Below are 144179 nucleotides of genomic sequence, written 5' to 3'. Positions count from 1 at the left end.
CATTGTGTTGGCATGAACAGCAGTTGGGCATTCATTTTGAGATGCCATGGAATGGGTTAGAGTGGTGAAGGTTTCTCTAAATTCTACGTGGGATACATGCTTATTCAGGGCATCTTCCTGAACCGGCGGAGGTGCTGGCTAGTTTCCAGTTCTTCTTCTGTAGGTCTTTTTGGGAGGCATGTTCTTTAACTAAAAGGAAAATTTGTATTAGACAGAGAGTTTAACTTGAGATCATGCTAACTCGCATAATATGAACACTAAAAGAAGGGAACTTTTTCCTAAAATGTCTCATAGCCTCTTAGCCATAAGTGTGGCGCGCTATACACCCATGCACAAGACTATACTTGATGTGGATTTTAGACTCCTTAGAACCTTAGGCTCTGATATCAAGTTTGTAATGCCTAGAGACTACACCCTGACTACGCATATAGATATACATCATGTATCTGATAGTATACTGAATCTGAGTAACTAATAACTGATAGCCATGGTTCTGTAGAACTATCTAAGTTCTTTACTGAATACTGAGACTAAAACTATAACTGTGGAAGTGTTCATCTAAGCGACATACCCCAGTATAGACTGATTTGGGGTCCAGCCTATGACCCCAGATAGAAGGGTGTTAGCACCTTGTCACGGGATACTAATAATGCTAGGTCCACCCTAATTTTGTAAGAAGACTCATGAAATATACATATGATTGCGTCAACCCTAGTCTGGCAGGAAGATGACTTAGCCTACACTGGATATATAGTTCTGTAATATAGAGACTGCTACTAAGGGTCAAACCCTCTGCTGGCAGGAATGCCCCCATCCCAAGGCTTTCTCGTTGCTGAATCCTAGTCCCAACTGATTCGACACTAAACCGATCACTAGACTGTACTAGGCTTGACTGAACTGACACTGATCATGTTGACTGACTGAACTGGACTAAGTTCACTAAGTTCTGTTAATTAACTGAGTATTACTATTCTTGACCTTTACTAGGACTAGTCTTTAACTACTGTGACTAAGTAAACAACTAGATTTTGGGTAATAAATACCCCCAGGACTCGATAGCATAGTTGATAAACTCATATCACAACTTTAACAACACAACAATAGGTCACCATGCATTATTCACTCATATGGACATTTTATCAAATACTTGCAAGGCATAGCTTTAGCATGAAAATAGTTTAAACATGTACTAATAGCATGATTTCAATACTAAGATCACCAAAGATCATAATGCAGAATTCATTCACTTAGACAATTTTTCAAACACTTAAGAGGCATAACCTTGTACATGGGAATGAACAACATGTTAATGCATCATGACTACAACAATCAATTCACAATTCAAGGGTTTGATATGAGATATACATAAACCAACATACCCATTGATTTATTTTACATGAAACTCTTATTTTCTTAACTTTGAAACTCAAATAACAACACCAACATGAGCATAATTCAATCCATAGCATGGGAATCATAATTCAATTTTTGAAAAGAGTCCTTGAACTCCAAGGGTGGAAGGAAACCCACGGATGAACACCTAACATACCTGAGTGATGGAATTCGTGAAGATTGTTTGGGATTTCTTGGAACTTAATCTTGAACTTAATGAACTAGGGTTGATTTCTTGACAGGATTTTGTGAATAATGATTGTATTTTTCCCTTTTGAAAGCTTAATTTCGTGTTTTGGCTGAATTGAGTAAGGGGAAAAGGACCTAACTGCCCTTGGAATGTCAGAATCAATTGACCAAAAGATGCCTAATAACGTGGTAGGTGCCAAATTGGCAAACCCATGCATATTACTCTATCAAGAAGATCGTACAAGTCACCTAACTATAATCAATCATGCGCCCTCACCATAAGAGAGTTACCCAAATTCACTCTCAAAGATGCAATTTATTACAAGAATGGGTATAAGAATCAAATTATGCTCACTCTCATAAAGAATTCACATATCATATAAGATAAACCATAGGCATGATCTTAGTGTAGTACTCTACTCATATTAGAGTGATAAAGCTTTAGATCAAACAGGACTTTAAGGATTGTAATGTAGGCTAAGGTAAAGGTAGAAACTATTCTATCCAGTAATAGTGACTATCTTCCCTAAGCACTTTAATACATCACATCAAACATTAGATTCTTCTTAAAACAACCACACTTTTAACCTATCTACCTTCATACATATCTCTTTTTTTGCCCCATCTCTTTAAATTAGTTCACACATGTTGAGGAGGGAGTACTTTCTTACAATCACATGATTTAATTTTTCTCTTTTTATTACATTATTCCCACCCTCCATTCAACTTTTCCAACACCAATAGATACTACTTTTGGGGCTTCACATTCACTTTTTTCCTTTGTAAATTTCACACTCCTCAACCTATGAATTTTTTTAATCTAATGCACTTAGGAGATCTGGATCAAATTAAGATCAATCAAAGAAATGGAATAGGCTACATATAAGGCTACCAAACAAACGCCTAGAGGCTCAATAGGGTTAACTAAGAATACGCACAAGGGTAGAGAAAAGAGGGTAGGAACCATAGTTATCAAACAATGCCTATATTATCTCCTAAACCCACATTCTTTATTTTTCTTTGCATACATACCAGGAAATTCTAGACATCAAAATATGACAAGGACTATACAAACAATGTCATACATATGTGGTACATGCTTAACTCAAATAGAATCATTATATACTCTCAACCAAACAATAGCATGAAATTAGAATTAAGACAACAAAGCATAAGAGTCATATAAATGAGCCTAGGTGTCTCAAAAGTAGTCATTCAGCATAATATACATTCTTTTTACAAATAAAACCACTTGCCTCATGTAATAACACATATCAACTAAAAATAATATCTCACTTATTCCTAATACAAAAATTTAAGATTTACTTCTAAAAAGAAAAAGATATACTAGGTTTAAAAGGCACACGCTCGAAAAAGAATTGAAAAAAAAAATCAAGGGGTGCGTGAAGTGTGCACCTACTAGACTAATAAAACCTAAAAACTACCAAAGAGAAAATCTTTTTATATTTTTTCAATTCTACTCCAAAACTAGGAAAACAAATAAAAGTAGACCCTATAGAAACACTTCACTCTAAACCATGGAAAGATTCCCCACCCCACACTTAAAAACATACTTTGCCCCCAAAGTATAATTAAAAGTAAGGAGAGAAATACTCCCTAAGGCTTATAGGCATAGATAGTAACATCTTTAAACATCAATGAGGTCCAATGGATGCCACACCTAGTCTTTTTCATGCTCCTTAGCTCAAATATTTGACACTCAAACTTTCCATCAACCTGTGACTCAACAAAAACAAAAATAAATATAAAATAAAAACTAAAATATGAAAATATAATACCTACCTTAAACTGGGTTGCCTCCCAAAAAGTGCCTGATTTACTGTCGCGGCACGACCCACTTCACTACCACTCAACTATTTTTATTTATTCTTTTCCTTCTACTTAGAGGCCACTTCTCATTCTTTTCTAACCTCTTGAGTATGTACTCTTAATGTCTGTATCTTTCTCAACAATAGCCTTTTTAGGCTCCTCTTTTATATTTACCCATTCGGGCATAATTGGTGGTTTGGACAACTCTTTAAGATAGTTTGAAGAGGTCTTTTGTGTTGTGTACTTCACCATCCAACACTCATCCACCTCCATAGCTGTGATCATGCACAAATCTTTATAGTATAAAGGAAGATTGAGTGGTTTATTGACTTTGAAGACCAACTCTTCATCATCCAACCTTATTTTAAGAGTGCCTTCTCAAACATCAATCAGTGTTCTACCTGATATGATCCTAACCAGCCTTAAAGCTTTTGATCATATCATTCGAGGCTAACACAAAGAGGTCCAAGCCATGATCAAGCAAAGAGCTTAAGAATGCACTTTGAGGACCCCTTTTAAGCTCCTAAACCCATAATGCCACATGTGGATAATTTCTTGGATCTTGGAGTATGTTTTGAAGAGCCATTATGGGTTATTTATGAAATAGCCACTTTTGGGCTATTTTTGTAATAGATTAGTTATGCAAAGGCAACTACTATAAATAGATGCTTCGGACATTTATTATTTAGTTTTGTTGATTAAATTACATGATGTATTCATGAGAACTCCATGGGAGTGATGAGGGATTGGAAAAACCGATGCAGAACTTTGTATAGAAATATTTTTTGTAAGGGTAATCTAATACCCTTTGCGGTAACATAAGAGTTAGGTGCTTATTGATAGTGATTAAGGAAGGGTTTAGGGTTTTAAATGCCCTTCAATTGCCCTTTCATTATCAATTTTGTGTCCATATTTCTATCATTGTTATTCTATCTTTCTATCTTTACTTATTTGTATCTAGATTTGAGTCTTCATGGCTTGGATCGTATAACCACCCGTTGCCAAAAATGGATGTCCCAAAATATTTGTTACCCTGTCATCTACATTATAATCAAGAACAATAAAGTTAGCAGTAATAATGAACTTACCAACCTTAATCAACACATCTTTAATGATTCATTTGGGATGCACTCTGGTTTTATCTACCATCTGGAGCAACACAGAGAATGAGCTCGGCTTACCCAATCCAAGAGTATTCAACACTGATAGGGGAATCAAGTTTATACTTTTCCTTAAATCACTCAAGACATATACCAAACTATTATCACCAATTTGTATAGGGAGGGTGAAACTCCCACGGTCCCTTAATTTCTTAGGAATCTTTCTTATCACCACTGAACTTCACTCCTCAGTAAGTGCTACTATCTCAATGTCCTATAGTTTCAACTTATTAGTCACCACATCATTTAAGTACTTATCATACTATGACATACTCTGCAAAACATCTAACAAAGGAAGATTAATGTGAAGTTAATTGAATGTGTCAAAGAACTTCTTAAAACATGCATCCCTTTTTGCCTTTTTAAGCCTTTCAGGGAATAGTGGTAGTGGTCTTTAAGTTACATACTTAGAAACCTTTGTTTTTGGGTACTCAGACTTCCTCAACTTTTCAGAATCCTCAACTTCAGCTTTCTTCTCTACATGCTGTGGGAGTAGCTCTTCTTGTACCCCTAATTTTTTTAGGATGCCTGTCAATGAGATCTTTACCACTTCTCAAGGTGATTGTCATTACTTTCTTTAAATTCTCTGTGTCACTTGTCAATGCACCTTGGGGCCTGGTGTTCAGCACCTGATCTAGCTTCCCCAATCGTGCCTCTAAATTATTTTGAGCAAGCTATTGATTCTTTATCTCAACAGCCATTAACTCTTGATTGGCCAGGATCTTTTTTAATGCCTCTTCAATATTACTGGCTTGTGTATGTTGTTGCTGCTAAAATTGCTAAGTCTGATTATTCCCCCTATGCATAATTAGGCTGACTCTGCCACTTGTAGTTGTAGGCATTAAACTAATTTGGCTTCGATGCATTTCCTAAGAAATTTATAGACTTCATATTTTCTCCACACGTCTATAGAGTGACCACTATTTCCATAAATCAAACACCATAATGGAATCTACTGAACTATGTTCACCTGAGCCTGAAACTGATTCATACCCAATTTTAAAGAGAAGCAGCTCAATTTCAAAGGTTAGGCGCGATAGCCACTCGTGCAGAAGGAGATGTTTGGGATAAAAGCCCCGTCTCATGGTGCTTTGCTAAATTGTATCATCATCTAATTTTGAAGAGCTAACAACTGGGCATCTAAGGCTATGACACTATCAACTTCTATCATACTCGCAGGCTTTTTCACTGCACCTCTGGAGATGTCACCATGCTAGTTAAGATTTTCTTGTGCAATTTGGTTCAGCAAGGCATATAGCTCATTATATAGTTTCTCTAATGCTTGGCCACTTGAAGCTGAATCTAACAAAATATTTATATTATGGTCAAGGGATTTTCCAAAAGTGTGAGCTAATAACTCATTAGACTACTAGTGATATGGACAGTCCCAGAGAAGAGATTTGAACCTCTCCCAAGTATGATACAAGTTCTCCTTAAATTTTTCTTAAATATTAAAAGTTCACTGTGTAACCTTGTAGTATTTCTAGATGGGAACAAGTGGATGAGGAACTTCTTTGCTAGATCATCTCATGTAGTGATGGAACTTGTTAGCTCTGCATTCGACCACTTCTTTTCTTCCCCCAAGAGTGAGAAGGGTAAGAGCATAAGCCTCACAAAGTTTGTGGAAGCATAAGCCTCACAAAGTTTGTGGAGACTCTAGTGGGGATGAAAGTGTCACTGATCTCCAAGAAGTTCTGCAAATAGACCTGTGGATCCTCATGTGACAAGCAAGTAAACTACCCACTGTTGTGTAAAAGTTGCACCATGTTCTGTTTTAGCTCAAATCTACCTCTAGGTGCTAGTCTGTGGATGTCATATGTAATATTAGTTGCGAGTGGGGATGCCATTTCACTTATTGTCTTGTGGGCGGGTGGATCTTTAGCCATAGGTGCAAGAATCTCTTCTTTTTTCTGAATTTGAGGGATTTGGTAGATAAGTACTATTTTTCTTCTCATTTGGTGTAAGCATCACTTAGGTTTTGGATATGGGTCAACCAAATCCCTTTTCCTTGCCAACTTACTTACTTTTTAAACATGTTTCTACAAATTCTAAAGCTAAGATCTATTTATTAACACCTATAAAACCAAATAGTAAAACCTAAAAGTAAGACAGTTGCAAATTTATCTCTCAGACACGGTGCCAAAACTTGTTATGCTCAAGCACACATGTAAGTATACGTGGTCCACCAAGTAGTAAAATGGCATTTAAAAGCCAAGTATCGATCCTACAGGAACTTATGCTCAACAACTATCAAATTCTAGTTTCACTATGAAGATTAACAAGTGTGAAAGCAACTGATAATGTTTGGTAACTTAGAAACTAAAAGTAAAAATAAACAATGCAGTAATATAAAGTTCTTGGACAATAATGGGGAGAAACCCAAGGCTACGGCACTATGAAAAATCTTACTTAGATATATAACTTTGTTGGTTTAGTTAATTACCTTGGTTGTTGATTCATGGGGTTAATAAAATGATTATGGTCTTTTGAACCTCTAATCGACTATCTAACATAGCCTCACAACTACATCATTGAGCGGGGATGCAAGGACTAAGCTAAACACATTTGTATATTACTCACAATTGGTTTAGTTATTCCCATTTATGAACCAAATAAGGAGAATTAGGTATATTTCTATCCTAAATACAAATCATAATTTTAATTCATTGAGCGATAATTATCTTATTACATATATTCCACGTTCTATTCTATTGTTCCTCCTTCTAGGTTCACAATTGAATTATGCAGTTATCCTAAGGGTCACAAATCTAAATAATATTAGATAATAAGAATATATAAACAACCAATAATGATAATAAATGTAAACCAACTCAATTAACAAGCTTAAGTATTCTTGCTCTTTTCCTCAACCCTAGATGAGGGTGTTGAGACACTCATGGAATTAAGAAGAATCACAATTAAGGAATTCATGTTCATAATCCAAAATTAAACTAAAATAAAGGAATAAAAACCCTAAGATAAGCCTCATCAAGTATATTCCAATCCCCACAAGTCATCCAAGGTATTTACAAAAGAGTTGGAATGTTTTATGTATAGTTGGAACAAGTTGGCTGATTTTAACATGCCACCGTGCCATGCCTCTATCGCAGTGCCTAGGTAGCGTGGCACGCCAATAACATAAAGGAACACTAGAATTTAAAATTTGTTTTGACACTAAGCAAATGGCACAGCCTTAAAGCAGTGGCTAGGTAGCGTGGCACGCCCCTAAGACCAAAATTTCCAGTTTTTGACATCATTTACTCATGTATTTGGCCTTTGTTTCCTTGATTTGTGGTTGATATTCCTCTTAAATTCAAGATTGTATATAATAAATTTATCAATTTTATCATCTCACCAAGATTCTATAAAAATCACTACAAATTAGAGCTCACAACACAAGAGAATTCATCGAGAAGAACAAGAACAACACATAACTCAAGCTAAGAATACTAGTTTTCTCTTTTGAACTCTACATAAATGTTTGATTCAAACTTATTTTGAAAACATTGTAAACATTATGAACATGTATTTAAACACTTAGATGCTTAATTATATGATTATTAACTCATTATGCACACGAGAAGTCCTCAAAACTAGGCTAATCAAGGCTAATAACAACACTTAGGTGCATAAATCCACCTAAGATCAGTTTTACTAGTAAATTTTTTAATTATTTGAATCTAATTGTCTCTATATTTCTTTAATTTTTATTTTTAATTTATATCTTGATTCTATTTTTTGTTTCACATCAAATTAGTATCACAGCTTGGATTAGATTTGTTTTCACAAATCAAAGTCTTGGGGTTTTGATATTTTCAAAATAAAACAAGAAAGAAGAAATAAAAATGAATTTGATGGAGTGTAATTTGATATAATTCCTAGAGTTACATGTTGTTATTTCCTAGTTGAAAAAAAAATACATGACTCAAAAAAAATTGAAAGTCATGTTGAAGAAGAAACTTGAAAATAGGTTTTGTTGACTTGGAGTTTGATTGAAGAAATTATTGGTTAGAAGTTGTTGATAGACTTTTGGGGGAGTTATATCTCAAATTTGAGATCATTTGCTTGAGTATTGAAGAAGATTGATTTTATTTTTAAAAAAATAACCTTTTTCTTATAGAAGAAGATGAATTTGAGAATTACAAAATAGTCCAAATCTTTCAAACTTGTTTTCTCTTCTTTTCTTGTTAATTCTAGCAAGTTTACATTGAGTACTAATTCATACTTAATGATAAACTACTTTGTGTCAATTTAATTTATTCGTGTCAAATTTTTCGTGCTTTTTTTATTTCATTTCATAGTATGCTTATTTGTTTCCTTGTCAGTTAGTTTTAATTATCCTTTAATAATTACATAAAATCCACTTCATTCCAAAAAAGTTGTACCACTTATGAATTATTTGACGGCATTGTCTCTCAACCTTGGGTTATTTAAGAGTGGTAACAAGCAAGAGAGAGGTGAGTTCATTTGAGGGTGATCTTAAAAGCCTTTGGTCTTAGAGTGATACATGAGTGTGAGTGGAAAAAAGATGGAAACATGATGTGAGTGAGTGGTGAGGAACTCTTTCTACTTAGTTATTATTTATTTTGTAGGTATAGTGAATCAATTGGAAAGAGAATCCTCTAGCAAAATAAAAATTTTACTTTAAAAACTCATGGATAAAATGAAAGAACTTAAGGGAAAATTTGAAGATGTGGATGAAAGGGTGAGAAATCAAGAAATAGCAAAGCAACTACTTGAGGTTTTCAATCCCATTGGTCAAAATTATGAGGGATAAAGTAAGACTCCTCGTGATACAACTCCATCCCACATGATAGTGCAAGATACCCTCTCTCCTAATGCTACTTTACCAAATGTTTGTAATCAAGAAACACTTCCAAAGAGGGGAACCAACAAAGAAATCTTCCACCACAAGAGCCCAACATAACCTTAAAGAGAATGATTCTTTTTTTGTTGATAATTATAAATATAGAGTCAATGATCAAGTTCAACAAGAGAGGTTAGGTTAGAGAGGATGAAGAGGAGGGAATGTCGTATGACCCAAACCAGGGCCTAGTCGTGTCGGGTATCTCAAGTACGACTAGGACCGGAGACCACCCTAAATAACCAATCCAACCAAATAGTTTACAACTTATGTTGGATGAATTCCGAATATATAACAATATAGATTATTAAAATTTCAATCACTTTGGGAAAAGTCTAAAATTGATACTAACCCAACCAAGTCATACCGTCCAAACCAATCCAACAAAACATCATATACCCAAGTCCACATTTGTCCATAAAAATCCTCTAAAAAATACCAAGAGTATCTAGTCGGGACATGCCCCCGACCATAGCTGATGTTGGGTGTATTTATGCATTCTAGCGCTACTATTCTAGCCTATCTTTCTTTGTTTTGAGGATGATTCATATGATTAATGGGTTAAGAATGATATAAATTATTATTTGTGTCCAAGTATGTGTTTACAATATTTAATGGTGGTTTCACATGAGTTTTGATTCAATTTGAGCATTTAGAGTTCAACCGAGAAAACTAGTGTAACTAGCTCGAGGTAGGTCTTTTTCTAGTCTATTGTATTGGGTTATAATGTATTTTAATGAGTTACTAAGGTTTTTATTATGTATTTATATGTGAAACAACTTATTTATAATGTTCAATGGTCAATTGGATCAAGAAAAGAGTCAAAACAATAAGTTAAAGCTCAATGTGAATTTAGCCTATGCTTAGCTCATGTTTTTAGTTCATCGTTGAGGATGTTGTGTTTTTTTGAGCTCTAAATTATTGTTTTTAACGCTATAATATGCTTTTTTAATGGACTGTGATGATATATGAATGATTTACAAGCTTTAAATAAAGTGGAAACAACTAAAAAAAGCTTGGAATGGATCACGGAAGCAGAAAACATAGCTCGACGCCAATTTGGATACCTGAAAAGTATTAGGATAGTGTGGGAACATGAGAATAATTCTTAGTACATGCGACACATCAATGAATTTAGAAGGCACCAAATAAGTGAACCAATGTTATGTCAATGCATCGCATCGATGTGTTCAATGCGATAATCAATGCGGCGCGTTACTGGGTTTGCAGATGACTAGAAACTGTTTCCTTGTTCAACAAGGCATGGGCTATTTCTTCTACTATAAATAGGAAATTATTCACATTTTTTAATAAATTTTGTACATCCTTGGAAGATCTTGGAGGCTACACAACTTCTTTTTAGGGTTAAGGCCACTTTTGGACATCACGTTTCTTTTGTGGTTTGTATCATCAATCCAAGGGATTGGATGATGAATATCTCCATTAAAGGATAAAACTCCTTTTCTGTGGTTAAGGCCATGTTCATGATTACTTTTATTTTGAATTAATTTTTCTTGATTTGCTTATCATTATTGGTTGCTTGTTTATTCTTATTTTAACTATTTTATGGATTAGCTACCCTTAGAATACATTAATTGTCAACCTTGTGATATCGGGAAAGGGAATAGGGAGATACAACATGGGAATAAACAAAGTATGGGTCTTGTTTGTTTATAAAATAAGGAATTTGAATTAGTATCTAGGACAGAGATGTACTTAGATGTCTTACTTGATTCACACGTAGGATGATAGTTTTAAAGAACTTAAGTAGACTATTATATCCCCGCTCAACGATGTAGTTGTAAGGTTCAACTTTGGTAAAGAATTAGAGGTTGGGAAACCATAATCATAAAAATGACCCTACGAATCAACAACCAATATAAGAAATGTAACGAATGAAGTTTAATAACATAGTATGATTGTTCGTAAGCCTTAACCCTGGGCTTCTATCCATTGATTTTCCTAAGTCACTTACTGTTCCATATTAGTTTAGTTTCTTTTTAGTTTACAATTCTTAAACCTCCTTGTTTACTTTTTCTCAATCGTTAAACTAGAATTGGATAGACAGCAAACGCAAGTCCCTGAGATATCGATACTTGGGATTTCTTGAAGCCACTTTACTACTTGATAAGACCACTTACACTTGCGTGTGTGCTTGGGCGCTGTCTAGTTTTTGGCGCCATTATCGGGGACTTGTTATTAGGAAACTATCTTATTTTTAGTTTTTCTATATTGAGTTGTAAATAGTTTTTGTTTAGTTTCTTTTTATTTTCCTTTATTTCTATTTTTCTTACACTCTTCTAGAGATGTTAGCCTAGGATATATGGTTTTCGAGTGATGGCAGTTCTTTTTGTTTTTGTTGAGGACACCACCTTGTGGACTGTTGTCTAGATTTTTATGAAAGTGCGTGGATGGAACCTTCACAATATGATGCGGATAATTTAAATAAGTCTGAGTACTCAAAAAATTGTAGAAATTATTAAGGAGACACCACTGCCACCTTTTCTACAGTGGCTAAGCAAAGAAATATATGGGAAGGATATTAGCCAATATGTGGAGCAAACAAAGGAATTGCAGCCACTCGACTGTCATCTTGATCTTGAGACTGAAATTGAGAAGGTGAATAAAAGTAAGTGTGTAGTAGATTGTGTTAATTATGAAGTAAGATTTGTTGGGCTACATTCGAAACACTTTTCTACATTATGTTTAGATGATGTCTTGCCTGTGGAATCATTTAAAATAGTGGAAGAGTATGAAGATAAGGAACAAGAATCCTATATTCTTGATTTTACATCGAACAAGCAACATAAGAACACAGCTCACTTCAAGGCCAAGTGGTTTACCATGCATATTCTATTACTCGGTTCATTAATCATTGTACCACCACCCTATGAGCGAGGAAAAAAGATGGATGTGATGTTGGGGATAAAATTTATATCCTCAAGGTGGAGAAAAAAATTGATATGGGTTGTGCCGCGACACTAAATTAAGCATTTCTTGGGAGGCAACCCAAGCTAAGGTATGTTTTCTTTTTAATTTTTAGTTCTTATTTCACATAGTTTTTATTTTTGGTTGAGTAACAAATTAATGGGAAGTTTGAGTACCATAATCTTGAGCTTGAAGCATGACAAATATTGAGTGTGGGGTCTCATAGATCTCATTTATGTATGAAGATTCTACTAGTTAGGCCTAGAGGCCTCAGGGAGTATTTCTATCTCTTACCTTTAAATTTAATTTGGGGACAAAGTAGATTTTTGAGTGTGGGGTGGGAAAATTTCTAATTTTTGGCTCAATTTAAAAAATTTTAGGATAGACATAAGTTAGATATTTTTGTTGTTGCTATTTTTGATTACATAATGCAAGTGAATTTGTTGGTAAAAGCATGTTAATTGAGTGAATTGCTATTTTGAGATTCTTAGGCTCAAGTTTGTGACTCTTGTATTTTTTTGGCTTAATTTTGAATTCATGCTATTGTTGGGTTGGGAATCTATGATGATCCTATTTGAGTTGAGCATGTTCCATGTGTGTGTAAGGTTTTTTGTATATTCCTTGTTGTATATGATGTCTAGAACTTGTCTGGTGTGTGTGCAAAGCAAAATAAAGAGTGTGAGTTTAGGAGATAATTTAGGCATTTCTTTGATAGCCTTGTTTTTTTATCCTCTAATTGTCCTACCCTTGTGCATTATCCTAGTTAACCCCATTGAGCCTTTAGCTTTTTCTTTGGTAACCTCATATGTAGCCTAATCCCTTCTTTGATAGACCATAATTTGATCCAAAAATCTCCTAAGTGCTTCAATGAAAAAAAAGAGAAAAAATTTGAATTAGTAAGGAGTTTGAGAAATTGAAGAAGAAAAAGGTGAAATTGATACCCCAAGGTAATTGTTATTGGTGTTGATAATTGATGTGATATAATTGATGCTATAAATATTGCCATGGTTGAGAAAAAAAGAAAAAAATTTAATTCTTGTGGTAATAAACTATATGCCCACCAAGTGTTTGTGAAAATGCTTAAAAGAGATGGGGCAAAAATAAAATATATGGGTGAATGAAAAAGTGTAATTTGGTTGTTAGAGATTTATTTTAAATGTATGATGTTGTGTATTAAAGCGCTTAGAGAGGTTAGTCACTATTCTTGGCCAAAATAGTTCCTACCTGTCCCTTAGTCTACATTACAACTCGGAAAAGACTTTTTTGATCCTAGGTTCATCATTCGAATATTAGTGGAGCATGACACTAAGGGAAAGACTATGGTTCATTATGTGTAATTTGTGAATTCTTTGTGAGAGTGAACGTAGCTTGATTTGTATACCCATTATCACAATTGCTTTATTGTGAGTATTTATGGGTAACTCTCTTATTGTGAGGGCACATGTTTGATGAATATAGGTTATTTGTATGATGTCTTACATTGAGAAATATGCATGAGTTTTCCGTGTATTGATTAAATTCTTTAGGCTAGGATATTTTGGAGTAGGATTCTTGAGCTTTCAATTGTGAATAACATGCTTAGTATTGTAAACTTACATTCCATATAGTCATTGTAGTGCTAGCTTGAATTTATTGCATACAGTAGAATTGAGGAGTCTTTCGAGATCATAATGCTTTTAGTTAAGATCTGTTCGAGGACGAACAAGGCTTTATGTGTGGGGTGGTGATGTTGGGTGTATTTATGCATTCTAGTGCTACTATTCTAGCTTATTTAGCCTTGATTTGAGGATGATTCATATGATTAATGGGTTAATAATGATATAAATGAGCACTTATTTGTCCAAGTATGTGTTTACAATGTTTAATGGTGGTTTCACATGAGTTTTGATTAAATTTTAGCATTTAGAGTTCAACCGAGAAAACTAGTGTAACTAGCTTGAGCTAGATGTTTTTCTAGTCTATTGTGTTGGGTTCTAATGTATTTTAATGAGTTACTAAGGTTTTTATAATGTATTTATATGTGAAACAACTTATTTATAATGTTCAAGGGTCAATTGGACCAAGAAAAGAGTCAAAACAATAAGTTAAAGCTCAATGTGAATTTAGCCTATGCTTAGCTCGTGTTTCTAGTTCATCATTGAGGATGTTGTGTTATTTTGAGCTCTAAATTATTTTGTTTAATGCTATAGTATTCTTGGTTAATTTAGTATGATTATATATTAAGGATTTACAAGCTTCAAATAAAGTGGAAACGGCTAAAAATGGCTTGGAATGGATCACGGAAGCACAAAACACAGCTTGACACCAATTTGGATACCTGAAAAGTATAGGGAGACTGTGGGCGCGTGAAGAGGATTTTTGGTTCTTGAGACACATCAATGTATTCATAAGACACCCAAATAAGTGAACCAATCCAAATTCTATGCTTCGCGTTGATGTTCTCAACGTGATAATCGACACGGTGCGTCACTGGGTTCGCAGACGACCAAAAACGGTTTCCTTGTTCAACAAGGCATAGGCTATTTCTTCCACTATAAATAGGACATTATTCACGTTTTTTTATTAAATTTTGGACATCCTTGGAAGATCTTGGAGGCTACACAACTTCTTTTTAAGGTTTTTATCATTCTTTTATTTTAGTATCTTTCATTGTTTATATCATCAATCCAAGGGATTGGATGATGAATATCTCCATTAAAGGCTAAAACTCCTTTTCCGGGGTTAAGGCCATGTTCATGATTACTTTTGTTTTTAATTAATTTTGCTTGATTTACTTATCATTATTGCCTTCTTTTTTATTCTTGTTTTAACTATTTTATGGATTAGCTACCCTTAGAATACATCATTTGTCAACCTTGTGATCTCGAGAGAGGGAATAGGGAGATAGAACATGGGAATAAGAAAATTATGGTTCTTATTTCTTTATAAAATAAGGAATTTGAATTAGTAGCTAGGACAGGGATGTACTTAGATGCCTTACTTGATTCACACATAGGATGATAGCTTTAAAGAACTTAAGTACACTATTACATCCCCGCTCAACGATGTAGTTGTAAGGTTCAACTTAGGTAAAGGATTAGGCATTAGGAAACCATAATCATGCAACTGCCCCTACGAATCAACAACCAATATAAGCAATTTAACGAATGAAGTTTAATAACGTTGTATGATTGTTCGTAAGCCTTAACCCTAGGCTTCTATCCATTGATTGTCCTAAGTCATTTACTTTTCTGCATTAGTTTAGTTTTTTTTTAATTTACAATTATGAACCTCCTTGTTTACTTTTTCTCAATCGTTAAACTAGAATTGGATAGGTGGCGAATGCAAGTCCCTCAGATATCGATACTTGGGCTTTCTTGAAGCCATTTTACTACTTGATAAGACCACATACACTTGCGTGTGCGCTTGGGTGCTTTCAATAGCCAAAAATAAATATCAAGAGAATAGTAAAAGTATAAGGTAAACCATAACATGAAATGGGCCTTCCAAAGAATGGAAGCTCACCACTTCAGTCTGACTCAAAGTAGTCCATGAATCTATGTCACTGAGAAGGAGGAATGGTAGTATGGTTGGTTCCTGCAATGCATGGAAATACAGATCCCAAAGATGGTTAGCATGAAGAATGCTATCATGTAACTTAAGAATAAGGGTAAAATAATGTCATTATTCAAAACCAAAGTAACTAACCATATGAAATTACATACATGTATACATATATATGTCATGCCAGGAAAGGGAATTGGGTTTAGTATGCATTTAAAACCTTAACTGGGTTGTATAGATTTACTATCATATTCCACACATGGGCTATATGGATCTAGTGCTACCCCCTGAATGGGCCCTAGTGCGTGTAGCCTCATGAACTGAAAGTACCATAGGTGGCCAGGGATTCTCTTATACCCTTCTCCCTCTATGATGCATATGTACGTGTATATACTTTGGGGGTTCCCTTGTACCCCATAAGTATGTGGTCCTCGAAACCAATCCTCATGTCGACAAAAGTGAGTTTCTAGTGTTAACCTTTTGGACTCACACCATCATGGCTATCTATCACAACCCACCATTATTCCCAATTAAAACCTTTAGCACATAATCAGATTACCAATTCCAGAAGTTAACTACCAAGAAATTACGAAGTGGTATCATCATACCAACTATAGCTTGCAAGCAATGTCATTAGCCAACACTTAGGGGATTTCCATATTCCCTACAGACTCCACTATTAAAATTACTTGGGGGATTCTCGTGTACACCAGAAGGTTTTCATTATAAATTCACTTGGGGGATTCCCGTGTACCCCATAAGGTTTTTAATTAAACCAAATCCATGGAAACTAAGGCCTTTCCAAATCATTTAAAACAAAAACCAAACCAATTTAGGTTTCCATTACCATGTTATGTAATGCAAAAAATTCATTAAAAGTCAAACTATGTGACAAAACCATTCTCATTGGTATTTTAACAAATATGTTGAGGGCATATAGTTTCCAAAACCAAATCCAAGTATCAACTGAACATTTCCATGCAACCACATGTTGAAACCACAATTATGACATGAAAAAACATAAGAAAAACATGAATAACCATAAGAAGACATGGGAAAACATTATCCAACCCTTAATGACCAAAACCCCCAACATATATTTCAAAACCAACACATTCCCACAATAATACCTTGAAACCCATTCATTAAATGTGCTTTTAGTTGAACTAACAGTGATGGAGAAGAAATAGGCCTTATTCACGAAGATTAACAGAGAGATTTTGGTCTTTAAGCCTCTAGATAAACACCTTGAAGAAACCCTAGTCCAATCTTCTTAAGATCCTTTAGAGAGAGTTTTGATAGAATTTTAATCTTCTAAAGTGAGTAATGAGAGGCCAAAAGGTGTTATAGGATGTGGGGTCTTAAGGGTCTGGGGTGGAAAATATCTAAAATACCCTCATCTTTAAAGTTGTAAAATAAACGCAGGTGGGTATGATTTAGACCCCTCACTTGTACCCATATCATACAAGTAGCACCCCTAAGTTGTACCCTAGGAAAAATTTTGGAATACAATTTTATCCAACATATGACTTCATGGACTAACTCGTATCAACACCATACGATTGGTACCCTATAGTCGTACCCTAGGCAATACATAATCAAGAATGCACATTGTTTAACATACAACTAAGGCCCCTAAATTATACCCACATCATATGAATAGTAATCTCAAGTCTTATAATGGACAGAGAGTTTAAAAATCAAGAAATTTCTAAGGTTCAAAAATCAGGGTGTTTCAATTCTCCCCTACTTATATCATTCATCCTCGAATGATGGAATGATTCATTGACAAACACGAATAAACCCTCAAACATCCCTACTCTAACCTTTAATAAGTTAGAAAACAAAGATGTGACAAAGAATACATACATACTTTAAGCACAATTATCCAAAATGGAGAGTAAAAAAATAGGTAGTCAGACTCCATGTCCCCTCCATATTCCCACAGAGCTCCTTCATCCCTAAATAATACATCTAATAACCCTTAAATACATCCATATTCTCCACCAAGATTTCAACTATGAAGACGGCACTCCTCCATTTCAAGCTCCTAACTCCCTCCCCGCGAACTCATAACTATGAGGGCCTGAGTATAGTTGCATATCCATCCCATGTTAAAGACTAACTTGGAGTTAAAAGTTCTATTTAAAGAAATGGGACATCCACATTCTCCACCAAGCTTTCAACTATGAAGATGGAACTCCTCCATTTCAAGCTCCTAACTCCCTCCCCGCGAACTCATAACTATGAAGGCCTGAGTATAGTTGCATATCCATCCCATGTTAAAGACTAACTTGGAGTTAAAAGTGCTAGTTAAAGCAATGGGACCCTATACTTTATACCTCCTTAATAATACTACCCCGTCTATCACTATAATTAATAAGAATCAGGTCTTAATCAAGGAGCTATAGCCGCATAACATAATAGTTGGGTATTTATCAATCACCATGCTCCAGTCTATCTTTACTACACCCACTTTATAGATTTCCTCACCAAAACTAACACCTTTAATCACTATCACAAAGTTTTTCACCATACCTCCCCTCCACAACTATTTCATATGACAACATTCATCTTATTCTTCTATCTACACTTATAACCCTAGCTCTAGTAGTCACCCCCAGATTTTCAAAATAAAGGACATTTACTCTCTCATACAAAACATCACTACACTCCCAAAGTTATACATCCCAACATAAGAAGAGTCACTAAGGATCTATAGTATAAGCATCAAGAAGGAGGGGGTTACTTTCCAATTACAACTACCTAAGGCGAGACCTGAGAAATGAGATACGGTACAATAGGCACAAGGTACTCTGAAGAAACTACCCAGGTTATAAATGAAGGATTACTCCGATATGAACATACCGTAGTACGATTCCTTTGGACTGGTCTTCATATAAAACACGATTGCATACATCATAGGTGGTGTGACATAAAGCTGAGATTCATATTCAGGGAAAAAATAAAGAATTGTCGCTTGAAACTACTATTTCTCAAAACCATGCACGACGTGATACATGAATATATGGATCATGAGTATCATGAAATAAAGCTTGAACACTTGGAAGCCAGATTTCTGAGGACCATTATTACCTTTAATTCAGGGGATGGAGTATGGACATACGTGGCACAAAGAATGTGGACCATAGGAATAAGCATTATTAGAATGTGTGCAACACTGGTAGAGTTCCCTCTTAATTAAAATAGGATAAAATAGCTAGAATAGGAGTAAATTCACCCTGACTTTTCCTTGAAGTCCACTGCTAGAAAAAAAATTAAGATTAGCCCTTCGATCTCTATCTTACTACACCTACAAGAACAACACTCCGCTCTAAGGTGTATCACTACAAACATGTACTAGGGACACTTGGCTCTTTTATACTTAAAGACTCATCTATCCAGATTCTACCTGAGGTCCAACATAGGCTCACAAACCCTATGACCTAACCTATTCATTGATTTATCCCTAATCTATCAGTTCAACCTAGACCTTCGACCTTTATATCACAATCTTTCCCACCCTCTCTATTCACTAAGTCATCGACCTCATTTCTTCCACATACGTTACCAAGCCTACCAATCTACCCCCATAAATCATATATTGCTATCCTCAAGCTAACATAGTTCCTTCACTAAAATCAACATTTAAGGTTCAAATTTAGTATCTATCAACCATCATGCACTACCAATAACTAAGTACCCCACGTAAAGTATATATATAGTTGTAATACCCCGAGAATTCGGACCAATATTAGGACTATGTTTCAAGCTCATGAAAAATAAATCATATTTATTTGATAGATTTGTGCCTAACTTGATGTACATTAAGGCCTCATATAACTCCCAGCTATTACACAATTTAAAACATTCCTTCCCGATTGAGTTTTTGAGAAGAATGCTGCTATAGTAAACTTCCAACAAGCATATATTTAATTCTACTAAGAATTTCTAAGCTCATGACCCCACCCCCCTCCCACCCCAATCAAATAGATAATCAAATTATCTTTTCAATGATACAAATTTGGCCTTAATCTGATACCCTGGTGAGAAGTTATGGCACTTTTAGTGAAAGAAGTAGCTCAATATGAGCAACACCACATCGCGGTGATGGGAAATTTGGGGATCGTCCTTTTCCAGTGTATCAAAGCAATTGCACCGCATTGCACCAAATTGGAAAATTGAGATTGTCCATTTTTCAGTGGCTCAACGCGATTGCACTGCGATGCGTCGATATGCAAACCCTAGATTTTTCAGTTTCCAGTTTCGAGTTTAATTTTCCAAGGACATTTAAGTCCTTATCCCTTCATCCTATTCAATCAAAAATGGGATTAATCATTAGTTAAGGCATTATATTCAATATTTTCATAATTTCCTCTTCAAAAAAAAAAAGAGAAAACCCTTGCCACCACCTAAATTCATCAAGTTCAACCATTAATTCCTCAAAAAAAATGTAAGAATTCAAGCTTCTCCACCCAAGAACGGTCAAGAACTACAATTATTTTGCAAGATTAAAACCCTAAGGTATGTTATATGTTCATCCATGGGCTCTTTTCACCCATGAAGTCCAAGAATCCATCTTTTATGTTTTAAATCATGAAATTACATATTTATAATCATTTATCTCCATGAAGCTTTTATGAATTTTGATTATACATAATGTTTACAATCTATTTTCATTGAAATAAGACCTTATTACATATTTTATGAATTATCTCCATGAACTTACATGAATTTCAAATCCTTATCATATTTACATGAAATTATTGGTGATATTAAACCTTACATGTTTGAATGGTGTTTGTTGAATTTAAACCCTAATTGGTGATCTTAGAAGTGAAATCATGCTATAACTACAAGTTTTAAAATTATTCCCATGCTTAGTTTAAACCATGAATTGCAAGCATTTGATGAAATGCCTAAATGATTGGATTTTGAACAATGACTACTTATTACATGTTACAAGTTAAGATTTTGGAAATTATTTTCAAGTGGAATGCCTTACAGTATGTTTTAAATATTGTGGTTTCCATATCATGTTCATGATAATTTAGAATAAATCCTCAATTTAATGATTTTGTCATGTGATCGTGCTATCTCATTATGTCTAAAAGTATCCTCATGTTAAAGTCTTGACCCCCATGTGTTTGATGAAATTCCTAAGTGAATAATTGTGACCAATGATCTCCTTCCATGGTTTTAAAGATTTTATGTATCCCTATTGTTGTTATTGCTATCGAGTCTTGGGGGTTATGAATAACTGATATTTAGCTGTTTACTTAGTCTCAGTGGTTTCAGAACAGCTTCAAACTGTATGAGCATTATCAGTTCAGTCCATTATCATGTCAGTCAAACTTAGATTAGTTCAATAATCTGAGTCAATTCCCTCTTCAGTTAAGCTTAGCTCAATCTCGTAATCAGTGTCAGTTCAATTGGGAGTAGGATTCAGCGCCACGCAAGCTAAGGGATAGGGGCTCACCCGTCAGTTAGGACTGGGTCCTTAGAAGCAATCCCTAAGTTCCAAAACTACATAGCCAATGTAGGTTATGAGATGTCACCCACGAGTTTAGGACTAACACTCTTAGGGATCACTCGCTAGCTTAGAACTGATCTCTGGGGTCACCCGCTAGATTAAGACTGACGGTGACTCCACAGCCACTGTTAGTATCAATGGAATAGTACTAGCACCTTTCCAACTGGGTTACAGGTTGGACCCTAATCAGCTCATAGCGGGGTATGTCGGTTAGATGATACCTCCTACAGTTTAAGTTTTGGTATTCAGTTAAGAACTCAGTTTAGTTTTATTTGAACTTAGCATACTGTTACTCAGTTATTCAGTTATCAAATTTTAGTATTTTAGTTATAGATTATTTCAAAAATATATTATATTCTTGGTAAGGCTTTCTCAAAGTTTACAGCTTTTATGCATTTATATTTAGTATCATCATGCTAACTAGACAACTTTACTCTATGTATGTTTACTAAGTTACTTTAAATCATTTAGCTAGTTATTACTTCATGTCCAGTTATCCATGCTATTCATTCAGTTGGTTATCATTCTTGTATATAAGCCCATGGATCTCAGCCCTACCTCATTTAGCATACCAATACATTCAAAGTACTGATCGCATACTCGTTTTTTGCTCTATGATGTTTCATTTCATAGGTTCAGATACTCAAGTTCCCAACCATACCTAGATATCCCAGCGCACGAGTAGCAGCAGCAGTGATGAGTCCTCATGTTTCAAAGACCATTTATGTTATTTTAGTTTTTCTCATTTTTAGCAGACAATTGGAGTTAGTTGGGGGCCTTTCCCATCAACTCCTAAGTTATTCAGTTAGAGGCTTTCAGTCTAGTACATATAGTTAGTTAGTTTTTTAGTATGTTTTGAAATGTTAACTTTATGATTCAATATTGATTTCCATTTTTAAAACCTTATGGTGTTTTAGCTAAACTCCACACATGTTCTCTTTGTCATCAGTTTTGTTAAGTGCTCACAGCAGGTACCAACTCAGGGGTTAGCTTGTGGTCTCTCGGGACCATAAGCACCATGTGGCACCCAGGATGTACTCTTGGGGCATTACAAACTTAGTATCAGAGTCTAAGGTTTCAAAGTATCCTAGGAAGTTTAAAAGTTGCATCAAGTAGAGCCTTGTGCATGGGTGTGAAGCGTGTCACACTTATGGGCAAGAGGCTATGACCGTTTTAAGAAAAGTTTCCCTTCTGTCAGTGTTCATGTCATGTGGTAGATCATGACCTCTATTTAAAATCTTTCCCTAACTCATTCATCCTTCCGTGAACAAAAAAATGCCTCCCTAAAAGATAAAAGGAAGAAGAAATGTAAACCAGCCAGCATCTCTGCCCATTCAGGAAGATCCCCTAAATGAGCATGTTTCTCATGTAGAGTTCAAAGCCTTATTCACAACTCTAGCTAACTCTATAGTGGCTCATAATATTCATCCAGCCACTATTCCAGCCAACCCAGTGGCCAATACTACCGCAACAAGGATTTGGGATTTTACCCAAATGAATCCTTCTCTATTTTTGGGATCCAAATATAAAGAGAATCCGTAGGAATTTCTAGATAGGGTCCATAAGGTAACAGACATTATGGGTGTAACTTCGAGTGAGAGTGTAGAGCTAGTTGATTTCCAGTTACAGGATGTAGCTCATTCCTTGTTTAAGCAGTAGAAAGAGAATAGGGGTGTCGATGCAGAGCCTATAGAATAGGAGAATTTTGCTATAGCCTTCTTAGATAGATTCTTCCTATTAGAGCTGAGGGAAGACAAAGTATTGGAATTTATCAACTTGAGGCAGGGCAATATGAGTGTGAAAGAGTATTCCCTTAAGTTTACTTATCTAGCTAGGTATGTTCCTCATATGGTGTCTAATCATAGGTCTAGAATGAGTAAGTTTGTTTCTAGTGTATCTGATAATATGGTCAAGGAGTGTAGGATTGCGATGTTAATTAAAGATATGGATATATCTAGGTTTATAGTCCATGCTCAATAGATTAAAGAGCAGAATCTTAAGAAGAAAGAGAGAATAAAAGAGCCAGAATGGGTAGCTTTAGTTTCACTCAGCCAGGGTCAGAGGGTGGTAACCGTTCTTAGTTCCATCGAAAGTTTTTAGCCCCAGATCCTTCTTCTACTAGTACACCTATACCAAGGTTCAGGAATAACAGTCATGATGAGGCACCAGGTTCCAAAACCCAGGGTAGTATGAGAAGTGGTTATACACATCTGCTTTGCAGAGAATATGGTAGAAATCACCTAAGTGTGTGTAGAGTTAGAAGCAATATATGTTTCGAATATGGTAAGCCAAGCCACAGGATACGTGAGTGTAAATTAATGGCTCAGAGGGTATAAGATTTGTGCCAACAAGGTCAGTTCAACTATCCTCCAGTCTCATCCAGTCGCTTGACTCAGCAGGACGCCACTTCCAGTACTACGTGTGGTCAACACCAGCATAGACTTTATGTACTCCAGTCCAGTCATGATCAGGAAAGCTCTCCTAATATGGTTATTGTTATGCTACCGGCCTTCAATCTTTATGTGTATATTTTATTAGACCCTGGAGCTTTATTTTCTTTTTTAACCCATATATAAATGTTAATTTTGGTATCAGTCCTGAAACTCTAGTAGAGCCCTCCTCAGTGTCTACCCTAGATGCTAGAGTAAAGTGGTGACATTTCAATTTAGAATTGTTGATTAGGTGGTTCACAGACTTAGAATGAGGGCTTTAAGCTAAGGAGGAGATGATAGAATAAGTAGCCAAGTCAGGCTCTCAGATCCTAATAGTGATGTCAGTATATGTAGAAAGGCAGTAAGGGAGAATGATGCCTAACCCATTCTTATCTCAGTGCAAGGTTTCTCAGTCATCATGATATCTACTTATGCCTTACATGTGAGTTCCATAATAATAGTTCATTTTCATGTACATCATAAAGAACCATGTATGCTTCTAATTCCTAGTATAAGGAGTTCCAATATGATTAGCAGTACAGATTATGTTACATATATTTGTGAACTCCAAATTCAAGTCATGCAGCTCATGACTCATGTACTCATCCTTTATAGTATGTTCACTTCCATTACTCATGCTACATACTTAATGATCAGTGAAATTTAGATTCATGCCATATATGTCCTCAGTTCAAACCTCTTTGATGAATTTGTGCCATTAACCCTCTATTCCTCAGACCTTAGTTTCACACTCCAGATGTTTATTCATGATTCAAGCTGTAAGTGCTTTATGTATCATCTCAATCCTTCCATAGTATATCAACCAAGTTAGTGTCATTCAAGAATGAATGTTCCGGAGAAGGAGATATTGAAATACCCCAACAATCCAGACCAATATTAGGACCATGTTTCAAGGTCAAGAAGAATAAATCATAGTACTTTTATATATTTGTGCCTAATTTGATGTACATTAAGGCCTCAAATAACTCCCAGCTATTAGACGAATCAAAATATTCCTTACCGATTGAGTTTTTGAGAAGAATGTTGTTATAGTAAAATTCCAAAAAGAATACATTTTATTCTACTAAGAATTTTTGATCTCGTGACCCCTCATTAGATAGATAATCAAATTAGATTTCCAATGATACCAATTTTGTTTTAATTCGATACCTGAGTGAGAAGTTATGGCACTTTTAGTGAAAGTAGTAGCTCAATACGAGCAGCACCGCGTCGTGGTGACCCCAAAAATGTCACTTGTCCTTTTCCAGTGAGGCGATGCGATTTCATAGCATCATGGCGATGGACAATTTGGGGATCATCCTTTTCCAATGGCTAAACGCGATTGCGCTGCGTTGCGCCAAAGTGGAAAATCGAGATTGTCCATTTTGCAGTAGCTCGATGTGATTGCACTGCATCGTGCCGTTATGCAAAACCAAAATTTTTCAGTTTCCAGTTTCGATTTTAATTTTTTATTTAAGTCCTTTTCCCTTCAGCCTATTCAATCAAAAATGCGATTAATTATTAGTTAAGGTATTATATTCAATATTTTCACAATTTTCTCTTTAGAGAAAAAAGAGGAAACCCTAGCCACCACCCAAATTCATCAAGTTCAACCATTAATTTCTTAAGAAAGATTAAGAATTCAATCTTTTACACTCAAGAACGATCAATAACTACAATTATTTTGCAAGATTAAAACCCAAAGGTATGTTAGATGTTCATCCATGGGCCCTTTTCACCCATGGAGTTCAAGAATTCATCTTTTATATTTTAAGTCATGAAATAACATGGTTATAATGATTTATCTCCATGAAGTTTTTATGAATTTTGATTATACATGATGTTTACAATCTATTTTCATTAAAAGTAGCCCTTATTTCATATTTTATTAATTATGTCCATGAACTTACATGAATTTTGAATCTTTATCATGTTTCCATGAAATTGTTGGTGATATTAAACCTTACATGTTTGAATGGTGTTGTTTGTTGAATATAAACCGTAATTGGTGATCTTAGAAGTGAAATCGTGCTATAACTACAGGTTTTAAAATTATTCCCATGCTTAGTTTAAACCATGAATTGCAAGCACTTGATGAAATGCCTAAATGATTAGGTTTTGAACAATGACTACTTATTACATGTTAACAAGTGAAGATTTTGAAAATTGATTTCAAGTGGAATGCTTTATAGTATGTTTTAAATATTGTGGTTTCCATATCATGTTCATGAGAATTCAAAATAAATCCTCAGTTTTATGATTTTGTCATTTGATCGTGCTATCTCATTATGTCTAGAAGTATCCTTATGTTAAATTCTTGACCCCCATGTGTTTGATGAAATGCTTAAGTGAATAATTGTGACCAATGATATCCTTCTATGGTTTCAAAGCTTTCATATGTCCCTGTTGTTGTTATTGCTATCGAGTCCTGGGGGTTATGAATGCCTAAAATTTAGCTATTTATTTAGTCTCAGTGGTTTCAGAATAGTTTCAGACTTGCATGAGCATTATCATTTCAGTCCGTTATCATATCAGTCAAACTTAGATCAGTTCAGTAATCCGAGTCAATTCCCTCTTCTGTTAATCTTAGCTCAATCCCATATTCAATGCCAGTTTAGTTGGGAGTTGGATTTAGCACCAAGCGAGCGTAGGGATGGGGGATCAGCTATCAGTTAGGACTGGATTCTTAGAAGCAATCCCTAAGTTCCAGAACTATGTAGCCAGCATAGGTTATGAGATGTCACCCACTAGTTTAGGACTAACACTCTCAGGGATCACCCGCCAGCTTAGGACTGATCTCAGGGGCCACCCGCTAGATTAGGACTGACTCCACAGCCATTGTTAGCACCCGTGGCACGGTACTATCACCCTTCTAAATGGGTTACAAGTTGGACCCCAAACATCTTAAAGCGGGGCATGTCAGTTAGATGATACCTCCCACAGTTTTAGTTTCAGTATTCAGTTCAGAACTCAATTTAATTTTTTTTGACCATAGCATATAGTTTATCAGTTATTAGTTATCAGATTTAAGTATTTTAGTTACAGATTATATCAAAAACATATTATATGTTTGTTCACGCATTCTCAAATTTTACAGTTTTTACGTATTTATATTCAGTATCCTTTTGGTAACCGGACCATCTCTACTCCATGCATGTTTACTAAGTTACTTCAAATCATTTAGCTATTTATTACTTCATGTCCAGTTATCCCATGCTATTTATTTAGTTGGTTATTATTTATGCATATAAGCCCATACATCTCAGCCCTACCTCATTTAGCATACTAGTACATTCAAAGTACTAACCGGATACTCATTTCTTGCTCTATGATGTTTCATATCATAGGTTTGGATGCTCAGGTTCCTGACCGTACCTAGATATCCCAGTGCACCAGTGGTAGCAGCAGTGGTGAGTCCTCGTGTTCTGAGGACCATTTATGTTATTTCAGTTTTTCTCAGTTTTAGCAGACGGTCGGAGTTAGTTGGGGGCCTATCCCATCAACTCCTCAATTATTCAGTTAGAGGCTTTCAGTCTAGTACAGACAGTTAGTTAGCTTTTCAGTATGTTTTCAAATGTTAACTTCATGATTCAGTATTGATTTCCATTTTTAAAACCTTATGGTGTTTCAGTTAAATTCCGCACATGTTCTCGTTACCATTAGTTTTGTTCAGTGCTCACAGCAAGTACCAACTCATGGGTTAGCTTGTGGTCTCTCGGGACTATAAGCACTGTGTGGCGCATAGGGTGTACTCTCGGGGCATTACAATAGTCCATCCCATGAGAAGGTAAACTGAAATTCCTTATCCACCTATCATTAACCGATACATAACCAAAGGAAACCATCCCCCTTATGCACAAAAGAACGAAAGCACCCCATGGGGACACACTAGGACAGATGAAACCCTTGTCTAAAAGGTCCTTTAGTTGCTCTTTAAGCTTCTTCAACTCAACTGAGGCCATTCTATACGGGGGAATAGAAATAGGATAAGTTTCCTAAACAAAATCAATCCTAAACTCAATCTCTCTATCAGGAAGACCTCACAGATTCATTTCACCTGGACAAAATGCAAAAGAAGGACTCTCCGAGTTAGAATCTTTAACCCACACTAGAAAATAAAGACATCCTTTGAAAATTAATCTCCGAGCTCTAAGATATGGTATGAACCTCTTCTTAGGAACTATGGAACAACCCTCTCACTCCATAACCGATTCATTAGGTGATTTTAAAGACAATCTTATAGGTTCGACAGTCTAGAGATGCATAACATGAGAACAACCAATCTATCCCCAATATGACATCAAAACCCACCATATCTAATTCAAATAGATTCACCATAGTTTCTTTACCACCAACAGATACAACAAACCCCCTAAATACTTGTCTAGAAATCACAAAGTCACCTACTGGGGTAGACACAAAGAAAGGATCAAAAATGCACTTAGGACCAAAACTAAAATACACCGCCACAAATAGGGTCACATAAGATAGAGTGGACCCCAGATTAAGTAAAAAGTACACATCATAGGAAAGGAGTTTCAACATAGCAATAATGGCATCAGGTGATAACTCAGACACCTATCAGGTAGTGAGATCATAAGGATGGTTTCAGCCAGTGCCTAAGCGAGAAGCAACACCCTTTGGTGTAGAAAATGGGGAAATGGCAATCGGGATCCTATTTTCCCTAGTGGTAATCTTTATGGGATACTTCCGCTGCATGTGACCCAATTGACCATAACAAAAACACCGATTCCTCCCCTTATAGTAATGACCACGGTGCAACAAACCATAAAACCGATAGGGAGGATACGGTGGGGCTGACTGAGCTCTACCATACCAAAAATGATAATCACCGAAAAATAAGGATAAGGGACACTGACATCCACCTGGTAACTTCCTGGATTCCCTTACTCAGACCATTGCCCACCACCTCTACCACTATTTTTCTGACCCTTCCCTTAGGCAGAATATTGGGACTTCTTCCCCTGCCTATTTCTTGACCTTGCCATATTCTTTCTCACACTAATAGGACTGGACTTTCATAAAAAAATGTCACTATATGGGCCAACTGTTGAATAGAACATTGAAACTTGGCATTGGTAACATCTCCTTGGGGTGAATAAGAATGAGTGTCACCTTTTGGAGTCGAGTCAGGGAGACCCATAGAACTTCATAGGGAAAATTAGAAACAATAATCTTGACTAGGTCGGTACCCCATGAGGTTGACGAGATCCATTTATGTTATCCTCGAGTTGGACAGGTGAGTTTCTATGAGCTTCAGATTATCAAAAGGGCATGATTTGAAAAGCAAAAAAAATAAGATTTAGGGGAGAGTTTAAGACCCTAGACTCCATAGCCTAAAAATAGAACAACAAGAAAGCGAAATATTCCTAGAGGCCTCATAGTCTCTCCCTTATAAGTGTGGCATTCTACATACCTATAAAGAGATTCTACTCAACATAACTTTGTAGATACCCTATGACACCGAAATCCTTAATTTAACACGGCCCAAACCAGGGTTTAGTCGTATCGAGTATCTTAAGTCAAACCAGTACCAGAGACCACCCCCAATACCCAATCCAACTAACCAATATACAACCCGTGTTAGATGAATTTTGGACATATAACAAGATAAAGTATTAAAATTTCAATGACTTTAGGATAATTCTAAAATCAAGACCAACCCAACCAATTCATACCTTCCAAACAAATCCAACCAACCATCATATACCCAAGTCTACAGTTGTCCATTCAAAGCCTCTAAAAAATAAATAAGAATATTTAGTCAGGACATGCCCCGAATCATAGCCAAAAACAAATATCAAGAGAATAGTAAAAGCATAAGGTAAACTATAAAATAAAATAGGCCTTCCAGATAATGGAAGCTCACCACTTCATTCTGACTCAAACTTGTCCTTGAATCTAAGTCACTGAATAGGAGGAATGGTAGTATAGCCGATTCCTGCATCAGTGGGGATACAATGCCTGAAGACGGTTAGCGTGATAAACACTAGCATGTTACTCAGGAATAAGGGTAAATTAATGTCATTATTCAAAACCAAAGTAAGTAACCATATGCAATCACATGCATGTGTATATATATATATCATATCGAGAAAGGGAACTGGGTTTAGAATGCACTTAAAACCTTAATCTGGGTTGTGTAGCGTCATCATCATATTCCACCCATGAGATATAGGGTTTAGTGTTACCCCCTGAATGGGCCCTAGTACGTGTAGCTGCATGAATTAGAGGTACCATAGGTGGCCAGGTATTCCCTTATACCCTTCGCCCTCTATGATAAATATTTATATATATATACTTGGGAGATTCCCTTGTACCCCAAAAGTACGTGGTCATTAAGAACAATCCTCATGTCGTCAAACATGAGTTTCTAGAGTCAACCTTTTAGACTCACACCTTCACGGCTAGTTATCACAACCCACCATTATTGCCTAGTTAAAACCTTTAGCACATAAACTGACTACCAATTCCAGGAGTTAATTAACAAGGCATTATAAAGTGGTATCGTCATACTGACTATACCTTGCAAGAAATATCATTAGCCAACACTTAAGGGATTCCCATGTTCCCTGCAAACTCCACTATTAAAATTACTTAAGGGATTGTCATATACCTCACAAGGTTTTCATTATAATTTTACTTGGGGGATTCCCCGTGTACCCCATAAGGTTTTCAATTAAACCAAATCCATGGCCACCAAGGCCTTCCCAAATTATTTAAAACCAAACCAAACCAATTTAGGTTTCCATTACCACGTTATGCAATGTAAAAATTTCAATAAAAGTCAAACTATGTGACAAAACCACTCTCATTAGCATTTTAACAAACATGTTAAGGGAATATAGTTTCCAAAACAAAAGCCAAGTATTAATTGACCATTCCCATGCAACCACATATTAAAACCACAATTATTACATGAAAAACCATCAGAAAAACATGAAAATCCATAAGAAGACATGGGAAAATATTATCCAACCCTTAATGACTAAACCCCCAACATATATTTCAAAACCAACACAATCCCACAATAATACCATGAAAACCATTCATTAAATGTTCTTTTAGTTGAATTCACACTGAGGGAGGAGTAACATGCCTTATTCACAAGCTTAATAAAGAGATTTTGATCTTTAAGCCTCAAAATAAACACCTTGAAGAAACCCTAGCCCAACATTCTTAAGAGCTTTTAGAGAGAATTTTGAGAGTATTTTGATCTTCTAAAGTGAGTAATGAGAGGCCAAAATATGTTATAGGATGTGGGATCTTAAGGATCTGGGTTGGGAAATGTTTAAAATACCCTCAGCTTAAAATCTATAAAATAAATGTTGGTGGATATGGTTTGGACCCTCACTCGCACCCATATCATACGAATAGAACCCCTAACTCATACCCTTGGCAAAAAGTTAGACTACAATTCTGTCCAATAATCGACTTTGTGGACTAACTCATATCAACATCATATGTTTAGTACCCTATAGTCGTACCCTAGTTAGTACATGATCAAGAATGCATACTATTTAACATATAACTGAGGCCCCTATATCATACCAACATCATACGACTAGTAAGATCAAGTTGTATAATGGCCAGAGAGTTCAAAAATCAGGAAATTTATAAGGTTCCAAACTCAAGGTGTTTTAGAATGAAGGGTAGTATTCGAGTGATTATAGAGAATACAATACAAGAAATAATAATGAAGATCAAGTATTCAACAATAACAAGGTTTCTCTTTCATTCTTCAAAGGAATTAGTAGCCCGGATGAATATCTTAATTGGATTGTGAACTTTGAAAGGCAATAGAATCTTAACAATGTGAGTGATGTTAAAAAGATGAAGTATGCTAGAAGTCACCTTGAGGGTTTTGCTTCAACATGGTGGGAGAAAATTTAAAAAGGTGCTTTGGTGAATAGAGACTTTTTTACAAGTTAGAATGACATGAAAAGGCATATGAGAGAAAGTATTGTAGGTCATGATTATGAGCAAAATACACTCAATAAGTATTACAATTTTCAAGAAAGAAGTAAAAGTGTGGTAGAGTATTTTGAGGAGCTAGAGCATACCAGGCTTCGAGCTAATATCAATGATAAATAGGTGAAACTTGTGGTAAGATTTATCTTGGGCTTAAAAAAAATGTAAGGCAATCATTGGAATTCCATTGTGTTTCAAGTTTATATGTATCTTACCAAATGACACTCAAGACGAAGAGTCGTCAAAAGGAAAACTAGTCAAATATGCAATCTTGTTCTTTTTTACAGGCTAAAAATAAGGATATTTAGAAATCACCTCCCACTTGGGACAAATCCAAAGGTTAAAGGAAAAAATTGAAGTCCAATTTAGACAAAGACGAATCAAAGGCAGACTACAAGGATGGAGGCAACAAAGCTAAACTTGAAGCTCCATCTAAAATAAAGTGTTTTAAATATTAAGGATATAATCATAAAGAAAATGAGTTTCCTAATAGAAGATCTATCATTACATTGAATGATGGTGGTTATCAAACCGAAGATAAATCTAAAGATGACCACGTAAAGGATGATAGTAGTTAAGAATTTATGGGATAAGGTGATTGAGAAGAAATTAATGATGATGGAAAACTTGTTCTTGTTTTGAGAATAAGTATGAGTGCTCTAGCAAGGGAAGATCTTGATCAAAGGCAGAACTTGTTTCATAATTAGTGTAGAGTTCAAGAGAAATTATGTTTCTTTATCATTGATAATAGAAGTTGTGTCAATGTTACTAGTGTACCTATGGTAGAATAATTAAAACTTCAAAGAAGAAGGCACTCAAAACCTTATAGATTGCAATGGATCAAGTAATATGGTGAACTCAAGGTGACCAAGAGAGTATTGATAAAATTCAAGATTGAAAGTTATCATGATGAAGTGTTTTGTGATGTTGTATCAATGCAAGCTTGTTATTAATAGTTGTGAAGTCCATGGGAATATGATGGGGATAAACATGATGGAATATCAAATAAATATTCTTTTGTTAAAGATGGTAAAACTCACATTCTTAACCCACTTTCTCCTTTTCAAGTGAGTGAGGAATGTAGAAAATGGGAGAGTTGAAAGAAAAACTTAAGAAGAAAAAAAACGAGTACGGGAGAAAAAATTAATAAAACAAGAGAGGAAAAGGATAGGTTGAGATTTCAAGTAAGAATGAGTTATCACAAAAAAAAAGAGGTGAGAAATAAAAACAAAAAAATTAAAAAAGAGAGAAAATGTGCATAATTTTACAATATAAAGAGAGCATAAAAGAGATAAACATTAAGGATGCTACTCAAGCCATATTTATTAAATCTAGAGGTTATTCTTTGATTTCTAACAATGAACTAACTCTTGATATTTGCCAAGTGTTGTTTATTATTTGTTTCAAGATATAACAATCTATTTCCAAAAGAAAAATCATGTGGCTTGCTTCCTTTGAGAAGAATAGAACATGAAATTGACTTTTTATTAGGTTCTCAAATTCCAATAAAGTAGCTTATAGTAGCAATCTTGAAGAGATCAAAGAATTGCAAATATAAGTGGAGGAACTTGTGAATAAAGGTTTGGTGAGAGAAAGTTTAAGTCCATGAGTAGTGCCCATAATTCTAGTAGCTAAGAAAGATGGGGCACGAAAGATGTATGTAGATTGTCATGCCATTAATAAAATTATGATAAAATATCGACATCCCATTACAAGACTTGATGATATGCTAGATGAATTGTGTTGTTCTACCTTATTCTCTAAATTTTATTTGAGAAGCAAATACTATCAAATTTGAATAAAATTTAGACCTAAATGGATAATCGCTTTTAAAACTAAGTTTGGATTATATGAGCAGATGGTGATGCCTTTTGGGCTAACCAATGCAGCAAGCTCTTTTATGTGATTAATGAACCATGTGATTAAGTTATTTCTTAATAATTTTATTATGGTTTATTTTGATGATATTTTTGTTTAGAGCAAGTGTTTGGATGATTATGTGCAATATTTGAGAATGATATTTGATGTGTTGATAAATTAAAAGTTATATGTGAATTCTAAAATGGTTTTTATATGTGGACCATGTTGTTTTCCTTGTCTTTGTTTTAATCTCAAGAGGAGTTTAGGTGGATGATGAAAAGTTAAAGGCTATTAGAAGTTGGCCAACTCCTAAGTCCAATAGTGATGTTAGAAGCTTCCATGGGTTGGCAAATTTGTATAGGAGATTTGTAAAGGGTATTAGTTCTTTAGACACTCCTCTAACTGAGGTTATTAAGAAGGATAAGCCCTTAATTTGGGGTATAAAACAAGAGAAATCCTTTAGAATCTTAAAAGAGAAACTTAGTTCCACTCCATTACTTCAACTTCCTAACTTTGAGAAGATGTTTGAAATTGAGTTTGATACTAATGGAGTAGGAATTGGTTTGGTCTTGATGCAAGAATGGAAACCCATATATTACTTTAGTAAGAAATTAAGGGGAGTTTCATTGTAATATTCTACCTATGTCAAGGAACTTTATGCCCTAGTTGGAGCTTTAGAAAATTGGAAATGTTATTTGTGGCATAAGGAGTTTGTGATTAGAACTAATCATAAGGCTTTGAAGCATATTAGGGTCCAAAATAATCTTAATAAGAGGTATGCTAAGTGTATATAGTTCATTGAGTCTTTTCCATAGGGTGATTAATATAAGCAAGGTAAAGAGAATATTGTAGTGAATACTTTATCTAGAAGATATGCATTAATGAATACCTTGACTTCTAGGTTGATATTTTCTTAGAGTTTGAAGGAGTTATATTCTAATAATGATGATTTTGGAAAGTCCTTGGAGAGTTTCAAGTGAGCTTGAATAGATGTGTGCAAGTTATTAAGGAGGGAAACGAAGATAGAACTCCTAGGTTTGAATTGAATGGGGGCTACTTGTTTAGAAATTAAAAACTTTGTGTGCCTATATCTTCATGGAGAGAGTTATTGGTGAAAGAGCAACACAATGGAGGTTTGATGGGTCATTTTGAAGTGTCAAAAACCTTAGCTATTCTTAGTGAATATTCTTTTGGCCTAAAATGATAAGAGATGTGGAAAGACTTTGTGTTAGGTGTTTGGATTGTAAGCATGCTAAATCTTGTACCCACCCCATGTCTTGTATACCCCTTTGGCTATTCGTATCGGTCCTTGGCTAGATATTTCCATGGATTTTATCATTGGCCTCCCTAAGACTAGGAGTGGTAAGGATAGCATCTTTGTTTGTTGTGGATAGATTTTTTAAAATGACTCACTTTATTGGTTGTCATAAAAGTGATGATCCATATCATGTTGCTATTTTATTTGTTAATAATGTGATGAAATTGCATGGTGTTCCCCAAATAATTGTTAGTGATAGAGATTCAAAATTTCTTAGTCATTCTTGGAGATGTATGTGGAGAAATTTAGGAAGAAAATTTCTATTATATAATTCTTGTCATCCTCAAATAGATGGTCAAACCAAGGTGGTCAATATAACTTAGGTAACATGCTTAGAGTTATGGTTAAAAGAAAGTTAACTTCTTTTTCTTGAGAGAGGATCAATTGTCATTAATTGAGTTTGTCTATAAGAGAACTACTCATTGGTATATTGTTATAATCCCCTTTAAGTGTGTTTATGGTTTTAATCCCTTGACTCCATTGGATTTAATTCATTTGTTCAAAGATGTTATAGTAAGTATAGATCCAAAAGCTAAGGTAAAATCTATGAAGAGCATCCATGAGAAATTAAGATTGTGAATTGAGAAATCCAACAAAGATGCAACCAAAGAGCCAATAAAGTGTGAAAAAAGTCACCTTTGTACCCAGTGATTGGCTATGGCTTCAATTCACAAAAGAGAGATTTTAAAGCAAAAGAAAGAACAAGCTTATGCCAAAAGGAGATGGACCGTTTCAAGTGCTTGAGAAGATTGGAAATAATTCTTACAAAGTGGACTTACCAAGTGAGTATTTGGTCCATAATATTTTCAATGTTAGTTATTTATCTCTTTTTGATGTAGGATTGGTGAATTTGAGGATGAATTCTTTTGAAGAAGAGGAGAGTGATATACATCAAAGTGACGCTACTTCAAGAAGACCTTTCACAAGAAGTCAAGCTATAGACCTTCAAGCATTTCAAGCTTTATGGATGAAGATGGAATCTTTAGAAGGTTCCAATATGGATGACTTAGAGATATTTAATATGCTAAGTGTCTACCATTTACATTAGCTTGTAATTTAAATAAAGGAAAATTTAGTCCTCCCTTACTTCTTTTAACCCTTAGTATAAATAGTTAGCTATTAGGGTTAAACCAATAGTTTTTAAAGATTGAAAACTTGTGCTCCTTTTAGAGCTTGAGAATCCTTTATTGATTTTCAACACTTGTTATATGATTTTCAAGTAACGTTACTATCTTCTTGAGGATTCTAATATATTAGTTCCTAATTAAGTGGTGTTTTGTTTAGTTTCACCATCACATCTTTTATTATTTGAACCTAATTGTGTCTATATTTCTTTAATTTTTATCGTTAATTTCTATCTTGCTTTTATTTTCTTAATTCACATGAAGTTTGAGATGTTCCTTTTGAGAATAAGTCTTCAACAACTGTTTGAGCCATGGCCTTTCCTCACTTTGTTGTTAAGCAAATAAATGTGAGTCTAGGCTCTGATACCAATTGAAAGAGCTAAGAGAGAGGGTGAATTACTCTTTTTTATCAGTTGACTTGCTCTGATAGTCAATCGACTTATGAGACAGGATATAAAGGTTGATGAAAAGTAGTATTGAAATAGATGAAAGTAATAGTGACTCCAAATATTTTAAACTGGCTAGTACTTCTAATAGATCTTACTGCAGTCCTCTTGGATTGTAAGGGATTCTACTAGCTCTTATTTTTTCAAATTAAATTACAAGGATTGAGTTAAGCTTTTTGGTTATAACTCACATTCCTTTTCTTTCTTGGTTCTTGATATATTTGTCTCACAAACTATGTGTTTCATTTCTCTCTCTTTTTGAATACACATTAACTTCAAGAGATTACAATGCTTGAATAAAGTAAAGAAAAGAGTTAAAGAAGGTTGAGATAAAAGTATGTCTCTTCCTTAGTCTTTCGTCTTTAAATACTAGTGATTGGACTACTAGTCATTTGAAAGTTTGAATGTAGAAGGCATTTAACACCCTAAATCTAGTACCCAAAATGCTACACGATGTTCATGACCTCGAAGTACCACAAGCTAACCCATGATTGACATTTGTATCTGAACACTGCATAAAATACTGTATAATGTAGAAACATGAACTGAAAGGCCATAAGGTCCAAAACTACAACATAAGATCTGATAAATCATAATATATAGAAAGGGTATGAAATACCCAAAACAACTGAAATCAACTGTCTAAACATACTGTAGTCTGAAAAGCCTCTAAACATGACTGTCTGAATAAGGAATTGATGGGATATGTCCCTAACTAACTCCAACTAATAAATTAATTAATGATATAATAAAGGAATGATCACATCCTTGAAAGATGAGGACTCACTGCTAACTCTGACTGCTGAGATTGGAATGCTACTAATGATCTGGAGCTCGTGCTTCTTAACCTATGGTATAAGACACCATAGCGCAAATGCGTTAGTACTTTGAATATACTGGTATGCATGTGAGGCAGGTTGAATGCAAAGGGTTCACATGTATGCACTATGCTAACTAACTGAATAACATGAAAGTGAGAATGTATGCATAAATACATAATAACTGTATCTGAGATCGTGATAACATGAATGTACTGATAACTAACATGGATGATAACTGAGTTCTGATGACTGATATAATTGATAACATGAGTGACTATATCTAACAGTCCTAAATCTGAAGGAACTAGTTGAGTTCCGCACTGTAGCTGAGTTGATTGTATCTGACAATCCTAAAATCTAAAAAACTATCTGAGTTCTTTTACTGAGACTGATACTGAAATTGTGGGAAGTAATCATCCAACTCACATGCCCCAAATAATTCATTATAGCTGAATTGAGGTCCAATCTGTGCCCTGATTAGAAGGGTGCCAATACCACGCCACTAGTAAAGGCAACATGTGAGTGGCCCTCAACTAGCAGGTTACTCTAATGAGAATGGTGGGAACCCTCGACTAGCAGGTTAATCCACCTCATCTACCTTCAATTAGTAGGTATGATATCTCAACCTACGCTAGCTACATAGTTCTGAAACACAAGGATTGCTTCTAAGAATGACACCCTCTACTGGCAGGTGAGTTCCCATCCTTAGGTTCACTCGGTATAAATTTTTACTCCCATCTGAATAGACACTGAACATGGATTACTGAAATAAACTGGACTGAGTTAACTGAGTTTCGTTGACTGATGAAATAGTACTGAGATCTCTATATTACTGAGTTTTCCAAGATTACTGGGATTTCTGAGTTTTCCTGAGTCAAATAACTAACTGAATTCTACTGAACATGGTTTGACTGAGGATATCATGAAAATATGACACTGGCTCTAGGCACACAGCTAAATTGTTGGGTACAAGTACCCTCAGGACTCAATGGAAAGAAACTGACAAAGCATGACTTTCTTGAATTCATGACTAACATCAAAATCCATAATTCATTTATTAAGGCATTTCATCAAATATGTGATATGCATAAACTTGTACATAAATGGGGATTTCATATTATCATAATAGTAGGGCACTTTTCCTTCACATAGACATTTAATCAAACACATGGTGAGCATAGTATATGTAGACAACATTACACAATAATTAAACATCATGTTTCAACTCTAATTTCACCATTCAAGGGTTTATCATGGATTCACATGAGGCTATACCTATAATAATAAATTCCACTTAAGATTTATCACTAAAACATGGAATATAATTCAATTGTTCATTATCAACATGAACAAAAGCAAACCCAACATGAAATTCATAAAAATCCATACACTTGGACTTTCAAAAGAGATTCTTGGACTTCATGGATGAAAGGAGTCCATGAATGAACACTATGAATACCTGGTAGTGAGTTTCATGAAGTTTTTGAACTTGAAGAATTTGAATCTCTTAGTTTCTTGAAGAAATTTGGATTTAGCTGCTTAAGGATTGCTCTTAGGGAGAAAACCTAATTTTAATGTTGTAGAAGAATAATAAATTTAGGATCCTTGGTCGGATATTATTAGGCATGAAAACGGGTGGTAAAAGACCGAAAATCCCCTTTAAAAATGACTTAAAATAACTGATGGAATGTGCAATGGTGGGTGCGACGGTCCGTCACTGGGTCGACCTTTCATCCATCCTGACCGTCACACCTGGGCAGAAAGGGGGCTCACTGTCTCTGTTGCGTCGACCTGACCGATGGCCCATCACTAGCTTGATAGTCCGTTGGCCTGTGCCATTGCTCCTAGATAGAAGGTGGTATCACTGCCTCACTGCGACGGCATGGTCAATGGTCCATCGCTAGTCCAACAGTCCATCGGCCTCCACCATCACACTTGGGTGGTTTTATTGCCTTCTGCATTTCAGCCATAATTTTCTACCCTGATATTGTATTTTGATGAAATTGGTACGTTGGAAAGCTAATTCTATTTCCCACATGACAAAAAGTGAAAAACTTAAAAATGTCACGTGTAAAAAAGTAGATTCATCTTTCTAAGAAAGATTCTAACATTCTTGGGATAATTTCAAGCTAGGTAAAAGTATGGGGTATTACAATATCTCCCCCTTGAGAACATTCATCCTCAAATGAGACTAAGTAAGAGGGGAGAAGATAAACTAATGTACATACTGACATGAATAATGGAACATGATCTTTTGACTGACATAATTGATAACTGAATATATCATACTGAATATGCATATCTGATGCATGTGTAACTGATTCATGAATGTATGACTGAGTGTTCTGATGAACTAAGTTTCTCACAATGAGAATGCATGTCTAATGCATGATTATATAACTGAACTAATACATGAATGCATGACTGAATATGCAATGGTATTTAATACCAAGTTTATAATGGAATTCTGAACGTGAAATAGATGTCAAGCTTGTAACTGAAATCGGAACATGAAACTGAAAAGCTTAAGGAGAGTTGTTACCTTGAGATTGATCTGAGTTGGTGGAAAAGAGGTAAGGATACTTGGTATGCATGAATACTTCTACTTCCCAAGTATCTCTCTCAACGGACTAATTTTGCCAAAGGACTTTGACTAGAGGGACTTCTTTGTTCCTTAGTCTACGAGTCTGATAGTCTAGGATTTTAATTGGAATCTCTTCATAAGAGAGTTTGTTTTGAACATCTATGCTCTGAATAGAGACTACAAGTGCTAGGTCAACTATGCATTTCTTGGGAAAAGAGACATGGAAAACTGGATGAACTGAAGCTAGATATAAGGGCAATTCGAGCTCATATGCTACCTTGCTGAAATGATTGAGAATCTTAAAGGGACCGATATATCGGGGACTGAGCTTTCCCTTCTTGCTGAATCTCTTCACTCCATCATGGGAGAGATCTTTAGATAGACAAAATCACCACTCTCAAACTCGATATCCTTTTTACGCACATCTGTATAAGACTTCTATCTGCTCTGAGCAGCCCAAAGTCTTTATCTAATCAATTGGAATATCTCTAAGGTGTCGAATACCAAGTCAGGCCCTATGACTGAGGCCTTACTAACTTTAAACCAATCGATTAGAGATCTACATCTCCTACTATAGAGAGCTTCAAATGGATCTATCTTAATACTGGAATAATAGTTGTTGTTGTATGCAAACTCAATTAAAGGCAAGTGGTCATCCCAACTACCCTTGAAATTAGTTGCACACGCATGTAGCATATCTTCTATAGTCTGAATGGTCCTTTCTGCTTGACCATCTGTCTGAGGATGAAAGGTTGTACTAAGATAAACTTGGGTACCAAGACCCTTTTTTAATACTTTCCAAAAGTGAGAGGTGAACTGGGTACCTCTGTCTGAGATAATAGATAACAGAACACCGTACATTTTAACCAACTCTCTCATGTAGAGTTTGGCATAATCCTCAGCTGAGTAAGAGGTATGAATTGGAAGGAAATGAGATGATTTGGTCATTTTATCCACAATGACCCAGACTGAATCATGCTGATGAAGAGTATGAGGTAAACCCATCACAAAGTTTATGTTCACTTCTTCCCATTTCCAAGTAGGAATGATGAACTCCTGTATGGAACCACTAGGCTTCTGACGCTCTATCTTAACCTGCTGATATGTAGAGCACTTAGCCACAAACTCTGAAATATCTCTCTTTATTCCACTCCACCAATAGACTTTCCGCAAGTCACAGTACATCTTTGTGGCCCCCAAATAAATAGAGTAGCACACACCATGCATTTCTGTAAGAATTCACTGTCTTAAATCATCTACACCTGGAACACAGAGATGACCCTGACAACACAGAACATCATCTCCTCCTTGGGAGAAAACCTCTATCTTCTAATCCTTTACTGAATCCTTTAACTTGACAAGGCTGGGATCTCTATCTTGCTTTTCTATCACCTCAGAAACTAGAGATAATTCTGAACTACTCTAAACCCATATATCACCCTCCTCTGTATCGACTAAGCGAATGCTTAGTCTGGAAAGATAATAGACTTCCTGAGCTAACTTATTCTTACTATCATCGACATGAGCAACACTACCCATAGACAGTCTACTAAGAGCATCGTCCACTATATTGGCCTTTCCCGAATGATAAAGTACACTCATGTCATAATCTTTCAAGAGCTCTAACCACCTTCTATGATAAAGATTAATATCTTTCTGAGCAAAGACATACTAAAGGCTCTTATGATCTGTGAACACATCTACATAAACGTCGTATAGATAATGCCTCCAAATCTTTAAGGCAAATACTACGACTTCTAACTCAAGATGATGAGTAGGATAATTCTTCTCATGGGGTTTAAGCTATCTGGAGGCGTAGGCTATAACCTTACTGTGTTGCATGAAGACACAACCCAAACCTACTCTGGATGTATCATAATACACCATGAACCCATCTGAACCATCTAGAAGAGCTAAAACTGGAGCTGAGGTGAGTCGAGTCTTCAACTCCTGAAAACTCTTCTCGCAAGGATCTGACCACTAAAACTTGACTTTCTTCTGAGTTAATCAGGACATAGGGAATGCAATAGATGAAAATCCCTCAATAAACCATCTGTAATAGCCAGCCAAACCTAAGAAACTCCTAATATCTGATGGAGAGATAAGTCTGGACCAGGTTCTTACTGTTTTGGTCTTTTGAGAATCTACTCTAATTCCATCATCGAAAATGATATTACCAAGGAATGCTACTGACCGTAGCCAAAATTTGCACTTACTAAATTTGGCGAATAGCTGATGATCTTTGAGAGTCTGAAGTACAATTTTGAGATGGTCTGCATGATTATGCTCACTGCAGGAATAGACCAGAATATCATCTATGAAAACTATGACGAATATGTCCAAGTACTACTTGAACACCTGATTCATCAATTCCATGAAAGTGGTTGGGGCATTGGTAAGACTAAAGGACATGACTAGGAATTCAAAATGACCATACCGAGTACAGAAGGCTATTTTTGGAATGTTATATTCTCTGACTTTGAGCTGATGATAGATGGATCTGAGGTCTATCTTAGAGAAATTGATGGCACCCTGAAGTTGGTCAAACAAGTCATCGATTCTGGGAATTGGATACTTATTTTTTATCATGACCTTATTAAGTTAAAAGTAGTCTACATATATTCTGAGAGAATTGTCTTTCTTTTGAATGAATAAGACTGGTGCGCCCCATGAGGACACACTGGGTCTGATGAACCCCTTATCTAAGAGATCCTTCAATTGATCTTTCAGTTCTTTAAGTTCTACTAGTGCCATTCTATATGGAGGAATAGATATAGGCTGAATATCTAGAATAAGATCAATATCGAAGTCTATTTCCCTTTCTGGAGGAATTCCTGGAAGATCTTTGGGAAAGACATCTGAATATTCATTCATAACTGGAACTGATTCAAGATTGAGAGTCTTAAAACTGGAATCCTTAACATGAACAATATGATACACACATCCCTTAGATATCATTTTTCTTGTTCGAATGTACAAAACAAGCTGACCTCTGAAAGCTGAAGTACTACCCCTTCACTCTAGGACAGGTTTATTTGGAAACTAAAATTGGAATATTCTATTTCTACAATGGACTATGGCATAGCAGGAATAAAGCCAATCCATGCCGAGAATGATATCAAAATCAATCACCTCTAATTCGACTAAGTTTGCTAAAGTGACTTTCTGAAATATCGTAACTGCACAGTTCCTGTATACCCATCAGGTTATGATAGTTTTACCCACTGGGTTAGAGACTGAAAAGGGATCTGCTAGAATTTTAGGACTGACTCCAAAATTTTCTGCTATATAGGGAGTAACAAAATACAAAAAAGCTCCTGGATCTAGCAAAGCATAAGCATGCACACAAAAGATCTGTAACACACCAGTAACTACATCAGGAAAATTTTCCTAATCTTATCGGGACTGAAGAGCATAGAGTCTATTTGGGAGCTTCCCACTAGTAGCACTGAAAGTGGCACCCTACTAATTTGAGTGATCGAGCTGAGCTGAGGAGTGGTTCTACTAACACTGAGGACCTGACTGCGTCTCTAACTCTATGGCCTGGCTTGCCACACTCAAAACAAGTATCACTACTAGCTCTTCAAGTACCCCTAGTGGTTTTTACCATAAATCTGGCAAAGAAAATAGGTGTGGGCACTGCTAACACTGCCCTAAGACCTAGATCCAAGTGCCCTATCTTTGTTACCATCCTTGAACTTAGGATCTAGAGCACTAGATGAAAAAAGGGGTTGGAACTGATGACTTGGGACAAAACTGATAACGGTTTCCTCCTTCTAATTTGGACTGAGCAAAGTTGAAACTACCTGTCCTTGCTCTCTTATTCTACTTCTCCCTTATTTTAATATTTTGCTCCTCTATTTGCTGAGCATGAGTCATGAGACTAGCTAAATTTATGTCACTATTCAACATCGTAGACCTACACTCGTTGACCATACTATCATTCACCCCAGAAACAAACTTACTCATCTTGGCCCTGCTGTCTGCAACCACATAAGGGGCATATCTGGCTAATTGAGTAAGCTTATGAGAATACTCTTTCACCATCATATTTCCCTACCTGAGTTGATGAATTCTAACACCTTAGCCTCTCTCAGCACTTGGGGAAAGAATTTATCTAAGAATATGGTGACAAACTCCTCTCACTCAATAGGCCCTGCACTATCTGGCCTTTTTGACTTCCACTGTGTGTACCAAGTGTGAGCAACATCCAGCAACTGATATGCAGCTAGCTCAGCACTCTCACTAGGATTAACCCCCATGATGTCTGTAACCTTTCGAACCTGATCGATGAATTTCTGAGGGTCCTCATCAGAGTTAGACCCGAGAAAGGATGGAGAATTCATTTAGGTAAAGTCCCAAATCTTGGCTATAGGTGAATTGGCCACTGGGTTGGCTGGAATGACAGCTATTCATTCATTCTGAGCAGCAACTGACTGAGCAAGAGTAGTGAATGCAGCTCTGAACTCTGCATGAGAAATATGTTCACCCAAAGGTTCTTTAGCCTGAGGGGCTGACTGATTCTCGTTTCTTTTATTAGGAGGCATGTTCTGTAGAAGAAAGGGAGAAACATATTAGAGTGAGATTTTGACTTGATATTATGATCACTGGCACCACATGAATACTGAAAAAAAGGGAAATTGTTACTAAAACATCTCATAGCCTCCTGCACATAAATGTGGCATGCGGCACACCCATGTACAAGACTCTACTAGATGCATATTTTAGACTTCCTAGGACACTATTGAACACCTGGCTCTGATACCAAGCTTGTAACACCCCGAATCTAGAACCCAAAATGCTACACAGTGCTCATGACCCCAAAGGACCACAAGCTAACCGATGACTAATATCTATACCTGAACACTGCATAAAATACTGTCTAATATGGAAACATGAACCAAAAGGCCATAAGGTTCAAAATTGTAACATAAGATCTGATAAATCATAATATATAGATGGGGTATGAAATGCCCAAAATAACTAAAATCAACTGTCTGAACATACTATAGTCTGAAAAGCCTCTAAACATAACTGTCTGAATAAGGAGTTGATGGGATATATCCCCAACTAACTCTAACTAATAAATTGATTAATATGATAATAAAAGAATGATCATGTCCTCAAAAAATGAGGACTCACTGCTAACTCTGACTCTGCTATGGAGCTCGTGCTTCTGAACTTATGGTATAAGACACCATAGAGCAAATGCGATAGTACTTTGAATGTACTGGTATGCATGTGAGGTAGGCAAAATGCAAAGGGTTCACATGCATGCACTATGCTAACTGACTGAATAACATGAACATGAGAATGCATGCATGAATACATAATAACTATATCTAAGATCATGATAACATGAATGTACTGATAACTAACAAGGCTGATAACTAAGTTCTGATGACTGATTTAATTGATAATATGAGTGACAATATCTGACAGTCCTGAATTTGAAGGAACTAGTTGAGTTCCGCACTATAGCTGAGTTGACTGTATCTGACAGTCCTAAAATTTGAAGAACTATTTGAGTTCTTTACTGAGACTGATACTGAAACTGTGGGAAGTCGCCATCCAACTGACATACCCCAAATAACGCATTATAGATGAATTAGGGTCCAATCTATTCCTTGATTGGAAAGGTGCCAATACCACACCATTGGTAAGGGCAACATGTGAGTGACCCTCAACTAGCAGGTTACTCTAATGAGAATAGTGGGAAGCCTCGACTAGCAGGTTAATCCACCTCATCTACCCTCAACTAGTAGGTATGATGTCTCAACCTACACTAGCTATGTAGTTCTAGAATACAAGGATTACTTCTAAGAATCACATCCTCTACTGGCAGGTGAGTTCCTATCCTTGGGTTCATTGGGTGCTAATTTCTACTCCCATATAAATATTCACTGAACATGGATAACTGAACTAAACTAGACTGAGTTAGCTGAGTTTCGTTGACTGACGAAATAGTACTTAGATCCCTGTATTACAGAGCTTTCTGAGATTAATGGGATTTCTGAGTTTTACTTAGTTTTTCTAAGTCATATGACTAACTGAATTGTACTGAACATGGCTTGACTGAGGATATCATGAAAACATGAAACTGGCTCTAGGCACATAGCTAAATTGTCGAGTACAAGTACCCCTAGGACTCAACGGAAAGAAACTGACAAAGCATGACTTTCTTGAATACATGACTAACATCACAATCCATAATTCATTTATTGAGGCATTTCATCAAACATGTGATATGTATAAACTTGTACATAAATGGGGATTTTATATTATCATACTAGTAGGGCACTTTTCCTTTACATAGACATTTAATCAAATACATGGTGAGCATAGTATAGGTAGATAATATTACACAACAAGTAAACATCATGTTTCAACTCTAATTTCACCACTCAAGGGTTTAATCATGGATTCACATGAGGATACACATATAATAATAAATTCCACTTAAGATTTATCACTAAAATATGGAATAGAATTCAATTGGTCATTATCAACATGAACAAAAGCAAACCCAACATGAAATTCATAAAAACCCATAACTTGAACTTTGAAAAGAGATGTTTGGGCTTCATGGACAGAAGGAGTCCATGAATGAAAAATATGCATACCCGGTAGTGAGTTTCTTGAAGTTCTTGAACTTGAAGAATTTGAATCTCTTAGTTTCTTGAAGAAGATTTGGATTTTGTTGCTTAAGGATTGCTCTTAGGAAGAAACCCTAATTTTAAAGTAGTAGAAGAATAATGAATTTGGGAGCCTTGATCAGATATTATTAGGTATAAAAATAGGGGGTAAAAGATCAAAAATCCCCTTTAAAAATGACTTAAAAATAACTGAATGGGATGTGTGACGGTGGGTGCGATGGTCCGTCGCTGGGTCAACGGTCCGTCAGTCCTAATCGTCACACCTGGGCTGAAAGGGGGCTCACTGTCTTCTTGCGATGGCCTGAGCGAGGGCTCATCGCTTTTTCGACGGTCTATCATCCTATGCCATTGCTCCTAGGTAGAAGGTGGTCTCACTATCTCACTGCAATGGCATGGGCGATGGTCCGTCGCTAGTTCGATGATCTGTCGGCCTCCACCATCGTACCTGGGCAGTTTTACTGCCTTCTACATTTTGTCCATAACTTTCTACCCCGATACTGGATTTTGATGAAATTGATATCATTTGAAAGCTAATTCCATTTACCACGTGATAAAAAAGTAAAAATATTAAAAATATCATGTGTAAAAAATTGGATTCATCTTTCAAAGAAAGTTTCTAACATTTTTGGGACAATTTCAAGCTAGAAAAAAGTATGGGGTATTACAAGGAAACCCAAAGGTCTTGAATCATAGAAATGGGACAAACAAGATTTTATTTTCAAGAATACAGATTGACTACGAAATACTATAGGATGTGTGGATAAAGACTCCTTGGTATAGGAGTGATATTTCTTTCCTTTGTTGAGAGATGTTGTAATTAAGACATTGATAAGCACTGATATTTCTTTCTTTTGAGAATGCGCATTTCCTTTTCTAAAAGATGCTGCATTTAAACCATTGACAGGTGTTGTTATGTTTTCCTTTTGAGGGTGGTCGTTTAGACTCCTGCCTTTTCAGGTTTTTATTTAGGTATTCTAATTATTTATTTTCCTTTAAACCTACAAGAAAATCATCTATTAAAATCAGACACTATCACCTAGTTCTAGATTTTGATGTAGTGTTAGACCTAAGTTTTTTTGTTGTGTTCTTCCCATAATCACAAAAGCTTTTCCCTTAGTGCTACTACTCAGAATCTCTTCTTCAACTCTTTAGATTTTAGCGCATTATTAACATCATCTAGTGAAGTCTTTCTTTCCCATATATAAATCACAAAGTAGAGGTAAAGAATATAACACGATCAAGGTTTAATCCTCACTGTCAATTTTGATATTTATGTTCTTTAAGTCCGTTATAATTGAATTAAACTCATCAAAGTGAGCTTTAATTGGTGTACTTTCATTCATATGATGATTTTATAGCCTCTTTTTAAAGTACAGGTGGTTTGTCAACTATTTCCTAGAATACAGATCTTTCAACTTCTTCCATGTTATTACTTTAAATTTCTCCTGAGCAATTTTACAAAGAATGTTATCTGTAATGCTTATGAAAATCACACTCAAAGCCCTTTCCTTCAGGCATGCTTTCTCTTATTCTTTCAACTACTCTAGAAAAGACTACTCAATTGCCTTTCATAATTTTTGTAAAACTAGGGATGATCTCATTCTAATCTTCCACAGATATGTAAAACTAGGGATGATCTCATTCTAATCTTCCACAGACTGAAACTAGATCCCCTATCAAGTTTCTCTATTTCATACTTTGTTAAAGATGAAGGATACATCTTAACACTTGATTATGTGTAGAAACCTCAATTGAATTAATTTAATAAGTTTGATATTTTAAGAAACGTCTATATAATTAGAATTCTTTATTATATAAGTATATGTAAGTTCGAATTAAGAATTCTTTATTATATAAGTATATTAAAAATTCATAAGTCTTCTTTATTATCATATGTAAGTGTTATTATCTAATAAAGAATTCTAACTTCAATTTTTTAAGAAATGTCTTAATTATATCATATAACACACCTTATGCATACAGAATAAAAATGTTTAAAAGAAAATACAAGAATTTTCTTTATCAATCAATTACACAAAAAGGAATTACCATCAACATCAAGGATAGAGTAGTTAACATTCCAACGTCTAAATATTTAGTATTGTACGTAATACTAGTTTATATATTCATTAGTGTATATATATTATAATACTTCCTCCATTTCAAATTGATTGATTGGTTTTTGACTTGAGTCGAAATTTAAGAAAGTAAAGAAAACTTATTAATCTTATGGTCTTAAACAATAAAACCTTAATGCACCAAAATGTCTTTAATATTATAGCCTTAAATATATCATGAGGAAGGTTAAAATTAAAAAGTTATAAAAAAAAAAAAAGAAGCAACATTCTATTTGAAACAGAAAGGAAAAAAGATAAATAAATTGAAACAGGGAGAGTAATATATATGAATTGTATATGTAAACTATATACTTTGGTACGGTATTTAATATTTTGTAGTTCTTTTATAAATATCATACACCACATTGAATATAAAAAAATTAAAAGTGCATATCAAATATCATAGTGCCAAAATCACAATATGAAATTTTTAATTTTTTGATATTGTAATTCAGTATCTATCATGCACACCCCTATATTCTATATAAGGAAAAGAATCACAGATCAAGAGGACCAAAGTAATCCACTATTGTAAAATATTTATACTTGCAATTCTAAATATAATACTCAAAAGACCACTGAACACTCAGAAAAAAGAACTCTCATTTGATTTTTCTACCTCACTAAAATAATATGGTAACTATATTTCTTAAGAATACACAGCGTAATATGTGAATTTGGAATTAATTTAACAATATAGTTTAAATAAATATATCTTTTACTATATCTCCACTTAAATATAGGAACTAGCTACAAACAATTTATAGCTACACAGAAAATCAGTTGTTAATTCTATCTAATTACGGATTGGCGAAGGAGTCTCACAAAATTCTTGTAGCTAACTTTCTTGGAGGGGGTAATGACCCTGGTTAAGAATATCAAAAAATAACACCTCAATCACTAACGTGACAATAATCATACGAAGGCTGCAGAGAATAAAACATGTCAAAGTTATAACTAGATGACTTCATCAATGAAATCGATGTCAAACACTCTTTAAGGATATTGTAGAGTACCTCAACTTGTCATATTAATAGCTCTGTACATGTTTAAACTAGGTCCTCAGGGAGAAATATTTTCTTTTGTTGTATCTTGAAGAAGATTGTAATAAGTTTTATAAACTTTGAAGAGATTAATGATATTGTGTATGACTTCTGTATGTTTTCTAAATGGGTGGTAAGGATTTTTTTTATCTAGGTGGATTAGAGTAGATATTCTCATGATCTGACTAGTTGGGTCATGGAAAAAATAAACTTCGAGTCCATAGAAATCACTGTGTACTTAAGAAATTTAATCTCTTCACTATACCCAAAGTTTTGAATTACTTCTTTCTAGCATAAAACGGGTTACTTATTATTGGAGTAGCAGTTTATCAAATGCTAATGACTTCATCAAAGGCAACAAATGGCAATAAATCACATATGAATCTAGATTCATTTGTTAGTAAATATACATACGAAGTTCAGAAAATTTATATCAAAAACTGAGGCTAGTTCTTTGAATTCATAGCCAATGAAAAGTTAGTATGAGAGGTACTGATTATGTCTTAATAGAAAAGCCACAACTTATTGATAAAGTCACAATTCATTAAAAAGGTCACAATCATTCAAAGTGAAATGTGCCTATTTAAAATGCATTTGTTATCTTAGTGTCTTTTCAGAAAAAACACCTACTCATTTTCTATTCATACCTCTTAAAAACTAAACATAAAGTACTGAAAATTCTCCCGAAGTCTTGGAATATAAAGGTAACTACTATAAGAAAAGCAAAAGATATCTCAATAATGGCTCTTGATGAACTGGTTGAAAACTTGAAGACTTATGAGATGAACATAGAAAATTTCAAAAGGGGTAAAGGTAACAAGGAAAAGTCATTAGCTTTGAAGGTCTTTGATAGTGAAGGATCTGATCTAGATAATGAACAAGTGACTTTCATTACCAAACACTTCAAAAAATTTATGAAGAAAGGAAAAAGGTATGACAAGAAGGATCAAGTAGTAGGTGTAGGTTTAATAGTTAATCATGAAAATTGTTAAATCTTTGAGACTTCCAAAAGAGTGACATATAAAATTAAAAAAGAAGGAAGTAATGATCTACTTTATTTTTTTCATAAAGCAACATATGTGTTTCATACAAGAAGTCAATTATAGCCAATTTTTTTCTCATCATCTACCAAATGACATTTGGGAGCTCATTACACATGGACTATTGTCATTGTTTGTGACTCAATGCATTGGAAGTTTTCAAAGGAACAATGACATGGGTCTTATACACTCAGTCAGCCTAATGGTAATATTTCCAATAAATTTTTACAGTGATGGAAATAAATTGCAATCACAAATAAAAATATGAAGAAACAAAATTTTTTATTGATAAATGATGTGGGTACAAATGTATTCCTCCATTGATTCTTCTCTTTTGATTTTCTATGTAATTCAAGGGTCGACAGTAGTGTATTTCTCGAATGTAGCAATATTTGAATTTGATATGGATTTCTCCATAATTCGAGGACCATTAGTGGCGTATTTCTTGAACATAGGAATATTTGGATTTGATCTTTATGAAATGAGTATTTGGATTTGGTGGATCTTCTTGACGTATTTGATTATCAAAAAGTTTCGATATATTCCATGATTTTATGAAATTTTTGGGATTGATGATCTCTTTATGAATATCCCTTGAATTTGTGAGATATTGGATATCATTGATCTTTTATTAATATCCCATGAATTTGTGGGATTTGGAGATGCCTCTTTAAGGAAATATTTTTTCCTTTATATATGCATAATTTAGGGTTTTGGAGGTAGCCTCCAATTTAGATTTAGGATAAAGTAGTCTCCAAGAACTCTAATAGAAATTGAATTCCTTAAAGTCCACAAAATTTTGATGTCTACAAATTCCCCCTACTTCAAGGCTTGTTGGAGTGTAGACTTGATGAAACTCAAAGACGAGTCTTGAAGTACTCATAGAGCTTCCATTTTTATAGTCTTACGGCTATAGATTTGCATATCTGATTTATGAAAGGGGAGATAAAGGAAAGATTTGGTCCCACTGGGTGTGCTAGATTATTTTCAATAAATTTTTACAATGATAGAAATAAATTGCAATAACAAATAAAAATATGAAGAAACATGAATTTTTATTAATAAACAATATGGGTAAAATGTATTCCTCCCATCATTCTTCTCTCTTGATTTTCTCCGTAATTTGAGGATCGTCAATAGTGTATTTCTCGAATGTAGGAATATTTAGATTTGATATGGATTTTTCCATAATTCGAGGGTCGTTAGTGGCGTATTTCTCAAACGTAGGAATTTTTTAATTTGATCTCGATGAAAGAAATATTTGGATTTGGAGTATTTGGATTTAATGTATCTTCTTGAAGTATTTGATTATCAAGATGAAAGAATTTTGGATATATTCCATGATTTTATGAAATTTTGGAGATTGTTGATCTCTTTATGAATATCCCATGAATTTGTGAGACATTGGAGATCATTGGTTTTTTATTAATATCCCATGAATTTGTGGGATTTGGAGATTCCTCTTTAAGAAAATATTTTCCCTTTATATAGGCATAATTTAGGATTTTTAGGGTAGCCTCCAAGCTTGATTTAGGGTAAAATAGTCTCCAAGAACTCTAATATAAATTCTATCATTTAGAGTCCATAAAATTTCGATGTCTACAACTGAACTACGTATGACTTGATCCTCTGAGGTACGTAGGCAGCTTAGAGTATTTTTTTACTCTAAGTTCAGTCATATGAGTGAAAAAAATTAAAAAATTGTTCACAATAGATTTTTGTAGTGGTGAAAATTAACTCCAAGCAAAGATAAAATAATTATAAAGAATAATTTTATTGCTATGAATTTTGCCAGTACAATTCTTTTATTATCTCGATTCTTCTCTCTTAAGATTTTCTGTGATTCGAGGGCCTTTTGTAGCATAATTCTCAAACTTTTGGATGATTTGATCCTCCTAGAAATGCATTTGGATCTCCAAGAATTGTCGGACAATGCTTTTTCTTATCAAGTTGAGAGCAGAACTCCATTACTCAATTCCTTCAAGAGATATCTAGTAAATTAAGAAGCTTTCTCCAATGTTTACCGAATGACCTCTTAGAAAATTATGTAATCCTTCTATTTATAGTTGTGAGGAGTAGGCATTCCAAGTGTAAATAACCTTTTTCACCTCATTCTGATTGGTTCATTCAATTATAAAGCTTATCACTAATATTGTGTGATAAGGTTGCTTATGATTAGCCACAAATATATCATTTGGGATACTTGGTGATGTTTCATTGGTTTTTGAACTTGACTTGGCTTGACACATTCTTTGAACGGATGACCTCGTCTTGTTGGTCTTTAATTTAACTAGGATGTCATGTCACTTCACACGTGGCTGAGTTTGGGCTTCAAGGTGAGATAGACCTTTATAAGGAATAAAATGGGCTTACTATTTTTACAGCCAAAAATAATCTTAGACCCAAGAAAATAAGGATCACATTTAAATTTTATACGAATTTGATTCAATAAATTTACGTGTCTACAGATGCCCCTACTACAAGGATCTTGAGGTGTTTTATTTGTCAGACTTGTTAGAGATGAGATTTGAAGTATTCGTGGAGCTTTTTTTTGTGTGTGTGCACGTAATTTAATCCTCACAAAATATTCAAATCGATGAGAATACAATATAGACAAACTCTTCAATTGTGTCTCATTTTCCTTATTGACATGCTAAAGCCAACCAATTAATACACACCAAAGACTTCCTTTTTGGGCATGACTTGAGCATTTTTTCAAATTTTGACTTCTAAAATTCATAATAATCTGGGTAGAATAACATGAATTCTTTTATCAGGAATGTAAATTCTGTTTAAAACTAATTATATCCAACCCACGTAGGATCTGAGCATTAGTCACATATTGAATTTTAATAGGATTGAAGAATGACATTATCCCACTACAAAAAGGATTAGGGATTTGACTTATTTTGGACACTTGGACGTCCCAATCCTTCTTGAAGACAACTTGTTCAGCAGGTTCCTTTTCGAAATCAAACTAGAGCTCTTTAGAGTCTATAAAAGGACATCATCAGCTCATTAAGTCATTTTAATTCAGCTTGAGCCACAATACAACTCACATTCTTCTTCTCTTTTTTTTCTCTCTTTTATAATTAAATTTCAGGAAGCTTAGAGCATTTGTAAAAAAAATTCATAACACATCGTGGGAGAGTCTAAATTACAAATAACTTGTGGTATTAGAAAGTAGAATCGTGAGGCTATGTTATACGCAAAAATCACACTCATATTCTCTCTAGATCTGCCCAGGTATCCTTCCAAAATCAGACTTTAGTTCTGGTTTGTCACTTCTTATTTGTTTTGTGCAGCCTCATAAAAATTCTCATATCTTGACTTAGAAACATCAAAATAAGGAGCCATTTTTGCATTGAAAACTAGACTCGTGGAGCTATATCTCAAATGGAAATTATAATCAAATTGCACCTGAATCATCCCAGATATTGCCCCAAATCTGCTCTTCTAATCTTGATTTGCCAATTTTATCAGCTCTACACATTATCACGATAAATTCACTATCTTAATGTAGGAGTATCGAAATTAGGAGAGGTTTTTTATATTGGAAAGTAGATTTGTAGAGCTATATCTCACATGGGAATCATAATCAGATTATGATTGAATTATTTCAGTTATTTGTTAAATATAGTCTTCTAATCTAGGTTTGCTAGTTTTATCAATATTGTGCAGCATCTTGACAAATTTCACATCTCGATGTAGAAGTATCAAAATCAGGAGACGTTTTTTGTGTTGAAAAGCAGACTTGTAGAGCTACATCATATCTGAAAACCACTATCAGATAAATTCCATATTTTCTCAGGTAAATTTTTGACCTCTAAATCTTATGATACTCTATTTCTCATCATATTTGTATACTTCATGAATTTTATCTTCTACTTTAAGTTTTGGACAGCATCACTTATGCAATATGTTGAAGGCCAGACTTGAGCAATATTTAAAGTACTACAAGTGCTATCCTTATTGAGAATACTCTATTGCTTGGGAGATAATGAAGAATCCTTTTGCTTTAAAAATGGCATCTTCAAAGGACTTCAAATATGCATTAAACCTTTATACTTTTCTTTCTTTTGATCTTTTATTTTCTATTTCCTAACTTGACTTAACATTATTTTCTTTTAAAGTTTTAGAGTCAAGAAGGGGCACTAATGGTCTATGAGTTATGCTATTTGAAAGCTTTTCAATAGCTTTATGTTTCTAGAACCATCTCAACCACGCCGAGATGAAACCAATATTGACTGTTGAATCAAAATTCACTTTTCCTGACACCCTTATTTTCATTAAGCCAAACCAAAGCACCATGGAAGAACTAACAATTCTAACAGTTAGAACCACTATTCGTTAGTCAAGCTGAAGAGTAGGCTCCCAACTTTTTCTTTTATAGGCCTCTGAAAGAGTATGAATTACTTAGAAGATGCATTATATGGCCATAATACTTCCTTGGAATCACTCGTCTCTTCTTTGTGATGTTGGTGGGAGTCTGTTTGAAGCACCCATCTTCCTAGAGATCTCGGTATGCAGATTCATGGAGCAACTTTCTTAACAGTACTTTGGATTTTTTTGGCATAGTGTCAACCTCTTCTAGGAACTTGGCAAAGAATTGCATTAAGAATTCTTTTTCATCTTTACTAAAGGATATATGAAATATCTCTACAAAGCTTATGATGGGACAACATTGTACGGATTAAAGCATGCTCATGGCATAGCCAAAGTCCTTCACTTTTGGAGCTTTCTTTCATTTTCAATGTTTAACTAATTGTCTGCATTAGTGCTTTGGATAATTTATGCCAGCCACAAATTCTTACTGCTGAAATAAAGCTCTGTACAATATTTAACTGTGGTTCTATTTTTTTCTTTCTTGTTGTGTTGTAGGTTTACGAGGAAACACAAATAATGTCGATATCAAAAACGTAATCCAACAAATGCCCATATGATCAATGTTGATCCTTTAGTGTGTAACATCCTTACTACTTGGCAAGAAAGAGACTTGGAGCTATGAGATTTCCTCTTAAGCAAGAATGTAGCCCATATCATGATCCTTGTGGCATAGGGAGAAAAACTCTTGGAACTACTGTATTCAATCCTTTCGAGGGCAATAATATGGCGCAGCTCATTCTATTTATTTAGGGAGATCATATTCCAACCTGTGTATCTAATCCTTGTGGCCACACAAGAAAGAAGTTTTGAGTTTTCGTGTTCCATCCTAAGTGGGTGAGTCCATGGTACATCTCATCCTTGAGAAACTTTGAGTAACATCATTTCCTCATTTTTATATTTTTTTAACTCATGTGACTGAACTTAGGGTAAGAAAATACTCTAAGCGACCTACGTACCTCGAATAAGAGGATCAAGTCGTAGTTTAGGATGATGAGTTAATTTTTTTATGTTTTTTTGAATTCTTTTTTTCATTATTTTTTTTTAACTTTTTTTATTCGTTTTTCTTTTTTTTTCTTTTTTAGAGAGTCGCTCACAATTTAAACTCATGCAGGCCTGGAGTAATTTGACTTGCAGTTTAAGCTCATGCATTAAGGACTATTCTGAGGAAGACTTCTTGTAATGTAACTTTCCTCCCAACCCTTTGTAATGAAGTATTATTGAACTTCTGTTTGGTATTTATTTCCCCCATTGGTTGAAGCAGGTTTTCACTTGATCTTTTGTTGACTTTTAGAAGTCCTTTGACATTTTTTTCTTTTGCGAGTGATCAATGTCAAAGTCACACCCTTCTTGCTATTAGAGAAGTCATTTGACATGGACTTGCTTGTTGTTTTCATTAGGGCAGAAACCTCAATTGGATCAAAGCTCCCAAGTTGTAGTGTGATGATTCTTTCACATTTTGGTGATGCCATAGACCACATAGGTTATAGAACTTTTGAAATTGAACATTTTTTATGGTCCAGTTTGGTTCTAACATGATTCCATCAACTGATCGCCATTATCAATGATGATCTTTTCCTCTCTCATTAACATCATGATCTTTTCCTTTAGGATGAAGCATTTTGTGGTGTGAAGACTAACAATGCGGTGAAATTTGTTGTACATAGGATTGTCGACTTTGTTAGATTTTTTAGGTCATTTTGACTTAGGGAGTTCAATGACTTCTATAGATAGCAACTCGACAAGAATCGCAGGAACATCAGAGTTAGGAAAAGGATAGACCCTTGCTTGTAACTCCTTAAAGGTTGGTTGATTTTTCACTTCTCGCATTTGTTGCTCTAGAGTTTTCTCTTTTAATTTTTGTCATGTGAAGGCCTTCATAAAACTCACATTTTTTGCCATAGATTTTTCAATTTGGTCTTCTGATGAGTCCTTGAATTTTGTGACTTTTTTCCTAGGATCAAAGACAAGTAACACCATTCTATCACTCGCAATTCTTAGCCCCATGTCATAAGTATGCATAGCTAATTCTTTAAAATTTCAAGGCTTAATTCCTTGGAGGATATACACAAGGCCCCAATTCATCCCTTGAATGCAAACTTTAACCGCAGAAATTTCAGAAAGTTGATCCATGCAATCAAAGCTCAATATTCACCAGCGAGTTATATAGTCCACTACAAGATCATGTTTACTTTGTCTTATGTTTGTCAACTCCATCATGCTGACTGTACGACGGTTTCTATAGAAACAACTTAGGAACTGACTTTCTAGTTTCTCCCAATAATTAATTGATTCAGAATCCAACTCAGTGTACCAATCAAAGGTTTTTTTCTTTTAAAGATCGGACAAAATACTTGACAGGAAGATCAATATGTGGACCAGCACTGTTACAAGTATCAATGAAATAAGTGATGTGTTGTCTTGGATTTCCTTTTCTATCAAATTATTAAAACTTTGGCGATTGATATCCAATTAATATTGGTAAGCCCTCGATTTGCTTAGAATACTGTGTTGAGTATCCTATGAAACTTTCTGACGAACTATCGTATTATGCTTTAACAGTATTTGCAATCATATCTTGTAGTTGTTGAACTGTTAGAGTGGCCACTGAAGTGGATCGATCAGCGCATTGATTGCCACTTGACTTGATGAGAGATTCACCATCAACTTTTTCTTACAGTATTAGATTATAATTTGACTTTCCAGGATTGTAGATATCTAACTTACTCATAAGTTTATCATTTGAAGATCTTTCTCATCAAAAAACTTCTTCAAGGCTTTAATGGTTTGCTCCATTATTGCAAACTTCTCATCTATGTCGACTGCATCAATCATGAAGGTGTTGACTTTCATTAAAGTTAGAAAATTTCTTAAGTCCTCAGATTCCCCAAAGTTGAAGATATCTTCAGATAGTTTGTCTGATAATATTGATGCAAGGTTGCCTTTTGGAGTTGTAGTTACAACCAAAATTTGAGATTTCTCCTTTTCGTCATCTCCAAAAAGTTAAAGTACTGAGATACATCCAAAGCACAAGCATTAATATTGCATTGATTGGTGAAGCCAACAAGTTTGATTTCATTAGATATGGCAGTAGTAGACTTCTTGTATGAAATATCATTGATTTTTTTGTAGTCCATTGCAGTAGTTGAATTTGTGGTTTTCCAATTTATAGAAAAAAGAGATGAAAAGCAGAACTGGTCCCACTGGGCGTGCTAAAAATTTTTTGCGATGAATTTTTGTAGTGCTAAAAATTATCTACAAGCAAAGATAAAATAAACAAAAAGAATAATTTTATTTAAATGAATTTTGCGGGTACAATTCTATTATTCTCTCGATTCTTCTCTCCTGAGCTTTTTCGTGATTCAAGGGCCTTTTGTAGCATAATTCTCAAACTTTTGAATGATTTGAGCCTCCTAAAAATGCGTTTAGATCTTTAGAAATTATCGGATAGCACTCCGTCTTATCGAGTTGATCTCCGAGCAGAACTCCATTAGTCAATTTTTTGAAGAGTTGTGTAGTTAATGCAGAAGCTTTCTCCAATGCTTGCTGAATAACCTCTCAGAAAATTATATCTCTCCTATTTAAAGTTGTAAGGGGTAGGTAGTCCAAGTGTAAATAACCTCTTCTGTCTCATTCGGATTGGTCCATTTAGTTATCAAGCTTATCGCTAATATTATGTGATAATATTGCTTGTGATTAGCCACAAATATGTAATTTGGGACACTTGGCAGGGTTTCATTGGTTGTTGAAATTGACTTGGCTTTCCACATTCTTTGAATGGATGGACTCGTCTTGTTTGTCTTCAATTTGACTGGGATGCCACGTCACGTGACACGTGGCATGAGTTTGGGCGTCAAGGTAAAATGGACCTGGATGAGGAATAAAATGGGCCTATTATTTTATAGCCCAAAATAATTTTAGACCCAAGAAAATATGAATCAAATTCAAATTTTATTTGAATTTGATCTAATAAATTTTATGTATCTACACGTAATGTTCACACTAGAAGAAAATGTTAGGATTAAAATAATTAGAGGACGCCTTATCAATTCAATGGCTTTGAGACTCGTATTTTTAATCACGGCTAAATACATCGACAGGCCCCTCAACTTGGCACGATATTTTACTTTGGCACCTCAAGTGGACCGTGTTCATTTTAAACACCTTAACAAGATATAAAATGTGTCACTTTGGCACTTTTTTCCCTGTTGGCCAATTTTGTGTGGAACACACCGTAAAGGCGTGTCTAAGTTCCATTTTTGCTGCTTTGGCATAGAAATGGCCCCAATGATAACTTATCTCTTTTCTCTATTTATATCATCTTCTTCTTCATTCCACCATCCTAAGTTAATCCCAATTTCTCAAATTTCTTCTCTCTTCTCAACTTTCTTATTAATTTCGTATTTCATTTTGAAAAATTTATTCTTCAATTTCTCAAAAGTTTAATCTTTTTCTAACTTTTCTCGAATTGAATCGGACAATGTCGAGTTCGTTGTTCATGGCCTTTTCTGAAAAAGTTGTCGCTACTGTAAATGTGGTCATGAAGCATTACTAAAAACTTTTTGGACTCAACAAAATATAGGTGGTATAGTTTTACTTGTAAAAGTTCAAAGGTAATGATTTTTACTTCTCAAATAAATTAGTTGATTAACTATGATTCTGTAATCAATTTTGTAATTGATTTTGTAGAAATTGAATGGGTGTGATTGCTTTAATTGGTATGAAGAACGACACATTTCACAAGCAAATAGGGTGATTTGAGGTTTGTTAAAAAAAGTCAAGGACTTTCAAGACAAACAAAATCAAGCAAGAAGATTATATATTACTGGTGTTATTGCTATTGGTTTGTTACTGTCGGGAATATGGATATTGAAACCTAATTGTTGAAGATGTTGCAAAATAGCCTAAATCCCTTGTTGTTTTCTTAACAGTTTAGGTGCATAGTTGTTATGTGCATTAGGCCTTGTCAGGTGTAGTTTGTTAATGTAATCTTTGCCTTGTATTATTTCTTACATTTGATGAAATAAAATATTTATTTATCGTCAACGTTTGGTCTCACAATTTATAGTGAAACAAGGTGTCAAAGTAGACAAACAACAATAGCTTATTACATGCTCCATATTGAGCTCAAATCAACACCAACAACTTTATAAATATGCTCTATATTGAGCTAAAAGAAACAACAACAACAACTTCATAAATATGCTCCATAGTGAGCTCAAAGCAACACCAACAACAATTTCATAAATATGCTCTATAGTGAGCTCAAAGTAACAACAACAATAACTTCATAAGTATGCTCCATATTGAGCTAAAAGTAACACTAATGTACATACAAAACATGTTTTATATTGAGCTCAAACAACCAAATTGTTTACTGTTATACACTAGCAGATTTAAACTAAAGAACTAAATTGTTTACTGCTATACACTATTTATTGCTATGCAGTAGTGGGAGATTTAAAGCTCAACATAAATTGATTGTTTGGTACCATATGTTACACAACAAAATCACAATACACCATAAAAATATACTACTTCTTGACTACTTCTTCTTTTTGTTTGTTATTTGCTGCAATTGATTGGTGGTGACAATATCTTTATTTTTCCATTTTAAGCCTCTAGGCTTTATAACCAAGATCAACACCTGTAGAACTTGCATCCTTGTAAGTTGTACTACTTTGTAGGGTCCTTTGGATTGATGTTCCAGGATATTTTTCAAAAAAAAATAAGGAGCAATAATTAGTAGATGTACTTTATTGTTAAAGAAACAATGTTTGAGTTAACTTACATCCAATATTTGGATTCCCCTTGGACTTGTATAGATTTCAAATCCAACATTCTTTGACCTCTTAGATCTACCACAATCATCATCTATTGTTGTTTCAACTCTTTCTCTCTTCTGCCTAATAGTTTCTCTAATTCTAGAAGGTAGTTGACTATTGATTCCTTCTGAAATAGGGATCTTTGTATAGCCACAAAAGGTAGATCTTGCAGCTACCTTTAAGCTCCTAACTCTGCTTGTATCACCACAAATTGTTGTTGAATATGCAACTTAACTTGAGCTTGATAGTGTAGGTTGACTTGAGCTATATTTTTTTTACTTTTTCGAGGTTGAAGGTGCAGGTTGGGTTGAGCTTTTAGGCTAGAAATTTCCTTGCGAACTATGACCACTACGATGGAATCCTTGGCTATGTGCTTGTGCATTTGAATCAAGAATTTATAAATACATACACAACAGTTAATAAATTAAAAACTCAATATGAAAAATCAACTTCTAAAATCAAGTTAAAAGTCAATATTTTACCGTGTAATATCTTCTATTATGGCCTTGTTGATGACACCTGGAACATGTTATTTTCACCCTTTATTTAGATAGCTTTTCATATTTCTTCCTTGTTTCATCTTTGCCTCTTCTTCTATTTCTTACAGGTTTGCCAGGCATTTTTTTAGGTTTAGGAGGCTCAATCTTTGGATTGTTTGTCTCTGGCCACATCTTCATATTGGAGATTTGTTGTATAAAGTGACTATAAGCCTTCATGAAAGTTTTTTTTCATACCAATGCTCCACAGAAGGTTCAGGCTCTTGTTCAACATGATACAAATCACAAATAGCATGTTAGCATGGAATGCCTCTTAACTGCTAAGTTTTACAACTACATACCATATTAATCAAGTCCATTATGTGCCTATACTCCTCTTATCCAATCTCATATCCAACATCAGCATTCCAAAGAACCTTGCAATCCCTAACCCTGTCCTTATTCTCCTCCAATATAAGTCTATTTATAGGTGCAATACCACATATCCATGTATTGGTAAACTTAGTCATATCTACTATTCTAGTCATGATTTTTCTCCTAATTTCCTCCAACATGATAATGATAGATTTGTGTCTAGTAACTAAGATCCATGAATTAAAGGTCTCACACATGTTATTTTCAACAGTATCAAACTTATAATCTTCTTTAAGGAATGCCCTAACCCCATTACTGCCTAGGAAAATGCACCAAATCACCAATAATATCCTTACCTTGCCTATCAAGTTAGATCATGTAATCAAGATCCTCTTTGAACTTCACTTCAAAACTTCCCTTTGAGCATTTCTAGAACTATTTTCTCCTCTTTTCTCCCTTCCACTCTTGACTCCAGTTGGACCAGATGTGTCTAGCATATTTTCTAACTTCAGCATTTGGTAACAAGTCAAAAACAGCAGCAAGAAAACCTGACATACAAAAAACAGTTAAAGTCCTTGACAAAGAAATTAAGTATTTCAAATTATTGATAGTTAAAAAACTTAAATATTACCTTTTGCATATTAGCCATCACAGTAAGACCTACTCCAGTACCTAACTGCATATCCTCTTTCAAAACTTGATAAAAAAAAACTCAAACTATGCTCAGTTTCCTTGCCCACAATAGCCCATGCTATAGGAAACATCTAATTATTTCCATTCTTCCCAACCGTTACTGGAAGTTCACCCTTACAAGAATCCTTTAAGAAACATCCATCAAACCCTATAATTCTTCTACTTCCTTCCAATTATTTTTTCTTCAATGCATCAAGACATACATAAAAATACACAAACAAATTTTTATCTAGGACAGTTTTCGTATCTATTCTTAGCCAAACAGAACTACCAGGGAATGGTTTGTCTTATCATCTCAGCATAATCACATAATCTTGCAAACTCTAAATTCCAGTCCCCCATGAACTCTCTTAAACCTGTAATCTAGCCGTATAACAGAATGTTCTACTATATATAATCCCGATTTTTCTCTGCACAGTTTTTGTATTTTCCAAATCCTCAAAGATGGTTGTTTAATTATTTCATCTCTAAATCTATTAGCAATAAATTTAGTTGTGCACATCTTTTTCTTATTTGATGTTGTGCACTTATGCACTGGATAATAGTTTTTAATCATGAAATCATAGAATCTCTGTCAATTGCACCATAACACAACCAACTGCATTTTGGCTTGAATTTGCACTTAGCCCTGATCACTCTATGAGACTTATTAAGTTTTAAAACAATCCAAACTTTATTTTTTACTGCATACCTCTCTAATGCTTTTCTAAATTCCTTAGGACCATTAAAAATCATACCGAATTCAAAAACAACAACACCACAATCATTATCAAGTCTGATTTTACTACTTCTTCTTCTCTTTGGTAAATCAACACCACAATGGTATCTTCATCTACCAAATCAGTGTTATCATTACTATCACAGTCTGAACTATCAATGAACTCATCATCACCTCTAATCTACCCTCAATCTATCTTTCTTATTTCTGAAAATGCCGTAAAAACCTTTGTCAATACCAGCTTCACCTACAAGTATTTCTTCTTATGGTTTTGTTTATTTTTGGATTATTTTTGCTTCTACCTTCAACCCTAAAGGCTCTCAACTCTTCATCAATGTCTGAACCATCCTCTTTAAGGATTTCAATATCTGAATCAATAATAGGCAGATCTGATTCATTATCATTTAGATTTTCATCAATACCCTATCCTCATTACCATCACTGCCTATATCATCTTCATCACTACACTCAGGTGGCCCTTCTAAAATAAGAGAAGGTTGTGACACAACCTCAAGCCCTTCATTAATTCCATGAAGAACAAATATATCAAGCTTATCACCATCTTTTAAGTTCTTCTCAAAGTTTAGTAACTCACTATCAGAAGAAATTAGAACTAACTCATCACCATCTATATGTTGACAGTAAAACCCCTTAATATTTGAATACCCAAGATATTTGGTTTAGGAAAGAAACTCAACAAGATTATAGTGGTCTTTATCAATAACAACAACAAAGACATCTACTTCACCTTTATAACTAAGCTTAGGGCCAGCTACAACAGTCCTCCCATGATGAAAACAGATCAAAATATAGTTGTCCATTATATTTCCTTAACAACCCTCAAAAGATTCTCAACAAAAGAAAATTTCCAAAATTTCCTTGAACTGAAAAGTACCAAAATAATTCTGTCTTTATCATTGAAATCTGAAAAAAAAAAAAAAAACTAAATCAGTGAAATCCCCAAAAAATGACACAAAACCCTAACTTTATCAATGAAACCCCTTAAAAAACCCTAAAAACAAAAATTCAACACAACACTACAATTTATAGGGATAAAAAGTCCAAACAATAAGGAAAAGAGAAAAACTTAGAGAACAAGTTTAGTCCTACCTCCAGTTACTTCAATTTCGTCAATTTTAAATAAAATCTCTTCAATTTTGTCAATGAAAATTAATTAATATTTTATTGCAAGCATTGTACCTACAAAATACACCATTATTAGCTAGAAATTACTAGGAATCAAAGATAAATTAAATCAAAAGTAAAAAAAATCACTTTGACTTACCAAGAGTTTTTCAATTGGATTTCAGTAAAGTGGGAAACGAGAGACTTTTGGGGATTTTACCCCCCTAAAGTGCTGAAGGTTGACGTGGAAAGCCGATTCTTGCGTGGCAGGTTTTAATTGGCTTATAAAATTCACGTGGTTGAGTTGAAATACACGTGCCTAGGGTTATTTTGTAACAGAGTAAAAAGTGTCAAGGTGACATATTTTATACCTTGTTAAGGTGTTTAAACTAAACACGGTCCATTTGAGGTGCCAAAGTGAAAGATTGTGCCAAGTTGAGAGGCATGTCAATGTATTTGGCCTTTTATCGTTGTAGATCTTGAGTTGTTGGAGAAATGCTCATGGTTAAAATCAATCCACAATTAGTAACTCAGGAAATTAACTTCATTTCAAATGATTGTCAGGTTTTGACTTGACATGAAATTTAGAAAAGTAAAGTGGACTTTTAATCTTATAGTTTTAAACTATAGATATGTCGAATGTATCAAAATTTCTTTTAATCTTGCGGCCTTAATCATGTCATGTTGGAAAGTTGAAACGTAAATGTTGTCAAAAAGGAAAGATACATTCTTTCTGAAATGGATTAGAAAGGAAAGTGGAACAAATAAATTAAAATATGGTTAATATATATGAATTTATATGTAACTATATACTTCGATATAATATTCGATATTCGATAAAAAAAAATCATAAATACCGAATACTATATCGAATATCAAAAAAAAATGCCTGCAAGTACCATAATGCCAACACCGCGATATGAAAAATTTGATTTGATATGGTACTTCAACATCTACCATGAACAGCCCTATATTCTAAATAAGGGGGAAAAATCATGAGTCGAGAGGAGCAAAACAATCCACTATAGTGAGGAATTTTATGCTTGGGTTTACTAAATTTCTTAAGGATACAGTGTAATATGTGGACTCGGAATTAATTTAGCAATATTGTTTAAATACATATCATTTTTATTATGTCACTACTAAAACACAGGAACCAGCGAGAGATAACTTTTATACCTAAACAAAATAATTCATCATTAGTTATATTTAGCTCAGGATTGGCGAAGGATTCTCACAAGATTCTTGTAGCTAATTCTTTTTTTTTTTTTTTTTGGTTAGTGAATCAGTAAAAAAATACAGAAAAATAACACCTCAATGAATGTGAAAATGATGTAAAGGCAAAGAGAAGGCTGCAAAAAATTCGCGGCATAGAATATGTCAAAGTTACTTAGATGACCTCATCAATGAAATAGACGCCAAACACCCATTTAAAGATAAAATAGAGTACCTCAACTTGTCATATTAATAGCAATCCCAGTTTCCTTACAGGTTTACATGGATTAACGTTATCTCTTTCCATGCAAAATTAAATACCTTTCGGAACAATATTGGGTTAGGTGAAAGTGAGTAGTTAAGGGAGTTGGTGGTGTTGTTTCAATCTTTTTATCGTCATTTCTATATAGTATATATATATATTATAGACCAAGTCGGGCAGAGTTTACTTTTTCAATTAGGAGGGATTCAAATGTTGGTAGGACGGAGCAATAAATTAAGGGACCATAGATGGTGTGACTAAGCTGAACAAGTGGTACAGTTTACCGGTTTTGATCTTGATTTGCATTTACTTTTGTTTGTCTTGTGGTCTTCTGTCACTAGCTAGGATAGCTGGTTCCAAGTGAAATATCTACTGCAGGAGCTTAATTAGTCAACTGCACAATGTATAACCGTGTTACCGGTCATTTGCTTTTCGTCCTTGCTAAGTCTACATTGATTCTGAGAGATTGTAAATATTCTCATCAACAATACAAAAGAAATATATTAAGGAGCGGATGTATTGACGAAAACATGCAAACAAGACAAATTAAGTTAGAGATATGATCCAGAAGTTGTTGAAGTCTTTATATTGCTGTCATGGTTTCTTCTTGCAGTTATGATTTATTACACTCAGAGAACATATAACTTGAATCCACTTGCTATGAGGGAAACATATTTCGGGAGAAAATTCAGAACTATATCAACTTGTTTTTCACCAATACTAGCCATAGTACATGGAAGAGTGAATCCGCGTGGCATAATAATAAGCTAAGAAAGCCAAAAGAATGACTAGTTCAACTCAAAATTAATTGTTATATGCCCCTATAGTCCTAATTAAAGAGTACGTAGTAGATACGCCAGCCAATTGCAAGCCATTGACCAATATAATTTATTTAGCCATGTTGATTTTGTAGCTGTCATGAGTCATCATGTACAACTTATTATCTTACTCCTATAAGTTCATGTTACCTAAGTCAGAGCTCACAATCCCTGCGCGCTATTTTCACTCTTAAATCTCCTCTTCAATTTGAACTTGTGGAGAAGAAATGGCAGTTGGTATTGTCCCAACAAGTGAAATTTCTGTAAATTACAATGGCAGGATTACATGGTTTGTGGTGTTATCATCCATGGTTGCTGCAACTGGAGGAATTATCTTTGGCTATGATATCGGAATTTCAGGTTATTTTGAATGTTCACTAACATATTCAAAACTCAAAAGACGTTTAAATATTTGCAGGTTCTTACTAACTTTACGGCTGTGCTTTGCAGGTGGAGTGATCTCTATGGCACCGTTTCTGAAGAAATTCTTCCCAGAAGTGTTCACTAAGATGACACAAACCACCAAAATAAGCAACTACTGTAAATTCGACAGCCAACTGCTGACCGCTTTTACCTCATCCCTGTACATTGCTGGCCTTATTGCCTCCTTCTTTGCTTCACCAGTAACTCGGACATTTGGCCGTAGACCATCAATTATTGTTGGTGGAGTAGCATTTCTCATCGGTTCTGCCCTTGGAGGCGCAGCATCCAATATCTACATGTTATTACTTGGTCGAATCATGCTAGGTGTAGGAGTTGGTTTTGCAAATCAGGTACACTTTCTCCTCCTATCAAAGCACCTTTCATAAATTGTAATTAGCTGTGTGCACTGATTAACATATTACTCTTGAAATTCACTTATTCATTCTGTCAGCTGCACCTAATAACAGTGTTTTTGGCTGCAGTCGGTCCCATTATACCTCTCAGAAATGGCACCTGCCAAGTACAGGGGATCTTTCAATATCGCTTTCCAATTATGCGTAGGGATAGGAGTTCTATCAGCTAGCCTTCTTAACTATGGCGTTGAAAAGATTAAAGCTGGTTGGGGATGGAGAATTTCCTTGGCGATGGCTGCAGCTCCTGCTATATTTCTAACAGTAGGAGCTTTTTATCTCCCAGAAACTGCAAACAGTCTAATTCAACATGGCAATGATCATGAAAAAGCTAAGAAGATCTTACAACGCGTACGCGGTACATTTGATGTCCAAGCAGAACTAGACGATCTCATCAAAGCAAGTGACAACTCAAAAGCTGTCAAGCACCCTTTCAAACAAATCATTAAACGGAAATACAGGCCACAACTTGTTATGTCTATATCTATACCATTCTTCCAACAGGTGACGGGAATCAACGTGATCTCCTTCTACGCTCCAATTCTCTTCCAAACAATAGGCCTTGGTGCGAGTGCATCACTGATGTCCGCTGTTGTGACAGGGTTGGTAGGCACCAGCGCGACGCTCTTAGCATTGTTGATAGTTGACAAGGTCGGACGAAGAGCTATGTTCAGTTTTGGGGGAATACAAATGCTTGTTTCACAATTGTTGATAGGGGTAATAATGGCAGTTAAGTTAGGAGATCAAGGGGTTTTGAGCAAGGGGTATGGGCTATTAGTTTTGGTCTTGATATGTATTTATGTTGCAGGTTTTAGTTTGTCTTGGGGTCCATTAGGATGGTTAGTTCCAAGTGAAATATTTCCATTAGAAATAAGATCAGCAGCACAAAGCATAACAGTGGCTGTGGGCTTAATCTTCACTTTCATAATTGCTCAGACTTTCTTGGCTATGCTCTGCCATCTCAAATCTGGGATTTTCTTCTTCTTTGGAGCATGGGTTGTAATTATGACAGGTTTTGTCTACTTTTTTTTACCAGAGACAAGGAACTTGCCAATTGAAAGTATGGAAAAAATCTGGAGGGACCATTGGTTTTGGAAGAGATTTGTTTGTGATGAACAAGACTATGACAAGGGTGAGACTTAAGTTATACTGCCACTAATCTGCTTTTCAAGCAATTTCAATATAATATGTACAAGTTTAACATACTTCCTGTTGGATATGAAGTAAGTTTAGGTTTCTAATTTGAAAAAGATTACAGTTCAATACTCCTGCATCGAGAGGAATTATACCTTTTAATTCTGCCAATGTACTCAGTAGTAGTGCACCTATTAGCTTCCCATTCATGAAAAATGTGTAATGTGATATTTATGCAAAACTCAATGCTTCTTTTTATTTCCTTTAAACATCTTATATATAGTATCTTTTGACTTAATTGATTCTCAGCGATCATCAAAATGAGAAATGCTATTTACCAAGAATATGTCAATTCACAAGCTCAAATCATACTAATTCTTAATAAAACTATTGTTGTTTTCGCGGAAAATAGCAAAGATGTACATGCGAAGCACGTAAAATTTCATGATTTAGCATGTTTCTTAATAGCACATATTTATACGATAAACAAGAAAATATAATAGAGTTGAAGAACGTCTCTAAAAGTCTTTCCAACAGTATAATTAATACTGTCGCTATTTACTAATAAGACTAGAAAAGAGGGATGTAAAGGTTGCTCGGTTGGTTGAGGCTCTCATCCTTCACACTTGCGGTAAATCCGTCCAACCCCACCGCCACCACAAACGAAGAGATTAGAAAAGAAATAATTTGTCCTCATTGTAGGTAAACTAAACATAGGGCATGTCGTCATGCAACAAAATAACAAGGTCAAAAAAACAAAGGAATATAGTCATCATCCTCTTCTCTCATAGCACAGCAGTAACCGTCTTCGCCCCTGGATCCGCCAAAGGAACACAACTGTGATTTTCGTCACCCCTCAGCTGCTTCTCCAGGGACACAACTAGGGTGTAGCTTAAGTCAATGAGATTGATAAAGAAATTCTCTACAGCCTTTAAAATGAACGTAAGAATACATCAAATTCGAGAAGAGTGCTTGATCTTGATTGAATCATTTTGATTTAAATTCCGTGTTTGTCTTCAAAACTTATCTAATATGTACAAATTATTAATTTAGAATCCAAAAACTTAAAAAAAATCAAAATCCTTATACATAGACTTCTAGGATCCTATGATTTGACTAGCAATATTCCGTTACATACCTTTGTGAAGTATATTTACATAAAGATCCCTTTAGAAATCTAGCTTACGTAGTGCTCGTGAATAAAAAATAAAACAATTGAGCCAAAGCGTCATTAATGGGATAAAGAAGAATAGTTGTTATTGTTTTGCAAGTTAATCTTCAATTTTTTTGAATAAAATTTGTTAAAAATTTATATACACTAAAAATCTCTTTATAGTGAAAATATTTGTTCGAAAATTTCTATAGAGGTATTGTTATATATGTACACTGCATTCAACGTTCAGATCTCATTTAGCTATTTAAGGCAAAGCTGGGGAGAGAAAAATGATTTTCACCCATTTAAGTAGTGATATTTGCTCGGAGGTGGTCGAAAATGGAGATGACCAACGTCTGCCAAAATTTTAAATTTCGTCGATTTCTTTTTTGCTTTTAAAAATAGTGAAAGGAAATAAAATAATAAGAACAAAAAAATACAGAGAACTTGAGAATGTAACAATGAGTGAAGAAGACAAGCTGGTAAAGGGTGGGTGGAATTGTTTTTCTTTTTTTTTTTTTTTGGAAGTGTGGGGTGGGGGAAGGAGAGTGTCATGATCCAATTTCTCAGGTCATGATGGCGCCTACCATCATCCGCCAGTAGACAAGCCAACCTGAAGTCTGAAACGGCTAATAACGAACTACTCAATAATATAAGGAAGAGACACTACTGAAAAAAATAGTTTTTCCGACCACAAAAAATCGACCACAGCTTGTGGTCACAAAAATACCAACCACATGTGGTCGATTTTTTATTTTTAAAAAAATAATAATTTTTTTTTAAAAAAAAAGCGACCACATGTGGTCTCTTTTATATTTTAAATTTACAAAATAATAATTTCAATAATTTTTATATTAATTATTATTTATTTTTAAAAAAAAATAAAAGAAGCGACCACAAGTGGTCGCTTTTAGATTTTTAATGGCCCGTTTGGCCATGAAATTTTTTTATTTTTTCGGAGTTGGAAATTATGGTGTTTGGCCATGAAAATTCGAAAAATAATTTCGAAAAATTTTTCTGAAAAGGGAAAACAGGTTTTTGGTGTTTTCACAATTTTTCAACTCCAATTTCAACTTTTATTATTGCTACATATAACCCCAATCTTTTAAATTTTTACATAAAACTCTCCTTATAGCATTACTTTTTCAATATTACGTATATAGAAGTTTTAAAAAGAAGATAATTGTAATTTCAAACTTAATGTTATCCTAATTAATATATATCTCTTTTTTTCTCTCATTATTATTTTTCTCCCTTATTTAAGACATTATTTTACTGCTAATGATCCTAATTACTATAATATAATAATAATAATAATAATTTTTCTGTTGTGATACGGATTTATACCTTAAACTGCAACTGCTATCTTTATATACCATAATACTTGGTATCTTTATACACAAAGTATTATATTTATACCCATAAATATATAAAGTATTATATTTAGAACAGAAATATACAAAGTATGTTATAAATAAAGTTTATACCATGTATACACCATATACACACATATACAACAAACCCAGTGTATTCCCACAAAGTGAGGTGTGGGAGGGTAAAATGTACGCAATTCATACCATTACCTCCGAAGAGGTAGAGAGGTTGTTTCAGATAGACCCCCGGCTCAAGAAAGAGACATATACACACATATATAAATATACAAAGTATTAAGAAACATACTAAGCATATTTATAACATAAATATACAAAGTATGTTATATATGAAGTTTATACCATATATATACCATACACACACATATATAAATATACAAAAAGTATAAAGAAACACACTAAGTATATTTATATATTTATGGTATATGATATAATATACCATAAATATGCAAAGTATGTTTTACATAGAAATAATTTATTCACACACAGTAAAATCTTTCATGTATAAGAAAATTAAAGAAATAAATTAGCGGCACCCTAAAATTTAATAACAACTCATGATTTCCTATTTTTTAGGAATGAAAAATAAAGGAAATAAATTCCTAAATAAATAAATTTGTTTGAAAGATAATATTTATTACCTAAAAAATAAGAAGCAGTGATCTATTAATATAACATTCATATTTAAAATTTTCAAATATGAGAAAACGACTATTAATGTAAATATTATATATCTCATAATTGAAATTCATGTAATATGACAATGTATATGTAATTATTTTTATAAAAGTGGCTAATTGTGTTCTTTTTTCGTTTGTATGTGAATTTTAGTTGGGTGATTTTGATAGTTTGTAAAAGTTGGGGCATAAAATCATATTTAATTTTTTTTTTTCAAAAGTAAAAAAAACAATTCAAAAAAGACATGGTCAAACACAACTCCAACTCCAATTTAAACTCCAACTTCAACTCCAACTTGGGAAAATTTTAGTTTTCATGGCCAAACGGCTACTAAAAATTGCGCCCAAAAATTAATTTTAAAAAACTGGCCACTTGTGGTCGGTTTAATTTAAAAAATATAATTAAAAATTATTTTTAAAAAGCGACCAAATGTGGTCAGTTTTATTTTCAAAATTAAATTTAAAATATTTTATAAAAGCGATCACAAGTGGTCGATTTTGAAATAAATAAAAAATAAAAATAAAAACTATTTAGAAAACCGACCACTTGTGGTCGATTTTATTTAAAAGATATAATTAAAAATTATTTTAAAAAGCGACCACTTGTGGTAAAAAAAATTTCAAAAATAAATTTAAAATATTTTATAAAAGCAACCACAAGTGGTCGGTTTTGGAATAAAAAAGTAAAAAAGAAAACCAACCACTTGTGGTCGGTTTTATTTAAAAAATATTATTAAAAGTATTTTTAAAAAGCGACCACTTGTGGTCGGTTTTATTCAAAATTAAATTTAAAATATTTTATAAAAGCGACCAAAAGTGGTCGGTTTTGGAATTTAAAAAAATAAAATAAAATTATTTAAGAAACCGACCACTTGCGGTCACTTTTATATAAAAAATATAATAAAAAACTTTTTTTAAAAAGAGGCCACTTGTGGTCGATTTTATTTTCAAAATTAAATTTAAAATATTTTATAAAAGAGACCACAAGTGGTCGATTTTGGTATTAAAAAAAAAATTATTTATGATACCGACCACTTGTGGTCACTTTTATATTAAAAAAATAAAATATTTTAAAAAAAGAGACCACTTGTGGTTAGTTTTTATTAAAAAATAATTATATGTAAAATCAAATATATAATTTTTTGAAATTACACTGATCACATATAGTCGATAACGAATATAATAATAATACAATCAAACGTAGATTTTTAAAAAAAAATTATAATAAGAAATATATCAAATAAAATAAATAAATAAATAAAGTTGATTATAATCTTTATCTTTTACTTATGTTTCAATATATAAAATAAATATTTTCCTTTGTATATATGTTAAATGACATTAAACATAATCTTTGTAAAATAAATATGTCTATATCATACAATTGAGGTAATGATATTATGCTACTATTGCAGTTATAATAATGTAATGTATATATATAATCGATAATTCATTAGAATATAATGAATGTGTTTTATTATGAGGTAATATACTTGTGGATGTGATGTATATAGTACGTATTCAAGAGTTGATATATATATATATATGATGTGGTGATCGATCGATGAACGATGCAGTCAAAAACTAGTAGAATCTATTCAAACATATTGAATACATTGATTTGAAACGATAGAAGTAATAATATACTGTACGTTGAAGTTATATTAATGTAAGCTAATCAAATTAATCAATAACTCATCAAAATATGTATATGAAATACGTTGCATTATATTATTGGATAATATACTCGTGTACATATGTGATGTATATAGTACGTATTTAGAACTTGATATAGTTGATAGTGTGTATATATGTGTGTATGTATAGGTATATGTATAGTATATATACACATTATGTAGTGAAGGTATATTAATGACATAAGATAAACTATCCAATAATTCATCTTAGTATATGTGAAATACATTGTATATTATTATGGTGTAGTAAAATTGTGTATGTGATGTATATAGTACGTATTTGAAAGTTGATAGCCAATTGAATATATGTGTATATATGTATATATCGTGTAGTGACGTATACAGTAATCAAAAGCTAGATAACTGAATCTATATATCAAAATATATTGACTAATACGTTAATATCATACTATTGAGGAAATAGATATATTAATTATGTCAATGTAGACACGCATATATTGTTGAAGTTGTAATAATGTAAGACAATTAATCGATAATTTATCTGATTAACACGTTGTATTATGAGGTATATATATAATATCGTATTTAAAAGCTAATTAATCAAAAATTTATCGTAATTTACAAAATTCATTGATATTATTATACGATTGAGAAAATATACTACTCGTGTTAATGTGATGATAAAATAACTAATTATCTTATTTATATATATACGCATTGCATTAAATTATTTGGATATTGTTATAAATATTATACAATTTATTAAAATTTTAATTTTTTAATAAAAATCGACCATAAGTGTTCATTTTTTGAATGATAATTTTTTTAAAAAATAAATCAACCGCTTATTTTGGTAATACCCGTTAATGACCTGACCCGACCCAACCCAATCTTAATTGCCTTTTTCCCTTTGTATATTATTATAGGGTAACAAAATTGTTTATATGATGTATATAGTACGTTATTAATAAAAATTGACCACAAGTGATCGTTTTTCAATAGTAACTTTTTTTAAAAATAAATCGAACACTTATATTTTATTTTGTCAATCATTTTGTAATAATAAATATTTAATCCGACCCAACCCATCAAAATAATCCTTTTCCTGTCCAATTACCCTACCCTCACCTCCACCAACTCTACACAGCAACACATACCCGACCTGAATCGTAACCCGATCGGCAGCATTTGGCAGCTCGACGACCTCAGAACCTCGGCGACAGCAGCTTCCCTAATTTTAATATCGGGCCACCTGATAAATAATACACATTACACACTGGTCTGAGCCCCAATTATAATTCCCAATATTTCAATACTGAATACCCATTACCCGTCCTTCTGGCCCAAAACTCTTAAAAGGCAAAACGACTCATTCTCAAGCCCAGATGCCCAAACTCGTTCGTATGATTTAGGATTAGAGAATAAAGACTTAGGGTTTCATTCTTTCAATTTTCAGGTCTGCCTCAATCAGTCTTAGCGCCTTTCTCTCTCTCAGTATTCACAATCTTTGCTTAATTTTTGCTGAAAACTTAAGAGACCAAAGACAATTTTTGCTTTTGCTCTTAATAGGTAAGAATTTTGCCTTTTGATCGATCTCATTGTTAGAAGTCTTCTTCTTCATCTTTAATTTTTTGTCCAATCTTCGATGTATTATGCTAAGGACCATCTCATTTGCATCATTGATTCATTGCATGTCCTATTGTCCTTCGATCTTGACATATGTGTAACTGGAATAGCTGATTTTAATAAATGGATATTAATTTTGAAGGAATTCAGGAGTTATTTGCTTATATTACTAGTTGATTCAGCCATTTTTATTGTGAAATTGCAATTCAATTAAATGATTGATTTGGTTGTGTTTGCGACTTTTGTTTTCTGACTTTACATATGCACAAGTAATGTTTTGTGTCAAGCTTGTACTCTTTGTTGTGAAGTTGTTCTTTGTTGTCGAGCCATGTACTCTTTGTGTCGAGTTTGTTGTGAATAAACAGTTATTTTATTGTGAAATTGCTTATTGCAGTTTAGTTGAGTTAAGCTATTGTGACTTTAGTTTGAATGTTTTGTATTCTATTTGTGGATTTGTGCATAAAAAGAGCAAAAGCACTAAGTAGTAAGCAGTGACTGAAAATTTGTTGTGACGCACTAAGCAGTAGCCTGGAAGTCCGCAGTAGTTTACTAGCTTTGGACTTTAAATTATATATGTTCAATGTTAATGGTTAACTTGATAACCAAACCGCTAACAATTAAAAATCGATAAATCGATAACTAATTAACTGATATCTTAACAGTTCTTTAACGGTTTAGCATATATACAAATCGATAAAGAATAAGTAAAATTGATAATTTTCAAAACCGAACCGAACGATATGCAGCCCTATGACTTAGTGACTTGAAAATGTTAAAAATGTGAATTTTTCATTTTGAATGTAGTTTAGCTTGGTAACTTGGGAGGTGACTTAGTGACTTGAAAATGATTAAGTGTAGGTACTTGAAATGTGAATTTTTCATTTTGAATTTTGTTAAGCTTGGTAACTTGGGAGGTGACTTAGTGACTTGAAAGTGATTAAGTGTAAGTACTTGAAATGTGAATTTTTGTATTGAATTTAGTTTAGTTTGGTAACTTAGGAGGTGACTTAGTGACTTAAAAATGTTGAAGATGTGATTTTTTTATTTTGAATGTAGTTTAGTTTGATAACTTGGGAGGTGACTTAGTGACTTGAAAGTGATTAAGTATAGGTACTTGAAATGTGAATTTTTCATTTTGAATTTTGTTAAGCTTGGTAACTTGGGAGGTGACTTAGTGATTTGAAAGTGATTTAGTGTAGGTACTTGAAATGTGAATTTTTGTATTGAATGTAGTTTAGTCTGGTAATTTTTTTTACAAAATTATCAGAAAAATCGACGTGTTCGGTTTTCTGAAAATATTTTAAAAAATCAACCACTTGTGGTCAGTTTATAAAAAAGAATTCATAAAATTTTATAAAAAACCGACCACATATGGTCGTTATTCAAAACAAATTCCAGAAAACCGACTACATGTGGTCGATTTTAAAAAATATTTCCATAAAATGGACCACATGTGGTCGGTTTTTCTGGTAATTTTTTTAAAAATCGACCACATGTGATCGGTTTACTATAATTAGTTAAAAATTATTTTATTAAATAAATTATCAAATAAAACTAACCATATGTGGTCGGTTTTGAATTAAAATTAATTAATTAATTTTCACAAAAACGACCACAGGTGGTCGGTTTATTTTGAAAATTTATTTTTATTAAATTTATAAAAGAGACCATTTGTGGTCGCTTTTTTTTATATTCTTTTTTTGAAGAAAATAATATTGAATTTTAAATGTGTGTATATATATATATATATATATATTAAAAATGCCGACCACATGTGGTCGATTTTAAAAAAGCTACTACACTTTTTTCGACCATGCATTTTGTGGTCTCAAAAGCAGGAAAACCGATCACATGTGGTCGGTTTTCCTATTTTCTTTAGTAGTGAGAAGGCGGAATAAATGAGATAAAGATCAATACATCAATAAAATTCCAAAACCTGGTGGTAGCGGTACAAGAGCTTCTAATGTCACAAGAGTACAAAAGTGAAACAACTACTGAATTACACTGATACAACTTATCTCTGAATACAATATCACTACAAGAAAAGTGCTTATTACCTGAAAATTTTCATAGGGATAATGTGGTAAAATCTCCAAGTAATTTGATTACCTGCGGATTTTCTTACCAATTAGAATCCAAAGGAAATACCTTCGTAGGTAATTCTTACCTGCGGATTATAAAATCTCTAGGTAATTTAGTTACGGAAATAAATATGCAAGTACGTTATTTATGATTAACTATCAAGATTTTGCATGAATTATTTGATAAAATTTCATAAAAAGAATTTATCTGCGGATTTTCACGAAAAAATTCACAAATTATTCTCCACGAAGATTCCCTAGTAAATCCTAAGGAAGTTTAGAGGTGAAAATTCCTAATTAACAAAAAAATTTTTTTGCAGATATTTATGAAACTATTTCGCAAGAAAATTTGTATGAAATGCCCCAAGTAAATCCCTAAGAACAAATTTTCTCAAGAGAATTTTCATAAATATTTAGCATGTACATCACCATGAAAATTTCCAAGTAATAATTCATACGTAATTACTATAAACATTTCACAATTAGTCAAAAATCTATTCAAAACCTTCAATAATTCTCAAAGACATCATTTAATACAAGTCAAATGTAAACCATTACAGCTCTCAAAAAAACATAATTCATAACATCCACATCAATAATATATGATTCTTAAATGGTCCAAAACAAAATATTTCAAACTTGAATCCTCAATAAAACTACCAACCATCATGGTTAGAATTACTTTCATCCACGTTATCAGGATTAGAATCACTTTCATTCTCGTCGTCAAAGTCATCATCACTTTCATCATCACTTTCATCATCATTTGAAGATGATTTCTTGTATACATATTTCATCAACAAGTTCAATTTTTTTCTCATCCTCCTTCCACAATTGATGCACTTTGAGAAACTAATATTTCTTATTTCTCTCTTTCAAAGTCATTCTGCATAAGAGTATATTAATTCAGGCCATAAAAAGTGCTAAAAATATAATATTCACATAAATTCTATGACATTATAGTATCAAATAAATTCATAACAATCAACAAATATAAACATGTATATATTAGCATATAAAGCATCATAAACTCAAAGTTGATTTTTCAGATTATTGTGACTATTATTATGACTTGTTCTATTAAGATAACAGAGGATGAAATTAGAAGAATAAGAGAATAAGAGGAAGAGTTCAAGTAGTGCCATGTATTTAACACTTAATGTTAAGAAAACTCTTTTTTATTTGTTAAAACTTTGTACCTGGTCAAATAGATTATACAAGGTACACTGCAATGGATTATATATTGTCAGGTACACTGCAATGGATTATATATTGTCAGGTACACTGCAATGGATTATACAAGAATATTTACTCAATGGGAAATTCTCAAAGTAGAGATCTTTTCATATAACCAAACATATTTACTTTGTAACTATGTTTTATTATTTTCAAGTTATTAGTACACATTTCAACTGACTATAGTTAATCATTTTCAAGTCACAAGTTCACAATTTCAAGTAACTACACTTAACCATTTTCAACTCACAAGTTTGCAATTACAAGTAACTACACTTAATCATTTTCAAGTCACTACATTTAATAATTTTCAAATAACTTATTCACATTTCAAGTCACCAATACACATTTCAAGTCACTACACTCAAACCATTTTCAATTAACTAATTGATATTTCAAGTCACTATACTTAACCATTTTCAAAACACTTCACTTAACCATTTCAAGTCTCTAATTCACATTTCAAGTGACTAAGCCTAACAATTTTCAAGTCATGAATTCACATTTCAAGTCCAACATTGAACCAATTTCAAGTCATGAGTTCACATTTTCAAGTGATTACACTTCACTAATTTCAAAACACAAGTTCTCCTTTCAAGTAACTACACTAAACCATTTTCAAGTCACTAATCCACTTCCAAGTGACTACACATGATCCTTTTGAAGTCACTAGTACACATTTTAAAACACTATACTTGACCATTTTCAACTCTCTAATTCACATTTTAAGTGACTAAACTTAACCATTTTCAAGTCATGAATACACATTTTAAGTGACAACACTAAATCAATTTCAAGTCATTAATTCACATTTTCAAGTGATTACACTACTAATTTCAAAACACAGGTTCACCTTTCAAGTAACTACACTAAACCATTTTCAAGTTGCTAATCCACTTATTAGGTGACTACACTTGATCATTTTGAAGTCACTAGTATATATTTCAACTCTCTAATTCGCATTTCAAGTGACTAAACTTAACTATTTTCAAGTCATGAATTCACATTTCAAGTGACAACACTAAACCAATTTTTGTCACCATAATGAGACAACTCTCTCATCTATTCTTGTCAACATTTAATTAAACCAATTTTTGTCACCATAATGAGACAACTCTACAACAACCTTAGTGGTATTAGCTATATAATTGTAGATTACACTATACCATGGAGAATAACAAAAACTATGACAAAGCAATACCAAAATACTAAGCAGTAGATAATAACTTATAGTTGTTGTTCAGTGTTAAGAGTTCACTTCAGAGTTTTATACGATTAAACTGCTACTTCATGAACTTAATACCAAGGGTCGCATGAGAAAAAGTACAAATTATCTTGATTTTCTAAAATGAAACATATAAAAGGGAAGAAGTATAACGAATAATCAAGGAACCCCAGTATTTATCTTAGGTACAAGGATGTTTGTATTGGTGAACCATCAATGATTTATGATGGTGTAACTGACAAACTAAGCCCACAGAAATGTCAGCTATCTAACCTTACCTATGCGGCTCCTATTTATGTCACAGTCGACTACACCACAACAATGAAAAGGAAAAAATCAGAATTAATGAAAAAGGATATTATTATTGGACGAATGCCTATTATGCTAAGAAGTTGTTCTTGCATATTGTATGGGAAAGATAAAGAAAAGCTGGTAAAACTTGGTGAAAGTCCCCCGAAATCCCGAAGGATATTTTGTTATCAAAGGCACGGAGAAGGTAATTTCAATTCAAGAGCAATTATCAAAGAACGGAATAATCATTGATACAGATAATAAAGTTTGTGTAAAAGAATCTATTAGCAGTACCTCAGAAAAAATAAAAAGCAAAATGATTATAAAAATAAAAAAAGAAAAGATATACTTAATGTTGGAGATTTCACCGGCTGTTTGGTAGTTATCGACGGCTTTTTCACGAGGCTATGGTGTGGACAGCTTTTCCAACTTATCACCGATGATGGAGACGATGAGGCTGGTTGTCGGCGGCTGTTTCACGCGGCGGTGGTGCGGAAAGCTTGGTCAACTTGTTGCCGGCGATGGCGACGATGGTGAAGGCGATCGGAGAGAGCTAGAGAGAATAGATGCGACTGAAGTTTTTTAAAGTTAGACTAGGTTGGTATTTGAGTATTTTTATATGAAAAACAAGATTTAATCTCAGCTGTCAATCTCATGAGATCAACAATTGTGATTAAAATTAAAAAAGAAAATTAAAAATTGGTTTAAAAATGAACCAAATTGAATTAAAAATAAGTTAAAATTGACATAAATTAGATATAAGGTTGGCTAGAATTTAAATAGAATTGAGAAGATAATTGAATTAACTTAGGTTGCTATTTAAATATAATAATAAATTCATAAGATTGTTATTCTTACAAATAAATTACGTATGTCACATAGAAAATATTGTATAAAAATTACCAATAATAAATTTAAAATAAATTAAGCATAAATATAATAATAATAATAATAATTATTATTATTATTATTGTTATTATTATTATTACTATTGTAAATCAAGGTGACATCTTTTGATTGTTTTCTCTATGAGATTTCGAGAAAATGAATACAACAACTAACCCGATTTAGTCCCATAAATTAGGGTTTGTGGAGGGTACAGTGTACGCAGACCTTACCGCTGAGGTAAATAAGTTGTTTTCAATAGAACCCCGGTTCAAGAAAAATAGTTTGAAGTTGTCCAATTTTAAGAAAAATATTAATGAAAATTGATTTAATATTGACCGTTGATCAAATATGATGAACGATTGAGATAGAAAATGTTCAAATTAGGATAAGATATTAGGTTAAAAAAATTGAATAAGAAAATTGAATTGAATTAGGTTGATATTTAATAAATATAGTAACTATATAAAATTGATATTAAAAATAAATAAAATTAATATTTTTGTAATTGAGTAGGCTTCTATTTAATAAATGTAGGAAAGACGTAATAATAATAATAATAATAATAATAATAATACTAATACTAATACTACTACTACTACTACTACTACTACTACTACTACTACTACTACTACTAATAATAATAATAATAATAATAATAATAATAATAATAATAATAATAGACAATGTTTGTAAATTATGGGCATGTTTGCGTAAATGATTTAATAAATATTAGCAAAATTATGTAAAACATTATATAATGTAAAAAATAATAATATAAAAATAAACTAATCCAATTTAGTCCCACAAATTAGGGTATGTAGAGGGTACAGTGTACGCTGAACTTACCGCTAAGGTAGATAGGTTTCTTGCAATAGACCCTCGGTTCAAGAAAATAGTCTGAAGCAATCTAATTTCAAGAAAAAAATAGTGAAAGTTGATTTAATATTGACCGTTGACCAAATATGATGGACGATTGAGATTAAAATTGAGGAGATGAGTCAAATTAAGATTAAAAATTGGGTTAAAAAAAGCTTGAATTTGGGATTTCGATTGGTTTAATACTGCGTATTAATCGTACAAAATTGAAGTTGTTATCTCTCTTTAAAAATTTATATATTTAATTTAATTTTTTAAAATATAAAAATTATTTATTTATTATTAAATTAAAAATATCAAATGTCGAAGGACAGTGTCATTTTCATAAAGTTACTTTTTATTTATTTTTAACAAAAGTGACATTGTCCGTCATTTTTAAAAAAAATACAAAAAAATAAAAAATAATTAAAATTGCAACGGATATCATCACTTTTTTAGAATTAATATTTTAAGAATAAAAAATTATGACACTGTCTATTGCTTTTTATAAAAAATACAGAAAAATTAAATAGAATTAAAAATTGCGATGGATAGCATCACTTTACTAGAATTGATATTTTAAAAATAAAAAATTATAGCGACGTTGTTCGTCGATTTTATTGAAAATAAATAAAATAAAAATAAAATTTAAAAATAGACGAAGAACTTCTCTTTTGAAAAATTAACTATTATTATTTTTAAATAAATAACGATGCTATTTGTCGCATTTATTAACAAAATATAAATTATTTATCCACGAAAAAAACGACAGATATTAAGACTCGATATAAATGTAATAATAACATTATAATAATAATGAGGAAAATAATAAGACTCGATATAAATTTGGTTTAAAAGTGAATCAAATTGAATTCAAAAATCGGTTCAAATTGACATCAATTAGATATAAGGTTGGCTAGAATTTAAATAAAATTGAGAAAATAATTGAATCAACTTAGGCTGCTATTTAAATATAATAATAATAAATAAATAAATGTTGATCAGCAGTTGAGATCTAAAGATTAAGAATTTGGTTAAAAAAAATTGAATGGAATTTGAAACTGAGTTCAATTGGACACAATTTGGGCTAGGATTGTAATCAATTGGATAAAGTTAGGGTAAAATTATTATAAATTGGCAAAATAGGCTAGAAAATAAATAAATTGGAAAAAATTAAATTGACTAAGATTGCAGATTAATACAATAATAATAATCATAAAATAAATAATATAATTATTCTCAGATTAGTTATGAATAAATTGTGTAAATAAAAATACGACACATAATATATTACTTTAAAATCAATGATAACAATAATTCGAAATAGGCACTATAAATTATGAATACAAAATTTAAATTTGCTGATAATAATAATGATGATGATGATGATAATGATGATGATGATGCTGCTGCTGCTGATGATGATGATAATAATAATAATAATAATAATAATAATAATAATAATAATAATAATAATAGACAATGTATTAGTAATTTACGAGAGTGAATACTAAATAAAATATTAACAAATTACATAAAAATATTACATTTAAATTGATAAATTGCAAAAAATAATAATAAAAGTAATAAAATACTTTGTATATTTTTTAAATCATGAACGTGATACGTCAATATTTGATTGATACAAGACTAATGTGTAAAAATTATTAATATTTGAAATTAATGATTTTGACAAAAACAACGTCCTAAAAGGAGTATCGACCAGTCAAAATTGGGTAACAACACACACAAAACCAGAACCTTTGACTTCAAAATGATCGACTGGGTACCTTTTCAAATGAAAAAGTATCGAGTTTATAGTAGATGCTAAAGAAACTAACCTCTGATTTCGAATATCTCTCAAACATTTGAAACTTTGATCTCGGGTCTTCTCCTTGTCTTCTTAGAGAGAATTTAATTTTTGTTTTATTTTTTGGATCGGTTTTGATTTTAAATTTTAGAAATTCAGTTAAAATGGTTCGGTTTTTTATTTTTTCCAAATAATAATAATAATTTGGTTAAATCAAAAAATCAAAATTATATAAATAATATATATTTTTTATTATATATATGAATTATATATATATATATATATATATATATATATATATATTTATTTTATATAGTCAGTATAAATAATGCTTTTCCGTTATTTCATTTCATTACATTCATTTTGAGTTATTTATATTTGAAAATGAAAAATAGGTTTGGAAAAAATTATTTTTTTCTAAAAAAATCACCAATTTTAAATGCCCGGTCACGACAAAGAAAGACTTACTACTTTAATCTTCAAAATTGAAATAAAAATTTGAAATAACTGAACCGAATTTATAGAAATCAAACCAAATCGAATTTATTTTGGTTTGATTACTGTTGTCATTTTCGTCAATCCGAAAATTGAAAAATCGAACCGATATTAAACAAGCAAATTGAACAAATAGAATGTCCACCCCTAATCTCATCATATATATAACTCTGAAACTACCTAATACTTTCAACTCAATGTAAAATAAAATAATTTTTTATTTTATTTCGTGATTATTATACCTTATATCTCACATCAAACGGCTCCTAAATGTACATTATATTGATATATTATTTGTCGTGCGTAGTATGATGCCTTACAATTATATTTAAATTAATCAATAGAAAAACACGCTCTATTTGAGCCTTGAGTCGTTCTTCACCCTATCTTAGACCAACGAATTTCACCTCTTTAATTTTTTGGTGATAACATAACGAGTCAAGCTAAGGCTTATTCAACTTGAATACATCTATGATACCATCTATGTCAACAAACTAATTTTAATTTCTTGAGCATCTTTTGCTTGATTATATGTGTCCACCGATTTAAGGTCTAATTTTTTTTTTTTTTTTTATGATTTTTATTCTTCAAGTTTATACTTTTCCTATTTAAATTTTTCAAGTCACAAAAATCCTACGTAAATCCCCAAGAAATAATTTCAGATAAATTTATAGCAACTCAATCCTTAAATAATTTCTCAAGTAATGATTTCGTAGGTAAATCTCCAAGAAATAATTTCAGCTAAATTTGTAGCAACATAATCCTCCAATAATTTTTCAAGTAATAATTTCATAGGTAAATTCCCAAGAATAAATTTTCAGCAAAATTCGCAGTAAATAATCCCCAAATAATTTCTCATATAATAAAATCTGTCACATAAATTTCCACCAAATATCTCTACGTAAATCCGTAGGATAAATTACCTGAGGATTTTCCTATGGATTTAAAATATATATATATTCGTCCATGTATCTGCGGATTTACCTAGAGATAAAATAACCGCCGATACATTTCCTCAGGTAATGTCGCAAGTACGAAATTTGGCAACATGACGTCAAATTTACCTGCAAAATTTATTGGAAATATATAGTTCGCAGGTAACATATTCTAATGTTGAGGAATTTAAAATTATCGCAGATAAATCAGCATGTATTTCTTGCAATATTTTTCCCTAGGTAAGATCCCCAAATAATTGATAGTTTTCTAGTAGTGATAGAGATTAGCCTAATACAAGAGTGAGAGATAAGTAATACCCAAAAAATCAGGAGCTCACTCTAAGTCTCTAAACCATGTTTGCTCTGCATGGTGCACACATTAACGACGATAACCTGTACTATGATCTGTAGGCTGCAGAAGTGTAGTATGAGTACCAAATGAATAGTACTTAGTAGGCAACTGCCAACTGAGCTTCAAAGATAAAGTAGATATATACAACTTGTAAACAAAATGAAAACTACACCCAAGAGTCTAGATCTTATGTAACGAGTCAATGAGAATAATAAAGGAAACCTATCCTGTTCAACTCCAAGAGTTTAACATAATAAGACTAAGGAAATATCAAGATGAAATTATCCTATTCCAGCCACATTCATCAGACGTCAATATTATACCGTATATCCCAGGCCAATATATGAATGAAGAGCGAAAGAAAGATATATAGCAATATATAAGGTCAAGAATGAATATACAATATGAACAAGTGAAGAAAGGGATACGGTAGTACCATAGCTTTATATATATATACATATAAATATGAGGTCATCTCAAAGAGTAATCTAGATCATCATATCCTCATTCTAAGAACTCATCATGATACTATCAGGATTTAGTACTATCATACTCAGGGTTGTTAATCCACATGGCTAGACATGATATAATCGTGCATAACAATGCAATCTAAAGATAAAAGAGACCAAAAACATACCTCAAATATCGATACCAAATCAATAGTCAATCTATCATAAGCTAGCCATAATAATGATCATAACAATATCAATAGCAACCGAATAACCGTCTACTATGGACAACCATATACCTAATCGAGTCTAGGCGTACCTCCACCGCCCCAGACTTGGAAGGTTCAATCAACATACAACAACGCAAGGCATATTCATTCAACATACAACAATACAAGGCACATTCTTCACCTATATCTATGCAACCGTGCCATGCCGACTGATATACATAGGTGCATACTGGTGATAGGCGATAGGCATGCAGGAATGAATGCAAGGTACACAATCAATATCACGACTAATTATAACTATCATCATCCTAATCAACCTCCAGCCCTGCTGGGTATCAACATCTCATTGTAATATCCTTCGGCCCTATAGGGTATCAATATCATCATAATAGTATCCTCCTGCCTTATCGGGTATCAATATCATCACCATAGTATCCTCCGACCATGTCGAGTATCAATATCATCACCATAGTATCCTCTGGCCTTGTCGGGTATCAATATCACTAGAATAGTATCCTCCGGCCTTTTCACTTATCAATATTATCACAATAGTATCTTTTGGCCTTGTCGAGTATCAACATCATCACCTAGTATCCTCTGGCCTTGTTGGATATTAATATCATCACCATAGTATCCTCTGGCCTTGTCGGGTATCAATATTATCACAATAGTATCCTCTGGCCTTGTCGGGTATCAGTATCATCACAATTACCATTACGGAATAACATATACTAATATACTCATGAACATAATCATATCACCATATAGTATCTACCTAGTCGATACTTCCCAACTATTCGGTATTAGCTAATCAATACTATTTATAATGAGACCACTAGTTCGCTAGTCATCACATGACCTCTAGTTATTTGTCTAAACATTATCCTTATTCAAGGGATAACAACTAACCATTATTTATTAGAGAGCCAATATCTAACACCTAGCCAAGGTTTATCACTAGACCATAATCATCATTTATCCACTATTCCATATTATCAACTAATTATCATATATTCGTTAACCATTATTAGATAACACATAGCCACTTATTATCTAACCATCTTTTATTAACTGACAACATTCATTAACTAAGCATCGTTAATCAACTAATCCTTGTTTAACTATTCATTAATCATTTATCTAGCAACTATTCATCGTTATTAACTAGTCACCTCTTCTTCCCACACCACTTATCATTTAGCCTCGTTAATACACAACTCCCCATTTATCGACCAATTAACATCACGAACTTAGTCATCAATATCAACTAATCTTCATCTATGCTAGACCCGACCTCACCATAAGCCATGTATTAACCATCGATAACTACCATATTTCAACTAAGCAAGACTCACTAACTAATATATTTAATTCCTAGCCACCAAGTGCTATAGTCTCCTAATAGACAACTAACTACCACATAGCTTAACCTTTAATTAAGAAGAACAATCATAAGATCATATTTCATCTAGAATTACATAAGTTACTGATACAATTATCATGAATGTACCAAGTCTATGCATACCATCATTAGTATCTAATCTATAAAGTCGCAAGCAACATACTGCATCTTCCTCCATCCTATACCGGAGAGATGTGTATATAAAACATGTATATAAATCCATAAAATGTAATCATAAACACTTCTTGAATATTCAATCATTATCATAACATGACCCTTGGCCCAATAATATATCTAAAATAATCACAACATCATAATTACGATCTTAGGCCTATATATGTATCTGAAACTCATATCAATAATCATATTTATAAGCCGTAGCATATCTCTAGTCATCTCACATATAGAAGACATCTCGTATATAGGAGGCATAATATCAATAATCACGTAATCATCTTTCATATAGGAGGCATCTCACATCTAGGAGGCATAATATCAATAATCACGTAATTATCTCTCATATAGGAGGCATCTCACATCAAGGAGGCATAGTATCAATAAGCATGTAATTATCTCTCATATAGGATGCATCTCACTTTTAGGAGGCATAATATCAATAAGCATATAATCAACTCTCATATAGGATATATTGTATCAATAGGTCCTACATCATGACTATGAGGAATATTACTTCTCCAGGACAATTGTCATATCATCTCTATAGGTTTAACAACCACTTCCACAAGAGGCTTCATATCCATAGCTCAAAAGCCACAATTCGGGGGATATCAACACAAGTCACCAAGTCACAAAGTAACCTTATACTAAGATTTGCTAGCCTTATCTATGTCTTACATACGCAACTAAGCCCACAAGGCTAACACGAGTCTTGTCCTAAGTGGGTCAGGCGATCCCACTTCTAAGCCTCAATTTCCATAATGAGGCACACCATGCCCCAAACTAGGCTAAGGTATCTAGTTTAACTTCTAAACGTCAACTAAGCCATATTCAAGCTTAAGATAGGGGATTTAACTAGAAACAAGGGTAATCAAGTCAACTCTATCCAAGTTATAGTTTCAAGACTACCACACTAGTCCAATAAGGTTAAATATATAATTCATGCTTCAAATGCTAAAACCACATCCCAAACTTAGCATTACATCATAACCCTGCTATAACTAATCTAAACTAGAAAGGGAGGGCAATAGGATTCAAAAAGCTTATAAACATATCATCTTACGGGTCCAAAACCCTTATCTAATCCCTAAAGCATCAACAATCAAGGATAAGTTACCCTATATATAATCAAGCCTAACATCCAAATTAACATGCAATACATATCACACATCATCTATGAAGAGGAGTAGACAGTGGCCTACCTCGAAGCCGAACCGTAAAACCTCACATCATGTACTACATGCTTGACTTTAATTCAAAATTCCCAAAATGCCATCACTAACAAAACCATAATCTACTCATCAATATGAGTCTAACGGTACCCATATTGTACTGTTGTGCTTTGGGTCAAAAAATAACACCAAGACTCCAAGTAGGTCCCACATATGGAAAACGAGTTTTTGAGGCTAACCCAATGTTCCCACATGAACTAGGAACCATAACCGTCATGAAATGGGTAAAAATTAAGCATACTTTGGGCTAAACTTAATTTCTAAGATAAACTGGGGTTTTGGGTCCAAACTAGGAAATTCAAGCATGAATTCAAGGGATTCTTACCTTAAATTTAAAGATAATCATAGTAGAAGATGATACTCGAGCTCCTAAGACACCCACCATGACCATTTTGTGATTATCACACCACATTGGGGTTTCTAGGTTGTAAGTCAATGAAGAAATGACCAATTAAATGGCTATTTAAAGGACCCTTCCTAGGCATTAAGGAATGGCGATAATGAACCGTCACCTGCCATGATGGCGGGCATCGCAATCGGACCGATGCCTCCACGATCGTGGTATCTTGTTGCACTTGGCAGTGACTGGAACTTGGAATTTGATTCCAAGTTTCATCCAAGGCCTCAGATACATTCGGAATCTAATTTTCGCAAACGAGATATGTAACCACCCTAAATTTGATAATCTACATGCGTTGGCGAAGTCAAATTTTCAATCCAAGGTCGTTTCACTGAAGTTTTTGCCTGGTGTCCATTTGGAATCAGCGAAGACTTCTAAATAGAGAATTGGTTCTAAAAATCAAACGAACTGCCCAGTGGCCAAATCGTCGGTCCCTATGAGTCATAAATGACTTAGGGCAAATATGAAGAAGCTCAAATGGCAGAAATAAGCGTAAATATAGAAAATGACCTGAAGGGTCATTACAATATCCACTACTAAAAGGAATTTTGTCCTCAAAAGTCAACAAATAGAAAAAATCTCAAAATCTCGAAGAGAAGAAGTACTGGGCTCGCATGCTTCTAGCATGACTTCCTAGATAACCTCAACAGAGAGAAAAATTCTTCTAAGGGATTTTTCCACAGGTATCTCATTTTCAACCAGCACCCTCATTTTTCTTTCAAATAATGAAAACTCAACTTAACCGCTAACTGGCCTCAAATTGAACTAAGAAGGATGATGTACACACGTTTGAACCACATCACGCTGATACCATCTCTATATCTACATAAATCAACAAAGTCTCATCCAAGCCAAAGCCAATCCAAGTCATGAGTCATGCCACCAAATCCAAATCCAAATATATGCTCCATTTACCATTTTGGACATTCTATCTACTCCAAACTAGGAGGAAAATCACTTGAGTCTCGCTCACGCAGTCTCATCATAAAAAATCAAAGAAATGAAGCTGATTCGCTGAAAGTCCATACAAAAAATAAGAGAATAAGCTCATAAGGCACTAGTTGAGCACACCAATTGAGATAATTAAGAAATGTAATCCATGCCAATGCTGTAACCAGTTTGGATGAAAAATCAAACTGAGATCTCGAAATCTAAGGTATCACTACTCACCACTGAATATTCCACTTTAGGATGTCTGATCTACCGAGAATAAAGTCATACCGAATCCAATTCGAGTGTATTACTCCCATTGAGTAAATCATCCAAAATGCTCAAAGAAACCTGAAGCTCGAGGTTAGACTAAAATAACCAATATGGGGACCATGGGATATCATCTGAACACTTATCAACTATAATCCAATTGATGTCGAGAATACCGAATAGGTAATCGCGGAGTAGGCTCAATCAGCCTATAAATGAAATCTGAACAAAGGTAAGTCTAAAACAAAAACTGATTGTAAGGTCTACAAAACCAAGCTGAAATCTCAATACCAAAGCTGAATCGCTCGGTCTCCAATATCTAAACCAAAACAAAAAAGGGTAGGAATTAATGCTCCAAATCTATCATACTTCTAAATCGCCATTCCGAGGCATCAAGTTAAAAACTGAGCCAATAAGGCTATATCAATGTCAACTACCCCAAATCAACTATAGTACCCAAATCTGATATTTTTGAGATAAATCATACCAATCCACAGTCGAGACATATCTGAAAAACAAAATCACCACAGGGATAATCATTGTATGATAACACACGCAACCAACTCTATATTAGTTGGATGGCATGTAATATAGTCGCAAAATAAAAATCATACAAAAGGATAAAACACTGGCTGAAAATTCAAATAACCCACTCCATATCCACTGGAGGGCATGAACTCTCCAAATATACTCAGAAACTTCCCAAGGGTGAAAACCATACCAGTAAAGGCAAAAAATCTAGCAACTCGAAAGAATGCAACTTAAGCTGGAGACTAATCAATCTGACTCTCTATCTCAGTAAGGAATAGCCACTGGCATATATCGTCAAGAAGAAATACACCACCAAGCCTCACTAGGCCAAGCAAACACTGAAATTGGGATTTCCTGAATCCACCCAAGAATCATATTATCAAAGAAGAAATACCAATCTCGAAACCAAGGTCAAAGTAAGAAACCGCCACTAGAAATCAATGACTTAAGATAAAGAATTTCCAACTTGCCAACTCATGAAGTGATCACAGAAAAGGTAACCCGCCTCTAATTTTTGAACTCTGCTAAACAAGACCATATCACAAAAACAAAGGAGTGTCTGATTTCCCCACACTAACAACAAGGAAAACCATCCCAAGGGAACGAACCCGACAAACCTATGAGATAAATCCATAACATCTCAACATCATTATCAAAATCACTATCGGATAAAGAAATAGACACAAACAAAGAACATACCTCAAACTGGTCAATCTCACAAATGGGCTATATAGGAAGGGATAGCCAAAACAAAAGCCTTCACAACCCGGGAGGCAAGTCTAAGAATGTCAAACCCAATAATTGGCAACATAATTAAATTGACAACTCTAGGGTCATAACAGAGCCAAAAAAGGTCAACCTGCCTTTAATATCACAATACATCCCCGAATCAATCTAATACAGCTAACCAAGAGGGAACACAGTCAACTTCGCCGTGCTAGAGGAAAAAATTCATCAAATCAGGCTATATGTACTCAAGCCACCAAATATTATCACAAGAAAATAAAAGTCTAACTATATAACACTAGTTTATACAGATACCCAGTAAGAATCAATTACATCAAGTAATAATATCAAGTGATAATATCAAGTAATATCAATAACCTCACGCAGTGGTAGCAATAGCAATAATAATATCAATATCAATATACTGAACAGGCGGTACCAAAATGAACATCAATAGCATGTACCACTCAAGGACCACAATAGGGCTAATGTGCGAAGATAAATGAGAATCAAACCCAAAAACCACACCCATAAGGGAAAACATTAATATAGATCTACTCCATACACTACTAAAAGAAATAAACCACAGAGTAGTAACATAATCATGAATTCAACAATAAGGCACATAATGACCGATATCAATTCATCAAGGCATATAATCATTAATAGGTATGAAAACCCCAATACACATAATAAAAGATAAATGCAGGAAATAAAAACACACCAATCGTGGTAACATCTGCAACCACATGCCTAACAGACATAGGGAAAAATAAATCTGAATGACTCCAACTCGAACCAACCAATTGAATCATCAACTGAGGTACCACATGCACTACCTCTAACTGAAGTTGCCACAACATCACGAGGCTAATATGAATGAGCTGAATGACTAGAAATCCTATGTTAGAGATACTCTCTAGACTAGTAGTTGGTCTCTCTGCAGTAATAGAAAACTTTTAAAGAACTAGCAAGGCGAGAACATAAACTAAGGCCAAATGGCTGGACAACTGATGCCGAGAGATATCCACAAAATTATGTCCATACTTTTGAAATCACGGCCTGTCATAGGAACTCTAGGTTGGAGGGAAATACATGCTAATTTTGGTTGATTAACTATCTCATACTTGGGTCATTCTCTGAACTAGTGTCCCATCACAAAACAATCAAATCAAAATCCTGGAATACTTCAAGATACTGCCCCTCATAATCCAAAATGGTCACCATAGACCGAATAACCATACCACACTTCGCAAGTCTAATGGGGACTCTGCCCACTATAATCATCCCAACTAATTTGAAAACTGTTCATAGTATGGAATACTATCAACATAGTGCTGATGGTCTGCAGGTGAACCTGAACTCTATCAAAAGGATCCTCACGCCCAAATAAATACCAATAGCACTATATTAATGTTATGCCTCTTACCGTCATTTTCATAAGTCTCAATACGTGTGCTCTCTATGGTCTTCTCATAATCAACACCCCAAGGTAACGAAGATTCGACTTCTATCAAGTGTTTCGATGCTAAACAGATTGACTATACTAACGTTATAACATATCTATGCACCCATGTCTAGCTCAGAAGGATGCAACATAGGAAAATGCTTAGATCATACAAGAAATCCAATCTCGTACTCAAAACTGGTCAAGAACCCTGATGAATACCAGTAGGCTCAACTCTGGTTTGAGAACTGCTCGATGAATCGAACACCATCCATGGCTAAGAGGGATCTACAACATAACTTGAATTCCCAATACTGAACCTCAGAGGTTGAAGTAGTCATAAATTAAACTGGAACCTAAGATGGCCCAAATCCTTTTTGGCCACCACTATAGATCTTCGATATCCATTTTTGACTATTTAATTTGATACTGTGTTGAAACTTTAGAAATGCATATCGAAGTCTCATCTATATCTGTTGATAATGTCGCGTCATTCTTTAAGTATAGAATAGAGTCAAAGAATGTGTTGGAGGTTCATAGAAATGTGGGCACACAATAAGGAGTCAAGAAGTGGATTTCCTAAAATATCTCTGTTGCCTCTCGAAGATAGGTTACAAACATCTCCACACCAATCCGTAGGACTCTACCAATACTTAGCTCTTGTACTAACACACCAGTGAAACCTAGGATCTAATACCAATTTGTCATGACCTAATTTCTCAGATCATGATGGCGCCTATCATAATCCGCCAGTAGGCAAGCCAACCCAAAGTTCGAAATGGCTAGTAATGAACTACTCAATGATATAAGGAAGACAAGGCAGAATAAATAAGTTAAAGATCAATACATCAATAAAACCCCAAAGCCTGATGGTATCAGTACAAGAGCTTTAAATATCATAAGAGTACAAAAGTGAAACAACAACGAAATTACATAGATACAACTTATCTTTGAGTACAAAATAAAGATTAGCCTAATACAAGAGAGAGATAAGTAATACTCCAAATAGCAAGTGCTCACTTTATCTCTGAACCATGGCTGCTCCACATGATGCACATATTAATAGGGATAACCTTACTATGATCTGCAGGCTATAGAAGTGTAGTATAAGTACCTAAAGAATGGTACTCAATAGACAACTACCAATTGATCTCTAAAGATTAATCAAATATATACAACATATAAACAGAATGGAAACTACACCCAAGAGTCCAGAGCTTATGTAACAAGTCAATGAGAATAATAAAGGACAACTACCCTATTCAAGTCCAAGAGTCTAACATAAGAAGACTAAGAAAGTATCATGGTGAACTATCCTATTCCATCCACATTTATTGGACGTTAATACTACATCGTATATCCCAGGAAAATATACGAATGAAGAGCAGAAAAAAGATATATAGCAACATACAAGGTCAAGAATGAATATACAATATGAACAAGCAAAGGAAGGGATATATGGGAGTGCCATATCTTTATATAGCTACATATATATAGATATATACATATACAGTAATATGAGTTCATCTCAAAGGGTAATCTAGATCAACATATCCTCATTCTAAGACCCTATCATGATACTATTAGGGTTTAATACTATCATACCTAGGGTTTCTAATCCACATATATAGACATGATATAATCATGTAAAGTAATGCAATTAAAAGATAAAAGAGGCAGAAAATATACCTCATCTCGATACCAAATCAATGGCCAATTTGTCATAAGCTAGCCATAATAAGCTAGCCATAATAATTATCATAACAATAATAATAACAATATCAATAACAATGCGAATAACTGGCTACTCTAGACAACCATATACCTAATCGAGCCTATACATACCTTCACCTCCCTAGACTCAAAAGGTTCAATCAACATACAATAACACAAGGCATATTCTTCACCCATATCTATGCAACTATACTATATCAATTGATAAACCTAGGTGCATACAGGTGATACGCAATACACATGCAGGAATGAATGCAAGGTACACAATCAATATCATAACTCATAATAATTATCAATATCATGACCATAATCAGCATAATCAACCTCCGACTTTGTCGGGTATCAATGTATCATTATAATATCCTTCAACCCTGCCAACTAACAATATCACCAAAATAGTATCCTCTGGCCTTGTTGGGTATTAATATCATCACAATAGTATCCTTCGACCAGGTCGAGTATCAATATCATCACAATAGTATCTTCTGGCCTTGCCAGGTATCAATATCATCAAAATAGTATCCTCAGGCCTTATAGGGTATCAATATCAACAAAATAGTATCTTCGACCTTGCCGGGTATTAACATCATCACTATAGTATCCTCCGGCCTTACCAGGTATCAATATCCTCAAAATAGTATCCTTCGGCCGTGTCGGGTATCAATATTATCACAATAGTATCCTCCAGCCTTGTCAGGTATCATTGTCATCACAATAGTATTCTTCGATCTTTTCGGGTATCAGTATCATCACAATTACCATTACAGAATCATGTAACACCCCAAGAGTACAACCTGGGCATCATATGCTGCTTACAATCCCGAAGGACCATAAGCTAACCCATGACTGGTACCTGCTGTGAGCAATGAATATAATACTGGATATATATGCAGAAGAAATTTGAAAATGCCATAAGGTTCTCAAATACTAAAATAATAAATGAGTATAATTGAAAATAACATCTAAAAATTGAATAACTGACTATGCTAGTCTGAGAGCCTCTAACTGTCGTAATATGGAGTTGATAGGACAAACCCCCCACCAACTCTGACTGAAATAGCTATTAAACTGCTAGAATACTACAATAAATAAACTCTGCCTCAAAAGATGAGGACTCACCACTATGACTACTGTGGATAGCCTGAGTTGCTAAGTAAGTCAGGAACCTGAGCATCTGAACCTATGATATGAGACATCATAGCACAAAAAAAAGTATGTGATTAGTGCATGAATGTACTGGTATGCTGAGTAAGGTAAGACTGATATACATGGGTTTATATGTATGAGATGATAAATGACTGAATGAATATCATGAAGTAACTGGATGAGAGTATATGCAAAACTATAACTACTGAACATACTAAACCTCTAACACTGTGCATATAGGTATACATCATGTAACTGAGATTATACTGAAATTGAGTACTGAACTCTGATGTCTGAGTAACTGATAACCATGGTTCTGTAGAACTAATTGAGTTCATTACTGGATACTGAGACTAAAACTGTAACTATGGGAGTGTTTATCTAACCGATATACCCCGATATAGACTGATTTAGGGTCTAATATGTGACCCCAGTTGGAAGGGTGTTAGCACCTTGCCACGGGATACTAACAATGATGTGTCGACCCTAATCTGGTAGGAAGACTCATGAAATAGATATATGATTGCGTCAACCCTAGTCTGGCAGAAGGACAACTTACTCTATGCTAGCTACGTAGTTATATAACTCAAGGATTGCTACTAAGAGTCAAACCCTAACTTGCAGGAATTCTCCCATCCCTAGGTTTGCTTAGTGCTGAATCTTACTTCTAACTAAAAGAAACTGATCACTAGATTGTACTAAGCTTGACTGAACTGACCCTGATCGTGTTGACTGACTAAACTGGACTAAGTTCACTGAGTTCTGTCAACTGACTGAGTATTACGGTTCTTGACCTTTACTGGGACTATTCTATAACTACTACAACTAAGTAAACAACTAGATTTTGGGTAATAAATACCCATAGGACTCGATAACATAATTGATAAACTAATATCACAACTTTACCAACACAACAATAGGCTACCATGCATAATTTGCTCATATGAACATTTTATCAAACACCCAGGGAGCATGATTGCTATACATGAAAACTAACCACATAGGGCATCATAACTACAACATGCAACTTGCAAATTCAAGGGTTTTGACATGAGAGATTCATAATTCAACTCACATGCTACTAAATTTCATGGAACTCATAAAAGATCTTAACTTGAAACCCATAAAATAATACAACTATGAGCATAATTTAATTCATAACACGGGAATCATAATTCAAGTTTTAGAAAGGGTTCTTGAACTCCAAGGGTGGAAGGAGACCCAAGGATGAACACCTAATATACCTTGATTTTTGAATTTGTGGGAATTGTTGGTGAATTCTTGAGATTTAGACTTGAATTTGATGAACCTAGGGTTTTGTTCTTGAGAGATTTTTAGAAGAATGAATATATTTTGCCCTTTTAGAAGATTAATTTCGTGTTTGGATGAATTGTGTGAGGGTAAAAGGACCTAATTTCCCTTGGAAAGTTGTAATTAAATAATCAAAATGTGCCCAGTGATGCGGCAGATGTCGCATCATGTCGATGCTGTCGATGTGATTGTTGCCGCGCTGTGTCGATGGTTTCGATATGATAGCCTACTAAACGTGTCGAGATTGCATTGGCTTGTTGTTTTGGTCATCCAAACATGACTCAAACAATGTCCAAAAATTTTGAAAATCACCTAAGATGACCTATTGACATCCCTGATCATTAATCAACTTAAAAATTGACATTCTAAAGTCGTAAGGATCGAAAATAAGATCATCCAATTACGAAGGCTAAAAATGATTCTAAGTCTTAATACTTAGCTGAATATTTCTAAGTCTGGGACACCTAATTACAAGCTATATGGAACTGAATTGAACTAGAACTTTTTGGGGTCTTACAATATCTCCCCCTTGGGAATATTCGTCCTTAAATGAGACTAATTAAACTGAGAGGAACTGGGGAACTGTACTTACATTGACATGCATAACTGAATTCTGGAGACATGACACATGACTGAACTATTTCATGAATGCATGAATGATATGAGAATGTTATGTAACTGTAACTGATTATGGAAAATAGTAAATCTAAGAAAGCCTATTACGTTAGGCTGAGTCTGAGTTTACGAAGATGAGGTGAGGCTACTTGATTCGCATGTCTGCCTCTGCTTCCCAAGTAGCTCCCTCAACAGACTGATTCCTCCAAAGTACTTTGACCAAAGGAACTTCTTTGTTCCTTAGTTTGTGAATCTGATGATCAAGGATTTCGATTAGGACTTTCTCATAAGAGAGACTATTCTGAACATCTACTCTCTCTATAAGGACTACAACTACTGGGTAACTAATGTATTTGTTTAGCAAGGAGAGGTGAAACACTGGATGCACTGATGCTAAGTCTGCAGGTAACTCAAGCTCATAAGCTACCTACCAAAACTACTCAAAATCCTATAAAGACCAACATATCAGGGACTAAGATTCCCCTTCTTACCAAATCTCTTCACCCTCTTCATGGAAGAGATTTTCAAATACACATAATCACTAATCTCAAATTCAAGATCTTTTCTTATCATATCTATAAAATATTTCTATCGACTCTGGGCTGTCTTAAGCCTCTCCCTGATCTACTATACTTTTTCTAAGGGATCAAACACCAAGTTAGGCCCCACTACTACGGCCTTACCTAGCTTAAACCAACCAATAAAAGATCAACATCTTATCCCATAAAGATCCTCAAATGGAGACATCTGGATACTGGAATAATAGCTGTTATTATGAATGAACTCAATCAAAGGTAAGTGGTTATCCCAACTGCCCTTAAAGTATACGACACACGCTCTAACATATCTTCTAAAGTATGAATGGTACTTTCTTCTTGACCATCTGTCTGGGGGTAAAAGGATATACTAAGGTGGACTTGGGTACCAAAACCTTTTTGGAAGGCTTTCCAAAAGTAAGAGGTGAACTGCATACTTCTATCTGAAATGATGGACAATGGGACACCGTGTAACTTAACCAACTCTTTGATATAAATCCTGGCATAGTCCTTGGCTGAATAAGAAGTATGAACGGGAAAGAAATGGGCTGATTTGGTCATCCTGTCAACAATGACCCAAATCGAATCATGCTGTCGACGAGTAAGAGGAAAACCTATCACAAAATCCATTTTCACTTTCTACCACTTCCAAGTGGGAATACTAAACTCCTGCATGGATCCACTAGGCTTTTGATTTTCAATATTAACCTGCTGACGTGTTATGCGCTAAGCTACAAACTATGCAATATCTCTCTTCATCCCACTCCACCAATAGACTTACCATAAGTTGCGGTACATCTTAGTTCCCCCTGGATAAATAGAGTAGCACACACCATGCGCTTCAGCAAGAATTCATTATCTCATGCCATCCATACATAGCCTACCCTGGTGATGCAACACACTATCTCTCCCTTGGGAGAAAATCTCTACTTTCTGGTATCTGACCGACTCTTTCAGCTTAACTAAAGTAGGATCTCTATCCTACATTTCTTTTACCTCAAAATCTAAAAAAGACTCGAAACTATTCTGTACCCAAACACTTCTCTCAGCCGAATTAACCAAATGGACACCTAGTCTAGCAAGCTGATGAACTTCTTGGACTAACTTCTTCTTACCATCCTTAATGTGAGAAACACTACACATGGACAACCTACTGAGGGCATCTGCCACTACATTAGCCGTGCCTAGATGATACAGAACACTCATGTCATAGTCTTTCAACAACTCTAACCACCTTCTCTGACGCAAGTTCAGGTCTTTCTGTGAAAACACATACTCCTGGATTTTGTGGTCTGTGAATACATCAACATGCACCTCACACAAATAATGCCTCCAAATATTTATGGCAATCACCACAGCTTCTAACTCAAGATCATGGGTGGGATAATTCTTGTCATAGAGCTTAAGCTATCTAGAGGCATAGGACACAACCTTACCCCTCTGCATCAAAACACACCCCAAGACAACTCTGAAAGTATCATAATATACAACAAATCCGTCTGAATCATCGGGAAAAGTCAAAACTGGGGTTGTAGTGAGTCGAGTCTTCAACTCTTGAAAAATCTTCTCACAAGTATCTGACCACTGAAATTTAACTTTCTCTTGAGTCAATCTAGACATGGAGAATGCAATAGACGAAAACCCTTTAACAAACTGTGGTAATAGCCATCCAAACCTAAGAAACTTCTAATATTTATTGGAGAGATGGGTCTAGGCCAGTTTCTCACTACTTCAGTCTTTTAAGGATCAACGCTAATGCCATCACGAAAACTATGTGACTAAGGAAAGCTACTAACCTTAGCTAAAATTTGCATTTACTGAATTTGTAATACTATTTTGAAATGGTTTACATGATCATTTTCACTATAAGAGTAAACAAAAATGTCATTGATGAAGACTATGATGAACATATCCAAGTACTGCTTGAACACGCAGTTCATCAAGTCCATGAAAGTTGTTGGGATATTGGTAAGACCAAATTACATGAATAGAAACTCGAAGTGACCATATCGAGTTCTAAAAGCTATTTTTGAAATGTCATATTCTCTGACTCTGAGCTGATGATAGCCAGATCTGAGGTCTATCTTAGAAAAATAACTGGCACCCTAAAGTAAGTCGAACAAGTCATCGATTCTAAGAAGTGGGTACTTATTATTGACTGTGACTTTGTTCAACTGATGGTAGTATATACACATTCTAAGAGAACCATCTTTCTTTCATATGAATAGAACTGATGCACCACAAGGAGATACGCTAGACCTGATGAACCCTTTGTCTAAGAGGTCATTCAACTATCCTTTAAACTCTTTAAGTTCAGCTAGATCCATTCTGTATGATGGAATAAAGCTGGGCTAAGTATCAGGAAGAAGGTCTATTCTGAAGTTGATTTTCTTTTCAGGAGAAACTCCAGGGAGATATTCAGGAAACACATCTAGAAATTCACTTGCGACTAGAATTGACTCAAGATTAGGAGTCTCAGAACTAGAGTCTTTGACTCGCACCAAATGATAGAAAAACCCCCTAGATATCATTTTTCTAGCTCTAAGGTATGAAACAAGTTGACCCTTAAGCACTGTGGTACTACCCCTCCATTCTAGGACAAGTTCATTTAGGGAATAAAAATAGGCAACTCTGTCTCTACAATCAACTGAGGCATAGCATGAATGGATCCAATCCATGACGAGAATGATGTCAAAATCCATCATCTCTAACTCTACAAAGTCTGTTGAAGTGACTTTCTAAGACACCATAACTAGACAGTTCCTGTATACCCACTGAACTATGATAGATTTACCCATTGGGTAGAGACTGAGAAAGGCTCTACTAAGATTTTGGGACTGACTTCGAAGTTGACAGCTATTTAGGGAGTCATAAAAGACATAGAAGCTCCAGGATTTAACAAAGCATAAACATGTAAATGGTAAACTTGTAACGTACCAGTGACCACATTAGGAGAACTTTCCTAATCCTATCGAGACTGAAGTGCATAGAGCCTATTTGGGTGCTGCCCATTGGTGGCACTGGAAGCAGCACTCTACTAAAGCAGGCAACCAAACTAAGCTGTGGGACGATTATGATGACTCTGCGAACCCACCTGAGGATACTTTTTGATTCTATGACCTAGCTTACTACACCCAAAACACACGTCGTCGCTAGCCATGCAGACACCCTGATGATTTCTGCCACACTTTTAACAAAGAGGATTTGTTCGGGCACTATTCATACTACCCTTAGATTTAGAGCCTGGTGCCTAATCCTTATTACCATTTCTGAATTTTGGCACCAGATCGCTGGCTGAGAACAGTGCTGGTACTGAAGATTTTAGGCAGAACTAAGGATGATTACCACCCTCTGACTTAGGCTAAGCAAAACTAAAGCTGACTGTTCTAGGCCTCTTGTCTTCCCTGTCTTTCTTCTTAGTCTTTTATTCCTCAATCTGTTGAGCATAGACCATCAACCTAGACAGGTCTATCTCCTTAATCAATATTATGGTCCTACACTTCTTGGCCACACTATCAAACATACCAAATATAAACTTGCTCATCTTAGACCTTCTATCGGCTACCACATGAGGAGCATACCTGTCCAACTGAGTAAACTTGAGGGAATACTCTTTCACACTCATGTTGCCCTTCTTCAGATTTATGAACTCTTACTCCTTAGCCTCTCTCAGCTCCAATTGAAAGAACCTATCTAAAAAGGTATTAGCAAACTTCTCCTATTTTATAGGCCTTGTATCTGCACCTCAATCTACCTTCCACTACTTAAACCAGGTATGAGACACATCCTACAACTGATAGGCAACTAAGTTAGCACTCTCACTAGCGGTTACCCCCATAATGTCTGTTACCTTCTGCACTATGTCAAGGAATCCCTGTGAGTCCTCTTCAGACTTAGGCCCTTAAAATAAAGGAGAGTTTATTCGAGTGATGTCCCAAATTCTAGCTGCAGCAGTATTGGCTACTGGGTTGGCCTAAACAGTAGCTGGTCTAACATTCTAAGCTGCACAGAATGGGCTAGAGTGGTGAAAGTTGCTCTGAGTTCTGTGTGAGAAACATGCTCATTCAGGGGATCTTCCTGAATAGGTGGAGGTGCTGGCTGGTTCCCAGTTCTTCTTCCATTGGTCTTTTTGGAAGGCATGTTCTGTGAACGGAAGTAAAAGTTTGATTAGATAGAGAGTTTAATTATAGCTAATGCTCACTCGCACGATATGAACACTGAAAGAAGGGAAATTTTTTCAAAAATGCCTTATAGCCTTTTGTCCATAAATGTGGCACGCTACACATATATGCATAAGACTCTATTTAACGCAGATTTTAGACTCCCTAGGACTCTTTAGAACCTTAGGATCTAATACCAAGTCTGTAACTCCCCGAGAGTACACCCTAGGCATCACACGGTTCTTACGACCTCCAAAGACTTCAAGCTAACCCATGACTGGTACCTGCTGTGAGCACTGAATATAATACTAGAATATCTATGTGAAAGAAATATGAAAATGCCATAAGGTTCTCAAAAAACTAAAATAATAACTGAGTATAACTAAAAATAACATCTAAAAACTGAATAACTAACTATGCTAGTTTGAGAGCCTCTAACTGTCTGAATATAGAGATAATGGGACAAATCCCTAACTAACTCCGATTGAAATAACTACTGAACTGCTGGAATACTAAAATAAATCAACTTTGTCCTCAAAATATGAGGACTCATCACTATGACTATTGTTGATAGCTCAAGCTACTAAGTACGTCAAGAACCTGAACGTTCGAACCTATGATATGAGACATTATAGCACAAAAGAAAGTAAGTGATCAGTATGTGGAATGTACTGGTATGCTAAATGAGGTAAGGCTGATATATATGGGCTCATATTCATGACATTATAACTGACCGAATGAACATCATGAAGTAACTAGATGAGAGTACATGAAAAACTATAACTACTGAACATACTAAATATACAACACTGCGCATATAGGTATACATCATGTATCTGAGATTATACTAAAATTGAGTACTAAATTTTAATGGCTGAGTAACTGATAACTGATAACCATGGTTCTATAGAACTGACTGAGTTTTTTAATGAATACTAAGACTGAAACTGTAACTGTGGGAGTGTTCATCTAACCGACATACCCCAATATAGACTAATTTGGGGTCCAACCAGTGACCCCAGTTGGAAGGGTGTTAGCATCTTTACACAGGATACTAACAATGATGTGTCAACCCTAATCTGGTAGGAAGACTCATGAAATATATATAATTGTGTAAACCCTAGTCTGGCAGGAGGGCAACTTACCCTGAGCAAGCTACGTAGTTCTGTAACTCAGTGATTGCTACTAAGGGTCAAACCCTAACTGCCAGGAATGCCCCCATCCCTATGTTCGCTCGGTGCTGAATCCTACTCCCAACTGAAAGACACCGATCACTAGACTGTACTAAGCTTAACTAAACTAACCCTGATCATGTTGATTGACTGAACTGGACTAAGTTCACTGAGTTTTGTCAACTAACTGAGTACTACGGTTCTTGACCTTTACTGGGACTATTCTATAATTACTACAACTAAGTAAAAAACTAGATTTTGGGTAATAAATACCCCCAGGACTCGATAGCTTAATTGATAAACTAATATCACAACTTTAGTAACACAACAATAGGTTACTATGCATAATTTACTCATATGAACATTTTATCAAACAGTTAGGGAGCATGAATGTTATACATTAAAACTAACCACATAGGGCATCATAAATACAACATGCAACTTGCAATTCAAGGGTTTTGACATGAGAGATTCATAATTCAACACACATGCTACTAAATTTCATGGAACTCATAAAAGATCTTAACTTGAAACCCAAACAACAACACAGCCATGAGCATAATTCAATTCATAACATGGGAAGCATAATTTAAGTTTTAAAAAGGGTTCTTGAAATCCAAGGGTGGAAGAAGACCCAAGGATGAACACCTCACATACCTTAATTGTTGAATTTGTGGGAATTGTGGTGAATTCTTGAGACTTGGACTTGAATTTGATGAACCTTGGGTTTTGTCCTTGAGAGGTTTTGAGAAGAATGAATGTATTTTGCCCTTTTGGAAGATTAATTTCATGTTTTGGATGAATTAAGTAAGGGAAAAAGAACCTAATTGCCCTTGGAAAGTCGTAATTAAATGAGAAAAATATGCCCAGTAATGCGGCAGGTGCCGCTCCGCGTCAATGGTGTCGACGCATTGCGTTGATGCTGTCAATACGATAGCCAATGCAACGCATCAAGATCGCATTGACTTGATATTTTGGTTATCCAAACGTGACTCAAACGATGTCCAAAAATTTTGAAACTCACCCAAGATGATCTATTTACATCCCTGATCATGAATCAACTTACAAATTGACATTCTAAGGTCGTGAGTATCGAAAATAAGATCATCCAATTACGAAGGTTAAAAATGATTCTAAGTCTTAACACTTAGCTGAATTTTTCTAAGTCTGGGACCCCTTATTACAAGATATATAGGACTAGATTGACCTAGAACTTTTATGGGGTCTTACAAATAACATACACTAATATATCCATGAACATAATTATATCACCATAAAGCATCTATTGAGTCGATACTTCCCAACTACTCGGTATTAGCTAACCAATGCTATTTATAATGAAACCACTAGTTCGCTAGTCATCACATGACTTCTAGTTATTCGCCTAAAAATTATCCTAATTTAAAGGATATCAACTAACCATTATTTATTAGATAACCAACATCTAACACCTAGCCAAGGTTCATCACTAGACCATAATCGCCATTTATCCACTATTCCATATTATCAGCTAATCATCATATATCTGTTTATCATTATTAGACAGCACATAACCACTTATCATCTAACCATCTATTATTAACCGGCAGTATTCATTCACTAACCATTGTTAACAAACTAATCCTTGTTTAACTATCATTAATCAACCATCTAGCAACTATTCATCATTATTAACTAGTCACCTATTATTACCAACATCACTTATCATTTAGCCTTGTTAATACACAACTCCTCATTTATCGACCAATTGATATCATAAACTTAGTCATCAATATCAACTAATCTTCATCTATGCTAGACCCGACCTCACCATAAGCCATGTATTAACCATCGATAGCTACCATATTTCAACGAAGCACGACTCATTAACTAATACATTTAATTCCTAGCCAGCAACTGCTATAGTCTCCTAATAGATAACTAACTACCACATAGCTTAACCCTTAAGTAAGCCAAACAATCATAATAATATATTTCATCTAGAATTCAATAAGTTACCGATACAATAATCATGAATGTACCAAATCTATGCATGCCATCACCGAGATCCAATCAATAAAGTTATAAGCAACATACCACATCTTCCTCCATTCCCTACCGGAGAGATATGTATATAAAACATGTATATGAATCCATAAACTATAATCGTATCCAATACAATGGTAAACACTTCTCAAATATTTAATCATTATCATAACACGACCCTTGATTCAATAATATATCCGGAAGAATCACAACATCATAATCACGATCTTAGGCCCATATATGTATCTGAAACTCATATCAATAATCATATTTATAAGTCATAGCATATCTCTAGTCATCTCACATATTGAAGGAATCTTACATATAGGAGGCATAATATTATAATCACGTAATCATATTTCATATAGGAGGCATCTCACATCTTGGAGGCATAATATCAATAAGCACGTAATCATTTCTCATATATGAGGCATCTCACATCTAGAAGGCATAATATCAATAAGCATGTAATAATCTCTCATATAGGAGACATCTCATATCTAGGAGACATAATATCAATAAGCACGTAATCATCTCTCATATAGGAAGCATCTTACATCTAGGAGGCATAATGTCAATAAGCATATAATAATCTCTCATATAGGAGGCATCTCATAGCTAGGAGGCATAATATGAATAAGGACATAATCATCTCTCATATAGGAGGCATCTCAAGTCTAGGATGCGTAATATCAATAAGCATGTTATGATATCTCATATATGAGTCCTCTCACATCTAGGAGGCATAATATCAATAATCACATCAGCATCTCCCATATAGGAGGCATCTCATATCCAGGAGGCATAATATCAATAAGTACATAATCATCTCTCATATAAGAGAAATCTCACATCTAGGAGGCATAATATCAATAAGCATGTAATCATATCTCATATATGATATATTATATCAATAGTTCCTACATCATGACTATGAGAAATATTACCTCTCTAGGACAATAGTCATATATAAGAGGCATATCATCTTTATAGGCCCAACAATTACTTCCACAAGGAGGATCATAGCCATAGCTTAAAAGAAAAAATTCGGTGAACATCAACAAAAGTAACTAAGTCACAAAGTAACCTTATACTAAGGTTTAATAGCCTCATCTATGTTTAACATCCACAACTAATCCTACAAGGCTAACACGACTCTTGTCCTAAGTGGGTCGGATGATCCCACTTCTAAACCTTAATTTCCATAATTAGGCATACCATGCCCCCAACTAGGCTAAGGTATCTAGTTAAACTTCTAGATATCAAGTAATCCACATTCAAGCTTAAGATAGGGGCTTCAACTAAAAACAAGGGTACTCAAGTAAACTCTACCCAAGTTACGGTTTCAAGACTACCAAACTAGTCCAATAAGGTTGAATCTACAATTCATCCTCCATATGATAAAACCACATCCCAAATGTAGTATTATATCATAACCACGCTATAGCTAATCTAAACTAGAGAAGGAAGGCAATAGGATTCAAAAGGCTTATTAATATATCATCTTACGGGTCTAAAACACTCATCTAATACCCAAAGCATCAACAATCAAGGCTAAGTTACTATATGCATAATCAAGCCTAACATCCAAATTTACACACAATACATATCACACATCATCTATGAAGAAGAGTAGACAGAAGACTACCTCAAAGCCGAACCGCAAAACCTCACATCATTCACCACATGCTCAACTTTAATTCAAAATTCTCAAAATGCCATCACTCTAACATAATCTACTCATTAATACAAGTCTAATGGTACCCATATTGCACTATTGTGCTTTGGGTCCAAAAACACACCAAGACTCCAAGTGTGTCCCACATACAAAAAATTAGTTTCAGAGGCCAATCCAATGTTCCCACATGAACAAGGATCCATAACTCTCAAGAAATAGGTGAAAATTAAGCATACTTTGGGCTAAATTCAAGCTATAAGCTAAATTGGGGTTTTGGGTCCAAACTAGGATATTTAAGCATGAATTCAAGGGATTCTTACCTTAAATTTGAAGATAGTCGCGATAAGCCCCAACCATGACCAGTTTGCGATTAGCACACCACATTAGGGTTTCTAAGTATAAAGACAATGGAGAAATGGCCAATTCTCGACTAAAATGGCTATTTAAAGGACCCTTCCCAAGCAGGAAGGGCGATCACGAACCCACGCGTGCCGCGATCGTGGGCATCGTGCACCTATGCCTCCGTGATCGCGGTATCTTGCTGTATTTGGCGACGGCTAAAACTTGGAAATTGATTCCAAGTTTTGGCCAAGGCCTCGAGATGCATTCGGAATCCAATTTTCGCAAATGATATATGTAACCATCCTAAATTTGATATTTCAAAGACGTTGGCAGTGGGGAATTTTGAATCCAAGGTTATTTTACCAAAGTTTTTGCGTGGTGGCTACTTAGAACTAGCGAAGACTTCTAATAGAGAATTGGTTGTAAAAATCAAACGAACTGCCCGGTGACCGAATTATGGTCCCAACGAGTCATAAATGATTTGCGGCAGCTATGGAGAAGCTCAAATGACGAAAATAAGCATAAATATAGAAAATGATCCGAAGGGTCATTACAAGGGATTAAGAAATATTATTTCAATTAAATAATGAATATTTTATTATTTACTTTGTGCCAAGTGTACATGGAAGAAAAAAGATGAATTTTTTTTTCAAAATAGAATTAAAAATAAAATGTATTTGAGTTTATTCATGTGCTCAACAAACATGATATACATATTTCGTGCTATATCAATACTTTGTGTTTAATAGGCATGAGTTTTGAACAATTAAGGCGTTCAAGTGAAACCTCGAGGCAAGTTTAAGGGTTTGTCGATAATTTAAGCCTTTAAATGCCTATCATGTAGAGATTTTAACATTTATTGGGATGAAATATCTAATTGTTTTCATCAAATTATTATAAAAGATTTATTTTTTTGTTTGTTTAAAGAAGACATACACCTTCTACAACGCATCTAATCTTGTGTTATACATTAAACTTTTTTTCTTTTCAAGTATATTAACTTCTAAAGCCAAGAATGACATTCATCCCTTTCTCAATTTTTTGACATTTTTCTTAGTTATTCCTATTTATATTTCATAAAATCAATTCAATTCCCATTTTTCTTTTTTCTCCATACTCCTTCCGTTTTTTGCATTTAATTTAAATATTATTAATATTTTTTTGTATTTATTTTTTTATTTTTATACTAATTTTAAAAGAATAAAATTTCACCTTAAAATTTTACAGAATATTAAATACAACCATATTTAGCTTCTTTCCATCAATATTATTAGTCACTTTTTCTATAACTTTATCAATCTCTTCCTTTTTCCTACCCTTAATCTCATCATTAATGTTATTTATATCATTTCCTTAAATCACTATTTTTTCTGTTTATTTTTTGTTCTTTTGACTTTCTTTATTTATCCAATCCAAAAAATATATATCTATTTAAAATTTGGACTTAGTACTTAAATTATTTATTATTTTTTTGCATTTTCCAAATTTTTAAAGATACAAAATTTTACAGAATATCTAAAATAGCTATATCTAATTTTTTTTTATCATCAATGCTATTAATCACTTTTCATCATAATTTTATAAATAATTATTATAAAAGATTTTTTTTTCATTTTATTTGAAGAAGACAAATACCTCATATAATGCATCTAATCTTGTGCTATACATCAAACTTTTTCAAGTATATTAACATCAACAAAAAATTTTATATTCACTTTAATGATTTTATGAAACATACACGCTGTGACATGACACTCTCTAATACCTTAAATCTTATCTATCATTTTTTTTTTGTATTTTTTAAATATTTTTTGTAATTTTTAAAAAATAAAATTTCACCATAAATTTTTATAAAATATTAAATATTGTCATATTTAATTTCTTTCCATAAATGTTATTAATCACTTTTCCTATAACTTTTTCAATCTCTTCCTTTTTTCCTACCCTTAATCTCATCATTAATGTTATTTATATCATTTTCTTAAATCACTATTTTTTTTGTTCTCTTTACTTTCTTTTATTTAGTCAATCCACGAAATATATATCTATATAAAATTTGGACTTAATACTTAGATTATTTATATTTTTTTGGCCTTTTATTAAATTTAAAAGGTATGAAATTTTGTAGAATAGAAAAAAAATATATATTTCCTTATTTTCACCATTGATGCTATTAATCTCTTTTCCTAAACCCGTCTCAATTTCTTTTTTTATTCCCTTAATCCCATCATTCATGTCATTTGTATCATTTCCTCAAATCACTTCTTTTTCTTTCTTTGATGTTTTTCCTTTCTGAAGGGTTTGGGGTGGGTCGCTCATCGAGTCAGGAAACTATTTCCAGAATCACACAAGCAATAGGAACTAGAAGATAAATGCAGTAAAAAGTACAGGAGTGCAGAAAGATAAAGATGCAGGATTTTTTCGTGCAAACTCCTTGCTCGAGGGAGAAAAATCACGAACTGCTGGTAATGCTCAACTCACTCCTAAAATTGAGGGGTGAGGCGGTCGTTATCAAGTAACCCAATGTAAATTGGGGCCGAATCTCAAGGAGTGAATGCTATAGACTTCCAATCTATGGGTACTCAAGTTACTATAAGGTTACTCGGAATGCTAATAGAAACAACATGTATAAGTAAATGAGGGGATTTTCTTGAAAATTCTTCACACAAACTTCAACAAGTATATGGTGAATGTTATCTTTGGTTTGAATTCATGGTTTAGAGATATCTTGAGATTGTATCTCCTTAGAGGAGAAGTGAGTGGGACAATGTTGGTTTATCATGGGATTTAGTTGTTAATTAATGGATAGGCTAGGTCAAAGATCATTGGGGTCAATCTTTTGACAAAACCTCAATGATTTCACCCATTGGCCCTTTCGAGCACCTAACAAGTGTGGAGTTTATATAGCCACCCAAGACCTCAACCAAGCATCCTTATTTCTAGGATGATGCTCTTGACATGATTTACACTCCATAAACACTTAATTCTAAAATTGCAAAGGGTATTAAACCATAGACTTAGTTGTTCACCATTGCTTTGTCCCCTTATAACCCTCTTTCGAGGATGTTATGGGTTACCTAATATTAACCTAAATCTCTCTGTCGAGGATAAAAAGGGTTTTTAGAGCTTGGAGATTTCACCCGTTAAACCCATTTGGATATTTGGAGTTTTCACCCATCAAATTTCAACACATCAGCTCAAGTAATGGTAAAAACCATACTCAACAACTAAAATCCATGCAAACAAAATAATACTCATACACAATCACACTCTAGTTCAACATAATCCCAAGACTAAATAATTTAGCTACTTATGAAGAAAGTAAAGAGAGATATACAATGTGGGTCAATCAAAGCATTCATTCTTCAACAAAAAACTAAGAAATTTAAGCCTCCAAAGTTGATTATACACTTGTCCTATTAGGGTTTCAAGCTTATAATTAAAAACTATCTTATAGATAAGAAATACCCAAAGAAGGAAGGGTTTTTTCTTATATATGATTTGGAATTCATTCATGACATTTTATAATTCTGCCCTTGGTTTCGGCTAATCCGCGACTGCGTGTGTTTGACCGCAACTGTGGTTAGGTTCTGTGACTGCACTTTACTGACTACCTGGACTGACGACAACCATGGTCTGAGGACCGCTGTCGTGGTAATTGAGGCTGACTACTTTAGGTTTCTACCTGCACTCATTTTGCTTTCATTTTCTCCCTTTTTAGCTTCATTCCATATATGCTCAACTTTTTCACTTCATACTAGCAAAATATGGGTGCTAGTGCTCTTAAATCCGAATAATTCCTTATTTTCTAATACAAAACATGGTAGTGTGCGTGTATAATTTGTACGAATTAGTGGTAGAATTACCACTCATCAACACCCCCAACTTAGATATTTTCTTGTCCTCAAGCAATACTACCTCTTACTACAAGGCCTTTTTCATGTGTGCCCTTATTTATGTTCTCAACGACCATGAAGACTCTAACTTCATTTCAACCATAAAGATCTTTTCACACATGGATAGAAAAGTATTAAAAATGCTCTTCATCATAAAATAGAGTGGCAAAGGATGCAATGGATCTTGGGAAACGACTATGTGACAATTACTAACACTCTAGAAGTGACTCACAAGCCGGCTTTAATCATGTCATACATCCACTCATCTCATTACATGGAGGATGACAAATTCAGCTGCCTTAATTAACTCACTTACTCCCTCATAAGAAAGGAAGGTTTACATACCTAGCTACTAATTATGCAACAAGGAAAATTAGGTGCAAACACTCGCTTTCTCAAGAAATTCTCCATGTTACAAGTACCATGCCTTAGACTTTCCCCTATTTTCAATTGCCACTATAATGACCACGTTTGGTTGGAAATCACAAAGGGCTTTTTGATTTTGTAATGCAGGCTTAGGGTAGGGTAGGATAACAATTTCGGACAATAAGGCTATACCCTCCTTGAACTTCTACATCAAATTCTCATCACTTTTCGCTTATTGGGACCACTTCTTTTTCTTTTGTTGCTTTACCTACTTTGTCTCATTTGCTTTACTCAAAATCTTTTCACCTCTTTTCTTCAATTCTTATGCATGCATCAAGCTTTATGCACTCATTCTTTTAATGAACTATCTTATCCTTCAAAGCAAAATGCTTACTTTCTAGGCTCGTAGGTTCTTTTTTTTTTTATGAATTCATGGCTCAACTACACTTTCTTTCTCTTTTCATCACCCCTAACTTCGACTTTTATCCTTAATTTCTATTCTTAAGTTCAAGGAGGATAGGGTTCAAGAGAAGATGAATAAAAAGGTCACGACTTATAATGTGGTTAGCAAAGAAGTAACTCATATGTATTGGTAGGCATTTTAGGCTAAAGTAGGTTTCCAAAATCACAAGATGGACTTTGATCATTTTACCCACCAAGCACAACCCAAAGATAGTTTTGAAAGACTAATGGAGCAAGTTCTATATGGTACAAGTACACATGAGAAGTACACAATTAATCTCATACACATGGCATGTGAATGTTGTCAATGGGGGTCAATTGTTCTCCTCGCTCGAGACAAGGGTGGAGTATCCCCTATTTTTCTGAAATCGACTTTCGAAGTCAAAGAAAAAGAGTGAATTGTGTCACAAAGTTGCTCATGACCATGCCTTTGACTATTATTTTTATTGGACGGAGGGTGTGTTTGCCATTGTACCTGAACCATGCATAATTTGCTAGTCATGGCAACAAACCAAGATATCATCTTACCTTTCAAACTATAGCATGGAAGTTTTTCCATGTGGTTACTAAGATTTCACCAATGGGTATGAATGTGGATCCCAATCATCGATGACACAGACACTCAGACTTCCCTTATATCTATGGTTAGAAACTAAAATCACAAATTAACAAAAAAGAACAAAATCTACTCCATGCAAGTGTCATCACTATCAGAGTGTCCGAATATTACAACCCAAATAAAAAGTAAGAATTATCCAAAAGAGCAAAAAAGTATGTAGAAAATCAATAATACATGCCCAAATCAAACAAATAAAAAGACACCCCTAACTGATAAGGTAGTAGTGTCCCTACTGCATAAATAATTAAGGATAGAAGAGATAAGGGTGCTCCCAAAATCTACATCAAGGACTTCTATCACTCTCTTACTCTGTATCATCACCATCCTTCTTAAGATCTGACCACTTTGCTGGGGCCTCATCATCACTATCCACCTAAGAAATGGGAATCCTGTTTTGGGGTTGCCTGGCTAAAAATTGGAAGTATAGGATTTTTGACATGACAGGAACCTACCCTCAATTACCGCGATCGCAGATTAGAGCCACATCCACATTACTGTGGTTGCGGATCAGAGCCACATCTGTATTACTACGATCACTGTCTATGACCGCGATCGCGACACCTGAGGATGGTTCCATGTTAGTTCTGCATGTTTAAATTTCTCCCAATTCTAGACTACTAGCACGTTCTATAATATGGGTGCAAATGAAGGTCATGTAAACAATGCTACCGGTGTGTGTAAATGTGCCCTTCAAAAGTTAATGCCACTATTGAAAGTTCATTTGAGCAATTTATCAAACATAAGGTGTGCATATCATATTTTTCTACCTTTTTTACACACTATTGGGTACTCAAGGTTTCCCCACTTGTGTGCACATCTCAATCAAGCAACCAACATCACAACAATAATAAGTATGACAACATGTAAAGCATAACAATTAAAACTTTAGGCCCTTTCTTAATCATGCAATCAATGGCCTATTTTCAATAATAAAAGCAAGGATTCATGCTACCTACCAAAGTTGTGATGCAAGAGTGATATGCGCAGAGGCTATTTGAGAGCTTAAAACTTAGCCAACAATGTAGCTTAGATTTGAGAGTACAATTTTGAAAAGGGAGTGTGAGGGAAATGAAGGATACTAGGGGTTAAATGAATGAAATGACCGCAACCGCGGTCAGGGGATACGACCGCGGATACCCATATAGCAGCGATCGTGTATGGAGGCCACGATCGCGATAACTAAGAGCAGTTTTTACTCCCATATTTTCCCCTGTTCGGCATTTTACTAAATTTTCACAGAATTTTTCCTATTTGGATTGTCAATGTAGACTTTCACACTAGCCCCTTTTAAAGCTCATTTAATGCAATCCAAAGTGATACAAATGCATGGATTATTCAAATGCAAAGACAACATCTACACTACGAGAACATAACAAAAAAGGATACGAGCCACTTTTATGGCATTTGTGGGTTGCCTCCCATCTAGCACCTTAGTTATCATCATGGCATGACATTTTTCTTCTTTTAATCTCATGGCGGGTCCTCAAATCTCTCATCATTCACTTTTTTGTTTCTCAACATCTACCATAGATACTACTTAGAGCTCTGCGGTTTGTTTCTTTGACTTATAAATTTTGAACGAGACCTCATCTTCTTGTACTTGAAATTTTATCTCCCTTAGCTTTAGATCAATAATGGCTCTCCCAGTGGCCAAGAAAGGACAACCAAGAATGATAGGCACCTCTTGGTCTATTTCATAATCCAACATAATAAAATCCATCGAGAGAATGAATTTGTCCACCTTTACAAGGACATCAAACAATATACCCACCGGCCTATTTATGGACCGATCCATCATCAAAAGTCGCATCGAGGTCGGCGTAGTAGTGTCCAATCCAAGTTTCTTATAGATGACACAAGGCATTAGGTTAATGCTTGTACATAGGTCACAAAGAGCTTTTGCAAACTCATGAGTCCTAATGGTGTAAGGGATAGTGAAAGCTCTGAGGTTATCCTTCTTTTCTGCAACTTTGCTATACATGATAATGCTATACCCATGAGTAACCTCAATGGTATCACCCTCAACAAGCTTCTTCTTGGATATTAACTTCTTCATTAACTTAGCATATCCTGGAATCTCTTGTATCGCCTCCAGTAGTGGGATATTTATTGAGAGGTTGCTAAGTTTGTCATAAATTTTCTCAACTTGTCACTTTCTTCCTTTTTATACAACCGTTGAGGGAACATGGGAGGAACATGGATGGTTGTCCTTGCTTCTCATTGCGGTTTTTCAACTTTGACCACTTTCTCCTTACTTTTATCTATCTCTTTCTCATCACTTTCCTCTCTTTATTGGGGCATTACCCCTTTTTCCTTGGCTTTGGGCATATTTTCACTCACATCTCCTCCACGGGGTTTATCAAGTGCTTTTCCACTTCTAGTGACTATTGCTAGGACTTAGTGCTTTATTCTTTGGTTTAACAATTATGTCACTCAGAAGTACACCTCTAGATCTTACATTTAGTTGTGTGGAGATTTTCCTAACTTGGGTCTCTAATTATTTGATAGATGCGGAGTGAGACACCACTATTTGGGAGAGCACGGAGAAGTCACCCTTCAATTCACAGATCATTTTATCCATACCTTCAACTCTACTCAAAATCTTTGCCAACATATCTTTGGCGTTAGACTTTTCAGGATTGATGACATTTGACTCTTTGGACTTAGCCCTATCATGAGTATAGATGTAGAGGTCATAGTCATGTTCCCTGTCTCTTCACTCTCTATCTCAATCATGATCCATCCAACCTTTGTTCCTATTTTACCTTTGATAGGCAGGACGTGAACCCCCTGAGTAGTTTGCCAAGTACTGAATCTCTTCATCCAACTTCCTGACCTCATTATCATCTTCATAAGGCTTTGATTTTATGACATTTACCACTTTCACAGGCACACCCATAACATTTTTCATTAGAAGCTTAAGTTGGGTCATTATCTTGGCCATATTCTTTTGCTTCTCCTCTTCTCAATTTCTTTGCTCATTGGTCACCACAGAGGTAGTAGAAGGGGTCTTAGGAGTATCGGGATCACGGGTGTGACACCCTTGGTTTTGTTTGGATACATCACCTATCAATTGAAAAGCCGCAAGATAATGCAATTTCACAATAGAGCCACCCGCCAAATTATCCACAACCATTTTGTTCAATGGGTTAAGAGCTCTATAAAAAATATCAAGGGGCATCTTATCCGGGATCTCATGATTTGGTAATTGGGCTAGCTTTCCATTAAACCTCTCTCACACTTCAAACAGTGGTTCTCTATTCAATTGCCGGAAGTTTACAATCTCATCCTGCTTTTGAAGTATTTTCGATGATGGGAAGTATCTATCAAGGAACACCTTAGTGAGCTCCTCCCAAGATGTGATTGAGTCGGGTAGAAGTGAGTGGAGCCATAAAACTACCTCTCCCATTAGTGAAAATGGGAATATTCAAAGTCGGATGGATAATTATGTAATATACGCTATGTTAAATGGCGCACAAACTTCCACAAAGTTTTTTAAATAAATATTTGGATCCTTATATGCTTGACCCCCATATAATCCTTTTATTTGCAACATGTGAAGCATAATGCTAATCATATGAAACACCCCATTTCCGTTGGTTGGTGGGATGCGGATAGCACTTATTTACCCCACCTCATTTAATTGGCCCTTATCGTTTAGTGGGCATCAAAGGGGCTGAAATTACTTGCATTATCACTCATTGCTTTGTTAACACTTTGATCACTTACAAAATAGTCAACACAATAAGTAAAGTAAATTACCCCACTCTGGGTATTCCCAAGTAAGATCAGCACCACAAAAGTGAAATCTGTATTTCATTCCCTGACAATGGTGCCATTTTGATAACGCTCAACTCACTCCCATAATTGAGGGGTGAGGCAGTCGTTGTCAAGTAACCCAATGTAAATTAGGGTCGAATATGAAGGAGTGAATGCTATAGACTTCCAACCTATGGGTAATCAAGTTACTATAAGGTTACTCAGAATGCTAATAGAAACAACATGTATAAGTAAATGGGGGGATTTTCTTGAAAATTCTTCACACAAACTTCAATAAGTATGTGGTGAATGCTATCTTTGGTTTGAATTCAAGGTTTGGAGATATCTTGAGATTATGTCTCCTTAGAGGAGAAGCGTGTGGGACAATGTTAGTTTATCATGGGATTTAGTTATTAATTAATGGATAGGCTAGGTCGAAGATCATTGGGGTCAATCATTTGACAAAACCTCAATGATTTCACCCATTGGCCCTTTCGAGCACCTAACAAGTGTGGAGTTTATATAGTCACCCAAGACCTCAACCAAGCATACCTATTTCTAGGATAATGCGCTTGACATGATTTACACTCCCTAATCACTTATTTCTAAGATTGTAAAGGGTAGTAAATCATAGACTTAGTTGTTCGCCATTGCTTTGTACCCCGATAACCCTCTTTCAAGGATGTTATAGGTTAACTAATATTCACCTAAATCCCTCTATCAAGGATGAAAAAGGGTTTTTAGAGCATGGAGATTTCACCCATCAAACCCATTTGGATATTTGGAGTTTTCACCCATCAAATTCTAACACATAAGCTCAAGCAATGGTGAAATCCATATTCAATAACTAAAATCCATGTAAACACAACAATAACCACACACAATCACATTTTAGTTCAACATAATCCCAAGACTAAATTATTTAGCTACTCTTGAAGAAAGTAAAGAGAGGTATACCATGTGGTTCAATCAAAGCATTAATTCTTCAACAAGAAACTAAGAAATTTAAGCCTCAAAAGTTGATTATACACTTTCCCAATTACGGTTTCAAGCTTAGAATTCAAAACTATCTTATAAGATAAGCAATATCCAAACTAGGAAGGGTTTTTACCAATATATGATTTAGAATTCATCCATGATATTTTACAATTCTTCCCTAGAGCCAATTCCCACTGATATGAGGTCGCGTGTATTTAACTGTTACCATGGTTAGGTTCTGTGACCGTGCGTTGTTGATTACCTGGATTGATGGCGACTGTGGTCTGAGGACTGCTGTTGTGGTAACGGAGGGTAACTGCTTTAGGTTTCCAACTGCACTCCTTTTGCTTCTATTTGCTCCCTTTTTAGCTCCATTCCATATATGCTCATCTTTTTTACTTCATACTTGGAAAATGTGGGTGTTAGTGCACTTAAATCCAGATAATTCCTCATTTTCTAATACAAAACATAGTAGTGTGCGTGTGTAATTTGGACAAATAAGTGGTAGAATTATCACTCATCACCTGCCTCCAGGATTTTAACTCCACAACATTCAAGCAGTCCTCTTGAATACAAACTCCAAAGATTAGCCTCTTAATCCTTTTATGTCCTAGCAATAACTCTATTATGTGGAAACCAAGCACTAACTCTACTGCTTCCACCTCCAACTATCTCTAACTGGAATCCCTAAGCTAACTCTAGCTAGACTCAATCTCCTAACTCTAGATAATTGCAAAATGAGATGGTACACCACACCTACTAACAATCATAAGCAACATAGGTAGACTTTTAGGAATAAAATACAAAGATTAAACTATAACAAGGAAATAAAGGTAAAACTCGTTGAACAATAAGTTCCCTATTATAGTTCCTACCTTTGATTTGCAGTGCTGCTTCTTTTCAAAAATATCTTTAATTTCAAGTATATGGAAGTAATGGTTTTCTTGTTGAGGAAGATGAGCATTATATGTTGTAACCCAAGAAAACCTAGAAGAATTCTCATTGGTTGTAGCATAAAGGTGAAAACAACTTTTCACCAACTTTTGTACTATTTATCATTCAGAAAGTTAACTCTGACAGCGATAGGTAATCCTAACCTGTTCCCTAATCCGTAGAGGCCTTTGTCATCACAACAAAAGCTTCTGGAATAGGTCCCATATTATGAATTTGTTAATTATCAAAACCAAGGACTTAACAATTTCCCCAATTTTGATGATGACAAACCTATATAATCAGATCAGCATAATCAGTATCTTCAATCAATATCTACACAACACAGTTTATCATTTCAACAACACAACATAAGCCACAAAATTACATACCATACCAGTTTTCCTAACCAATTTCTTCTATCATTGATGCCTATAAAAATATGGGTATCCTCTATGTTTTTCCTCTATCAATGAGCATTTAAGTTTTCCTAGAATAAGAAAATTTCTATCTGTATCAGTATACCCTACAGACTACATATCTACAAAGCTACTACATATTTTTGTACAATAACATTCTACATATATGCATATGCATATCTACAAATACAGTCTGTTTTCCCTCTTTTGACATCATCGAAAAGGTTAGGCAGTAAACCAGGCATATATAAGTCATACATGTTAATTCATGGTCATTAAGGCAACACTGACATGACCAATAGAAGATTAGACAGTAAAAGTGAGAAAATAGCACAAGTAAGACAATATATAGAGATTAACAGTCAGGAAATAGTAAGTACCAAATGTTGTTCAAAGAAAGACCCAAACACAAAACAAAAACAACAGTGCCTGTCACTCATCGGACACAGAATAAAAGTAAAAGAGAACATGGTACCAAGGGACTTAAATGGATGGGAAATTAGGTGAAAGGTTTTATAGCTTAATCCAGCTACCTGAGGAGTAAGTTCTTTCTTTCATATTCTATAACGTGAGCCTCAAGGATTTGCTATGTTAAGGCTTCATTATTTCTGGTCAATACATCAATTCAAGCTTCCAGTTTCTTCTCCCTCATATGCAGGGCTGTATTTTATGCTTTCAACTCCCCACTAGAATTGTCTCCCTTATCTATTTGAGTATTTGATCTTGCCTTCAATGCAACAATCTCAGCATTTTTTTGAACTACTATTGTTGTTTGGACAGTTATGTCATCTTTCAACACTTGTTGCACCTCAATCATCTTGGACATAAAGGACTTGGGTTTCTCACTCTCTCTTTTGAAAATACAATCTCTTTCTTCCAGGGTAGTAAAGATGATGATCTGCTTCACTGACCCAGCCTTTTGCTTTCTACAATTAACAAAAAAGTAGGCAAACACCCTATTTAGCCAGAAAACATAAGGTAAGCATGATTTCTATCATATGCAAACATAAATATATTAAAATGCTCAATAACAACTGCAGGGAGGTTCACTTTCTGAAAAGTTGACACTATTTCCATGAGATAAAGATCAGGTCCTGTCACAGTACCCCTTCTTTTAGTTCTAGGAACAAGAACCCTGTGTACTAATTCAAATAAAAGCTTATATTTTTCTTTTAAAGCCTTTTTATTGATAGACTTATTATTCAAATTATCAAGACCACTACACATTTCTAAGAATCATGCAAATCCTTTCCTTGACCTAGTGGAATTAATTTCAGTAGTAGGAACCCAAGGATCTTAGAGAGGGTATCTTCATCCAATCCTATACTTACCCCATTAACTTATGATGTTACATATAAACAATCATAAAAAATTTCCAGGTTATGGTAAAATATTCTTACCTCTTTCTTATGTAGCTGGGGGATAGGTAACTCATAAAAATGTTCCCAATTCTGATACTTCAACCTATCAAGAAGTTCTTTCATGCCTGGCATGTCAATAATTATTGCATCAGACACTCTTCCTCTTAGGACTTCCTGAGTCTTGAGAGTCTTCTATCTAGCCTTTCGAGATACACCCTTCTTTGGGGCCGACATGACTTCCCTGGAAGATTTGATTTCCCTCATAGTTAGTTTAGAAACATTCAAAGTTCTTACCAACTTTAGACTGGACTTGATTCCTTATCCTAATCATTGACCAATTTTCTCCACTTACCAGTGACTCAGGTTTCCAGTTTTCATACTAACAAACCCTTAACTTTCCTTTGTGAAGGTGTGCTTACTTTCTTAATTTTCTCTTGAGTTGGAGCAATATGTTTTTTTTACATTAGATCTATGAAACTCATTTTATGAGTCACCTGATCTTTAAATATCCTCTCGACCTCACTATACATATCATTGGTGCCTGGTTCAGCTGTATCAATTCTATTTTTCTTTGCCATTCTTCTTTTTTTAGTACTCCCATTGCTCTTCTCCAGTATTTCCTTTACTATGTTCCTGGCACTCAGCTTGGTTGAGAAAGTATATCTTTTTTTTGATGTTTTCCATGAAAAAGACTTATTATCCTTAATCTCACTTCCACCTAGGTTACCCCCAAGGTCAACAGCTGGGAGCACTATATTTTTCTTCCTCCATATCTTTAAGGGAATTATTTTGACGCCTAGTAAGTAGGACTGGTGAAATAGAGGGGTTCTGAACTTTGGCAGATTACTAAAGAGAGAAAATAATATATTTAGTAATGGCAAACTATTCTTCAAAATCTGAAGGTATTAAGGAATTGTCCATTACTTTTAAAGGAAAAGTCTTATTATTTAGGGAAGAAGAAGATTAAGAGGATATCCTTTTATAAGAATTTTAGAATGAGCGCCATTCAAGCCTTTAGGTTTTTGTGAGTGATTTGGGAACTGATATGATAGAATGAGACAAGGATTTTGATAAGAAACTAGATGGAATTTGAACTTTATAAAGGTTACAAAGGGATGGTTGAGATTAAAGAAAACCACATGTTTAAAAGATGTGTCTGGTCATATGGATGCATTTATTGAGTTTGAAGTACACAAAACAACTTTTATAAAGGGTAGAATAATGACGTGGCATAGTTATTAATTATTAATGAAAGGTTATTTTATGATCAAGTGGTACTGACTTGATTAGGGACTAGATCCCCAAGTGATGACTGAGTTCAACTGTCTTGTTCTGTCTCACCACCTTTTTCACATATTTCCTTTCATGCCATGGGTGTATATCTGCAAACATATGAGACTGAACTAGACACATAGAGAATTATTCAACCTGGATACTTGTTTACATTTCATAGCCAAGGATGAAAAGTCATGGGACTTCCCTTATGCCCAATTTCACCCGCTTTCTCCATTTTTAAGCTCTTTCAACCATTTCCCTAATATCATTACCAGGGATGCACTAAGGATAGCTTCCTCAACACTTCAAGAAACTTCCCCTTTAATAGACTTTCAAATACATCCTAAACTTGTTTGATTCCACTATTAAAGTGACATATCTTTACTGAAGGCATTCAACAAGAGGTATTTATGAGCCCTGAACAACCATTATCATTAACTTGAGATGGTTGCTCCCTCTTTCTCTTTCCTTCATTATTAATAACTTGTTAGCTTTAGGAACCCATTTGAATATGGATTCCCAGTAAGATAACAAGAGAAAGATTAACCCTTTCTTAGTCCAAGATAGCAGTCTTTGTCTTTTTTAGGAGCATTGTAGCGCCTTCCCTATCCTTCAAGACTCTAGAAACATTATTTGTTGAGGTAACTATCCTTTTCATATGGAGTACATGGGACAGTATCCATGCTCCTTGTAAGTTTGACTAAGTGGATAGAACCATCTTCGTGGCTATTAGGATTTGTCACTACTTGAGAAGAACTGGTCCACTTGCAAGCTTTCTTAAGATTAGTCTTAACTTGGGTAATTTCATCCTTAAGGATAGGATTTTGGTTCATTAAGATTGACAAATCAGCCTTTGCATTTGTCAAATCTTCTTCCAATTGAAACTGAATTCTGCTCCCTTTACCTTTACCCTTGAGATTCTTCTTGGAGAAATCATCAATGGTCTTATTCAGCCCATAATTTTCACACGTAAGTGCCATATAGGTTACTTGCTACTCTGTTATTTGCACATGCATTTTCATTGTTTCATTTGCCAACTTTGACAATTCTTCCATCAATCTTCCTCTTTTACTTGTGAATTCAGTTACTTGAATGCTCATCTTAATTATCTCATCCTCACGCTTTTCCCATGCCTCTTTCAAACCATTTTTATCATTGACAAGATCATTTAAAGAGTTATTAATACATAGGCAAGAGATTTGAGCTTACTAAGAGAGTACACCTCTAAACTTTTTTTGATATCATGGAGAGTGGTGAGTTTGTCTTCACTTTTATCTGTGTCTGCTTTCAAAGCAAGGAGTGCACCAAAGACTTCCTCCTTCCCTTCTACAGCCATGATGGAAATACTTCCTTTTGCTCTGACTCATCTGAGTCATTTGATGAATCATTCCACCAAGCTGCAATCACCAGACTGGTAATTTTTTCATCCTCAGTTTTCTATTTGCACTTCTCAGTGACCCTCTACTTCCCTTTTTTGGACAACTCCTCAGATCTATCCAGGGCTTTGAAAACCCTTTTTATAATTCGAGTTGTTTCACTAGTTTCATAAGTGTAAGTAGCTTGTGAATCCTCCATTTCTTAGGATCCTTCCAAGGTGTTTGTATTATTAATCAAGACCTGCTCTGATACCAAATAAAGGGTTTAGGGTGGGTCGCTCCTCGACTTAGGGAATTTTTCCCAAAATCACACAAGCAACAAGAACTAGGAGATAAATGAATTAAAAAGTAAAGGAGTGCAGAAAGATAAAGACACAGGATTTTTATGTGGAAACTCCTTGCTCAAGGGAGAAAAACCATGACCTGCCTCCGGGATTTCAACTTCCTCATATTCAAGCCACACCTTGAATATAGACTCCAAGGATTAGCCTTTTAATTCTTTATTTCCTAAAAATAACTCTATTACGACGAAACCAAGCAGTAACTGTACCGCTTCCACCTCCAGCTACCTCTAACTGGACTCTTCAAGCTAACTCTAGCTTAACTCAATTACCTAACTCTAGATGATTATAAAATAAGACTGTACACCACACCTACTGACAATCATAAGCAAGTAGGCAAACTTCTAGAAAAAAAATACAAGGACTCAACTTTAACAAGGAAATAAATGTACAACTAGATGAACAACAGGATCCCTATTATAGTTCTAGCCTTTCATTTCCAGAGCTTCTTCACTTCAGAAAGATCTTTAATTTTAAGTATATGGAAGTAATGGTTTTCTTGTTAAGGAAGATGACCATTAACTGTTGTAACCCAAGAAAACCTAGATACATTCTCATTGGTTGTGACAAAAAGGTTGCGATAACTTTTCACCAACTCTTGTACTATGTGTTAGCTGGAAAATTGACTGTGACAGCAATAGGTGTGCCTAACTTATTTCCTAATCCACAGAGGCCTTTGTCATCACAACAAAAGCTTCAGGGAACAGGTCCCAAATCATGAATTTGTCAATCATTAGAACCAAGGACTTAACACTTTCTTTTATAGATTCAGTCTAATGAATCTATATCATTATATAAAATTTAATAAATTTTGGTTTTAACACTTAAATAAAGTAACAAAAATAAAATTAGACAAAATGAATTTGAAAATTTCATTAACGCTCTAGGTATTTAAACTGATAAAAATGAATTTATATGTTGGATGATTCAAGAAATGTATAATTAATTTTCTTTATTACCTTATTAATAATTTCTTTTATCTCATTTATTATTCGTTTTCAAATTTAAATTTTCACCTCCATAGCTCTTACCTATTAAACTTTCTATTTTTAATAATATCATTAACTCCATGACTCTTAAATTTTAATATTCATAATCCTCAATTATTTAATTGTAAGATTTTAGATACATACCTTATAATATCCTTCATTTTGTATTTATAAATTCATATATATATATATATATATATATATATATATATATATATGAGTGTGTGTGTATATATATATATATAGAGAGAGAGATATTTAATGAGACCCCTACTCAAGATTATTCTTTTTATGTCATGTTTATTCCATATGTTATTATCATAGCTTTAAATTTGACTCGATGAATAAGACTCTGGGATTTTGATTAGTTTGTCAGAGGGGGTGTTAGGAAGAGGTCAAAAATTGTGCATTGATTTTATATTTCTATTTTTTATGATTAATATCTCAAATAAGAAGTGTATATTATGTGTGCTTATTATGTAACTTATTTAGTTTGGATTTTTATCATTCACAAATATGCATTGAGAGTTCAATCCTACTAAATCAACCATTTTTCTTAACAAAAATAAAGAGAATATTTTCACCAATGTATGAAACATTTTCAAATGATCAACGACTCTTACACGATTTAAAATTACAAAAATCACAAAAATTAGTACTAATAACAAATTGAATTCAGACTCTTTATAGAATATTTTAGCACTCAATATTTTAAAAAGATATTTTATAAATTTGATGAAGTATTTTACAACCGCACGAAGTGCGATCTATTTGACTAGTAAAAGATAATGAAAATCATGAATAAATTGAATGAAAAAAGTCCTATTATTATTTGGGATGGCTGTGGAACACAAAAACTGCTCAAAATATGTAGTGGAGGCATATAATCTGTTGGTGGAATATACCACAATTATAATAAATGACAGTTGAAATAAGAACATAAATAAAAAATATGAAAAAAATAAAATAATTTTCTTCTTGACTGAGGCGCGGATATCTCACTCTCTTTAAGGAGATTCAAGCCCATTGCAGCATAATCTACATCGATCCAGTAGTATCAACTCTTGGCTTGTCCCTTTTAGGATATAACAACCTATCAATGATGTACAACTCAAGCAACTCTGGATTAGTTGAAGAGTCCAAAGCTCCACCACAAAAATACCTTCCTTTAACATATCAAAAATCTCTTTATCATAGTGAATACAGTTGTAGACTTAGAATATTTTCTTTGTCTCAACTCTCTGTTTCACTAATATAGTTACTCTTTTTTATATAGTGAATATAGTTGGAGACTTAGAATATTTTCTTTTTCTCAACTCTCTCTTTCACTAATCTAATTTTCACACTTATCATCTTTCCATGTACCTCGCAATATACTACAACTCATATCATTTCAACATTCTACACAAAGAAAGAAGACACCCTTTATATAGGTGTCTATTTCTTCCATTTAGTAAATAAGGGAGTAGTGGATATTAAGTGAGAAAGATGAATGTTTTGTTGTTACATAAGTTACATGAAAGTAATGTCCATGGAGTTAAAAGAACTAATGACCTTGAGAGTTACAAGAACTAATGGTCATATGAGTTATAAGAACTAATGATCATCTTTTACCATAATTTACACACACTAACACAAAAATATAATGTGATGAGTAACAAGAATAATGACACCACTTTCTTCACTTTGTGCGTATTAATTGCCATGCACTTTAATATTTTTATTTTAATAATAAAAGGCACCAACATTCTCCCACTCATTTTAATATTAAAGTAAGAGAGTTATCACCAATTTAGTTGAAGGGATACTATTGTGAATAATGAAGGTGTGCTCCACATTGAACCTCCACTTCGCAAAACAGTAAACTTTACTCTAGAGTCAGTAATGATCTTAGACTTGAATGATGATTGCTTTAAAGAAAATAAAGTATCACTGCTTACACATAATAATAAAGGTATTGACATAAGCTTTAATAGCCAGTATGTTATGACCATGTGCTATCCCAAATTTTCATGAGCTTTTTTTAAAAATAAGCCAATTCTCATAGGAAGTGGCCTACTTCCACACTCACATAGTTGAAATCTATTAAGGATGGTCTAGTAATTTTGACACCCCACTCATACGAGATATAAAATTCCATTAAGATTTCTTAGACTTAGCTTTCATAAATTATTACAGGAACAAAATGCACTCACATCATTGAAGGATTAAACAATAGTGTATCCCATACCAAGTCATCATATGATTCGTTCTTCCCATTGAACCTGGTTATAAGATCTCTAGTCCGCGGGTTGGGTTTTCTTAGATTTGACTCATGATCTTTTATAAGTTTCCTTCTTCCCTTTCTATGTGATTCTGACCCTTTATCTTGCCAAGACATTGCTTCATTCATCCGCAAGATAATCACATAATTTGACATACTCAACGTTAGTAGTACCACTTGTCAATAATATTATTTTATTCTCATGGGTCTGAATTTACTGTTATAATAATAGTTTCAAACTTTACCAATAATAATGGTGCTATTACAATAACTCAAAACTAGAGAAATCAATTTCTCAAAATAAAGTGATTGATCAATTAACTTTTTCACTAGTTGAAATTAAAATAATTAGTTCAGCCTCCATGAAAGAGTTAACAAATAATAATTTATTTTTTTCATTTCAACAAATAACACCAAGTTTTTTTTCATTGCATCAAAAACAGTTTTAAGTACAGTGGAATTTATTTAAATAAAACAAGTCAGAACTTTTTTTTCAAGTAAATATACCCGATTTACTTGTATAACCTGCTTAAGTACTTTTACACAATTTCAGGCCAAGTGCAACTAGCCACACATCTCATATTTTATTAGGCTAGTAAACTTTTTTTCACACCACTTTCACGTATTTGAATTAAAAGGAGTTGCATGGCTCATATAATCAATAAAATGTATTTCACAATTTTCTTTTTCACCATAATGTGGTATGTCAAGGAAAAGGTCATCACATAATTTTGGTATTTTTCATTCCTAGAATGAAAATTATCTCACTCAAATATTTAATGTCAAATGGCTACTCAATATTTTTTATCCTTTCTTTGATAAAATGTTAGAGCCAAATTTAAACATCAAGTTATATGCAAATAGTAACATGCATGTGATTTATTCCAAGATTAATTATGCACTTTTTACACTTTATTTTCTTTTAAACACATTCTCAAGAGCGCAAACATCACATATTTCATGATGATATTTTTTCTCATTTCGTTAGCCCCCACTATTTCAAGAATTTGAATACCACTTTATATTCATGAAAAGGGTACAGGAGAATCCCCGACTCCTATGGTATCTCCGATTTGTGTGGACACACGTATTGGGGCTCATTCAGGGAGTTACACTGGACTCATATAGCCTGTGGGTGGTTCTAGTATGGTTAAGCTGCATATACTCAGGTTAATAGTTTAAATGCAAGCCAATCCTAGTTCCCAACATGGATTATATATGTATATATGTATGGAGATGTGTGCATATGGTTGTTTGTTTTGTTTTAAAGTTTACTTTATCCATATCCTAAGTACTTTCTAGTGTTCACCCGCTAACTTATCTTCAGGCGACTGTATCCCTACGTAATGCAGGAACTGGTCATTCTACTCCTCCTGCTTAATGATCAAATTTGGGATAAGCTATTAGATTGAAGTGGTAAGCTTCCATACTCCGAAAGACCCCATTTCAAATCATGGATATCTGTTCATACTTTAGTTATCTTATGGATATTAGTTTTAGGTATGGTTGGGGACATGTCTCAATCGGGTATTATTTTTCTTTTGGTTAGAGGCTTTGTGTAACTACTGTAGGTCGGAATGGGTGGTATCGATAGTGGTGTCAGACTTAGTATTGGCATTGGTATTGGGGTTGATACGTTTGATTTAATTTATGATTCCATCCTTTTATGTTATGTTACGGACAAGAACTCGATTTTTATATTGGTTTGGTTATGGTTGTTGGTTGGTATTGGATGGTTGGACTTGTTTGGGTTGGTCATGGTTATAGACCTATCCCAGATTTGATAATTGTAATAATATGTTATCTTGTTATATGCTTAAACTTTATCTGACACGGGGTTTATGCTGGTTGGTTGGATTGGGCATTAGGGTTGGTTTTTTGTCCCGAATGGACTTGAGATACCCATTACGATAAGGCCCTGATACAGGTCATATGAATTTGGTATCACAACTTTAGGTTCATGGTCAATTGAGAGTCTACAAAGCCATATCGGATAGAGTCTCTTTTAAGGGTGTGTTTTGCACCACTCATAAGAGAGAGGCTACAAGGCATTTAGAAATATTTCTCCTTCTTGTGTTCTGTTTCAAGCTGCACGGTCTAAGGTTCTTTCTAATTCTTATTTGTTCATCTTTTAGATCATGCCTCAATGTTCTATCCTAACTGGGATAATGTTGAGGGGACACATCCTACTCAAGGGATCCATACTCGGTCTAGGGATCGAGTCCCTGATTATTTTGGAGTTCAACCTATTCCTTCTAGTTCTCCTCAGGTCGATATGATGAATGTAGAGTTTTGTCAATCGATTCATATGATTCTCAGTTGGTGGCTTCTGAGGTTGAGCAGGGTACATTTGGTATCCTATCCTCTGAGGCTACAAGGGTTGGCCAGTTCATAAAAATGAGTCCCCTAACCTTTATTGGTGTTAAGGTGAAGGAGGATCCTTAGGATTTTTCAGATGAGATAGAAAAGATATTCAGGATTATGCATGCCACAAATATGGAAGGGTGGAGTTTGCAGCTTACCAGCTAAAGTATGTGGCATAAAAATGGTACGAGAAATGAGAGATGGCGAGGGGTGAGGTTGATGAGTCTTCTTTGTGGAAGACTTTCTCTAATGCATTTCTGGATCGCTTCTTTTCTCAAAAGCCGAGAGAAGCAAAAGGGAAGGAATTTGTTAATCTAAAATAATGGAAGATATTGGTCAAGGACTATGTCTTAAAGTTTCACCAGCTTTCTTGGTATGCTAAAACAATAATGGCTGATACGAGGGCCAGGATGAGGAAGTTTGCCTCAGGACTATCTCGTGAGTTCATCCTTGAAAGCAAGAGTGCATAGCTGATCAAGCATATGGATATCTCTAGGTTGATTATTTATAAGTAACAGGTGGAGTAGGAAAAAAAGCAAGCTGAGATAGGGGAAAGGTAGGGTAAAAAGTTCTGGTTCTCTGAGTAGGGTGGTTAACAACAAAGTGGAAGGGATGGGGGTATGTAACGGCCCGAGTCTGGTACCCCAGATGCTACATGATGCTCGTAATCTCGAAGGACCACAAGCTAGCCCATAACTAGTACCTACTACAATAACTGAGTAATAATACTGTATAATGTGGAATAATAGGATGAAATGCCTAAGGTTTAAAACTATAACACTGATGAAAAGAAAATGATAAAGTCTAATAAGACATCAGAATCTGAATTACTAAACACTGTCTGAACATCCAGTCTGAAAAGCCTCTAACTGAACTGTCTAAACTGTGGAGTTGATGGGACAATCCCCCAACTAATTCTATCTACTGAAATACTGAATCTAATGAGATAATGAAATAAAAGAATATCCTCAAATGTTAACGACTCACTTCTAGTCTACTGCTGCTGGATGAATGTCTGAACCTATGTTATAAAATACCATAGCGTAAAAGAAAAGTAGGCGTCAGTATATGTGAATGTACTGGTACGCAAAGTGAGGTAAGGCTGAATGCAAGGGTTCATATGCATGAACTATAACTGACTGAATAATATGAACATGACTGCATGAGAATACATGCATGAATACATAACTATAACTAAAGTCATAAGGATTCCTAATACTGAGTTTACTGATAACATGGATTACTAATAACTGATATAACTGATAACTGATATACTATTTGCTGAGTGACTATGTCTGACAATCCTGTTTCTAATAGAACTAGGTGAGTTCCGTACTGAGCTGAGTGATTGTATCTGACAATTCTAAAATTTATAGAACTATCTGAGTTCTTTACTAAAGACTGAGACTGAGACTGTGGGAGGTAATCATCTAACCGACATACCTTTTTTCTGAATATATTTGGGGTCAACCTGTAACCCCAGTTTGAAGAGTGTCAGTACCATACCACGGGCAAAGATACTAAAAAGATACCCTCATCTGGCAGGTTCTCAAATGAGAATGGTGAGACCCTCAACTTTCAGGTTAAGCCACCTCATCAACCCATAACTAGTAGGTTTTAATGTCTCAACCTATGCTGGCAATTCAGTTCTGGAATACAAGGACTACTTCTAAAGATGACACCCTCTGCTGGCAGGTGAGTTCCCATCCTTGGGTTCACTCGGTACTGAATCTTACTCCCAACTGAATAAACACTAAACTAATTTCCTAGTTCATACTAAGTTGGACTGACCTATTACTAATTGTACTGATTGACTGAACTGAACTGAGTTTACTGAGTTTCATTGACTGACGGAATACTATTGAGTTTTGTTGTCTGACTGAGTTTACTGAGGACTGAGCTGAATGCTGAATGGGACTGGATTGATACTGAGTTTACTGAGTTTTTCTGAGTTCTGTAACTAAACTAGAGAACTGCTGATCATGACATGATTGAGACTATTCTGTAACTAACACTGGCTCTAGGCACACAGCTAAATTGTTAGGTATTAAATACTCCCAGGACTCGATAGTATGAAAATAATAAGACATGACAATTCTTGAATACTTGACAATAGTCAACAACTCACAATATGATACATAAGGCATTTTATCAATCACTTGAAAGTCATGAACTTACACATGAATAGGAATGCATACTAACACATCATAATTTCATTAAACCAATCTCATGATCATTCCATCAAACACATACAAGGTATAGATTTAACATGGAAGACATTATGAACATGTGGGTGTAGCATAAGTTCATCATTTAGACCACCAAAGGATCACAAAAGCACCATAGTCTCAATTTAGCATTTTATCAAACGCATAGTAGGCGTAGATTTATACTTGGGTATGATCAACAATGTTAATACACATGACTTCATAACTCAAGGGTTTCAATCATACTATCAAGAAACACATAAAGATTTTAACTTGGAACACATTCCACAATATCAACATGATTACGTTCAAACCCACAACATGGAAATCACAATTCATGTTTTTAAAAGAATTTTCTTGAATTCAAAGGGTGGAAGGGACCCTTGGATAAACACTTTACATACCTTGTTGAAGAATTTCTGGAAATTAATGGAGGAATCTTGAGTTCTTAATTTGAAATTTAAAAACCCTAAGGCTTGTTCTTGAGAGAAATTGAGAAAGAATGTGTTTATTTGCACTCTAGGGTATTCAATTTTGTGTTTTGGGGGATGAAGGTCGAGGGAAAAAGGCCCAAATATCCCCAAGAACATGGTCTTTTAATGATTGATAACTGGGCTACCGATGCACAAATCAATGCAGCGGATAGATGGCACCGACGCAATATCCAATGCGTCATGCCAAAATCACGTTGACTCACTGGAATTTGATGTTGGTAGCTGGAGAAAATATTAATCAATGCGATAGTCCGCGCGACATGCCAAGATTGCATTGGTACACTGTTTGGGGTTCCAAAAGAACTTCAAACGAAGTCCAAAAAATTCAAAACTTGTCCGGGAACACCTCTTGACCTTCCTTATCATGAATTAACTAAAATATAGACTTTTAAAGTACTTTAAGGTCGGGAAATAAGATTGCCAACTTTCAAAGGGCTAAAATAAACTAAGTCTGAATACTTAGCTAGAATTTTCTATGTCTGGGACTCCTTAACAAGCTTAAAGGACTAAATTAAGCTAGGAATTTTGTGGGATCTTACAATATCTCCCTCTTGGGAGCATTCATCCTTGAATGAGACTGACTGAACTGAGAGTAATATTAGGTTGAATCTACTTACTGGACATAAACATCTGGGATATGACTATAGGCCTGATATTACTGATATACTGAATTACCACACTGAACATGCATATCTGATGCATGAGTACATAACTGAGTTGGTTCATGAATACATGACTGGGAGTACTGATAATTTGAGTTTCTCATATTAATCATGCATATCTAATGCATGAATACATGATTGAACTGACTCATGAATATATCACTGCATATGCAAAGGTAAATAATACCAAGTTTGTAATGAAAATCTGAGCATGATACTGAATAAGCTTAAGAAAAGCCATTACCTTGGGCTAAGTTTGGATTAGCAGAGAAGAGATGAGGATACTTGATCCACATGTTTTCTTTTTCTTCCCAAGTAGCTCCCTCAACGGACTGATTCTGCCAAAGAAGTTTGACTAGAAGAACTTTTTTGTTCCTCAATCTACGAGTATGATAGTTAAGGATTTCGGCTCGAATCTCTTCGAAAGAGAGGTTGTTCTGAACATCTATGCCCTCTATAGGGACTACAGCTATTAGTTCACCTATTCACTTCTTTAGTAAGGAGACATGGAATAATGGATGGACTAAAGATAACTTTGAAGGTAATTCAAGCTCGTAAGCTACTTTGCCGAAGCGACTGATAATTTTAAAGGGACCGACATATTGGGGACTGAGCTTTCCCTTCTTCTCGAACCTCTTCACTCCCTTCATAGGAGAGATTTTCAAATACACATAATCGCCAATCTCGAACTCAAGATTATTTCTGCATATATCTACATATGATTTTTGTCAGCTCTGAGCTGTCTTGAGCCTCTCTGATCAACTAAACTTTCTCTAAGGTATCGAATAATAGGTCAGGCCCTACAACTACAGCCTCACCCATCTTAAACCAAGTGATTGGAGATCTGTATCTTCTACCATAGAGATCTTTAAATGGAGCCATCTAAATACTGGAATGATAGTTGTTGTTGTATGCAAACTCAATCAAAGGAATGTGGTCATCCCAACTTCCTTTAAAATCTATCGCACACGCTAGCAACATATCTTTCAAAGTCTAAATGGTCCTTTCTGCTTGACCATTTGTCTGGGGATGAAAGTCCATACTGAGTGAACTTGGGTGCCAAGGCTCTTTTGGAATGCTTTCCAGAAATGCGAGGTGAACTGGTACCTCTATCTGATTCAATGGACAATAGAACACCGTACAATCTGACCAACTCTCTGATTAGAGTTTGGCATAATCCTCGGCTGAATACGAGGTATTGACTGGAAAGAAGTGAGCTGACTTGGTCACCCTATCTACGATAACCTAAACTGAATCGTGCTGACAATGAGTACGAGGCAAACCTATCACAAAGTCCATGTTCACTTCTTCTTATTTCCAAGTAGGGATACTGAACTCCTGCATGGACCCACTTGGCTTTTGATGCTCAATCTTAACCTGATGACATGTTGAGGACTTAGCCACAAATTCTGCAATGTCTCTCTTCATCCTACTCCACTATTAGATCTCTCACAAATCATGGTACATCTTAGTGGCCCTTGGATGAATAGAGTAACATGCACCATGTGCTTCTGCGAGAATTTGCTGCCTCAAGTTATCCACACCTGGCACACATAGACAACCCTGACAATGCAAAACACCATCTCCTTCTTGGGAGAAAACTTCCTCCTTTTAATCTCTGACAGACTTTTTCAACTTGACTAAACTGGGATCTCTATTCGGCTTTTCCTTTACTTCATAAACTAAAGATGATTTTGAACTGTTCTGAATCCACACACTACCTTCTGCTGAATTGACTAAGCGAACACCTAGTCAGGCAAGCTGATGAACTTCTTAAACTAACTTCTTCTTACTGTCCTCAACATGAGCAACCCTACCCATAGACAGTCTAATGAGAGCATCAGCCACTACATTGGCCTTGCCAGGGTGATACAGAATGCTCATATCATAGTTTTTTAACAACTCCAACGACCTTCTCTAATAGAAGTTTAAGTTTTTCTAAGAGAACACATATTGGAGGCTCTTATGGTCAGTGAACACATCAACGTTCACCTCATAAAAATAGTGTCTCTAAATCTGTAAGGCAAAAACTACAGCTGCTAACTCAAGATCATAAGTATGATAGTTCTTTTCATAGGGATTAAGTTGTCTAGAGGCATATGCTATGACCTTATCATACTGCATGAGGACATAACCCAAACCTACTTTAGACGCATCACAGTATACCACAAACTCATCTGAACCATCTAAAAGAGTCAAAACTGGAGCTGAGGTGAGTCGAGTCTTCAACTGCTGAAAACTCTTCTTGCATGAAGGTGACCACTAAAATTTGACTTTCTTCTGAGTCAATATGGACATAGGGGATATAATAGACAAAAATACCTCAACAAACCGCCTGTAATAGCCATCCAAACCTAAGAAACTCTTGATTTCTAATGGAGAGATGGGTCTAGGCTAGTTTCTCAGTGCTTCGGTCTTTTGGGGATCCACCCTAATGCCATCACCAAAAATGATATGGCCAAGGAATGCTACTGACCTTAGCCAAAATTTTCACTTACTGAATTTGGCAAACAACTGATGATTTCTAAGAGTCTGCAATACTATTCTGAGATGGTATGCATAATCATATTTACTGCAAGAGTAAACCAGGATATCATCTATGAAAACTATGATGAACATGTCCAAGTAATGCTTGAACACATGGTTTATCAAGTCTATGAAAGCTGTTGGGGCATTGGTAAGACCAAAGAACATAACTAAGAATTCAAAGTGACCATACCGAGCTCTGAAAGCTATCTTTGAGATGTCACATTCTCTGACTCTAAGCTGATAATAGCCTTATCTGAGGTCTATCTTAGAAAAGCAACTAGCGGCTTAAAGTTGGTCAAATAAGTCATCGATTCTGGAAAGGGGATACATGTTTTTGACCGTGACTTTATTTAATTTGTTGTAGTCTATGCACATTCTGAGAGAACCATCTTTTTTATGCACGAATAAAAATAGTGCACCCTATGGGGACATACTGGCTCTGATAAATCCCTTGTCTAAGAGATCCTTCAACTGTTCTTTTAATTCTCTGAGTTCTGTAGGTACCATTCTGTATGGTGGAATAGATATGGGCTGAGTATCTGGGTAAAGATCAATTCTGAAATCAATTTCCCTTTTAGGAGAAATTTTGAGAAGATCTTCGTGAAATACTTCTGGGAATTCACATGCTATTGACACTGATTTAAAAGTAGGGGTTTCTGAACTGGAGTCCTTGACTCGCACAAGGTGATGACACATCCCTTACATATTATTTTTCTTGCACGAAGGTGAGAAACAAGCTGACCCCTAAATGCTGAAGTACTACCCTTCCACTCTAGGATAGGTTCAACTGGGAACTAGAACTAGACAATTTTGTTTCTACAGTAGACTGAGGCATAGCAGGAATGAAGCTAATCCATGCTGAGAATGACATCAAAATCAGTCATCTCTAATTTGACTAAGTCTGCTAAAGTTATTATCTAAGATACCATAACTGAATAGTTCCTGTATACCCATCGACCTATGATTGATTTACTCATATGGGTTGAGACTAAGAAAGGCTTTGCTAGAATTTTGGGACTGACTCCAAAATTAACTGCTACATAAGAAGTAACAAAAGATAAGAAAGCTCCTGGATCTAGCAAAGCATAAATATGTATATGAAAGATATGTAACGTACTAGTGACCATATTAAGAGAATTTTCCTGATCCTTTTAGGATTTAAGAGCATACAGTCTATTTAGACGTTGCACACTGGTGGCACTGGATGAGGCACTCTGCTGATTTGGGCGATCAGACTGACATGGAGGACGGTTTCACTAACCCTGAGAACCTGACTAGGGACAATCTCTGACTCTGTGTCCTGGCTCACCACATCCAAAACAAACATCACTGCCAGCTCTGCAAATACCCTGATGGTTCTTGCCACAAGTATGATAAAAAGAATTGGTCCGAGCACTGCTGACACTACCCTGGGGTTTAGGGGCTGATGCCCTATCTCTATTGCCATCTCTGATTTTTGGCACTAGAGCACTAGATAAGGATGGAGCTGGAACTGAAGATTTTGGGCAGAACTGAGAACGATTCCCACCCTTTAACTTAGGCTGAGCAAAGTTGAAACTACCTGTTCTAGCTTTCTTGTTTTGTTCTCTCTCTACTTATTTTTCTGCTCTTCTAACTATTGAGCATGGATCATCAGCTTAGCCAATTCCATCTCACAAATCAACATTATGGTCCTGCACTCTTTGAATATACTATCATTTACCTCATACACAAACTTACTCATTTGGGATCTACTATCTACCACCACATGAGGAGCAATCTAGCTAATTAAGTAAACTTGAGAGACTACTCTTTCACTGTCATATTTCCCTTCTTTAGATTAATAAAATCTAACACCTTAACTTCTCTCAGCTCTATGGGAAAGAATCTATCTAGAAAAGCAGTGGCAAACTCCTCCTATTTAATGGGCCCTACATCTACGGCCCTCTCTGCTTTCTACTATTTAAACTAACTATAAGCCACATCCTGCAACTAATATGCAACTAGCTCAGCACTCTCACTAGCTGTCACCCCCATAATATCTGTAATATTTTGCACTTGATCAAGATACTCTTGAGGGTTCTCATCTGACTTAGATCTAGAAAAAAATAGAGAGTTCATTTGGGTGAAGTTCTGAATCCTGGATGTTGCAGTATTGGCCACTGGGTTGGTTGGAATGGTAGCTGGACGTTCATTCTGGGATGCTACAAAATAAGCTAGGGTGGTGAATGCTGCTCTGAACTCCACATGGGAGATGTTTTCACCCAAATGATTTGGCTGAACGGGCTGAGGGGCTGATTGATCTCCCATTCCTCTTCCCTGAGTCCTCTTTAAAGGCATTTTCTATAACCAAAAGAGAAACTAGGATTAGAAAAAGAGTTTAACTGGAGCTCATGCTCGCTCGCACAACATAAATACTGAAAGAAGGGAAACTATTCCAAAAATATCTTATAGCGTCTTGTACATAAATATGGCGCGCTACACATCCATGCATAAGACTCTACTAGATGTGGCTTTCAGACTTCCTAGAACACTGTTGAACCTTAGGCTCTGATACCAAGTTTGTAAATCCCCGAGCCTGGTACCTCGAATGCTATATGATGCTCATAATCTAGAAGGACCACAAGCTAACCCATGATTGGTACCTACTGCAAAAACTAAGTAATAACACTGTATAATAGGCTAAAATGCTATAAGGTTCAAAACTGTAATACTGATGAAAAGAAAATGATAAAGTTTGATAAAACATCAGAATCTGAAATACTGAATACTGTCTGAACATCTAGTCTGAAAAACCTATAACTAAACTGTCTGAATGGTGGAGTTGATGGACTGAAATGCTAAATCTAATGAGATAAACTGTCTGAATGGTGGAGTTGATGGACTGAAATGCTAAATCTAATGAGATAATAAAATAAAAGAATATCCTCGAATGCTGAGAACTTACTGCTAGTCTACTATTGTTGGCTGAATTTCTGAACCACTAAGAATGCTCTAGGGCCCGTACGTCTGAACGTATGGTATAAAACACCATAGTGCAAAAGAAAAGTATGCATCCATATATGTGAATGTCTTGGTATGTTAAGTGAGTTAAGACTGAATACAAGGGTTTATATGCATGAACTATGACTAACTGAATAACATGAACATGACTACACGAGAATACATGCATGAATACATAACTGTAACTACATTCATAAGGATTCTGAATACTGAGTTTACTGATATCATGGATTACTGATAACTGATAACTGAGATACTATTTACTGAGTGACTATGTCTAGCAGTCCTATTTCTGATGGAATTAGCTGAGTTCTGTACTAAGCTGAGTAACTATATTTGACAATCCTAAAATTTGTAAAAATATCTAAGTTCTTTACTGAAGACTGAGATTGAGACTATAGGAGGTAATCATCTAACTGACATTCCGCTTTTCTAAATATATTCGGTGTCCAACCTGTAACCCCAGTTGGAAGGGTGTTAGTACCGTGCCACGGGTAAAGACACTAAAGAGATACTCTAGCAGGTTCTCAAATAAGAATGGTGGGACCCTTAATTGTCGAGTTAGGCCACCTCATCAACTAGCAGGTTTTGATATCTCAACCACACTGGCTACGTAGTTCTGGAATTCAAGGACTGTATCTAAGGATCACACCCTCTTGTAGCAGTGAGTCCCCATTCTTGGGTTCACTCGATACTGAATCCTACTCCCAACTGAGTAGACACTAATCTAATTTTTGAGTTCATACTAGGTTGGACTGACCTATTACTGATTATACTAATTAGCTGAACTAAACTGAGTTTACTGAGTTTTATTAATTGAGGGATACTACTGACTTCTGTTGTCCGACTGAGTTTACTGTGAACTGAGCTAAATACTGAATGGGACTGGACTGATACTAAGTTTATTGAGTTTTTCTGAGTTCTGTAACTAAACTAGAGCACTAATGATCATGACATGATCGAGATTGTTTTGTAACTGACACTAGCTCTAGAAATACAGCTAAATTGTTGGGTATTAAATAACCCCATAACTCGATAGCATAAAAATAATAAGACATAACAATTCTTGAATACTTGACAATAGTCAACAACTCACAATACGATCTATAAGGCATTTCATCAATCACTTGAAAGTCATGAACTTGCATATGAATAGGAATGCATACTAACATATCATAATTTCATTATGCCAATCTTATGAGCATTCCATCAAACACATACAAGGTATAGCTTTAATATGGAAGACATTTTGAACATATGGGTATAGTATAAGTTTATCATTTAGACCACCAAAGGATCACAAAAGCACTATAGTCTCAATTTAGCATTTTATCAAACACATGGTAGGCGAGTTTTATACTTAGGTATGATCAACAATGCTAATACACATGACTTCATAAATCAAGGTTTTTAATATAAGAGAATCAAAATTTAACTTACATGCTATCATAATATCAAGAAACACATAAAGATTTCAACTTGGAACACATTCCACAACATCAACATGTTTACATTCAAACCCACAACATCAAAATCACAATTCATGTTTTTAAAAGAAGTTTCTTGAACTCCAAGGGTGGAAGAAACCCTTTGATGAATATTTCACATACCTTGTTGAAGAATTTTTGAAAATTAATGGAGGAATTTTTGAGTTTTTGATTTTAAATTTAAAAACCCTAAGGCTTGTTCTTGAGAGAAATTGAGAAAGAATGTGTTTATTTGCTCTCTAGTGTATTAAATTTCGTGTTTTGGGGGTTGAGGGTTGAGGGAAAAAGACCCAAATACCCCCAAGAATGCGGTCTTTTAATGACTAGTAACTAGGCTACCGACGCGCAGATCGACGCGGTGAGTCGATGGCACCGATGTGATATCCAACGCGTCTCGCTAAGATCATGTTGGTACACTGTTTTGGGATTCCAAAGAAGCTTCAAACGAAGTTCAAAAAATCCAAAACTTGTCCAGAAATACCTCTTGACCTTCCTCATCATAAATTAACTAAAATATACACATTTAAAGTACTTTAAGGTAGTAAAATGAGATTTTCAACTTTCAAAGGCCTAAATAAACTAAGTCTAAATACTTAGCTAGAATTTTCTAAGTTAGGGACCCTTTAACAAACTTAAAGGACTGATTAAGCTAGTACTTTTGTGGGGTCTTATTGGGTAAGTGGTTGAAAAAGAAGTGGGGGATTTTTGGTTCTTTCTTCATAGCTAGTGCTCCTACTCAAAGCTATTGGGTGATAGGTGTCAGTAGGATTGCAACAACTTTAGGGCACACGGTACACAATCTCAGGATAGTGGGGCACAATATGATTTATCATGTCCTTCTTATAGGTTATGTGGTCAGTTATATTAGGGGTTTTGTGAAAAGGGGAGGGACAGGTGCTTTAAATAAGGCCAGCCAGGCCATATGCTTAAAAAATTATCCAGTTTGTAAGGTTTCTTTGAGAGATAATAAGGTTACAGTTGCTTCTTTATCTGCTCTTGTACCAAAGGGTGTTGCTTCTGCATCTATTTCTGCTTCAGGCACCGACACAGGTTTGAATTAATTATATTCTCTTACTACCTCACAGGAGTCCAAGGCATCGCTTGATATTATGACTAGTATGTTGAAACTCTTTTCTTATGACGTGTTTTGCTTTCTTGATCTGAGGTCTACTCTTTCTTATATGACCTCATATGTGGCTGTGTATTTTGGTTTTGATCCCGAGGTTATTTCAGATCTTTTTTCTATTTCTACCCTGATAAACGACTCTATTATTGCTAAAAGAGTCTATAAGGGGTGTATGGCATCTTTTGGTAGTAAGAAGACTTTGGTGGATTTGTATTAATTAGATATGGTGTATTTTGATGTTATTCTAGGTATGGATTGGTTACATTCATGCCACACATCCTTAGATTATCAAACCTATATGGTTTTCTTTAGATTTCTTAGTGAATTGGTTATTGAATGGGTGGGTGGTTCCCTAACTCCTAAGGGAAGGTTTAAATCATATCTTAGAGCTCAGAGGTTGATCTTTAAAGGGTGTCTCTATCATTGGTTCATGTTGAAAATTCTAACTCGAAAGGTCTTTTTTTATATTTGGCTTCGGTGGTGAATGAGTTTCCTGAGATCTTTCTGGATGACCGCCCTGGTTTTCCTCCTGATAAGGAGATTGAGTTTGGTATTAACTTGGTTTCGGACACTAGGCCAATATCTATTCCTCCTTATAGGATGGCTCTGGCTGAGTTAAAGGAACTTAAGGGGCAACTTAAGGATCTCTTGGATAAAGGTTTCATTCATCCTAATTTATCCCCATGGGATGCACCAATATTATTTATGCATAAGAAGGATGGGTCCCTTCGAATGTGCATTGACTATAGGCAGTTGAATAATATAATGGTTAAGAACAATTATTCTCTTCCAAGGATAGATGACTTGTTTGATCAATTGCAAGGTGCTAAGTTCTTCTCCAAAATTGATCTTAGATCCAGGTATCATCATCTTAAGATTAGGGATGTGGATATTTCTAAGACAGCTTTCTATACTCAATATGGGTACTTTGAGTTCTTGGTGATGTTATTTGATCAGCTTTGGCAGCATTTATGGATTTAATGAATAGGGTTTTCTGCCAATTTTTGGATTTATTTGTCATTGTATTTATAGATGACATCCTGATGTATTCTAAGAGTGAGGTGGATGATGTCAATCACCTCCGTATTATGTTGTAGACCTTGAGAGAATAACTAATATATGAAAAGTTCTCAAAATGTGAGTTCTGGTTGAACATTGTCACTTTTTTGGGTCATATTTTTCTAGTAAGGGGATCGTGGTGGATCCATAAAGGGTTGCAGTGGTTAAGAGGTGGCCTAGACTCACGACTCCATCCAATATTCGGAGCTTCTTTGGCTTGGATAGGTATTACAGTAGGTTTGTGAAGGAGCTTTTCTTCTCTTGCTGTCCCTTTGGCTAGGTTGACTTAGAAAAAAGTAAAATTTCTTTGGTCTGATGATTGTGAGGGAAGCTTTGAGAACCTGAAGGATAAGTAAACTTTGGCTTCTATTTTGACCTGGCCTGAAGGTAATAAGGGGTTTGTCGTTTATTGTGATGCATCCTGGGTGGGACTTGGTTGTGTTTTGATGCAACATAGTAAGGTGATAGCCTATGCTTCCAGGCAATTAAAGGTGCATGAGAGGAATTATCCTTCTCATAATTTAGAGCTTTTACCTGTGGTGTTTGCATTAAAAATTTGGTGGTACTATTTTTATGGAGTGCATGTGGATATCTTCTTGGATCATAAGAGTCTACAGTATGTGTTTACTCAGAAGTAGCTTAATCTTAAGAGAGAAGATGGCTCGATCTTCTTAGAGACTATGACATGAGTCTTCACTACCATCCGGGCAAGGCTAATTCTATTGTTGATTCTTTTAGTAGGTTGTCTATAGGATGTTTAGCTCATGTGGAAAAGAAAAGGAGGGAGTTGGTTAAAGATATTCACCGCTTAAATAATCTTAGGGTTCATCTTCTAGACTCCGAGAATGGTGGTATGGTGGTACAGGAAGTGGTGCGATTGTCTCTTGGTGTAGAAAACAAAAAGATGAAAATGATAGATCCTGTCTTGATGAAAAACAAGGGTGATGTAGCTGGGAAAAAAGTAATGGTATTTGAGATCAGTGGTGATAGTATCTTGTGGTACCAAGGGCGGTTATGTGTTCCTAACATCTTGCATTAAAGGATATTGGTTAAGGGGCATGAATCACGTTATGTTGTTCATCCTGGTTTAATAAAAATGTATCATGATCTCAAGGAGATGTATTAGTGGAATGGTATGAAGAAGGATGTGGATAATTGTATGGACAAATGTTCAGTGTGTCAGCAAGTGAAAGTTGAGCATATGAGGCCCAGAGGGTTGTATCAAGAGATTGAATTACCAGAATGGAAATGGGAGGTGGTCAAAATAGATTTTGTTACCGGTCTTACTCGGTCTCAAAAATAATTATATTTGATTTGGGTCATTGTTGATAGGATGCCAAAGTCTGCTCACTTCTTGATAGTGAGGACTAACTTTTTGGTAGAGGATTATACGAGGCTGTATCTTCTTGAGATAGTGAAGCTACATGGGGTACCTATTTTGATTATCTCTGATTGTGGTACACATTTTTCATCAAACTTTTGGCGGTCATTTCAGAAGGGGTTAGGTACTAAGGTTAGTCTGAGTACTACTTTTCACCTGCATATGGATGGATTAGCAGAGACTATTCAGACATTGGAAGATATGTTTTGTGCATGTGCGATTAACTATGGTGGTAGCTGGGTTGAGCATCTACCTTTTGTAGAGTTTGCTTACAATAATAGTTATCATTCTAGTATTAGAATGACCCCTTTTGAGGCATTGTATGGTAGGAGGTGTGGATCTTTATTGGGTGGATTGAGGTTGGTGAGGCAGATATGTTTGATCTGAACTTGGTTTATCAGGCTATGGAACAGGTGAAGGTGATTCGGGATAGGCATAAGGCTTCCTAGAGTCACCAAAAGTCCTATATAGATGTAAGGCGTATAGACTTAAAGTTTGATATTGGGGATAAGGTGTTCCTAAAGGTATCTCCCATGAAGTGAGTAATGCAATTTGGCAAAAACACCATTCATCCGGTGTTCCATGTCTCTATGTTGAGGAAGTGTATAGGTTATCCTTCATCATTTGTTCCTTTGGAAGGTGTAGGTATCTCGAATTCTCTATCTTACAAAGAGATCCCAATTGAGATATTGGATCGGCTGGTTTTTTGGTTATGGACCAAAGATGTGGCCTCGATTAAGGTTCTATGTAAGGTTCTATAGTGGAACCACAAGGTGGAAGAGGCTACTTGAGAAGCAAAAGAGGACATGAAGTCAAAGCATCCACACTTATTTTCTTCTCTGGATATTCGTTCGAAAGGTATGTGTTCTTGATCACATCTTTATTTTCTAACTTTGTTAAAGGTTGGAAATTTTAGGTTGGGGTGTAACTCATTCTAGT

General features: G+C 34.6%; 1 protein-coding gene across 1 annotated transcript; it reads left to right on the top strand.

Moving 5' to 3' along the window:
* Window positions 1-66864: 66864 nt before the first annotated feature.
* LOC107863526 (hexose carrier protein HEX6) lies at window positions 66865-68992 on the top strand. The gene is made up of 3 exons (XM_016709464.2): window positions 66865-67122; window positions 67213-67535; window positions 67668-68992. The coding sequence occupies exons 1-3, from the start codon at window positions 66990-66992 to the stop codon at window positions 68736-68738; spliced, it is 1527 nt and encodes a 508-aa protein (XP_016564950.1). The 5' UTR covers window positions 66865-66989; the 3' UTR covers window positions 68739-68992.
* Window positions 68993-144179: the final 75187 nt, after the last annotated feature.

This window comes from Capsicum annuum, chromosome 3 (genome assembly GCF_002878395.1).
Source record: "Capsicum annuum cultivar UCD-10X-F1 chromosome 3, UCD10Xv1.1, whole genome shotgun sequence".
Classification (NCBI taxonomy): Eukaryota; Viridiplantae; Streptophyta; class Magnoliopsida; order Solanales; family Solanaceae; genus Capsicum; species Capsicum annuum.
Note: the sequence above shows the minus strand (reverse complement) of the source record. Positions and strands in the feature narration are given on the sequence as shown.

Coding starts and splice junctions, on each gene's coding strand:
- LOC107863526 (XM_016709464.2), top strand. CDS start 66,990: ATGGCAGTTGGTATTGTCCCAACAAGTGAAATTTCTGTAAATTACAAT. Junction 67,123..67,212: donor CTATGATATCGGAATTTCAG/GTTATTTTGAAT, acceptor TGTGCTTTGCAG/GTGGAGTGATCTCTATGGCA. Junction 67,536..67,667: donor GAGTTGGTTTTGCAAATCAG/GTACACTTTCTC, acceptor TTTTGGCTGCAG/TCGGTCCCATTATACCTCTC.